Source organism: Thermobia domestica, chromosome 18, assembly GCF_964235325.1.
Source record: "Thermobia domestica chromosome 18, izTheDome1.hap1.1, whole genome shotgun sequence".
Taxonomy (NCBI): Eukaryota; Metazoa; Arthropoda; class Insecta; order Zygentoma; family Lepismatidae; genus Thermobia; species Thermobia domestica.
Genome location: NC_137471.1, coordinates 182103316 through 182247494, shown reverse-complemented (window position 1 = coordinate 182247494; position 144179 = coordinate 182103316). Strand labels below are relative to the sequence as shown.

General features: G+C 36.8%; 1 protein-coding gene across 3 annotated transcripts; it reads right to left on the bottom strand.

Moving 5' to 3' along the window:
* Positions 1-33636: 33636 nt before the first annotated feature.
* On the bottom strand, positions 33637-139616 carry LOC145675792 (uncharacterized). Of its 3 annotated transcripts, XR_014129214.1 has the most exons (4): positions 138772-139615; positions 125065-125619; positions 123973-124202; positions 40435-40567 (listed from the first exon to the last, which is right to left on the bottom strand). XR_014129214.1 is itself a non-coding variant. In XM_081746494.1 (3 exons), exons 2-3 carry the CDS (start codon positions 125550-125552, stop codon positions 39988-39990), a joined length of 1068 nt encoding a protein of 355 aa, XP_081602620.1. In that variant the 5' UTR covers positions 125553-125619; positions 138772-139008; the 3' UTR covers positions 33637-39987. The 3 variants fall into 3 exon arrangements, 1 of the variants encoding a protein (XP_081602620.1); XM_081746494.1 differs by lacking the exon at positions 123973-124202 and having other exon boundaries at positions 33637-40567; positions 138772-139008; XR_014129215.1 differs by lacking the exons at positions 123973-124202; positions 125065-125619 and having other exon boundaries at positions 40431-40567; positions 138772-139616.
* Between the last annotated feature and the right edge of the window lie 4563 nt (positions 139617-144179).

Sequence of the window (144179 nt, the reverse complement as noted above, 5' to 3'; positions counted from 1 at the left end):
TTCTTGATGTAATGTTCCGCTTTGTTCCTGCTGTCCCATTCGCAGAGGAAACAACAATATTTCGTATAACCAAGCTGCAAACCCATTAACAAAGAAATGACTTGTAAATCACAGCAAACGGTCCACTTGTATTTCTCATACTGAATTTTTTCTAACACTATTTCGATGTTTTCATAGGTTTCCTTCATATTAGTTGCATAAGCCAAAGGCACTGAAGGAAATTTGTTGCTATTGTGCAAAAGGACAGCCTTAAAACTAGTTTTCAAAGAGTCAATAAGCAATCTCCACTCTGTACTTATATGTGCATGTCCAAGCCTATCCATCACAGCACAGACATTATTACAATACACTAAATCATTTTCTTGAGAATAGTAGTTTTGAAACTCTGTATGAAGGTTTCGAAAAATACACACTTTAGTGTCACGATGGAGCAGATTCCAGCCTTAAGTTTAGAATCAAGAAGTTCTGTCTGTGTATTGGAGAGTTTTAAATCCCGTATGAGGTCATTTAGTTCACCCGGAGTTATCAGATGGGAATCCAATGTAGATGTGCTTCCTACATAAGTAGGATCATCATCTTCATTTGGAACTTCAATAGTTGCCTCAAGTACGTAATCCTCATTTTCCGTAAGATGAGGAGGTGGTACCGGTACAAGTAATTCTGCACTGTGTGGAACTGGCCTAATTGCTGATGCAAATTAGGGTACTGTACTGTGTGGTTAGATTTACTGCTTATTTCTTTTATCTGTGTCATACAAAAGTAGCAGTCTGAAGAATGATCTTTTGGTTCCCTCCAGATCATCGGTACTGCGAAGTTCATGTTTCGTCCACCATTTGCCCACCCAGTCAGACGTTTCACGCAAGTACAACAAATGTAGTGAGGAACCCAGTTCTTATCCTGGTCTCCTACACAGCAACCAAAATATAACTGATAACACTTCCTCACAAGTGGAGTAAAACATCGACGTTGTGATTTAAATATCAGCTCCCCACATACATAACAGAAATTGTCCGGTTTATTTACACACTTCCTCGACATCTTGTATCCTGTAAAGTATCACACACATACATACACACACACACACACAGACACACACACACACACAGGAATCTACACTCTATCAAATTCCCACAAAATCCCTCTAGACATTCCCTCATACAAAAATGGTGACATGGTGTACACATCATTGAAAATGTTTTATTGGAAGTCCAATGAGGTATAAACCGTGGTTATTGTAATTTTCGTGGAAATTATATGTGTTGAAGACCGACCCGACCCCACCCGTGACCCAAATTGACTGACCCGACCCGACAACCCGACCCGAGCTGACCCGATTGGCCCGACCCAAAGTGACCCGAGTGAACCAACCCGAGGTGACTTAACCCGACAACCGACCCGAGTGACTTGACCTTACAATCTAACCAGTTTGAGAGAGCTAGAACTTTACAAAACTGCCACCAGAAAAAAAATGCTGACCAATTGTTATGCATAAACCATTGTTTCGGCTTTTATTACTTGTAGTATAATTATCCTCCTCCTCCTCCTCAGTGTTCTCCCATTAATAAACAGGCCAGTTTCCGTGAACTAGGTAAGAAGATTCCATTTTTGCGATTTCCCGCTAATATCTGCCTCGCAACCCAACATAAAGTACCACCCTCCTTATTACAATCTATCAATTCCAACCTTCTTACACACTCTCGCTCTCCTGATATCACCCCCTTTACTACATCTCTCAGAATGCAATCCCTTAGCAAGATCAAAACTTGTGATCCGTCCATTTTTCGCTTCCTTATATCGTCTAATATTGCTCTCGTCTCTTGCATTTTTTCAGCATTTCCTAATTCGTTTTCCTCTCTACCCTGCTAACCTTCTTTATTTTACTCCACATCCAAATTTCCAAGGTTAAAATTTAGGCAATCAAGTTCGAAAGTCAAAATAAAATTTGACTGAGTTCTGAAGACAAGTTCTGAAGGCTAAAAGAATAAAAGTTCTGAAGACAACATTATTTTCTAGTAAGGAATGTATATAGAACTTCTTTTAATATTTTTTGCTGTGTAACAAACAACAATTTCATCACGTTAACATTCCGATTTTTCTATTTAAAAACAACGTTGCTCTCTGATAGAATCATAAGGAACTAATTGCACTGAAATATCATTCTGTAGGGAATTACCTTTTATTTTTTCTTGATTAATTTATCTAGAAGATATTTGCAACGTTATATAAAATTAGCAATTATTGCGGAGAAAGTCAAATCACTACCCCAGCAATAATAATAATAATAATAATAATAATAATAATAATAATAATAATAATAATAATAATAATAATAATAATAATAATAATATTTGAAGGTGACCAAGAAAGTTCTGTCTCTTTGTGGAGGTCTGTGTTCAATTTGCCTTCACACCGTGAGTTGAATGCGAATGGATATAAGGTGAAGGTCAGTTGTTGGACGAGACGAGACGAGACAGAATTTTCATGAAAGGGTACGAGATGAGATAGAGCTCTTTCAATAGAAACATATGCACTTTTCCAGACGAGACTACCTTCACGACACATTTTCGAAACGAGAATGCCCCAAACCAGGTCTCGTGAGCAACACTAGTAAGTATATCCAACATACTACTTGGTTGTGGCTGTTCAGATACACCGTGAACGTGCGTAAGGACTGAGTGAACATGGGGCCTTCACAGAGCGTCATAAGGGCTTGTTTGCTGTACGAGTTCAAATTGCTGCTCCGCGGGGCGGAAGATATGACAGACCTTTGGTGAGGGTGTCGTGACTACGCGGAGAGTGCAGTGGTATGACGGTTTAAGGACGGTGACGAAACACTCGAAGACGCACCGCGTGCCGGAAGACAAACAGATGTTCAAATTAAAGATCTTCAGGCAGCAATTGAGGCGAAGACAGACATGTGAGGAACTGGTACTACATTTCAGTGTAAGTGGAGAAACCATTCGGCACCACCACCATCAACTTGGGAAGCACTGCAAGTTGGGTTGATAGGTCCTACATGATTTGACTTGGAGCCAGAAAGCAACGCGAGCAGACACCTGTGTTTCTTTGGTGTCTCGTCTGAGGAAGGAGCAATTTCTGGACAGGGTGTTGACATGTGATGGGAAGTGGGTCCTGTACGAAGCTCCACGGCGCCGTCATTGTTGGTTAGCATCCCATGAACCGGTTCAAAAACAGCCCAAGCCAGCACTACGCCAGAATAAGGTTCCCCTGTGCATTTTGTGGACTGCTCGAGGCATCGTCCATCGGGAACTGCTACCAGCTGGTCAGATCATCAATGCAACTGTGTACTGTCACTGTGTACTGTCTGGATCCAGCAGTTCTGAATCGCAAAAGGGTCCTCTTGTTACAAGGCAACGCTAAGCCCCACGTGGCTAAAATGACCCAGTACATCATTCTACGCCTTGGATGGAAAACACTATTGGATCCGCCATACTCCACGGACATTGTACCGTCCGATTATCACCTGTTCCATTCCTTGGGCAATCACATTAGAGAACGCCAATTCAAATCGCTAGTAGAGGTTCAATATGCACTTGATACCTTCTTCACTTCACTTCCCACAAAGTTCGACTGCGATGGAATCCATGGCCTTCCAGAACGTTTTCAGAAGGTCGTCGAGGCTGATGGAGACGATTTTTGATATTCCAGGTACGTCTTAGGTTACATACCAATGTTCGAAGGTGTTGGTGAAAAGGCGGTGGAACTTTCTTGGGCACTCTTAAAGTTATAATAATAATAATAATAATAATAATAATAATAATAATAATAATAATAATAATAATAATAATAATAATAATAATAATAATAATAATAATAATAATATAATAATAATAATAATAATAATAATAATAATAATAATAATAATAATGTGTTCTGCCCAAAGGCAGATGTTTGACCCGAAGGTCCATGGGTATTGATTCCAGCTCGTACCAAGTAAGTTTTCTGGTGAACAAACCCCATGTGCATGGGTTTTCTCGGTGTTCTCCCATTTCCTCCCACTTTCTTCATTCAACCACTTCAATTATTTCTCATCATCACTGTCTCTCTTAGCGTTGGTGCATAACGTGGGACGTTAACTAGATATTTCCTTTCAATTTCACTTAATGTGACATTTAACTTGACATAGAAACGCAGAAAGGAAAAAAGTCAGTAGTAATATTAATTACAATACCAATTAGTTAATATAGGGTAAAATTAAAATTTTATTACTATTTCACCTTCAATTAGTCACATTTATCATTCATACACCAACTTCGAATTGAATTCTACAACAAAGCTCTTTATAGTATTCCGTATAGAAAATAAGTGAAGAATGTGACGACCCGACCCGAGTGACCCGACACGAGCTAACCCGACTGACCCGACCCGGCAACCCGACCCGTAACCCGACCCGTTTGAGAGCACTATCAGAGGGGTACTATTTACAGTACAATTTATTTTGTATGGTTTAGCATACTTTAAGGCTACCATACTTTTTGAAAACAGAAAAAACGGGACGTCTTACAAACTAGTAGTAAATATTGCATTTTGTATTAATTTTATCTTTCGAATTTTACTACAGTATCGCACTAGTTATACAACTTAAAATAATGTATTAATATAGTCCATACTCAGTGGCGTATTTAGGGGGAGGGCTACCGGGCTCAAGCCCCCCACCGAAATCTTACTTACTATAGTAAAGTATATGAAATATCTTGCAGAATTTTCATATTTTCAGGCAAAGCACCCCCGGAAGTTAGCAAAGCCCCTCCCGAAACAAAATCGTAAATACGCCACTGTCCATACTTAATCAACAGTGCTAAACATTATTATAGAAGCTAGAAGCTGTTATACAATATAAACGCAATCAGCGAACATACAATATTTAGGCAAAAATTATATTTTCAATATTATTACGCATACCACCTTTATATGCTCTACATGTCTATAAAGAAAAATATCCAGATTTATGAAGTTGTTTCAAAATTTCAATAGGCTGATTTATTTTTGTTAACCTAAAATGCGAACTAAAAGAAAGCAATTTGCATAATTGTTTTTCTGAAGCAGAAAAAAAAAGTGTTTTCGGGGCTGGTCTGCAACGTCACAAGAATTTGTTGCCACCTCGGGGTATACATTCTTACTTTTAGTGATAAGAGTGCTATGCATGTTATATCCGGGGAAGCAGCGATTGCAATAATAATAAAGATTAGAATGAAATTGTTCCTATAGTATTGTCGGAATTAAAAGCAAAAGGAATAAGTCGATTTTATTATATTTTCAGAAATTTTGATATGTAATTAATAATAATAATAAAGAAAAAAACAGGACAAGAAGGAAAATTTCTGCACACCGGGACAAATTTTAAGAAACCGGGGCGTATGGTAGCCTTACATACTTATTTGCATGCGGAGTGTCAGTACGGAGCCACTACGTAGCAGAGTTGAAACAAAACCTCGTAAATAGGTTGCCAACTCAGGAAAACAAAATTACCGGCACACCCTCAAAATTCTCTGTACAAATGAGAAACTGAAGACTGTATTGATCGTTATTGTATTTACCAGCAATTGCCACTTGTTTAAAATTATCGAAACAGATGAATAATACTGGATATTAATCTTTATGTAACAATAGTTGATTCATAAAATGAAATTTACTCTTCACTTCAAACAAAGGAAATTGCTTTAAAAAGTCATTTTCTACTCTCAATAAATGAATAAAATTCTTTTACAATAAAATATAAGTGTTATCAAATTTGTTATATTAAATAAATAAAAAAAAACTGCCATACATTAAAAAAATATCGATAATGTATAATACAACGAAAATTTGTGTTTGTAAAGGCACTGTTGAAAAATTTCGATGTTCAATGTTATATTCTGGATTGCAGATTCCAAAATACCGGTGAGAATGGGTCTAATAAGAAGTTTGTACCGGTCACGGCCTTAATCAAAATCACAGCAAATACCGGCCAGTTAGCAACTCTACTCGTAAATCAGAATGCTGAATGCACCAAAATACTTCACCATGCATTCTATAGTTTCTGCAAAATGAATTTAATGAAGATGATCAAATAAAACAAAATACTGTGTTATAATTTTCCCTTTAACAGTCTACTTTGTGAATTTGTTATATCTTCCACTTATCAATTTGCTGTACGAGATGAGAATAACGGTTTCTGCGCAAGATAGAAAGAAAAAAATAAACTTTTCTCATAAGGATTCAGTTCACGTAAGAAATAATGAATAAGTTTAATAATAAGAGCCGAGGAGTGATAAACTAACTCAGCAATAATGATTGTAAGTATAAATATAAATATAAAAAAAAAACATTTAATTCCATCATCGTTAGGATGGATGCCATTAATTGTGTACAAACAAAAATTACGCATGCATATTTCTGTACAAACGATGTACAAACGATTACGAAAATTTGTGATTCAATTGGACATGTTGGTGGGAAGCTACCACTTAGAGAGCCCCCAGTTTGTTTTCGTTCTGGCGGCGCCCCTAATTGTGTACAAACGAAAATTTTGCCTGAACATTTCTGTAAAAACGACGTACAAACGATTGCGACAATTTGTGATTGAATTGGACATGGTCGGGGGCTACCACTTAGACAGCCCCACTTTGTTTTCGTTCTGGCGGCGCCCCTAATTGTGAACAAACAAAGATTTCGCCTGCCCGTTTCTGTACAAACGAATTACAAACGATTGCGATAATTTGTGATTGAATTGGACATGGTGGGGGGGCTACCACTTAGACAGCCCCCTTTCTTCTGTTCTGGCGGCACCCCTAATTGTGTACAAACGAAACTTTTGCCTGCACATTTCTGTACACACGAAGTAGAAACGATTGCGATAATTTGTGATTGAATAGAACATGTTGGTGGGGGGCTACCAGTTAGAGAGTCCCCCACTTTGTTTTCGTTCTAGCGGCGCTACCTAATTGTGTACGAACATACATTTTGCCTGCACATTTCTGTACAAATGAAGTACAAACGATTGTGACAATTTGTGATTCAATTGGACATGATGGGGTGGGCTACCACTTAGACAGCCCCTCACTTTGTTTTCGCCCTGGCGGCGCCCCTAAGTTTGTTCAAACAAACATTTCGCCTGCACATTTCTGTACAAACGATGCACAAACGAATGCGACAACTTGTGATTGAATTGGACATGGTGGGGGCTACCACTTAGACAGCCCCCATTTTTTTTTCTGTTCTGGCGGCGCCCTTAATTATGTACAAACGAAAATTTCGGGTGCACATTTCTGTACAAACGAAGTACAAACGATTGCGACAATTTGTGATTGAATAGGAGATGGTCGGGGACTACCACTTAGACAGCCCCCAATTTTTTTGTTCTGGCGGCGCCCCTAATTGCGTGCGAACATACATTTCGCCTGCACATTTCTGTACAAACGAAGTACAAACAATTGCGACAATTTGTGATTCAATTGGACATGGTGGGAGGGGGAGCTACCACTTAGACAGCTCCCAATTTTTCTGTTCTGGCGGCGCCCCTAATTATGTACAAACAAAAATTTCGCTTCACGTTTCTGTACAAACGAAGTACAAACGATTGCTATAATTTGTGATTGAATAGAACATGTTGGTGGGGGGCTACCATTTAGACAGCCCCACTTTGTTTTCGTTCTGGCGCCGCCCCTAATAGTGTACAAACGAAAATTTGGCCTGCACATTTCTGTACAAACAATGTACAAACGATTGCGATACTTTGTGATTCAATTGGACATCGTGGGGGGAGCTACCACTCAGACAGTTCCCCATTTTGTTTTCGTTCTGGCGGCGCCCCTAAGTTTGTTCAAACAAACATTTCGACTGCACATTTCTGTACAAACGATGCACAAACGAATGCGACAACTTGTGATTGAATTGGACATGGTGGGGGCTACCACTTAGACAGCCCCCATTTTTTTCTGTTCTGGCGGCGCCCTTAATTATGTACAAACGAAAATTTCAGGTGCACATTTCTGTACAAACGAAGTACAAACGATTGCGACAATTTGTGATTGAATAGGACATGGTCGGGGGCTACCACTTAGACAGCCCCCATTTTTTCTGTTCTGGCGGCGCCCCTAATTGTGTACAAACGAAAATTTCGCCTGCACATTTCTGCACAAACGAAGTACAAACGATTGCGATAATTAGTGATTGAATAGAACATGTTGGTGGGGGGGCTACCAGTTAAACAGCCCCAATTTGTTTTCGTTCTGGCGGCGCCCCTAATAGTGTACAAACGAAAGTTTGGCCTGTACATTTCTGTACAAACAATGTACAAACGATTGCGGCAATTTGTGATTCAATTGGACATGGTAGGGGCTACCATTTAGGGGAACTCCCTCGAGAGGAATCACTATTTATTTATTGCAAAAAGCAGAATTTCAAAATTCGCATTCGTCCAAAGTTATCGTGTGAAGTAACAGCCGTTTGTATGTACGTACTAATATTGATAAGTTCCACTACGCGATCCCAATTAATAGTTCATATACCCGCGCCACACACACACACGAAAGCATTTGTACACACGAAAGTATACCTGGTAGTATCCACACGCTTACGCCGGAACTAGAAACAAACAAACACACACACACACACACACACACACACACACACAGGGAGAGAGAAAGAGAGAGAGAGAATAGCTTGTTGTACCTTTATACTGAATGCACCATTACTCACAAAATCAGTTAAAAAAGAAGAAAGAAAAAAGTTGTAAATGAAACTTTCAAAGATTGGTACCACTGCTGCGTGTCACACATGAGATTGTTCCATAATGATTGATTCGTAATATGATGTATATGGGTTTCTTAATGGTAGTATAACAAAATGCCTTCAAATTGACCACTAAATAAAAAGTGAAATTTATTTCTCAAATTTTGTAAAATCGAAGTCGGTGGGCATTATGGGAACATTCTACAATAACAATATATGCAAATAAATATTAATATACTTCACGTTTTCCAGTGGGTGCAAGAAAGCTTCGAATAGTATTTGTTGCCACAAGCATTAGCTGATGTAAATATTTATATCTATATCTATATATATATATATGTGTGTGTGTGTGTGTGTGTGTTTGTGTTTGTTTTTTTGTGTTGCTTACACTGCTTTAGAGATGAGCTCCTTCATGGCTAAGCGGTTAGCGTACGCGCCTTTGGTGTGGGAGACCCGCGTTCGATTCCCGGCGGGAGTGGTTCGGAGTCCATGTTAATCAGTAAGTCCACGTCTCATACAGCCTCGTTGCAGAAAAGGATATTAAAATCAACTTAGCACTGCTTTACAGATGGAGTTGTTTGATTCAGGGTTCGAATGAAGCTTTTTACGGGAAGCAGGCACGTAGCCAAGGGGTGGGTCCAGACTCCCCCTTCGGATCCAGAAATGAAAAATATTAAGGAAAGATGAAACAGATGAATCAGCCTCAAAAATATAAAGCTACAATAAGCGTTTGGTTACTCTTTCTTACGAGGAGCTTTGTGTGGAGGAAACGGGGGGGGGGATCAAGTTGAAATTGGATATTATTGTAACGGAACATTCCGAATTCCATCTAGCTCCATGTTAACTCTATGCAGCGGCGCAAATCTGTCTTCAACATTGGGAGGGACGCGTAAGACAGTTCTCATAATTTTTTTAAGGATGTTCAAAATATTTATGAAGTTGAAAAACAATGCTGCGGAGGATCAGGGGAGCAGAGTTGTCTTCAAAATTGTGAGGCAGGCAGATTGAGGGCTTATTCTGGGGTGGGTACATAATTTCATCTTACTTTCCTTTGTGGCAATCAGACACAAATCATCACATTTCTCCCCAAAAATTGCATTTCAAATCGGATTATTGAGGGGAAAGTCCCCCCCAGTTCTAAGATTGGAGGGGACATGTCCTCATCCCCGGAATTTGCGCCAGTAACCCTATGGACTAAAATGACGATCGATAAACCGGTTCTTTCAGATAGCCTGTCAGTTAGAACTTAAGCAATGCCCAGAATTACCAATAATATGAACCATTTTGAATTTCGCGGCAACACTAATCCATTTTATAGGATGTCTTTACTCCCGAAAGAGATCTCGTTGCTATCCTTCACGGCATTAAACTAAGATAAGAGAAATAGAAAGAAGACGAGAAGAACCGAGTTCGAATGACCTCGGAAGACTATGTCTTTATTAATACTTTTTTCTATTCTTTTACGCTAGATTTCTTCATAATTCTTTAATTAAAATACGTACTAACATAGGGCCTATCCTTAATTTATTGTCCTAACAAATCAATATGGATATGTTGTCAGTAAAATAGTTTAGATTGATCGATCCCCTGGTGTTGTAACCACAGTATTTCAAGTCACGCACCCCCCTTCCATTACGAAAGCCTAGCTAAAGGAACGAATATATGCTACCAGTAAAATAGTTTAGAATGATCGAACCCAAACGAAGCAGGTAATTAACAATAGTACTAGGTATGTGTAGACTAAATGAGGTGATTTGCTTCGTGACCCTTCGAACAATGTACGAAGCGGATGCAAGCAGTTAGTACATGGAGTTAGCTTACCTAAATTTAGATTTCGCTTTCCGAAATCTTAATGGATGTATTAAGTGATTTCGTTACTTACACTCTGTCTCTAAATACAAGGATTCAAAACACATTTTCGATTCCAAACTATGACTCTGCTAGACAAAGAAAGCATAGGCCAGTGTATGTTTTACTTCATTTTCAGATACGTGCTTGTAGGTTTTCTCGGGGACTTGGTTTCCTCCCACTTTCTCATTCCACCAAATATTCCATAATCATTAACTTGCTTTAATCACCGTCTCCCTTAGCCTAACAGCATAATCATGGGACATTAAACTCAAAGACTTTATTTTTATTTTCAAGTAATTACTTTTCTCTCCCTTATTTATTTTTAATTTAATTTCTCTTTCAATTTCCCTCTTTTAGGAACATTAACATAATTTGCAATTCTTGCTCATTATAATAACACTATTAAAAGTCCCATATGCAGCTCATCACGTTGTAACCCAGCGGAAACAGATGAACAACGAATATTCTCGGAAATATGTATTGCTTACAGCGGCGTAGCGAGCATTACAAGATTGGGAGGGGGATGAAACTTGAAATTGCCAAGTCTTGATTTTTTTTTTAAAAAAATGTCAAGTCTTGATAAAAAAAGTGCCAAGTGTTTCGAAAATCTTACAAACCCTGTGGAAAACTATTACAGCAACCTTATTTTCATATTCGTTCCATTCCATGCCCCGTCTGAGACACGAATAAGATCAGCCCTTGTTCTGCTCTCGAGTCCAATTTTAACATCTAACCTCAGGATCATTATCATCACAACTGTTAATTTGATAACTCATGGCTATGTTAGGTAACCTCCGCCAGCTAATCTTCACGAGAACCTTTCAAGTTACAATCAGTTGTAGAAATGCATTTAAAAACGTAGAATAAGATAGGTTATATTTACTGTTTGTGATGTAGGAGTGCCTAATTTACATAATAAACATTCAATTGAGGGGTTCAGTGAGAGACCAGGCTAACCTACATCGAGGTCAAGATTGAGATTTTGACGGAACAGCATACCAATGTCATTAATTGACCTTTGCCTCAACCACTTGTCGGTGTGGCTTGTCCTGAGTCAGGGGCGGATCCAGGGAGGGTCTATCGATCCCAAGAAGAGGAAACTTTGTGAATTTTAATATAAAATAAACCCACCCAGAGTTGAATCTCTTAAAAGTAGCGATAGCTTGTAAGTAGTGGCATTACAACCCACCGCCCACCAGTAGTCCATCCTGGATCCACCCCTGTTGTATACTAAGCCAAACTATGAATATCAGACGTATCCTTTGTAACGTGCTGTTTTCATTTGTTTCCTTTTCTTTCAGAAAGTTAAAATTGTCAGTTAGCCCTGTCTCTCGCTAAACTGTCAATTGTGACAAAGCACACCAATAATTGTTGATGCCAACTAAAACATACATATCCAAAGCCTACAAAATATATCACATTATTTAAGTTTTTTTTTTCAAAATTGCTTGCAATGTTTTTCTTCGTGCCAAGCATCCGCATGTCATCTTGAATTCTGACCTTCTCATTTCACTACAATTCTTTGAAGTGTAAAAATGCGCAGCTTTTTTTGTTTTTTCCTCTCTCTCGCTCTCTTCAGTCCTTCAGTCTCCCCCACTTTGATTTCATGATTTCGCACTCTGATGAAAAGTATTAAACACCAAAACGGAAAAGTACTAATATATAACCTCTCTTTTGGTAGCCCCTCCAACCACGCGCCCGGGGCACGTGCCTTGCTTGCTCGCCCATAGCTCTGTGAGCTATATAAGTAACATAAAATGCGCGCGCATATGTAAACTTGGTGCCAGCTTTGATTCTCGCTGAGGGAGTATACATATAATGTTGGTTCGAATTCCATCAAAACCATATTCTCATTTTTGTGTAACCTTGGTACTGAAGAAGACAGACTTCAACAAATATTCCTGTCGGGCCTCGATGGCTCAGTGGTAGAGCGTTCACCTCTGGTGTTTGGGGTCTTTGGTTTGATCCCAGCTCGCGCCAAGTAAACTTTGTGGTGGACAAACACCGTGTGAGTGGGTTTTCTCGGGGTTCTCCCGTTTCCTCCCACTTTCTTCATTCCACCATTTCATTCATTATATCATCATCAGCGTCTCCTTTAGCCTAGCCGGTATACCCGTCGCACGTAAAACTCAGATTTCAACAAATATTCCCTTTTCAGCAAAACATTAGGTTAAATTGGAAACAACGAACTAGATCACATATTTCCAACTTCATTATTGATACAACTATTATATACAGGGTGCATCAGAAGTCCCTTGTCATCCTTTCTGAAAACTACAGGGATGTAGTTTAATTGAATGCGAGATAAGAGATACACATTAGGCCCAGAGGAATACTTTCGGATTACATCACGCGGACGGTCGCCATCTTAGATTCGAAATTTTAATACGGATGATAAGTGGGTAGTGTGATACATGGCCATGCACTAAAATGTTCTGAGGATGTCAAATATGCAATCAGATATCATGTAACTTATTCTGGTGAAATGTTATTGGCAATGAACCAAGTGAGACTATATGTAGTGGTATGTCATACCCTTCTGTTTTTTTTTCAGTGATAGAGACATACCGTTTCTGGTTTTTTAGTGATCAAGATATACCTTCACGGAAGAATAAATGCTAAATACCTTTAATAAATCCATTTTTATACGTATTGACAAAGATTTTATTTCTTATGTAGAAGTAACTTCTAAGTTGACAATACTGACATTTTTTACCTTTTTCTACCTTTTGTTTGTAAAATTAGATGTTTTCAAAGAAGTTCATTAGTTTATATTTTGATGTGCCATATTGAATTGTTTCTTTCGTATGTTGGTATGTGTCGTCTTGTCTGAAGTCTTATAAGCGTCGTGTTTTGAGCATGGGCGGATTTAGGGGATTGCAGTGGGGGCGGATCTTACGGGAGTTTGAAATACCCCTCATTCGAGTGTGTGGTCCAGGAGTTTTCCCGCTGGAAATTGTTAATATTAAAAGTCGGTTTTTGAGCACTTTCGTGTATAATTCTCTGATACAAGGTAAGGGGCTATTTTTATTTTATTTTTTTTTTCAGAAAGTTGTTCACGATGAATGGATCAGTCTCTCCATTTTTTTCTCCGTAACTAAAGAAGCTTTCCAGTGGCTTTCAGACATTATATAAATAGAAATGCATTCTTGTAGGCTTCACACTTCACTGCATTTGAACATTTAGGTAGCCGGTATGTCGAGTCTAAATCGTAATAAAACGCACCGCCTCTGATTGTTCCCACTTCGAACACATTTCGCTGTTATAGTCAGGGGTAAAAGCGAGGGGGAACGCGGAGGACGCAGTTCCTCACCTCGAAAAAAACATGTACGGCGTCTCCCAGACCCTAAAATGGTACAATGGGCAAAGATAGGCAGGAGGAACGGCGTGGAGTGATGCCGCTATCTACCGTCCCCCCACCTTTTCAGGTCCACTTTTACCCCTGGTTATAGTATATGTTCCACATGTCCCTACTGAGCAATAAACATTTGCAGAAGCTTCTTCCAATTAATGTGGACACAAAGTAGGATATAGGGTCAAATTCGTGACAGATGGCGATACTTTGTTCTAGATGATAAAAATTATGAATATTTACTGCACAAACCATAGGCTTAACATGTCCACAAAGCTAGAAATTGAACAGCGTTAGGTCCGGTGATCGGGCAGCCATTCAACTGCCTCTCGTCGATCAACCCATGTTCTAGGGAATTGTTCAAGTAGTGACGCACCATGAATTCCATAATGAAGAAAGCGCCATGGTGTTGAAAAAACTGCGAGAATGTACCATCCTCGGGCATCGCAGCTCGCAATATCTATCTTGTACGAGCGTGAGGTATTATTCCGCAGTTAATTTTATGGAATGAAAAAGTGACTGATTAGACGTATTCCTCATTTGTCTGCCAACACCATAATTAATTTTCTTTGCGCTGGTCATGTTGGAGGAGTCTTGCACGCGGGGTTATCAGGTGACCAATTGTGCATGTTTTGCCTATTAACCTTCCCATTTACGTAGAGGTCAGCTTCATCTGAAAAGAGTATTTGCATAAAAATGTTAGAGTTTAACCATAATTACTCGATAACTCGGTCACAAAACTGCACTTGGCGATCAAGATCGTTCTCGTGGAGATGTTGCTTCATTTGCACCTTGTACGGATGCACTTCTACACGCGCAGACCCTATGACTCAACCCACATTGCATTAATAAATGACGTGTGCTCCTTTGGGGCCACATCGAGAAGGAAGTCAGCACTGCCGTAGGCGTTGCTTCATCTGTAGCTGTCTACGATCGTCCGCTACGACGTATGTCCACGAATGTGCCCGTCTCCTCAAATTTAGTTAATTACTGTGACACTGCAACATGTAACACAGTCACATTGTGGATGATTCTGTTTGCAATCGGTAACCACTGCACAGGCACTCCTCCCGCCCCACAGTTTGAATATTTCGATACATTCCTTACGTGCTAACGGTATGGTTCTACATCTAGAAGAAAGAGGTAAATGCAACGTTCAGTTGGCAATAACTTTTCACCAAATCAAGCTCCATGGAATCTGATTGCATATTTGACATACTGAGAAAATTCTAGCCCGTGGCCATATATATATCACATTACCCACCAATTTATAACAAACAAATTTAATCCAAAATGGCGGCCATCTGTGTGAGTATTCCCAAACGGCCTAATGTATCATCCATCTCACATTCAATTAAACTACACCCGTGTAGAATTTAGAAATGAACTTCGTATGATGTATACAGGGTGTTTCGAAAGTCCCCTGACACAGGGTAACTCTGTTATCAGAGTTACAACAACATGTAAGAGGAAAAACCATTTCTAAATATGTTGTTTTCAATCTAACGTGAACACTTTTTAAATCGGAGGAGCCGTTTGGGCTGTACTCTTTATGCGCCCAATGTGGAATGAAAATGCAATGTTACCATTTACCTGGGCCCACAACATATGTGAATGGAGTTACTGTTTGAAATGGGCCATCGACATGTTAGCGTAAAAGACAGTAACTTCATTCACTTATGTTGTGGGTCCAGGTTAATGGCAACGTTGCATTTTCATTTAACATTGGACGCATAAAGAGTGTACAGCCAAACGACTCATCCGATTTCGAAAATTCTTTCAACTTACATTGGAAACATCATATTTGGAGACGGTTTCCCAATTACATTTTGTTGTAACTCTGATAATAACCGAGTTACTTTATGCCAGGGGACTTTTGAGACACCCTATATATATTATGGAATATATGTTTGATGTCCCTATAACTGTAGTATAATTTTGTTTAAATTTACAAGTTATTACAAGTAGATTCTGACTTACATGCGTAAGAGTTTGTATGTAACTAACTAATGAATTGTATTTCATGAAATTTACATTGAAATATTTAACACAAAATCTTTTATATTCATGCTTAGTGGCTTGGCTTTGGACTGCAACTGATTATTGTACCCCATTATTGCTTGAGAAGAAAACCGATGTCCGAATCTTCATTTGGAGAAATCAAAGTTCTATTGAAATGCTGAGGATTGCAATTATTAATTTCTAGACTTCAAGGTGCGTAAATTATATCTAGGTATAATCTGTGTTTATTGTTATAATTACTATTACTATTATTGGGTTTAGAATCAATCAAGTACTTCATGATATTTTAGAGGGATCAATATGGCTGCCAGATAGATAAATATTTGAGCGTCAGGCCCTTATTTCTTTTCAATTTTATATTTAATCAATGTCTATTTTTTCCCCCTCATTATTCCACCAAATCGTATTCCAAGATCATCAATTTTCAATACTCATTTGTGACTGTCAGCATACATAGCATAACCGTAGGACGTAAAACAAAGATTTATTTTTATTTTTCGTTTTCATGTCTTCTTCATAGCTGTGAAAAATAACGCCTTCAACATCATAAATTTGTATGCTACTTGCCTGCATTCGAGCACAGTAACCAACTATATGGACATTAAGAAGCAAAGCAGGTCTACTTTGCAGTTAGCATAGTTTTGAAAGGATGTGACATATTGGTGTTGCGATGTTCAGCACCGTAGATAATTAAACAGTGCTAGTAAATAAATCTGTAACAATTGTATTGGTGTTTAGCTTACATGACCTCCAGACGGGCCATTTGTTTTTTACAACATATTGTTACTTGTACTCTATAGGAGGGGCCGCGGTGGCTCAGTGGTAGAGCGTTCACCTCTGGTGCTTGGGGTCCCGGGTTCGATCCCAGTCCCCGCCAAGTGAACTTTGTGGTGGACAAACACCGTGTGTTCTCGGGGTTGTCCCGTTTCCTCCCACTTTCTTCATTCCACCATTTCATTCATTACTCATCATCACCGTCTCCTTTAGCATACCCGGCAAAATCGTGGAACGTAAAACTCAAAGATTTCATTTCATATAAACTTTGGTGCAAAGTAACCCCATAGATGAAGATATTTTGCACCACATACAAAAAAGTATGTTCAACATACTAACATAATGTTTGTCTGCAATGTTTTCTCTCCTGTATTTATACATTTCACTTTTTACACAAAACTGCATGCAGTCTACAAATATTGATGTTGGAATTATGGTACCGGTATCAGTACTTAGTATGAATTATCGATATTTGTAAAGAAAATTATGTATTTTCTGGTACCGAAATAGGAGCCACATTCTGATAGTTTAGCATGACCCACAAAAATGGCAACTGAAAAACAGAAAAACTCTCCGTGAACTGATTTGCCTTGGTTGCTCTTTATATCCAAGAATATCATCTCAACCGTAATCAGTGGAAGATTTACGGGATTTGGGGCTTTCAGGCTGAAGCCCACCCGAATTGCAGGACCACTCGTTTTTCTGATTAACCGAAAGTATCTCCGTAACTTATTTCTATTATATTCGGTTATTCTGGTTTATAGTTATTTCTTGTAACCTTGAACGACAGGGACACGAACACAGATACAAGTAAACTAGAGACGGACATTATTATGCTCGTCGGTTTTCTCGGACACTCCCACTTTCTCATTCCACCAATTCGTAAATCATAATTCACTTGGTTTAATCATAGTCTTCCTCAACCTAACAGGCATAATCGTCGGATATTAAACGTAAACTTTACATTTTCAAGCTGTTAACACAAACCAATCCGAACCGAAAAAAAAAAAAAATAATTTCTTTCTCTCATTAACGTGTTTTCACAAAAAATATATAGAGAACAAGCATTGGGAATCGTAATTCCATTGAAAAGTGAAACAGCAGACTCATAATACCTTAACCTAATACGAAAGAATTACATATCGTTCGGAACTTTTCGAAAACATATGCGTATATTCTGAAAAGTGGCAATATTGTGTATGTTTTCAAACAAAACAACCAAATTACGGTCCGTTTTCTGAAATAAAGGTACACATTCTCTTTCAAGCTTAAACCGAACCCAAACCAGTTAAGCAAGTCGTGAGTGAATGAAAGCTTGACCTACGATGACTGATCCAGCATCCATCATGATCCACTCTGACTCACAAACCACCATGAACCACTGTCCCACCAAAACACATCTTCATCAACTCACACACGGTCTACGGTTTCTTCTCTACCGACTAAAGAGTTTACACTTATAATAAAACCAGGTTGTGAGTTTCTAACTAATCGGAGTTTGAATTTTTACGCTCAATAGCTGAAGCACCGCTTTGTTACAATAACGATGGATCTGATCTTTACGATATAAAATGGTAAAGTGTTTGTCATGGGTATAATTCGATGAATTTCAATTAAATTATCATGGTCTAATTATTTCCTTGTTGAATTATCGATACTTTTCAGTGGAAAAACGGATTAAATTATTAGTCCCAAATCAAGGTAAGTAAACCAACGTACAGAAGCTTACATTACAAATTTTATGTCTATTTCTCTCACAACTTTATGGGTTTATTGCCCTGTGCTCAATATAATAAACAGGCTTCAGCAATTATTATAGTAGAAAGCGCATGGTAAGCATATATGGATATATTATACGAAGTACTGTATTGTTTGTTTCTTAACTACGAGTAATATCGATAGTTTTCGATTATTTTTACAAAATAACCCACCCATATATACAAAGTGCCGTACTTCTCTATAAAGGAGAAGTTAAAAAATGGTAGAAGAATTCTGTTCATTTTCAATAAATAAAGAGTTAATATACTGAATTTCAGTTCTGTAAGTTGAACGGCTTGTGAGATACTCATTTTTATCGCAAAAATTTGTATCCCCAGTATCCGTTAGGAAATTATTATAACAAAAGTAACATCGTAACATCCTAGTTTGGATTAAGGCCTAACTATATACCAAACTGCATTTCATTTGACTGCCATTTGGCCGTGATGATTAGGCACACATTGTTTCATTCAATTTTTTATATAATAATTTAAATAGTACAGTGATTCAAAAATGTATTTTGCCAGTAGTTAGCTCCTCTAAAAACTTACAGGCTGTGTGTTTCGAAAGCAAAGTAGTAGTATTAATCCTATTACTCTTATTACAATTACAAATATCAATATCCAAAAATTCCTCAATTTTTATTTTTTTACTTAGAGATACTCATCTCAAGTAAGTAAAGAGAAACAAATGAAAAATGAAAATGGAGGCTTTGAAAGTAAAACGTAGACAAATTTACCAGTGTTCAGAAGTATTTTAAATCACGCTCGACGCTACTCATAGGAGCTAAATGCGCGGTTCTGGTTAGTTGTAGTTATCAGTTTCTCTCCACGTACCATAAATATAGCAGAAATCAAATGGCTGTTACTGGTGGAGCGGACTAACGCAATGAGCTAGTAATTATAATTGCTTTTGGTGTGGGTTCAAACACCCGGGCCAAGGATTTTTTTATTTTCATAAAAAATAATACTCAAGAAAGTGATTTACTTACCTTGCGTGTGCAGTTTTGCAATACGATTTCACTGTATAGGTAGTGGTAGTAGCAAGAGTAGTAATAGTAGTAGTAGGAATGGGTTAGAAGCCCCGCTTGGCTCGTTTTGTTCCACCTTGACTGCCATGATATAAATGTAACTAACTTTTTCTTCAATTCCAACAAAATGACAATTTTCTTACATTGCCACTACAAGACACAATACATACACCAGAAGGTTTCGACAATCGCAAACTGCAACCAATCAGAGACGTGTTTTAGTTTCTATGGCTAGGATCGAGGGCGAAGATAAATATACTGTTCAGAAGATGCTGTCTACAATTGCAGTGAGCAGAGTTGGTCGGTGGGTCAGAGTAGATCATGGTGGGTGGTAGGTCGCAGAGGGTCACGGCGGATGGTAGGTCATGGTGGGTGGTGGGTCGAGGTGGGATACGGTAGGTGATGGTTCGCATTGGGTCACATACTGTTAACCCACGACCAACTGACCCATTCAGAAAACTCAAATCACTTGATCCACCGACCCACTGTCCCACTCCAACTATGGCACAACACGTCTACTACCTAGATTGTAGTTGATATTATTGTCTCGTGAAATCAACTGCAATTATGTAGTTCAAATTTGGAGATAAAATCCCTAGAGTCCCCTCTTTCCGTCCATATTATATATATGTTATTGAATTAGACAAACTGTAAAAGGTGATTTCTCACATCAAAATAAGTCAAAAAGTTCCTATGAACCTGTGGGAAAAGTGAATAGTTTCAGAGCCGTGACTGTCCAAAATCGTGAAAAAAAATTAAGAGGACCTATTTGGAATTCGAGAAATCGTGGAGTGGCGATTGTTATCAGCGTAAAGGAGGTCATACCTACACAATCCTAAAATGCATATTTCATTAATGTGCAATGGGTGTGATGAATATTTCCTACAGGGTGAAATTCCCAGATTGCCATCAACCAATTTTGAGATATGCTCTGTTTTTATGATTGGTCCAAAGTAGGCAAACGATATTCCTTGGCAGCCGTAACACGGAATCCTTTGGCGCGAAGTCGAATGTGTTAAGAATCGTCAACAGCACGGTCCCTCGTCCTCGGCAAAAAGAATGCTGCGATTTTTTCTTTCACGCTTATAAGTGAAGAAAACGTGAAAAGTACCGTGACGAATTACATCACATCACACGTTATTCCGAACTCATAAAACATGGAGCTGCATGTTCCTAACACTTCCGACTTCTTTCCGAAGCGGGGGGCGCGGTGGCTCAGTGGTAGAGCGTTCACCTCTGGTGCTTGGGGTCCCGGGTTCGATCCCAGCCCCCGCCAAGTGAACTTTGTGGTGGACAAACACCGTGCTCGTGGGTTTTCTCGGGGTACTCCCGTTTCCTCCCACTTTCTTCATTCCACCATTTCACTCATCTCTCATTATCACCGTCTCCTTTAGCCTAATCGGCATAACCGTGGGACGTAAAACTCAAAGATTTCATTTCATTTTTTCTTTCCGAAGCACTCGATGTCGATTGTTGTTAAGGCTTATCTCCTCTCTCCTTTGGATCCTCCTTGAAATCAAGGTATATCTGAAAACTCTATTGAGAGGGTATTTGAGAATTATACCTTGCATGGAATACTCTGCACACCCATTGAAAATTGATGTAATATACATTTTTGAATTGTATATGCGTAACTTGCTTTACGCTGATAACGACCACCATCAACAGTTTCAAGAATTTGAAATAGGGTCTGTTGAAATTTAGCTTTTTTGCGATTTTGAAGAGCCTTAGCTCTGAAACTATGCACTTTTCGCAGATAGGTCCATATGAACTTTTTCTCTTCTCTTGAAGTGAGGAATGACCTTTTACAATTTGTCGATATAGTTCATTAACACCCTTTATATATATATATATATATATATATATATATATATATATATATATATATATATATATATATATATATATATATATATATATCGGAATTTGAATTTCTACGGCCAATCGCTCAAGCACCGCTCTGTTACAATAACGATGGATCTGACCCTTACGATATAAAATGGTAAAATGTTTGTCATGGTTAAAATTACGATGAATTTCAATTAAATTACCATGGTCTAATTATTTCCTTGTTGAATTATCGATACCTTTCAGTGGAAAAACATGAAATTTATATATCGGGCGTTGCAAAACAACAAAGACAACGTTTAGGGGTTGATTACTGACACCAGTATTACACAAAAAGTATAGACCAACCTGGGTGCACAAATGCTCCCTTTCGGAGTTATAGGCTGCCGAAAACAAGAAAAAAAATTTAAAAGACATATAGCTCCAAAACAATGGGACACGTTTAGACACATTTACGGGGGTTTCCCGAGAAATCCACGAGCACGATGTTGTTCATCTCAAGATCACTTGCCTTGGGAACGAACTCACTTACCTGGATTTCGGTCTTTAAATATTTCATCTGTTTTTCCACTGAAAGGTATCGATAATTGAACAAGGAAATAATTAGACCATGGTAATTTAATTGAAATTCATCGTAATTTTAACCATGACAAACATTTTACCATTTTATATCGTAAGGGTCAGATCCATCGTTATTGTAACAGAGCGGTGCTTGAGCGATTGGCCGTAGAAATTCAAATTCCGATTAGTTAGAATTTCACAACCTGGTTTTAATATAAGTGTAAACTCTTTAGTCGGCGGAGAAGAGGCCGCGGATCAAATATCACAGTTGATGACAATGTGTTTTGGTGGGTCAGTGGTTCATGGTGGGTGGTGAGTCAGAGTGGGTCACGGTGGATGGTGGGTCAAGTTTTCATTGATCCACGACTCGGGTAACTGGTTTGGGTTCGGTTTAAGCCTGAAACAGAATGTGTCCGTTGTTTCCGAAAAGGAACCGAAATTTGATTTGAGTTTTTGTTTGAAAGCGGACACTATATTGCCACTTTTTAGAATATCCGTATATATTTTGGAAAAATACCGAACGATATGTAATGGTTTCGTTTTAGGTTAAGGTATTATGAGTCTGCTGTTTCACTTGTGAATGGAATTACGATTCACCACGTTTTTCTTCTATATATCTTTGAGAGAACACGTCAATAAGCAATAGAGAATACAAATGTGTTTCGTTTCGGATTGGTTTGGGTTAACAGCTTGAAAATGTAATCTTTACGTTTAATGTTCCACGATTATGCCTGTTACGATAAGCAAGACTGATTAAACCAAGTGAAGTATGATGTACGAATTGGTAGAATGAGAAAGTGGGAGTGTCCGAAAGAAACCATGAGCTCCTTGTTGTCCGTCTCAAGCTTACTTATCTTGGGAACGAACCAGGTACCCTACCCATCAGATAGTTTGTAGGCGGGGTCTCAGTTTTGATTCCCGGCGGGAGAGCCTTTGAAATATTAGATGTCCTCGATGCACCTGTGTTTGTGTCCCTGTCATTCAAGGATACGAGAAATAACTGTAAAACCAGAATAACCGAATATAATAGAGATGAATTACGGAGATACTTTCGGTTAATCAGAAAAAAGAGTGGTCTGAGTCTTCAGTTTAAAGATTCGAGTTACTCTTAAGACCACTTTCTCCTTCATGTTCTTGCTTGTTTGTAGGTCTTTTTTAATTTAAATTTGAATTCTCTGGACTATAGTATTTTATCATGACCGAAATGAGTGTTTCGTAGTTAATAAGATATTGGAATCCTAAACGTGTGTAAGTTGCTACATAGATGGTGTTTCATGTCTCTTTCTTAACACAACAGTCTAAGGCTAGTTGCTTGAGCATTCGTTTCGTAACTTAGGTGTCCGCGGATCGATTCCCTGTGAGGAAATAAAGAAAAAATTATCATTTACAATGTTGATATTTCTGAATTATATTAACATGAAAAATAGTCAATTTTTCTCGTTCTTACAAGTTAGAGTTGAAGCGACTTCCTTCACAGCGGAAATATTGACAACATGACGTGACAGTCTACAATCTCGATTCGTACTCTCTGAAACCTTAGAGTGTTTAGCAAACAGACATGAATACATACAGTATGAGTCATAAATGTGTCTGAAACGTTATTGTATCTTTGTGGAATTGTTTTTAAGTTCTTCCACTCTTACTAGAAATAATAACAATAATTTCTTTTACCATTTCCAACAGGTTCCATATATCTCTCTTATAAGACAAAATGTCTCTTATATGGCAATTCATCCTTATAGAGAGTCCAAAAAAATTCTTTTCATTTTCTTAACTTCAGTATGCTTATTTGCATTTTAATAGAACGTAATATTGACGTCTCAAATATTCAATAATAATATGGAAGATAATAATATAGAGGACGGACAGTATTAAATTCGGCCCTAGCGTTAAGCAAAGGTTATAAAAATGTCGGGATTGAAGATAAGTGTCAGGATCATCAGGACGTACCCTCTGCATACGTCCCTACAACTAGCTAAATGTTAAACGGAATGTTTCCAGGCAAATTTCATGTAGAAAGTAGGGCTACTTAACTCACAAGAGCCCTAAGAAAATTTGCTTTTAAGTAATGGTTATGCTGGCTAAGCTACAGAAGACGTCGATGATGAGAATGAGAGAAATTTTGGAATAAAGAAAGTGGGAGGAAGCGGAACCCGGAGAAAACCTATACATACATTGTTTGTCCAGCTCAATGCCTACTAGGTAGCAGCTGGGTGAAACACAGTGAACCAATTCAGAATACTTCAGTAAAATAATAATAATAATAATAATGGTATTAAAAGTTCTAGACTGGTCCTAAATTTTGGCAAAACTTTTTTAAAATAAAGATTTCGGGGAAGGTGCTCCCTACCTTCAAGACACACCTCTGCAACTATCCAAATTTTATACCAAGCGTTCTACTATAGTTTCATGTAGAAAGTATTTTACTGTATGTTTTCAGAAAAATAACTGAATATCACGCAATAGTAAGATAAACTAATTTTTAAGATATGCAGAGGTAAATTTAAAAGCTTTGCTATAAAATTACCTACACAGGCCATAATTCAATGAGCTCTGAAATGCAAAGTAACAAAATAGCTTATGAGATTCAGTCTACAGAGCAATTGTTACATAGAGAATGGATAAACTCTATTTTGAGAATCGAGACAATACGAGAAATGTTCACGATACTTTTCGTCTCGTCTCGATTCTCACCTCCAAAGCGAGACGTTAATTTCAGTTAGCCTTGTCCAGTCCCCAATGTAAAATATTAATTCTCATGTTATTTTGTTTGTTTTAGAAACGAAACGAGAAATTCCTCTTCTCGTGGGCAACATTAAACAAAAGCGAAATATTCATTCCATATGTCACGTTTCTCCTTTTAATGGTATGGCCTGAGCGGCAATTAACACCTGGCTTTTAATCTACTACCAGATAATAATCATTGTTGTTAGTTTACTAGTATTACTATTATTATTCCTGAAGATTTGATAGTTCAAGTATTGAAACATCCGAGTATACAAATATTTGAATATAATAAGACGTACGTCATCGTCGATGTATCGCCATCAAAAATCCTAATGTATATATATATATATATATATGCGCCACGTGGAGTTGAACAAGCGCCTTGATCGCTATGCGGTAAACGATTTGTCTTTAGTCTGGTTACGTTAGGTTTCTTTGCCTCTGCTTGCAAAGTTGTATGTTATATTTCTTCGATTCAAAACGTCTTTCCTATTTCTTTTATGATGATATAAGTGACAATCTTCGCCAAACTTTATATTAATAACTTCAGTTGTTCTTAAACCTTTGAGCCACAAGTTTTTTCTCTCCACACGAAACTACAGATATGACTTGTTTCAAAGCAGTCACTATTACCTGGTCAATGATTAATGTCCGCCACGATACATATTAACCAAGAGGAAATCATTTACCGGAAGCGGAATTTCACTTTCCGGATTTCGGAAAATTGTGGAATTCGGTTAAATTTCGGAAAACTGCGGAACTCCGAAAGAATGCGGAATTGAGGAAAATCCTGGGATTCGGAAAAATATAGATTCCGGAATCAGAATTTTCTAAATTCCGGATTTTTCCGAATTCCGGATCTTGTCTGGTTTTACTTTCGGGAGTCCGGAAAGTAAAAATTCCGGATTTGGCCATCCCTAGTTTACACACAACTTTCAAAACACTAAACTAATAGCTGTGTACAAACAAACAATTATGTATCCTGCATTACGTCATGTATTCAAATCCGACAGCAGTTTCAGTATCTAACCAGAAATTACATGTTTTTAGCTACTGGCAGCTGAGGTATGAGAAAGTGTATTGTGTCTTATCTTTTAGTTAATATACAAGTCTGCAAACCACTGAATGTTTAAACGGCTTTCGCTAAATCCAAGTTGTAGTACTCACAGTTACATCCATTTGTGTCTATATGATAGGTTTAGTAAGGTTTTCTATATGATAGGGTTAATAAGTCTTTCTCTGCTCTCCCGTAAAATTGTGATACGATCTACTACAGGATACAGAACGAATTATCAATTTAATCTAAGTTGTATTACTACACATCTGCTTCCGCCTCTGTCAACTCTGGTCGTTCTCGTTGACGCGACATGTTTGCTTCCTGTACTCCTTTCTTTGTTTACTGAACTAAACAGTAACTATTCTGAATTAGGTTACTGCGCATGCCCCGTAGATAATTATTTCTGATGCCAATAGTTTCCGTTTGTCCAAGAAATGTTCTTTTCCTTATTCCCAGCTTGACACTTCTATTACACTATATGAAGAGCATATAGGTCTAAATACCTCACGCATTGCATAGTATGTAGGTTTAACTACTACATGTAAGCACATTGACGATTTTTATCAAAGAAGAAACACGTGATCATAGTATACAACCCACGGAAGTGGTAGCTGTTAATGCAATGGTTGTAATCCCTAACGACATAGTGGGTGACTGGACAAAGCACTGTTTTTTCGCGCCGTCCACCCGAGTTCGAATCTATCTTGGCTTGATTTTTTATCCATTTGAGAGAAAGTATTTGTCCTTTTCGCTACAAGTAGTCATTCTTTTCGTATTTTTTGTTTCCTTCACTTTTAAAGTTACTGTGTATTCTTATTCTTTCTACGAATTATGTATCTTCTCTTTGGTTTCACGTCAGCCATGCACACGTAATGAAAAGACACTGTTGATAATAATAATAATAATAATATGAAATATTACTAGCTAACTCGTGCGTACATTTCGCACAATATAATTTTATATTATGAGGTAGAAATAAGTATGGCTGTCTTGCACCCCCTCATATTTTTTCGATGCGCCTTAAGGGTCCACGGTGTCCAACGTGGGTCCCACTCCACTATCACCTCCTGTCCTCTCGATATAAGTTATCGACATTTTGCCTAAAGAGGGCTCTGCCGTGGCCCCATGACATTGCCTCTTCGTTCTTTTTGCCTTGAAATCGTTTATTTTTCTGAGTACTATCAATGCGTACTGTCCAACGTTGCTCCCATCACTCTCCCATCTCCCGTTCTCTCGATATATATTGCTAATATTTTGTTTGTAAGGGAAGTATTGCGTTTCAATCATTACGTTTGATGAAGAATTGAGTAAGATATTGCGTTGCCACAAAACTTTTCGTTATATATATATAATTATAATTATCATTATTTTACTTACCACTAATATTGCAATTGCACTATTTGCAATGCAATGTGTTACTAAAATGCAAATCAAATAACACTCCTCGCCATCCACGCTGCCGAACTCGAAATACATTATTTACAGTTCTCTGTGTTAGGGGAAAGCACATTTATTATATTGTTCTTTCAAATAACACGTTTCACAAGTTACTTCACTTTCAATGTGTAACATCATATCATCACTAACAATCGTCTTGTTCGGATAAGAAAATATCCCACCTTTGCAAAAAAAAAAAAAAAAAATCCTGACCGTAGCGAAAGGGCGCCAACCTTCTTTAGGTGATTAATCGCGTTCAATATTTCAATAAAAGAGGATGAATCTCTGCACACAAATATTTCAGTAAAAGAGGAAAATCATTCAAACATTGAGAATACCCATTTATGGGCGAAATTTGGTTCCCTTGGAACTTTTTAAGAGTTTGAAGGGCCGCAATTTTGAACATGCTCTTCTGATTATTCTGGCTAACGAACTGATTCAAGATATTTCGACAATTAATGTTCGTGCAAAGTTTGTCTCATTCCGCTAAAAATTACGGTTATACAGATATATATATATATATACACACACAGTAACGTCCTCCTCCGCCTAATCAAATCAATGGTGATTCAGAATAAATTAATAATAATAATAATAATAATAATAATAATAATAATAATAAAACTGTCGACTCAAAACCCCCGAAGATCAGACCCGGCAGATGGGACTTGAGGGTCAGATCGATTCTCGTTCAGTTTAGTCACTATTCCTTCAAACTTTATGATCCAATATACCCAACAAGAATAACTCAAGGGAAAAACCATACACTTGCAAAGCAAACACAAAAATTCAATTCTTATAAAAATTTTATTATAAACCTTATTCACAAGGGTGGATATGCGCTAATACGTTAGATTAGCACATATGCACCAACAGATAGCAACAAGTATTTCTTCGGTGTAATGATTTACTAATAAGAATGTAATAAACGAATATCTCTTCAAAAATCCAAATTGATGTACTCTGAAACCTAATTCAACATTTCTCTCAAAAAATTTGTTTATGGCTAGCCTAATTTGAACGTAAGTCATTCGCCAATTTTTTTTAAATTTAACTATTCACAATCAATTAGCAACAACAAATGCAAGTATTTTTCAATTCAATTATATTCGTCAAACACATATAACTTTAATTCAAATCGCTTCAAGCAAAGATAATAATGATCAGGCAAAATTCTCAGAATTCTAATTAAATTTAGCGCAAAAATAATGTCTTCAGAAATTCCAAAATTCACCGTACAATATAAATTTATTTTTTGATTATTCTGTCCTAAAGACAACAGTTTCAGTTACGAAAAAATATTCAAGTTTCAATTAGACAAATTATTCAAAATTTCTTCATATACAATCTATCAACCTCGTCAACACCGGGTTTGTTAGAGAAAGAAAAACCGAGAATTGCATCATACTTTACTACAGTAGAGCGTCGATTATGCGAAGTAATTGGGGGACATGGGTGTTCGGAAAACTGATTTGTTCGGGTAATCGAACTGTACTGTACTGGACTGTACTTCTACAGCCAGTGCAAACCGACAGAAGTGTGCTGATTGTTGAAACAGCGACTGGCGGCTTGGCCGGTCAGCAGCGCCTTATGAAGGCCCCATTAGAAGCAATGTTCCGCCAACGGTGGCTCAGTGCGGCGACTACTGTGGGAAACTTGGTTTGGGAGTGAGGGGGATGATGGACGGTAGGGTAGGAGAGTAACAGGTGCGAGCGAGTACACAGTTCGGTTAAGCGGTCGTTCGGTTGACCGACGTTCGGATAATCGACGCTCTACTGTATTTTGATTTTCTTTAATAAAGCAATACTGCGAACCCCAAGCTGAAAAAGAAACAAAATGTTCTGAGGATATTGGATCATAGAAAATAATAAATTGATTGTTCCGATCAATATAGGAATATGAACAATAACGAGTTTAGACAAGTTAATCTCAATGGCAGAAGTAATTATTCGAATGAAAAGGGGGATTTTGACTAGTGAACAACCTAATCCAACCAATATGGAGGCGAATTAGACAACCTCTCACAAAACACATACAATCACGAAACACTACTACTTAGAATTTAAAAAAATTAGGTTGGTACTCACATTAACAAAATTTTAAGCGCTCTGTATTATCTTCGATATAGTTGTTTTAATGAAACACCCAGGCCTCACTCAAGTCGTCCTTTTCTGACTTTCCACAATAATTACAAGAATTTGGGAGTATAATGCCAGTGTGCTTTTCATATGTAATTTGAAAAAGTAACGCAAGCAAATATAACTAAAGCAAAGTAACTGAGAATTTTGCTGGGAAAAAAATATAGAAACACATCCCGAATTTAACTGCATTAACCAAGGAATCGACCTCTTTCAAATTCTCAATTTGTTGAAAAATCTGCTTCACTCAAAAGGCTTATTTGCGTGCAGTCAAACTCTAGTCACATATAACATAGAAGCACTTACACGGAATAATTTCTGTAACAGGAAAAAACAACTTAATTCCGAGATTGTATCGGCCCACCAAAAGACCCCCGGTCTCGGTTCCTTTCACAACGTTACAGAAACAGCCCACAGCACAATAAATTCTCTCAATTCTTTTATAATCTGATACCATAATGTTATAATAAACACGCACTTCTTTAAATACATTACTTTAGTCTCACTGGCACTATCTTCCAAACGGTCCCATTTTCACCACTTTGACATAATAGAGCGAGCAGACACAACACCAGACAAAACGAACAAGAAAGATCCTTCCCTTCGGAGCACTTGGAAACCAGTCAGCGAACATTTTCTGTTATGCTGTCAGGAGACCTTCGTACTGCATAAACCACGCCCCCTTAATGCAATTCTTTTTCTTTCTCCAACAGCACGTACTTTGAGCAACGTAACAAACAACTTTAAAGATTACTTTTTTTAAAGGAAAGAAACAAGGACAAAACGTAATCTTTCCACCAACTAGTTTCAAATAGAATTAAACACATTACAATACTTCTTCTCTTTGTACACAATTTACGAAATATTTATATTTATTTTTTCTTCCAATCTTGTGACGAGTCAATTTTTCGAAAGGGTCTGGAACTTGAGAAACATTACTCGTTACAACACACACACACACACACACACACACACACACAGAGAGAGAGAGAGAGAGAGAGAGAGAGAGAGCCTTGGTCCCTTCTCAGACCTGTGCTGCGTCGGAGCTAAACCATGCCTCTTTGCAAAACGTATTGACCAATCTATCCTAAACACAAGCCTCCCAGTACTCAAAGTAAAAATCGTGGTCGAGAGGTTTAAGGCATGTAATAATTATATTTTGAATGACCATGAGTACGGGTTCGATCCCCTCCACTTCCATTTTTTTTACATTTTGCAGCTACGTCGGAGGATACAATTTTTATTCTTTACTAATTGCAAATGGCGTTTACATTCAAAATAAGAGAAATTTAGTGGCAATTGTTCGGATATTCTTCTCTTTCGAAATGAAGACAAGAATAAAAGCAATACGCACAGACAAAAAGTGTTATCAGTACTAAACATTACCAACAATAATTGGTACGAAAGATTTAATACGACCTCTTTTACCATCTCTCATGAGCAGTGTGCATTATTAACAAAAATTTTTAAAAACCTTCTTGCAGGGGATTCGAACTGACGTCCTTTGCATTTGTAAGCCAGCACCTTAACCAGTACACCGAGATCATTGCTTGATAAACGTTTCGTTTGCAGCGTATTCGCTGGTATTTGTATTTTATGTTCCCACTTCGACAATTTTAAATTTTTTCTCCGTTTAGCAGCTGTTTCTGGCTTTCTCTTTCGGTGTCGTCTTTTATTTACACTATGCACTATTCGTATCCACAGCTTGTGATCCTTTGCAATGTCTTATTTAGATTAGACTTTTCTTCTTGCCCCTCAGTAAACATTTGATTGATTTAATTCTCATACTCTCCATGGATGCAGCGCTGGAATGCCAGGCTCAAAAAACAGATGTACATTTACTTTCCTGACAGACTGTACTTCTTAGTATTTGAAGAAAAAAAGCAGCATATCTTTCATGTTTATACGCCATATTATAATAGAAAAGAAGAAAGATAGGATATTATATGAAAGAGACAGCAACGAAGATAAAAAAAACAAAGGGAAAAATGTTTTCAATTTCCTTTTTCCTATTACTATTATTATTATTATTATTATTATATTGGTATAATTGCAGTGCAGTGGACATTAAACTCACCTATGAATCTTTGTATTCGTGTCTCACGTCCTCATGTCTTCTTTTTAGAATACTTAAATTTACATCCAGAATTTGCTTCGTTTTGAATAGGCTCGACTTCAGTTGGAGAATATTTTTCGAGCCGAGTCAACTTTCAAATGAAACTCACTTCAATTTCGCTATGCTCATCCCTAATAAACACGATCCCAGCCAGAATTAGCCCGGGATAGGGAACTTATATTTAAAAGAAATGATAATCTTAGCAAAATGCAGAAGTATTTTAGTGTGAGAGAAAAGAGGAATGAAATCTCTGATTTCTAGTTCTATTAGTCTTGTAGTTCTCAGTGCGTGGCAAAAGTACTAATAGGAATATTGATAATGAATAATGATTATATTGTAGAATATTCCACTTTAATATCACAGGAATTTCATCTTCTGGTTTGCTTCATTGTAAAAAATTCAGCATATTGATATACTATATAAAGTATGTGTACTGTTGCAGGCACGTAACGAGGATTTCGTAAGTGGGGGGTCCGTGACATGAAATAATGTGGTTATCAGATCAGGTGATCCATCATTTTAAACTATTGTAGTGGCAACATATATTGGTTCGATTAGCCAGGATTTCGTACTGGTGGTGGTGGGGGGTTGGGGGTGCTGGGCGTGACATGAAATACTGTGGTTATCACACCAGGGCTCGATCAATCTAAACTGTTTTACTGGAAACATATATTGGATAGTAAAATGAGGATATGTTAGTAAGTATTTTAATAACAAACTATGTAGGAATTTCAAGTAAAAGAATTTAAAAAAAACATTGAAAACTATTTTACAATATCTACGTTAGATGCTGGATCTATGAACCGCAAAACCTCGCGGTGCGGGGGGCCGGACCATTATGGGCCCGAGGGTTTTTAAAGGTTCCCTGCATCTTGCCTTTAAATACTACTTTTAAAACACTTGAAAAATAATGATATTTTCCCAATAGTTCAATTACTTGAACCAAGTAATGAGCTAGCAGAACTGAGAACGACGCACAAGATGTCTCTTACTTTCGAGAGGTTTAAAAATAAGCTTATCCGTGCATTGTGCCTCTTGCAAGAGTTGAAACACTGCTGAAGTATGCAGGCGCAATTCGTTTAGTAGCGCTCTGGTTAGTTAACTCTGTTTGGTGCAATGTCCATTGTGCTTTTTATTTATTGTGATTTTTACAAGTAAGAAATCCAACTGCATCCGGACTTGCAACTCTAGTGTTATGTAATTTAGAGAAATTGAGATTGTCTCTAAAACAATTCAGAGGGCAGGGATTTGATGACGCAGCTTTGATGAGTGGTGCTTACTCAAGTGTTCAGAAGAGACTAAGAAACTGAGGAAGGAGCTAGATATATTCACTGCACGGTGCACCTTGTCTGAAAAAGGTTGAGCTCATTCTTCATTGCTGTTTTGAGGCAAAAATTTCCTAAGTCCAGCTTCGGATATCTTCGGGAAAAAGTAAACCAGGTTCCAACCCCCAAGCCAATTTTAGAAATCCGGAAAAATTTTGCAGATGTGTTTTACCTCTTTTAAATACAGTAAGACTTGTTACAAAGAATAGAAAAAAGCAATTTAATGATACAATATTTCGAAACCTTGTATTAATGTCAGCACATTCTTTTTTGTCATTTAGCTTTCCTTACGTAAAAAAAAAAAAATATAAGATACATAAAGGAATCTTTCCATATATAAAAGAATGCTCAAAGTTAAGACCGAGAACATAGTTCTCGCCTGAGTACTAAAATAAAAGTCAAAGTAGAAAAAAAAGCAGCGTTTGCAGTGCATATGAATATCATTGTTCTGAGTGCCTGTTCGCTATACATCGCTAGTTGCATGTTACGAGGAGTGGATGTGTTAGCTCTGTGGTAAGCCGTTGGATTTCAAATCGTAAGGTTGTGAGTTCGATTCCCATCTAGATCAATGCTTCTTTTATGATTTTTTTCCAATGAATGTATAATTATATTAAAAATTGGATTAAAATACATCAGTTATATATATATATATATATATATATATATATATATATATATATATATATATGTAAAACATATAGTCATTGCAGAACAAAGTAATTATTAAGTTTAATAATTTTGTCGCCGCTGTCACTCTGAAACAAACCGTCGTAGAGATCAGCAGGCTGTCACTCTGCCACCTCAGAAGTACATTTTACAAGTATGAATTTCTAAGTTACAACTTAGGAGTTATTAACACAACTTGGATTTGGAGGGTTGAATCATAATTAGTTGACCGTAGCGGTAATTAGAAAGAAACGAACACTAACCCGTAAACAATTGTCATGCCTTACGGTAGTCTCAGTTTCACTTTTCCTAACTTAAGAATCTCACGAATGAGGCTTTCCAAGTAACTTACACACTTTGTTCTAGCAGCTCATAACCTCATAAAATCTCTTGTTAGAAATTTTCTCTTTGCTTCAACCAATATAGATGGTCAAGCTAATCACAAATACAACTGAAGTTATAAGAACTTGGTTCCAGAAATACCTGGTACAAATCTCGTTGTATGCCCTCATCTGAGATTCATGGTCAATAAAAGGGACTTATCTTCTTATATTTCCGAACTAGTGGGCAGAAAATGACGTCTGCCTTCCTAGGCTTAAATGCAAGTTTCCCATTTCCGAACTTGGTTGCTAGGTGGAATAGATGGAAAAGCTGTCACTAAAACGCAAGATCGGTATAGGAGAGGGTTTATTAGAAAACTCTGTTCTAAGCGAAATAGTATGGAGACCTATAATCCGGCTTCATACTGTGTGGTTTCTATCACACGTTGAAGTGAGACACAGGACATGACACAACCACATCAACACACACTCACGTTTACAAGGAAACACACACATACACAACAGACTTGGGTGGGTTTACGCCATGTTTCTAAATACAAATTACCCTCCACACAAACAAATCACATAACACACACACACACACACACACACACATATATATATATATATATATATATATATATGTACCTTGAGTGAAACTTCTCTCACGTGTACTTACGCCGGGAGCTAAAGAAAACACTCCACGTAAACAGAATACACTTTTAATTCCACTGCATTGATGATTGGACACGGATCTGGTAGTGATATTCTGGGTACGATACTGTCATGCATTATCAATTTTTTCGCATTTCTTACTTGTCACATTGTTTCCTTTCTTATCAGTTGTAAACTACTAAAGTATTGTATTTAAAAAAATAAAGATGTAAGAATGGAGTTGATCTATAAAAACTATGATGATGAAAAATGTTATTCCTACTTAAGCTTGTATAATTATCAGTACACCACACTAAATCCGCTGAATTAATTTTTTACTTTCTACCATATATGCATGTTTTCGACCAATATTGCTTTGCTTCGGGTATTAAGAGAAGAGTTTCTTCTTTTCTTATGTTCCCGCCTGAAATCATACATGAATTAATATGTGCTTGGATAAAATATATACACGTTTCAAATTAAGAAAAACGTAAACAGTTTACGGGGTTATGATGAGCTATCAAGAAAGCAGAATCTCGAACAGTAACCTTTAACCGATTTTCGTAATGATATTTATCCAGGGAAAGTAAATTGTACATATAAGGTATATACGGATAATTTTGTATACATCTATTTACAAATGCTTACTCAAACTTACTTAATTATAAAATCCGCTCTGTTATGTTCGAATTTAAGTCTTTCTTGTGAGATATCACTTTCAATTAAATTTCTTGCCAATATTGAGACGGTTTTTTATGTATCTGTAAATACTTCGTTTCTTAACCCCTTCCACTACGATTTTTTTTCTGAATGCTAATAATTGACGTATAAATTACAAAAATTACTCCAGATATGTTATCATTATATAACTTTCAAAACATCAATATAGTAACCCTACGTGATTCCAGAATAGTTTAAATTTTATAACGAGTGTGACTCGTCATTGCGGGACTTCGCACCGGGAGGTTCTCATGAGCTAGACTTGTCACTTCATTGCAATGGGTTAAATGTGGTTTGTTTTTATTACTTGAAAATATTCTCACAATTATGAATTAACATGGATGTTGGTAACCTGATCTTTCAATAAATTTTTTCCACATTCCTCACACGTTAAGGCCTTTTGTCTCCATGCGTTACGGGTGTACAAAATTTTCGACTTTTAAAAATTTCTTTCATAGTCTCAAGACAAAGAACTTGTATCAGATAAAATATGTATTTTATAATTCAATTTTAAAGTAATCCCTTCCTTCCACTCTTAGTTTATATAAACTTTCTAAGCTCTATGTGTTAACACTATGCAGCCCATTTTGATTTTGATCGCCTTTTCCCCAGCTGTAGACACGTGTGATGTATCTCATGTGATGCTCTAATATAGCTCAGAGAATTGGATTTTAGTTGTGTTTTCCTCCATTCTGGCCAGATATATTTCTACTGTTTTAGCCTGTGAACTGTAAATTGCTGCACTCTTGGTAAATAGAATGCTTTCTATTTTTATGTTAGCATGAGGCGTACATGACGTATTTGTTGTGCATTTCAACATGTGCGTTAACAAGGTTGGCCTTTGAATACAATCTTCTCTATTCTCTTGGTACGAAGTTCTTCTTTTGTCTGTACTAAGTATCTTGCTGAATATGACTATTCAAGGGATTCTACTTCAATCTTCCTACGTGCAAGAGCTTTGAACTGTGTGTTGACAAACTTTTAATTTGGAGTAAACCTATTTCCACACACACTTGACATGTCTCTACTATTTAACCTGTAACAATTAGGATGAATGTTACAATATCTTATTCAATAAGGATGAATGTTACAATCTTTTTTGCCAGGAAAATCTTGTTTTACTAATTTATCAGTACTTCTATCCTATGCTGTGGACAACATCTCTGGAAATTCTCGACATTTCGTATTTGGACCTGTCTAAGGCTTTCGATTCTCTTCCACACTATCTTCTTCTATATATACTCAGTTCTAGATTGAATATACATGGTAAATTACTTAGTCTTCTAGAAACATATCTCAGTAATAGGATAACGAGTTTCAGTTTTAGGTTACTTTTCTGACTTTATTCCAGTAACTTCTAGAGTTCCTCAAGGCAGTGTTGTGGGTCCACTTCTATTTTTATTATACATGGACGATCTGCCTTCTTCGTTTACAAACATCTCTACCAATTTTCTATTTGTTGATGATTGCAAACTCTAAAGAAAAGTTAAATCAGAGTACAACGTTCTTGCTCTCCACCGTGATGCTTGTATTCTTCTCAACCGGTGTAACTCTTGGAAACAGTTTAAACATCGAAAAATTTGCTACTCTTACGATTTCTCTAAAAAAAAAAAAAATCTACAAAATTGGTCATTACAACATAAATCCTGTCCCCTCTTTCAGAGATCGTGATATTACTATTTACAGTAAGTTTACTTTTGGGGATCATATAAGCACCATATCTTAAGGAAACTAGAACTCCTTCATCGCTTCACTGACATAAAAAATCCTAATTCCTTAAGCTTGTTCTATGTCATATGTTGCTTCCACTATTGAGTACTGTTCTCCTATCTGGTTTTTGACCTGCCCTAGTCGTCTGAGAAAATTAAATTCTGCAATTAATGTCTTTTTAGTTATTGTATCCTATTGAGTACCTCACCTCCGAACACTTTCGAAAAATGACGTTTTACCATTCCTCAATATGAAATCTCCCCTAGTTAGAAGCAAAATTTCTGACATATTATTTTTGCAAAAAACTGTAAATGGCCATATATCATGTGAACAGTTATTAAGTCAGATCAATTTTCGCGTACCCGCTAGAACAACACGGTCTAGTGGTCTCTTCTACAGTCGAGCTCTGAAAGAATAATATTGTCCAAAAGTTCCTTCTAAACCGAATTATTAGGACATATAATCAGTTACCAGAAACTGTAGATGTCTTTCTCAAATGAGCATACCTTCATATAATCTATAGATAAAGTACCTTTGTAATGTTGCCATTGTACTGCACCGTCTTGATTTGAAATTATTCTATTTTTACGTTACACAATTGTTAGAATGTTTTACTTTAAGATTGTTGTATCTGAAACCTATTATAAGTAAATAAATATCTTTTTCCATACACTATGCATGTGTGGGGTTCACGTCTGTACATATCGATAAAGCATTCGCCAAGTGATTTTTCTAATAAATAAGTTTGGACAGTTTCTGTCACTTACAGTTTTATACATGTACGTGTGAACCTAAGTGCTACCAAGATGGAAATCCAAACTTTTCCAACTTTTGACACGTGAGAACTTTGAACTGTATGCACTTTCAACTATATGTGCTGCTAAGTCTGACTTCTTAATAAATACGTTTTCACAATCTTGGCACACTTGTGAGGCTGTTCACCTGTATATGCGAATTGTTTACCAGAAGTTTTTCCCGGAATATCTTTCAATACTCTTGGCACTAATAAGGTCTTAGCTGCATGTTGGAATGTATGTTTTACCAAATGATTTTTTTATAACTCTTTTAACACTCTTTGCTCCCGTGAGGCTCGTCATCTCTATCTGTCAACATGTGTCTTATCGAATTGCAACTAGCAGTAAATCATGTGTTGCCGGATTTGAACTTTAAGTAACTTTATTTCCACATTTTTGGCACGAGTGGTGTTTTTCATATGTATGTATTAGCACGTGTTATACCAAATTTCTTCGACGAGTAAATCCGCTTCCTCACTGGTGGGACGTTTAAGTTTTTTCACCTGTGTGTGTTAACCTCTGCGTTTTCAAATTTGAACTTGGAGTAAAATTTTTCCACGTCCTTGGCAGCTATGAGCTTTTCTATAATATGTAATAACATGTGTTCTGCCAAACTTGAAAAATAAGTGAACCTCTTTCCACACTGTGAGCACGTGTGAGATTTTTCAACTTGTGGCTTTTCGCCTGTATGTTTTAACACGTGCTTTACCAGATCTGAACTTTGAGTAAATCACTTTCCACATTCTTGGCATGTACGGGACTTTTCACCTGTATGTATTAACATGTGTTGCTAAATGTGAACTAATGGTAAACCTCTTTCCAAACTGTTGTTCCATGTGGGGTTTTTGACCTGTGTATATCAAAATGTGTCTTATCAAATTTCCACGTTCAGTAAATGCCTTTTCACACTCCTGGCACGTGTAGGATTTTTGACCTGTATGTGTTTATAAGTTATGCCAGATATGAAATCTTAGTAACTCCCTTTGCACATTCTTGGTACCTTTGGGGTCTTCATACCTATGGATTAACATGTGTCGTGGACGTGCCAAACATGAACTATCAATAAAGATTTTAACACACTGTTGGCATGTTTGGGATTTTTCAGCTATATGTATTAACATGTGTCTTGTCAAATTTCCACGTTGAATAAATCTCTCTCTGCATTCTTAGAACGTGTGAGAATTTCGTTCGTATGTATGGGAACCTGTGCGCTGCCAAATTTCTAGGTTGTGTAAATCCCTTGCCAAAATCTCGACACCTGTGCGATATTTCCCCAATATATATTAATGTGTTTTGTCTAACTTGAAGTCTGAGGTTTTGCACCTGTATGTATTAAAATGTGTTGCCAAATTTCTACGTTAAGTAAACCATTTCCTCATTCCTGCCACGTGTGAGCTTTTTTATTCGTATGTGTTAACATGTGTGTTGCCAAACTTCCAAATTGAGTAAATCCCTTTCCACACTCTTGGCATTTGTGGGTTGTTTTACCTGTGTATTATGTTCTGCCTAATTTGCACGTCGAACAAATCCCATACCGCATTCTTCGCACGCGTGAGATTTTTCATTCCTACGTATTCAGATGTTTGCTGCCAAATTTCCAGCTTGTGTAAATCCCTTGAAACAATCTTGGTAGCTGTGGGGCCTTCCACCCATATTTATTAAGATGTGTGTGTCCAAATCTCCACGTTCGGTATGTCCCTTTCAGCATTCTTGGCACCTGTAAGTCGTACACCTGTATGTATTAACATGTGTCGTGCCAAACTTGAACTCTGTGTAAACCTCTTTTCACTCTGTTGGCATGTGTTGGGTTTAGCACCTGTATGTGTTAAAATGTGTCTTGCCAAATTTCTACGTCGAGAAAAAACCTTTCCACATTCCTGGCACGTGTGAGATTTTTCATTCTTATGTTTTAACGTTTGCTAACGAACTTCCAGATTCCGTATATCCCATTCTACACTTTTGGCACCAGTCGGGTTTTGCAACTGTATGTATTAAAATGTGTCTTGCCAAATTTCTTCGTCGAGTGAATCCCTTTCCACATTCTTGGCACATGTGAGACTTTTCGTTCGTATGTTTTAACATGTTTGCTGCCAAACTTCCAGATTCCGTAAAGCTCATCCCACACTGTTGACATGTGTGGAAGTTTGCACCTGTATGTGTTAAAGTGTGTCTTGCCAAATTTCCACGTTGGGTAAATCCTTTTCCGCATTCTTGGCACCTGTAGGGTTTTACACCCGTATGTATTAACATATGTGCTGCCAAAGTTCCAAATTGAGTAAATCCCTTTCCACACTGTTGGCATATGTGGGGTTTTGAACCTTCATGTATTAAAATGTGTCTTGACAAATCCCCACGTCGAGTAAATCCCTTTCCGCATTCATGGCACGTGTGACATTATTCATTCCTATGTATTAACATGTGTTTTGCCAAACTTCCAGGTTGTGAAAATCCGTTTCCACATTTTTGGCAGCTGTAAGGTTTTACACCCGTATGTATTATCATGTGTCTTGCCAAACTTGAACTCTGAGTAAACCTATTTCCACACTGTTGGCATATGTGGGGTTTTGCACCTGTATGTATTAAAATGTGTGTTGCCAAATTTCCAAGACGAGAAAATCCCTTTCCACATTCCTGGCACGTGTGAGATTTTTCATTCGAATGTATTAACATGTGCGTTGCCATATTTCCAGATTCAGTAGATCTCTTTCCACGCTCTTTGCCTGTGTGAGCTTTCTCACCTGTATGTATTACCATGTGTGTAGCCAAATTTGAACGATTAATACATTCCTCTTTGCACTCTTGGCACGTACAAGAATTTTCTGCTGTATGTATTAAAACTTGTGTCGGCAAATGTAATCGAGAGATTCCGTTGTAAACTTCCTTGTTAGTACGAGATTCCTTACCAAACTGAGAAATATTTTCCTTTGATGTAATGAACGTGTGTGCTCTTCTGGAAGGAGTTTGTTTACGGAATCTGCAAAAAATTGAATAAACACCAAATGGAAATATACAATATGAAACTCCACAAAAATGCAAGCGTTAGTATATAAATTACTGCACTAATAGAAAGATACTTATTTTGTATTATACTTCTTTTGCATCTAAAATATGAGGGGTTCCCAAGTAGTGATGGGATTTTTACCGGTAAATATTTTTTGGGTATTTACCTTGGGTAAATATACGGGTATTTTTCATTTTCAATACTATATGTGGAACAGACGTTTTTTCGCAGTACGTAAAAACATCAAAATGTAAGAGTTGATCCAGTAGAAACCAGAACAAGTATTAAAAGGCAGTAAATTTATTATTTTGATTAATAAAATTGATTTATGTTGTTGTTCCTGTTTTGATAATAGTAACATAAAACAAGTGTGTTTCTCCAGAAAGCAAATTTTAAAAACTGATGACTGAAAAAGACAGCATTTTTTTCTACAAATAAAGAAACTAAAATAACACATGGAACGTGGATAAGTACTTTTTTTCAATTTACATTTTACAAGTGACTATGGGGAACATGTTATTAATATTGACATGATTTGAAATATTTTTCTGTCACATCATGTATGCTTTATTAACTAGAAATGAAACGGTAGGAGTATATATGCGGGGACTTTCACACTTAAACTACACTTGCTAGCTAAACATCAAAATGTAGTAAAAACTGAGCTGTCTGAAGCCAAATTGAAGTAACTGTATTTTCGTGTTTTGCGGGAAATTAGCATTCTTGGAAACAAGATAGATAAAGGGCCATTGGAAAATGGGCTTCAAATGACAGTTACGTCAGTTTCTTTAATTAGTTTCTTTTTTGGTGGCGTTAGATATGTACGCCTAATTGAAATGATTTTATGCTTTAATTCAAAATTCGGCAAAATGCAGTTAGTTCACTCTGATTTCAGACATCTCAATTGGCAGCATCATCCACGTCATTTCTATCATAAACCTAATAAAAGAACAAATGAACTACAGAACATTCAAGATTTAGCAGCATTCTCCAAATATTCCATACACATAACTGAAAAGCGTTATCTCGTTATGAGATAGCATTTCTACCAAGATTACTCATTAGATTCATCGGATACATGGAATGAATATATGGAATCATAGCTGCTAATGTCTTCATTTATCTCGCACACGGAAGAAATGTCACTGTCTTCTTCAGAGGCTTTCCTTTTCCTTGGTACTATAGTGTATTTCAAATGCGATGAACTTGTATCTTGCGGTAACGTATTTTCTAAGCCTTTCTGCTGCTCTGACTCAACAATCTTCTCTGTCTCTGTACGGTGTGTTGATATTTTCGGCTTTTGTTTCCGGTGAAGCAGTTTCCAGTTATAAGCTATATACGTAACTTTTCCGGCTCTGGAAGTAGTCAGTATATTCCTTGACTTAGTGTGAATTTTTGAGAATGTACTAAAGGATCTTTCTGTGGCGGCTGATGATACCGGTGCTGTTAATATCCGCTGTGCAATTTCTGATAAGTGGGTACTTCCACACAAACCTTGCCACCAAACTACTGGGTTCATTTCCCCAGAACTTGTCCAAATGAACTTCTTGCCCCACAAATCTTCTTTTGCCTTGTAGTGTGCGAAATCCTTCATCACACTTACAAGATTTGCTTTCATGTTTTCTGCAACCTTGTGTATGAACTCCAATCCATCAACATGTTGTTCTGGAGTCAAGTCAAACCCCTGTGATGATGGATCTAGCAATGCTGCGGCATAGTGAATCGGTTGGAGTGCTGTAACTTTTCTGCTTTCGAAATTATGAAGAATATTTGTTTCTTCTGCTTTGGACAATGGGAATTCGGGAACAGATTTTCTTAATTGCTCTTCGATTTCTTTGACAGCCGGAAAAACTCGGTGTATGTTACATTCATCAGATTCTAATACATTTATCCAGGATACTATTGGTTTGAGAACGTGTATTAGCTTTTCAACTGTCACCCAGAAACATTCAGCATCAAAGTAACCTTGCTTTGTGGTCTTTGATAAATGCTGTATATCTTGCAATGGTTTCGTGAACAGCTAAGTTCTGTAGGGTGACTTTTGTAGCTTTCAAACTTTCAAGAGATTTTAAGTAGCTTCCCCAACGGGTTTTACATGGAAGAGTAAGAGAAGTGTGTATGTTTTACTCATTGTTAATTGCATGAAAAAGCGCATTCAAGACCTGAGTATTTCTAACTGTTTTAATGATGTCTATAATATTTGTCATAAATGATGAAATTGAAAAACACTTCAAAATATCACTGCAGACAAGGTTCAATGTATGTGCTATACATGACAATGGTTGCAAATGGGGGTACTTTTCTTGGACAAGAGAAAAAGCCTTCTGCATATTTGCTGCATTATCGCCAATGAGAACAAAGAACTTACTAGGGTCGTATTTTTCAATGACTTCAAATACTTGATCTCTAATGTACTCAGCAGTGTGACGGTTGTCTTTCGTGTTTATAAAGTGAACAAATATTGGATGAGGGTTGGTAATAACGAAATTGATTATTCCCTCATTGCGAACATTACTCCAACCGTCAATTTGAAGATTTAGATATTTCGAATCTTGTAGCTCTACACGCAGCTGTGTTTGCATTTCATTAAACTGGGCATCAAGTTGCCAAGTTGACCGACTTTCTATCTGGAAGTTTGAATGAAGGTCTTAGACGCTTGAAGAAATCTATCCATAGAGGATGTTCCACCATGGACAATGGCGCTCCAGTTACGTAGGCAGCTTTCGCTAGCATTCTGTTTAACATTGTCTAGAAGATAAAATATAAAAATATGTTGTAAAATAAACCATCATAGGTTGAACACGTATCTACTATTCCACTAATAAATACATAAGATTATTTGCACACATAACCAGCATGCGTTCAATTTTTACTGTAGGTACAAATTTATTACATGGAAAAAATCAGCAACAGCTATATCTGTTACGCGTTCCCTTTACGGAAAGTTGTTAACCTAGAAATCTAGAAATGGAAAACAGTTTCTGATCTTAGCCAAGTACAATTCAACCATTTGTGTGAAGATTGTGCGTTTGGTTGGAATTGGTTTTTAAAAGATAATATTAAAAACGTAATAATATTTGAAATTATGCCCTTGTGCTTAACAATTCTATATTTCATAGATTTTCTATAAGTGTTAGGAAATGACGTCACATTTGACAATTGTCGTTCACCCCCATGCAACCACCATTTTCTAAAAACGTACTAGCAGGAATATGCACTTGTTTCTCCTGAAAAAACTGCTGGTATTTCCTAGCTTTCAACATAAATTGCTGGTACGCTGGAAATTGACCCAAAACACACATGCTTGTGGTATATGAGAAATTTTGCTGGAGCAAAGTGAAAGCATGAGTTTTAACGTGAGAAGTGAATATTGTACATATTTTTGTCAATAACGAAGTTCATTGTACACGTGTAATGAAAGTAAAAAGATCAATGTTTAAAAGTTTTCTGCTAGGGGTAATAACCCAGATAAGATACTAATGAATAAAAGGTGAAAAAAGTAATGATGAATAGTTCTTGAATCAATTCACTCATTAAGAATGTCCTTCCATTTTAATTCTGAACTAAGCGAGTAGGAAAGGTCATTCTTTTAAGTAATTCATTCGTTTAATTTCGATTGAAACAATGGTAACAAAATTTTTAATAAACATTACATACGTAGTGATTAACGTGAACCTTGGGAATTTGGATGCATGTCTTAAATTACAAGTATCATACATTTCTTACATAAACGTCAATATTTTCTTGGATAATGTTCTTAACACTCGACCATTACTTGACTTAACCATTTGGCCATTATTTACAATATATAAACTGTTTGAGAATATTTGGAATGTGTTTGACCAATCAATTTTGACCTGTCGTTTCTTAATTCATTCCACAAGGTCACATGACAAGCTCTTGAGTTATATGAAACAAAATATGTAATGCAATTAGTAAAAAACACTTGCGTCATTCATTTTTTTCGACTCTTCGATTCCGTGATTTGTTCTTTCTGTTTTGCAGAATTTTATAAAAATGGTAAAACCTTCCTTAATCTTAAGCTAACCTGTTCCTACCTGTACTTTACTTATCAGTATCTTGCTCTACTCTACCCTACTCTATTATACTACTCCCTTTTAAAGCGATCTTACCTTTGGATGTGCAGTTGGAGTATGTGAGCTCATTAACCCATTAACTTACATGTGTTACGCTATGCATATGTATACTTACGTTTTTATCAGCTGTCATTGTATCCATAAAAGTAGCAATGCTACGAGATGAACTTTGTTCATTCGTGGAGGAGCTCCTCTTATATGAAACTGGCATCAAAGTTTTATCAGTCACACTCGTCACTAAAGAGTCATGAATGCTCTTATTGATACTACAACTTGGCGTAGGTGGTGCACTTTCATTCACTTATTCCGTCCCAGTATTTTGCCAACAATCCGACAAATTTCTTTCTTGTAAACCTTTTAAAATTGTTTTCTTCAAACTTTCAGGACACTTCAAACACTTATTCACATGATCTAACATTTTATTTACATTTGCGTGTTTATAATTTTTACCACAGTACTTGTAGTTTACTGATTTTTCACTTCGTACGTTGTATGCGCTCCAAACATAACTTTTCCTTCTACCCATTTTCAGTTTTTTCTCTCTCGGAGTAAAATAAAACTTAGGAAACTCAACTAAGGTAAGAGGCACGTTTACTCTCAACAAGTCTCAAAGCTAATATTAGTACTGAACTAAATTAGAAACGGGGAAGATTGAAACAGTGTTACCAGATATAAATTGAGTTTCCAGTGTTGCAAGTTTGCATCTTTCTTTAACCACATTTGTGTCTGGAAGATTTTATACTGTTATTTTAGAATCCACTATGTCTTCTTATTATGTAATCTTGCAGTTTGTAATAAATACCCATTTTTTGGGTAGGTAAATAAAATCTCGGTATTTACCGGGTATTTACCCAATTTTTATTTACCTACCCAGTGGGTAAATACCCAAGTCCCATCCCTAGTGATGGGTAATATTCCGAGAATATATGTACAATCACAAATAAAATTGAATTCTATTAGTATATTATGATTTCAGAGGGAAATTCGTTTCTTATTACCGTTAATTATTACTGTTATGTCCAGATGATTTTTCAAAATGTATATTCTGAACGGCATTATGTTACTTTATTATATTTAGAGAATATACATAAATGTATATTTACTTACAATATGTTCTATGCCAGTAAATATGTGGAAAAATGGTATAGTACTTCAACATACTTTTACACCGCTAAACAGTGTAAATTTATATGTAAGTGGATTTTCTCAACTAGATTCTACTATTGTTGTTATAAACATATTAAATTTTTATATGTTATAAACAAATTAGGTTGGGTAATTGTCAAAATACACATGTTCCACGATGTCTCAGAAGACACACTTGCGCATACATTACGAATAAGACTCCAATTGACCAAAGCGATATATATATATATTTTAAGATTATATATTTGTGCATAATCTTAAAATATATACACAAATATATAATCTTAAAATATATATACTGCTTTTGTCAGTTAGCGTCTTATTAGTAATCTTGAATTTTCCAAAGATACAATGAATAATTTACAAGTTGCGCATACATTCGTATGTTCACAACATTTGTAAGATACTGATCTAGCTTTATAATTTAGCACGTAACATTGAAACACACGACCTTTCATTCTACCGCTTTCTTGAAATTTCATGTGTTATTTCACATGTAAGAGAAGTCGAGTAAGAGAGATGAGACACCGACGTCTATTACTAACGATGTTTCGGGGTGTATTAATTGTACTTCATCTCTGTTTCTACATAATTTCTACATTACTTTACAAACTGGTTTTTTGTCAATATTTTTAAATTAGTACTTTGCTACTGTTTAGTGCAAATAGAAATGATACTTAAAATATCATATTATTAGTTATTTAAAGTACTGTCAAATGTTTTTTTTTTTAAATCTCCAAATTATTTAAAACCTACAAGTAAATAATGATAAATGAAAATAAAGTAATTAGACAAATGGTTCTTATAATTTGGAAGATAAAGTAAGAAATTAAAATAAATTCCTTCCCGGGAATTTATATGCCAGGGAAAAAACCCTGGAATATTCCCATTTTTTATTTTCCTTCCCATTGGGAATATTCCCAATGCCCATCACCATTCCCAAGCACTCGTACATTATATTTCGTGATGAACTGAAATCTCATACTATGGAACTATTACACGATATGTCGTAGAAATATAGAATTTACAACAATCGAGTGTTTTCCGTAGCAGCTATATTCTCCAAAGACGAGAATGCATTGTGTTTACATTTAAAAATTAGAAATCAGATTAACTCAAGTACGCACCAAGGTGCATATGTTACAGTATGGAATGAACATGATTTTATAGGTGAAAATGGACGTAGGAAGTCAATTAATATATTTATAAATAACATTGTTAATTTAAGTGACAGAAACTTTAGTCAATGCGAGAACTTGTTGCAATTACAACTACCAGAGACTGTTACTATAATCACAAGGAAACAAAGGAAGGCTATAACAACTTTCAAAATCTTGCACAAGATACGTCATTCGAAGCAGTGTACATAAACTGCTGTTATTTTTGGTATCGTCTGATCGTTTTTATATATTTGATTTTACTATTCTCTGAGTGTTCTGATATATTAAAATTTTAATCCACATTACGATCTTCAGGGCCATTGAAATATATCTACGTGGTTAAATGTGAAAAAATTGTATGTGCTTTTTCGAAATAAAACATTTTGGGAAACGTCGAGTTTTCAATTCTTGGTAACTTTTCACTTATTTATAAGAAATGTGATTATGAATATAAACATCAGCGCTAGGATAATGAGGAAATGTAGTGCCCCGTTCGTCTAGTTTGTGTTATTAGTGTTACAAGCATTTCATAGGTTTTTAAGCTGTAACGTCCTCTTATTGCACACAGGAAAACAACTCTGCTATTCTACGTTCCGGTTAGGACATAGAATTTAAATTTGTAATATACTCATGACGACATTGAACGAAAAAAATCTATACTTGGTTTTCAACACTACTATCGCAGGGTATGTCAAACAACGTCTCTCGGTTATTATATGCATTGCGAAAAAGTTAAGTGTGTATTGTTTATTACTTTAAAGTTTGAAGAACGTGTCAAAATAAATGGTCCACTCTGTATATTTAAAAAATGAAAGAAACGTGTTATAATTTACATTATAAAGGGAAGGCAGTTGAATTCTTTGAAATGAATTTTCTAATATCCTGGTTGTCTATCTTCACCTCAGTATTTATCATCTTCCTTTCATTGAAATGGGTATCATAAGAACAGAATTAGAAATGTTCGTCAAAAATTATCATCTCACGAGTCACTCTTCTTAGAGAGAGATAACTTAGTACACATGCTTATCATTCAAAATTAACTGCGCCGTGCACTAGTGTTCTGGTAAATACTGTATTCCCAAGAAAAGGAAAAAGATCTGTGTATTACTTCTGAGTACGTAAATTTCAAATCCAGCTTCTTTGATTAGGTCAGGAAACGAGCAAATCGTTTGTAATTAAATTTTGTACTGAAGCTACTACTGCCTCGGACTGCAATGAGGATCCTATGAGTAATTGAACTTATGTAAATTGTAGGCCAAAACTAGGGTATATGCCGAGTGGATTATGTCAGGATGGTGAAAATTGCTACAAAAAATCATTACTATAAACCAGTGGGCAAATGATCTACGCTTTAAGGGCTGAAAGCGGGCTATTTTTGTAGTTTTCAATTATATATCAAATTATCGTTTTGTAGTATAATATAAAATTATGATCTTATCTACATACGACTATCCACAGTTTTGCCAGCACAGAAGGAATTTTAGAAAAACTAGGTCTTCAAGTGGATGTTGCGTCTTAAACCATACATCTCCGATAAATCTACCGAAGATAGAAGAAGAGAGCAACTTAGATGAATTAGCAGAGAAAATAGAAGATAGAACAAAATTAACAATTAGAAACTCAACAAAAAGAAAAAAGACAATCAAACGATTAGGGAGTAAAACAGAAACCTTCCGGACCAGTGAAATACAAGACGTGAAAAGAAAAACGCGTAAAGCTAGGGAACTTTATCAACATACAACAGAAAATAATTTAAGATGGAACAGATTAAATAAATATAGAATTTAAAAAAGAACAAATGGTACATATACAAATCAAGCGGAAGAAACAATAGACTATCTAATAAAATCTCTATTACCACATGATATACGAGAAGATAATGACTCACAAAGCTTCATTAGACGAGAATAGCAATTACCATTTAGTAATTGGAAATCAAGAAATAATAAATCACATAAAACGAGTTAAAAGCAAAAAAACCTCCAGGACCGGATGGAATAAAATCGGGAAAGTTTTAAGCATGATGCTGACAAATGGACACCATACCTAGGAAAAGTTTTCAACTTGTTTGGAAACGGACGAATTCCAGAAAGGTGGAAACAAGCAAATTTGATCAAATTAAAAAGTCAGATTCCAAGAAAAACGACGATAAAAAATCCTATCGCACTATCTGCTTATTAAATATAATAAGTAAACTTTCCGAATGAACCATTGTGGAAACAAACAAAGACAGAATTTTAAATAAACAAAAATTGCAGTATGGTTCCAGAAGAGGAAAAACACCAAAACAGCTGTAAGAAGACTAATTGATCTCATTTAAGAAGGTAAACTGGACAACTATCAAGTTGTTATCTATTCCGACATTAGTGGTGCTTTTGACAATTTATGGTGGCCCGCACATTTTGAAGAACTCAAAAAACTAAAAGTTAGCAAAGCTCTTTAGAAAATAAAGTCATGCTCGTGTCAGGCTTCAAAATTATACATTTAGAGAAAACTGAAACTGTGTTATCAAACGTAAATTTATATAAACTAACAATCAAAAAATAACAATCATACCATTCAGTTTGTGAACAATATTATTGTTCCTTGTTTCTTTTGAATACATTGCAAATACACAAAGAGAAACAAAGTGTTGCGAAAACGCTACGTTAGCGGGAAATGGATTAAAGCAGAAGAGTGTTTGGTGTTAGCAGATTTCGCAGAACATTATTCATTTATCGTTCAGAATGTGACACGGAGTTTCCAATGGAACAATATTCAAGCCAATTCAATATTCAAACTTTCGTGTTCTACTTCAAAGAGAATGATAAATTAGAACATAAAGTGTTTGTTATTCAAGTCATCACTACGACACGACAAAATTTTATTGCTTCCAAAAGATTTTCACAGCATATATTAAAGAAATACATCGGAACATAAGAAAACATATTTACTTTACTGATGGAGCTTCAAGTCAATATAAAAGACAAAAGAACTTTGCTAATCTATGCTATCATAAACAGGACTTCTATCTTGACGCTGAATTGCACTTTTTGGGATCATTCCATGGAAAAAACGACTGCGACGGCGTGGGTGGAACTACAAAATAAGAAGTTGCAAAACCAAAATTGCAAAGGCCAATAAATAATCAAATACTCACTTAGATGACATGTTTTCATTTTGTAATGAGAAATCACAAAACGTAAAATATTTTCTGGTGAAATCACATGAAATAGCTAAAATCTCAGAAACCCTTCAAAAACGTTTGACCTCCCTACTAGAGTTGTAGGTGTTAGAAGCTATACACATAATTATGACTATAATAATGAACACAAGCACTGCTTAGCATGGACGAAAAGTATACCAGAAGGCTGATCGTAAAGCAACGAAAGACGTAAACACAAGCCATTTGTCTCAAACTTCTAAATCAAATCACTATTATATGTTTGGTTCACATGAGGAAGAGTTATACAGAACACGTTCATTTTCGTTTGCCTTAACGTACGCTGCATTGGCTTGGAACACTTGTTGGATTCCCGCCGGGAGGTTATGTGGTTCGGATACAAGGTTAGGCTGTAAATCAACGTCTCATTTAGCCTGTGTTCACCCGGACGCTAACTCAAATCTAATCCAATCAAATCTTCGATAGGCCCAATGAGCGTTGAAGTCATTGGGAGAGCTTGCTTCAGTTCACCATATATGTTGGTATATTGTTTCATTACGGTTAAATCGACTGCAATCAAACGGAAAGGTGGTTCACTGGATCCGGAATCACCGCATTTTTCCACATATGTTTAACATAATTCAACTAGAAAATAATTGTACCAGAATCTGATCCATATTAAATAAATCACTGTGCTTCAGATGCATTTATGTTCGTGAATGCTTTACATTTATAAACAGGTGCGTATACGCAAAAGATGGTTAAAGGTGTTTTGCTAAAATTATCACATTTGTTTGTCCATATAATAAAGACACATATGTGCAAAGCACTTTTGACTGCCTCGAAAACAGATGTAGAATTCTTTATTGCTTAAGTACTCGCGCGGGGTGTTCACAGACCTCCAACCAGGTAACTTTTGTGTTGCTAGCCAGAAGTCCTGATGAAAAAATGTTAAAAACTGTCTCGAATGAGTTGAAAAAATCTGATTGCAGCAAATACTTTTAAAAACACGTCTAAAGTTACGCTACATTGTCTTAATTATTAAAAAATATATTTTTATTTTAATAAAACAAATATCAATTTGGGGGTCTACTGGACCCCCGCGCGAGTAGTATTAGTGTCACAAAAAGGGCTCGATTACTTACGGGTTAAGGGTGAAACTGCTTCTGAAATGATAGCGTCCTTTTGTAACAGTTTAAAATTATATACTTTTCCGTTTCGTGTGAAGGATGCTGTGAAATTACTGCCAGGAAAAGCGTGGAATTCACGTGGAGAATTACAAATGAAACAGCAATGAAAAAAATCACAAATTGAATTTTGGTCTGTATTCCAACACACATACACAATTTAAATTTATTGTTGACAGTATGTAAATTACTGACGAACTATTATGCAACATGTTGAAAACGAAAAAAACAAACAACAAAATCGTGGTTGAAGGAGGAGTCGCCTGGATTTAGCAAAAGACTGATAATGAAATATCTACTACTAATTGAAATTATACAATTTTCTAATAAAGTAAATTTTGAATAAATTACATTATTATTCTTAGTCTTTCTGTATATATTCATTTTAGAGGTAATTATCCCACATCGGACTTCCGAAGAAACTTATCGAAACAAATTTATTGACCGTGCTGATAGCGACTACTCCCAATCACGACCCCGTTTTCAGTTTTGTTAGAAATAAGAAAAGAAAGAGTGAGAAGGAAAAGGAGGGGAAGGAAGTAGGAAGAAGAAGAAAAGAAAAGAAAAGGAAAAGGAAAGATTGAGGATTTTAAAGGAGAATGGATTACTGGGTGATTTAGGAGATATAGTAATGAACTCGAATGGTTATTAACCGGTAAATCATTCCAAATACTATTAGTGGAGAATCAATTTTGAAGTGATTTGGAAGAGACACATGTTCATACATACAACCCCGACCTGGATCCAAGCAACCGCTCCGATCGGTTGCCCAAACCCAGTCCAGGTGTGGGGAAAAATGGAATTTAATTCTTTGTAATTTAATCTCAAACAATAATTGATAACTATCCAGTATCTGAACTTCATAATCTGAGATCGACCCCACATATGAATTAGCCGAAGAAAAGAAAAAAAAATCAAAGTTATCAACTCAATATATTTATATATTGTATCAATAGGAGTTTCAATTTCTCTGAAAGAAAAAAAACGTCGTTTTCAGGCTCATCCCGTTATTTTGGTTTCACTCCTAGAGCCGACTTTAAATTTGTTAGTAGCGGTCTTTCATGACCTCGGTTATTTACCTTAACACACATATTAAATCATGACACATGTTATAAACGTTAATACGACAAGACAGTATAACTTAAACTAAATTCTATCATACATCCACACGCTCACTCACACAGGACAGTGTATATATCGTTAAAGAAAACCATCTAGCCACGATTTTACATAATATTTATTACATTATGGAGGAAAAGAATAAAGAATAAAAAAAGTTATTGAAAGAACAATTTCTTAGTTATGTGTCAACGGAATACATAAAGTTATACCTTCATAAGTCTAAACAATCGAATGGCATTTCTTGGAATTTAGCTTCATATATTTAATCATATTGACGAAGGAAAGGAAAAAAATGTTAATATAAATGTTATATACCACATTTTACGCATGCTAAATCAAATTTATACTTCAGAACATAAACGAAGAAGACATTCATATTTATATTTAAAAAAATTGAACAAAGAGGAAAGCAAAAAAAAACTTTTATATATAATGAAAATCTTTATGAGTCTCTATCTCATGTCGAGACATTAAAAAGAAAGTATTCTTATACGTCCTGCAGCGTATATCAAACTCGAGCATTCGAGATCACTGTTAATGCACTAAAGGTAGTGTTCAACACATTTCGCTCGATTTAATTTAGTTTATATTTATAGACATATACAGGGTGTTTAATAAGTAATGGTCATAAATTAAACCGTAGATAGTACATGCCAAAACTAACAAAAAAGTCTTAGTAAACATGTGTCCGCAAACGCTTCGTAACGGAGATAGGGGCTGTCAAAAGTTTGGGAAAATGAAGTTTAGAGACGAATATCTCAAAAAGTATGAATCGGACAGAGGGCGGTCCAATGAATGACTATCGAAGTCAGACATGCGCTATGCAGAAATGCATGGTTGATAACTCTGCAATGCGCGCGCAAGGGATTCGCCAAAGAAACGGAAGGAATCCCGGAAAATTGTCTAAGGAAAGGGGGCTCGAGATGAACATCGAGGGCGAGTCTATCCACCAGTAATTCACACGTCGTGGTACCAGTTCGAAAGCTCGAAAAGATACAAAATGGCGGACAATGTTTACGTGCCGTGTGTGGTTGCATAACCAGCAGGAAATGACAGAGGTAATCGAAGTGTGGTGATGTACGTTCAAAATTGCTCCAGGAAGAATTCCGACAATGCATACGTACAAATGTGGCAGCACTTAGGTAAATCAAATGGTATGCAAGGCACTGATGAAGCATTATGTGCTAAGCAGTTAACGTAACGAATATCCGCAAACTGGATTGCAATGGGAAAAGCATGACAACATTCGAGTATGTGGGAGGCGAATCTGAAACTTTCCGCATGTTGAACGCGTAAATGTATTACAACAAGCAAAAAATGATGGACATGTAGTGTTTCTCCATATCAACAAACAGAAATCGTCATGTTGGTAATGTGTACAGCATTAATCATAAGGTAAACAGTAAATACCCAGATGTGTAACCACAGAAGAGATGCATGAGAAATTAACGTTCCTCTATCATTAAAGTAAATGTTGGAAGTGTCGTCCATTCATGCAAATGCATGCTCGTACTCGTTTTTGCAAAGATCCACGTACTCGTGATAACATGTCGGCATCCTGTTGAATATGTCCGCACCATTGTTCCACCCTTTCTCGAAAATCTGAGATCAGAACCACTGCATTCAGTGGGCACTTCAGCGGATTTGAACCCGTAACATCATGCACCCAAGGTGAGCTCAACGTCTGTTGCAACCCCGATTCAGTATTTCCAGCTGGCTTGCATGTTCTACCAGTGTTCCTTTCGGCCATTCCATTTATTTTCGCGCATCGTTTGTTTTACCTTGGTATTGGTACAGTAAAGGACTACTCTGTACATGTGCATTCGTCTTAGGAATGTGCTCTGAAGTAGTTTAGAACATGCACCACCACCTTTCTTCGATTGCCTCTCATTTCCTGTTAGTTATGCAACCACACACGGCACGTAAACATTGTCCGCCATTTTGTATCTTTTCGAGCTTTCGAACTGGTACCACGACGTATGAATTACTGGTGGATAGACTCGCCCTCGATGTTCGTCTCGAGCCCCCTTTCCTTGGACAATTTTCCGGGAATCCCTCCGTTTCTTTGGGGAATCCCTTGCGCGCGCATTGCAGAGTTATCAACCATGCATTTCTGCATAGCGCATGTCTGACTTCGATAGTCATTCATTGGGCCGCCCTCTGTCCGATTCATACTTTTTGAGATATTCGTCTCTAAACTTCATTTTCCCACACTTTCGACAGCCCCTATCTCCGTTACGAAGCGTTTGCGGACACATGTTTACTAAGACTTTTTTGTTAGTTTTGGCATGTACTATCTACGGTTTAATTTATGACCATTACTTATTAAACACCCTATATATTGATTTATAATAACCATTTGTCAAGTATGAACGAACTACCAGTTTGTAGCTGTATTTGCATACTGAAAATTCCACCCATCTAGGGATTTCAACGACAACATTTGGTCAGAGGAGGATTCTCCTCTTGGTTCAGTCCATTTTTGAATTCATTATTTAATAACTCCAGGTTACTCGTTACTCATTCATCACTGGGACACATCATAACACTTTATTCGTGAATTACGTATAACTTTTACGCATAGTATTCATATTTGAGAAGATCTTTAATAGTTGTGATGAATATGGTGATTTATATCGTGGCAAACACTGGTTAAGTCATAGGATACACACTGGAAAATAGGGGGGATTCTAGGTACACTTTCCAAAAAAGAAATTTTTGGTTGATCACTAAAGGATAATACTTGTTGATGGTTTGGATTTCGTTTTAGACCTGCCGTTATTTTGAAATACATGCCATTGAAACTGTTTACATTACTGATCACTAGTTACATTTATTCAGAACAAGGGAAATCTTTTAAGTTCGCGGCGGTATTCTTAAAAAGAAAATTAGGCTACATCATTCCATTCGTCGGAAAACATTACTTAAAAACCCATGGCAATCAATAAACGTATGGGGCAGATGCGGTGCTCTTACATATATCCATATTATAAATTTAACATTTTACATTTCACTTTAATATTCTATATTTCATACATATTTACATTTGACGTCTATATATATATATATATATATATATATATATATATATATATATATATATATATATTAATACACGGGCACACATTTAATTACATAACCCCAACAACAATTTGTCCAAGAAGAAGGTTGCAACATTACACCAAGAAACAAAACTTACGACATATCATAATAAAACATTATTTTTCTTTATACTGCACGTCTATTAATTTTAAATTCTCACATATTGAATTGGAGAGTAGATCAAAGAAAGAAAAAAAAATGTGAGGCAGGCACGTAACACAGAACATTCCTAAATACATGAACATATATATATAAAAAATTTTTTATCTTAACTTTGGGCCAATATTACAACAACATTCACGGAAATAAAATAAATGGAAAGTGACCACTGGATCAAAAAAGAATCCCAGACGGACAATGGTGAAGGAATGAAAGTGGAAATTACGGTGTACCAAATCGTTACTCACTTCAGCGATGGGTCAAATATAATGTAAACCCAGTCCCTAACTATTTCATCAAATGAATCGTGTCCCGAGACGTCTCAGCTGGTCATTTCGGTTAAAAAAATATTATACATTAATTCATTGGTATATTATATTTTCAAAATCGGGGGGGGGGAAGGTTGAAAATTAAAAAAGAACTTTAGAGAAGGAGTAGAAAGAATAGGTAAAAGAGAGGAGACAGAACACTACAACTACGAAAGATAAGTGGTCGAATTTGCGTATACAACATACTATAACCAAATATTCTCTTTTAAGCCAAAAGGGATTCGGCTTACTAAATAAATAGCCGAAAAACAAGTCTGCAACGTCGAGATGAGTCTGTGTCCTCGATGGGATTTTCGGAAAGACAAAGGCTTTAGGGAAATCCCACCACTCACCGTATCCGGTCAACGCCATTGCAGATCCCGGAATCCCCCGGAAGGTTAGAGAAGGCGCTAATTTAGAATTTCAAAAAGGAAAATAAAGTCATCCGACCTCTCGGAAAGTAAAAGAATCCAGAATAGTAATGAAATTAGAGGAAAAAAAATAGCTAAGATGTCCCTAATTAGTAATTTGCCAAAATAAAAAATAAAAAAAAATTAAAAATAAACTGAATTTTGGATCGGTGATTTCAGTGACCAAACGTCACCGATGGCTACCCTGCGCAGACATGCCAAAGTCTGGGACGTCGTTAATTTCCATCAACTAATTAAACTGAGAAAAGAAACGAAAATACTTAAGAGGGTCATGGGTCAACGTCCGGGTACGCGATGGACCTAGATATTAATTTGATTTGCCCCATCTATCCTATTCACTCTACAAACACTGTATGGTAGCGTAATGTGAGAAAAAAAATCTCAGAGTCATAGGATCTTCTCTTTCATAACCGACTGAAAATATAATTTACAACAGCCCAAAACACCAACTATTTGGTATCATGATCGATGAGCAATTACATTTAGTCAGCCATTATATGATGCTACCCCTACCCTGCTGTCAGACGAGATTGTTATAAATAAATACTACTGTTATAGCATACTCAACTACGAAGTAATAATATATTCTGACATAACTTGCCTACCTTGTCGAGTGATGTCTCGGCGTGGGGGTCAGAACTCGAAACGATTCTCACCACGCATTTACGTTTCATCTATATATATCAACATATGGCTAAAATACACTGGGCCCATGTACACACTATACGGGCGTCCTATCATCTATTCTCTTTTACTACACTACACTTATATTTCACTTATATTATCATTTTATTCATATATTTATTAATTTCTGACAACGCAGTATTCTTTTCAGGCACCTTGTTTCTTCTATCTATGCCCGAACTATACATTCATTTCATCATATACTTTGAAAATCTATACACGCGTCCCGACCAACACGCAAGAAACATTACTCGAACCCGACTTCTTTGCCTCACAAACCATCCTCTATCTTACTTCGCAGCTGTTTTGAAACAAATCTCTATATAGATATATTCACAAAAAATAAAATATGCGCGATAATATTGCTGAATGTGATAACATTCTGACAGCGACAATGAAAATTATTCTGCAACCACAACAAAAGAATTGGAATTCAATATCATAATTTCAGAACGGAAATAGCATCACATTGGCTGACTCCGGTTAAGAATCTATGCATAGTTTGTTTACTTAAATATTTTCATTACTGGATTACACAGTATGTCGCAGTTTTCAGAATAGTAAAGTGTCAAATCACATTATCCAACTATCTGTTCATATGGGTCGGAAATTATGTTTACTCGGTTTTAATTCGAAAATAAAGGTCAATTTTGTGGAACCTAAATCACTAACTGCGTTCAATGGTAAAATATGCACGACTGATAGTACTGAATTTCGACACAAGGGCGCTAGTAACTATTTGATCGAACGGTAAACCACGAAATGTGACCTTGTACACTGAATTATTGTACTATATTACGCTCACTTTCAGATATGGATTATAATAAGTTCATTTAATGACGGAATACGAAAATCGAACAGTAAATACCACACTGTCCATATTTAATTATCTCACGCTCCCAATCACTCACTACCACAATTACTACTACAAGAAAATGTTTACAACATTACGAATACACACATACTACTTAAACTACAAGACATATCATGCTAATACATACTAATTATCACTACCATTAATTTTATTATCTATATAACACAAATAAAACTCATCAGAGTTTACCATTTTTGTTTAAATCGGCTCTAGTTGATGTAGAGGAAGGAAATGGACAGTGAAAACTGAACCAATTGGTCCTGATTAACTCATAATATTCTGTAAGATACTGGTCAAAACGTGTCCCAAGAGGACATACCAAAGCTATTAATTGAGAGGTTCCCCTCCCTAAAAGGGAAGGAAACCTAGAGAATTAAATATTTAGCCCATCCCTACTGGAAGTTATCCCAATTCGGGATTAAAACAGGAGCCCTAAAAGTTGACCTAAGCGATCATTCTAATGTTACAGAGACTGCTAAGCTTAAAATACCGCCATGTGGGTTAGTAAAAAAAATCACTTGCTATCTATATCAACAAATTACTACAAGGACAGGTCTTGTCTTTATATGATATTGGGAGGGGTAAAAAGGATAATCACTGTATTGAAATTACTGAGTCAAAGCAAATGAAGAGTTTATCACACCAAATTTAATGCACCTAAATGCCGAACCTGTCCACACTAATTGTTTACATCCAGCATGGCGTCCTGTGTTGACAGCTACATTTCACCCAATTTTAGTCTGTTTTTCGCTATGGAGATTTACCAAATTTTAGCTCCTGTGCTTCCGGGTTAATGTAGTTTCGACCTGGAGATACAATTTACCTGGTTTACTTTGCTATTCTGCTAAAATCCTCCCAATCTGCTAGCCGATCAAACACGCATCTTTACTTTTCTGGTGGGTGATGTAGAGTGAAGACGATCGCGCCTTGATATGTAGCGTGGGTAACTGCACCAATCAAAGTAAAGCTTTTTTGGCGGTGGAGTATTTAAAACGAATAAAAAATGGTAAAATCTGGATTGAACTGGATCTTTAAAGGAACATTGGTACCAAAAGAGGGGTGAGGAGAATCTAAAATATCGTGCCAAAATTTAGATTGGTTAATTATTCTTAAACTTCCATCCAATGGTGGGCCTATATTTCCGAATAGCACTGACAGCGTGAGATTTGTAATCGTCCATTTAAAATATGCATATATGAGATTTATAATTAGTTAATATATAAATAAAGATATGAATCCCCAAAATATAATTCCTAAAGAATTTTTTACCGTCTTCCATGTTAATTTGGAATAAATAACGAGCAATTAAATAACTTATATGGACCAAAAGAAATTTTTGCTAAATAGAAAGTACAGTCGGTGCAAAAATTTCTGGGACCTTCCCATCAAAAATATCATTACATTAAATTGTAATGTTCCATTAAAATGTGACTAATTGTTTATAAGCAAGTGTATGTACTTTATTTTGAGTAATCACTTACTTTATGGTCAACCTTAAACGTGAATAATATCTCGCCTTGATAAGCAGTAGGTAATGCAGCGTTTGTTACTTATCTTAATTGAATGAAGTAGAAATTATGTCCGTGAATGATTACTTATTATGCATTTAATATGATCAACACAAAATGATGTAGTGATCTTATCTTTATATTCTTTATTGGCTGTTATGACTGCTGAATTGACTGTTGTTAACAGAAGCGATATAATATTTGTGTTATTTACATTTCTACATTTATTCATTGTAATATCACGCAGATGACTGAACAACAGAGAACGAGTGTAAGGCATTATTAGTAAATTCAGAATTAACAGACATATATGTGACAGTGATACTCTAAGTGTCTGAATAACTACATATATATATATATATATATATATATATATATATATATATATATATATATATATATATATATATATATACATATATATCCTCACGGCATTGTCAAGGCTCTATATTTGTATTTTACATTAAAAATTGCTACCGGGTGTTTCTGGCTGCCGTATACGGTTGCCCGATCATCACACTTGTTCTTCAGGCGCAGAGTCATTCGAAGAACTGAAAACGTACTCTGTACACAAACAGTTTATGGTTGTGAACTCTTAAAGCCTGGTACTTCTGCTTCTCAAGGTCAAAAAGTGGGACAAAAAAGGATGTGTAGAATGTAAAGAGGGTGCAACAGTGACTGATACTTGTAAGAAACATATTCATTTGTAGTTCGTGCACATTCCGCCTGTAGCGCTACTGTAGCACAACGTATATTGTAACTGTATAACTCTTGTACACCGGTAGTAGGTCTATTGGCGTAAGTGACGACCGAAAATATGTTGTCAGCTCTGACTGCGATAAGGCACTGCTGTGCTGCTTTTGCTTATCTTTTTTTCTCCTTTGTCATTTGTGAGATGCCAAACATGTTGTTTTTGCTCCTTGCACGCGCTGAACGGGTTCCCGCGGAGCGAAGTATTGAAGAAGTTGACTACATGTTCTTGTTTACGATAGAAATATGATAAGTACTTTGAATTATAATACGGTTTTAAATTGGTTGTGTTGAAAAAAAATGCGACAATATATCTGTACTTGTAAATGTATCTTAGTCGAGGTCGTAGCTACTGACAGTGTTGATTACATATTTTCTTGTGGAAGAAGTTGATTACACTAGACGCGAAAAGCAGACGTCCATTTATACAGCCCCCCCACGTTTTCAGACTCAATCGGAAATGGTCTCCATCGTTTGTACAGAAATGTGCAGGCAAAATTTTCGTTTGTACACAATTAGGAGCGCCGCCAGAACAAAAAAGTGGGGGGCTGTCTAAATGGTAGCTTCCCACCATGTCCAGTTTAATCACAAATTGTCGCAATCGTTTGTACAGAAATGTGCAGGCGAAATTTTCGTTTGTACACAATTAGGGGCGCAGCCAGAACAAAAACAAAGTGGGGGCTGCCTAAATGGTAGCCCCCACCATGTCCAATTCAATCAGAAAATTGTCGCAATCGTCTGTACATCGTTTGTAAAAAAATGTGCAGGCAAAAATTTCGTTTGCACACAATTAGGGGCGCAGCCAGGACGAAAACAAAGTGGAAGCTGTCTAAATGGTAACCCCTCCACCATGTCCAATCCAATCTCAAATTCTCGCAATCGTTTCTACATCGTTTGTACAACAATGTGCAGGCGAAATTTTCGTTTGTATACAATTAGGGGCGCCGCCAGAACGAAAACAAAGTGGGGGCTGTCTAAATGGTAGCCCACACCATTTCCAATTCAATCACAATTTGTCGCAATCGTTTGTACATCGTTTGTACACAAATGTGCAGGCAAAATTTTCGTTTGTACACAATTAGGGGCGCAGGCAGAACGAAAACAAAGTGGGTGCTGTCTAAATGGTAGCCTCTTACCATTTCCAATTCAATCACAAATTGTCGCAATCGTTTGTACATAGTTTGTACAGAAATGTGCAGGGGAAATTTTCGTTTGTTTATAATTAGGGGCGCCGCCAGAACGAAAACAAAGTGGGGGGCTGTCTAAGTGGTAGTCCCTACCATGTCCAATTCATCAGAAATTGACGCAATCGTTTCTACATCGTTTGTACAGAAATATGCAGGCGAATTTTCGTTTGTTCATAATTAGGGTCGCCGCCAGAACGAAAAAAGGTGGGAAGCTGTCTAAATGGTAGCTCCCATGTCCAATTAAATCACAAATCGTCGTAGTCGTTTGTACATCGTTTGTATAGAAATGTGCAAGCGAAATTTTCGTTTGTACATAATTAGGGGCGTCGCCAGAACAAAAACAAAGTGGGGGCTGTCTAAATGGTAGCCCTCCTACCATGTTCAATTCAAAAACAAACTGTCGCACTTGATTGTACGTCTTTGTACATAAATGTGCAGCTGAAATTTTCGTTTGCACATAAATGAGGCGCCGCCAAAACGATAACAAAATATAGACTGTCTAATTGGTAGCACCTCCCCACGTCCGATTCAAAAGAAAATTATCTCAATCGTTTGTACATCGTTTGCACAGTAATGCGGAGGCGAATGTTTTGTTTCTACGCTATCAGGTGCGTTAACAGAAAGAAGAGAAAGGGGAGCTAAGTGGTAGCCCCACCATGTTCGATTGAACCACAAATTGTCGCGATCGTTTATACATCTTTTGTGTAGAAATGTGCAGGTAAAATTTTCGTTTGTACTAAATAATATACGGATGTGAATATTTTTAATATTTGACCTAGAATTGAAGAAAAGGGATGGGGATTGTAATTATTGTAATTATGTATATATATCTCGGGATTGCTCAAAGTTAGAGATATGATGGTTGTTATTTCGACTTCTCATTTTAACACGTTCGCTGCTGAGGACGCCCATCGGCGTCCAGTACTGAATTTGGCATATGCGCCGGACGCCTCTCGGCGCTTGTCCCTGCAGCTGATTCACTTTCCTAGCAGCGCTAGTGCAGGTATTGGTGCAAGGTGCAGGTGCAAGTGAATCAGCTGCAGGGACAAGCGCCGAGAGGCGTCCGGCGCATATGCCAAATTCAGTACTGGACGCCGATGGTCGTTCTCAGCAGCGAACGTGTTAAATGTTAAACCAGTGTATCGTGTTTTAACGTTTTTTGATATTTAACCTAGAAAGTAAGAAAGGAGGTGGGGCTACAGCTATGTATTACAGTTTTGGCTGTTTAGCGATCAACGTTTTCCGGTTTGAATAACGGTTGCTGAGATTGAAAATGGTATCTATTACACTAGCCGACAAAAAAAAAAAAAAATATTTTTCTCTGGCACACGGAACAAAATACCTGATTCTAATAGAACTTTTCACGTAGAATTCGAATCTGGAATCAGTTTTTCTGAATCATCCTCATTTTTCCCGTAAGGGAGGGATTTTCGGGAAATTTCCCCTCAAAGTTCCTGTTTTTTTTAAACTATTTTCATACCTATAGCTCGGGTACCTTAGGTATATAAATGCACGAATTATATTGTATGTTAGCTTGATTTATACCTAGTAAGCCCTCTAAGTTTCATAAGAATAGCATTATTCTTTCTAGAGAAATAAACATATATATATATATAAAATATGCTATGTGTACTGTTCATTTTACCATATTCATTAGTGCAGATAAAATCACATATAACTTCCACGAAAATTAGAATATAAGCACGGTTTATATCTCATTGGATTTGAAATAAAACATATTTTCAATGATGTATACACCGTGTCACCATTTTATATCTACTTAATAAATAATACAGAAGAAGGGAGTGGTATCTTCTTAATAAATGAACACTTACTTACCTCAACTAATATGTTTTAGTTGTCGACTTTCTTCTGTGTTTGGCTTTTGGAACCTTTCTTTTGAGTGCCCAACAGTAATCAGCTAGCATTTTTGAACTCCACTCTCACTGGTATCTCTTCTCCATGGAGGAAATGTCCTGGTGAAAACGTTCCCCATACTCATCACTAAAAGCACCAAGATTTTCAGGAAACAAATGCAGGTGGGAGTCTAGAAAGTGAACTTTAAGGGACATGTTGAAGCCCATTTCTTTCAATGATTGCAGGAAATCACTCACAATTTCACGATAATTTGGGGCTTTCTTGTTTCCTAAAAAAATCTCTGTTAAACATTTAAATGAACACCAAGCTGCTTTCCGAACCAGAGTTAAGAGTTCCTCAAATTTTTGGTCACGAATCAAACATCTTATTTGAGGGTCTACAAAAACCCCTAGCGTCATTAACCCGAGGAAATTTTCCTTGAGGTAACAAAATCCTGCATTACTTTTGTCCATTGCCTTACAAAGTTTTTGAAGAGCCCCAACTTTATGTGAAGAGGAAGTAGAATTATCTAATTAGTGCTCACCAGTGGGGAATAAACAGCATTCTTCTGTCCAGGAGTTAATACATGCGTTGGCCATTCCTTCTCGATGTAATGTTTCGCTTTGTTCCTGCTACCCCATTCGCAGAGGAAACAACAATATTTCGTATAACCAAGCTGCAAACCCATTAACAAAGAAATGACTTTTAAAACACAGCAAACGGTCCACTTGTATTTCTCATACTGAATTCTTTCTAACACTATTTCGATGTTTTCATTGGTTTCCTTCATATTAGTTGCATAAGCCAAAGGCACTGAAGAAATTTGTTGCTATTGTACAAAAGGCAATCCTTAAAACTAGTTTTGTAAGAGTCAATAAACAATCTCCACTCTGATTTATATGGGCATGTCCAAGTGTATCCATCACAGCACAGACATTATTAGAATACACTACATCATTTTCTTGAGAATAGTAGTTCTGAAACTCTGTATGGTTTCGAAAAATACACACTTTAGTGTCACGATGGAGCAGATTCCAGCCTTAAAGTCTAGAAGCAAGAAGTTCTGTCTGTATCTTGGAGAGTTTAAAATCCTGTACGAGATCATTTAGTTCACCCTGACTTATCAGATGGGGATCCAATGTAGATGTGCATTCTACATAAGTAGGATCATCTTCTTCATTTGAAACTTCAGTAGTTGCCTCAAGTATGAAATCCTCATTTACCGTAAGATGAGGAGGAGGTACTGGTAGAGGTAATTCTGCACTGTGTGGAACTGGCCTAATTGCTGATGGCAAATTGGGGTACTGTACTGTGTGGTTAGATTTACTGGTTATTTCTTTTATGTGTGTCATACAAAAGTAGCAGTCTGAAGAACGATCTTTCGTTTCCCTCCAGATCATCCGTACTGCGAAGTTCATGTTTCGTTCACTATTTGCCCACCCAGTCAGACGTTTCACGCAAGTACAACAAATGTAGTGAGGAGCGAAATTCTAACCTTGGTCTCCTACACAGCAACCAAAATATAACTGATAACATTTCCTCACAAGTGGAGTAAAACATCGACGTTGCGATTTAAATGTCAGCTCCCCACATACATAATAGAAATTGTCCGGTTGATTTACACACTTCCTCGGCATCTTGTATCCTGTAAGGTATTACACACACATACACACAGGAATCTACACTCCATCAAATTTCCACAAAATCCCTCTAGAAATTCCCTCATACAAAAATGGCGACATGGTGTACACATTGAAAATATGTTTTATTGGAAGTCCAATGAGGTATAAACCGTGATATATTGTAATTTTCGTGGAAATTATATGTTTGAAGACCGACCCTGATTACACCCGACTCGATTGACTCGACCCGACAACCCGACCCGAGCTGGCCCGATTGACCCGCCCCGACAACCTGACTCGAGCTGACCCGACCCGAGGTGACCTCACCCGACAACCGACCCGAGTGACCTGACCTTACAATCTAACCAGTTTGAGAGAACTAGAACCTTACATAGCTGCCACCAGAAAAAAATGCTGGTCAATTCGTATGCATAAACCATTGTTTCGGCTTTTTTATTTGTTGTATAATTATCCTCTTCCTCCTCCTCCTCAGTGTTCTGCCATTAATGACAGGTCAGTTTCCGTGAACTAGGTAAGAAGCTTCCCTTTTTTGCGATTTCCTGCTAATATCTTCCTCGCAACCCAACATAATGTACCACCCTCCTTATTACAATCTATCAATTGCAACCTTCTTACACACTCTCGCGATCCTGATATCACCCCCCTTTACTACATCTCTCAGAATGCAATCCCTTAGCAAGATCGAAACTTGTGATCCGTAGATTTTTTCGCTTCCTTATATCGTCCAATATTGCTCTCGCTCTTGCATTTTTCAGCATTTCCTAATTCGTTTTCCTCTCTACCCTGCTAACCTTCTCTATTTTCCTCCACATCCAAATTTCCAAGGTTTAATTTAGGCAATCAACTTCGAAAGTCAAAATAAAATTTGAAGTTCTGAAGACAAAATGATTTTCTAGTAACGAATGTATATAGAACTTCTTTTAATATTTTTTTCTGTGTAATAAACAAAAATTTCATCATGTCAACAATCCGATTTTTCAATTTAAAAACAGCGTTGCTGTCTGATAGAATCATAAGGAACTAATTGCACTGAAATATCATTCTGTAGGGAATTAACTTTCAATTTTTTCTTGATTAATTTATCTAGAAGATATTTGCAACGTTATATAAAATCAGCGAGTAATTTAGTGCCGAGAAAGTCAAATCACTACCGCAGCAATAATAATAATAATAATAATAATAATAATAATAATAATAATAATAATAATAATCTGAAGGTGACCAACAAAGTTCTGTCTCTTTTTGTGGAGGTCTGTGTTCAATTGGCTCTCACACCGTGAGTTGAATGCGAATTGAGATAAGGCGAAGGTCAGTTGTTGGACGGGACGAGACGAGACAGAATTTTCATGAAGGGGCACGAGATGAGACAGAGCTCTTTAATAGAAACATATGTACTTTTCAAGACGAGAATGCCCCTAACCTGGTCTCGTGAGCAACACTAGTAAGTATATCCAACACACTACTTGGTTGTGGCTGTTCAGATGCACCGTGAACGTGCGTAAGGGCAGAGTGAACATGGGACCTTCACAGAGCGTCAGAAGGGCTTGTTTGCTGTGCGAGTTCAAATTGCTGCTCCGCGGGGTGGAACATATGACAGGCCTTTGGTGAGGGTGTCGTGACTACGTGGAGAATGCACCGGTAGGACGGTTTAAGGACGGTGACGAAACACTCGAAGACGCACCACGTGCCGGAAGACAAACAGATGTTCAAAATAAAGATCTTCAGGCAACAATTGAGGCGAAGACAGACATGTGAGGAACTGGTACTACAATTCAGTGAGTGGAGAAACCATTCGGCACCACCATCATCAACTTGGGAAGCACTGCAAGTTGGGTTGATAGGTCCTACATGATTTGACTTGGAGCCAGAAAGCAACGCGAGCAGACACCTGTGTTTCTTTGGTGTCTCGTCTGAGGAAGGAGCAATTTCTGAACAGGGTGTTGACATGTGATGGGAAGTGGGTCCTGTACGAAGCTCCACGGCGCCGTCATTGTTGGTTAGCATCCCATGAACCGGTTCAAAAACAGCCTAAGCCAGCACCACGCCAGAATAAGGTTCTCCTGTGCATTTTGTGGACTGCTCGCGGCATCGTCCATCGGGAACTGCTACCAGCTGGTCAGATCATCAATGCAAATGTGTACTGCCACTCTCTGGATCCAGCACTTCTGAATCGCAGAGGTGTCCTGTTACAAGGCAACGCTAAGCCCCACGTGGTTAAGGTGATTGGATGGGAAACAATACTGGTTCCGCCATACTCCACGGACATTGTACCGTCCGATTATCATCTGTTCCATTCCTTGGATAATCACCTTATAGAACGCCAGTTCAAATCGCTAGTAGAGGTTCAATATGCACTTGATACATTCTTCGCTTCACGTCCCACCAAGTTCGACTGCGATGGAATCTATAGCCTTCCAGAACGTTGGCAGAAGGTCGTCGATGCTGATGGAGACTATTTTTGATATTCCAGGTACGTCTTAGGTTACATATCAATGTTGGAAGGTGTTATTAAAAAGGCGGCGGAACCTTCTTGGTCACTCTTAAAGTAATAATAATAATAATAATAATAATAATAATAATAATAATAATAATAATAATAATAATAATAATAATGTGTCCTGCCCAAAGGCAGATGTTTGACCTGAAGGTCCATGGGTATTGATTCCAGCTCGTACCAAGTAAGTTTTCTGGTGGACAAACACCGTGTGCATTGGTTTTCTCGCTGTTCTCCAACTTTCTTCATTCAACTACTTCAATTATTTCTCATCATCACTGTCTCTATTAGCGTTGGTGCGTAACGTGGCAGGCACGTAGCCAAGGGGTGGGTCCGGGGGGTCCGGACCCCCCCCTTCGGGACCAGAAATAAAAAATAAGGAGGGATGAAACAAAAAGAAACAAAAAATAGAAGAATCAGCGTTAAAAATAAAGATAAAATAAAAAATAAAAATAAAGCTAAAAATAAAAATAATTTTTTATCATCGCTTCCCTGTAGTATTTAACATGTTATTTCGAAAACAATTTTCTACTGCTCCTTTAACTTGTCATTTGGAACAGACAGTAGTTGACGAAAAAATAAAACAAAAAAGTTGTGTGGAAAGCAAGTCCTGTTAACATTTGATTGAACAGAGAAAGGAACGCAGATATTATAAATATTTTACAAGACATTATTAGATAGTACTTTTTTTTTTTAATAGTTGAGGTCATAATGAAAGGAAAATTGTTACATTTGGACGAAGAGAAGAAGGAACGTAGATATTGTAAAATTTTAAAAAATATTTTTAAATATTCTTTTATTCGATATTTCTTCATAGTTTGTTACTAAAATAATTACTAACATGCATGGGCGCCGATTATAGGGGGCCGAGGGAGCCCGGGCCCCCAAAGGTCATGTGGGCCCCCATATTATATTTATGAATATACAATATATTGGCATAATTTGAATGCAATTTGTCTTAAAATCCTCATATATGCCTTCTGCATCTGAATGGACCCCCCCAAATTTACAGAGAAATCGGCGTCCTTGCTCACATGTCCTAATTTTAAATTTCTTAACAAACCAATATATGTTGCTAGTAAAATAATTTAAATTGATCGAGCCCCTGGTGTCATAACCACAATATTTCATATCAAACTCCCCCCCCCCCATCACGAAATCCTGACTAAACGAACCAATATATGTTACCAGTAAAATAGTTTAGAATAATCGAACTCTGGTGTGATAACCACAGTATTTCATGTCTCGGACCCCCCCCTATTACGAAATCCTGGCTACGTGCCTGAACGTGGGACGTTAACTAGATATTTCCTTTCAATTTCACTTAATGTGACATTTAACTTGACATAAAAACGCAGAAAGAAAAAAGTCAGTCGTAATATTAATTACAATTACCATGCCAATTAGTTAATATAGGGTTAAATTAAAATTTTATTACTATTTCACCTACAATTAGCCACAATTATCATTCATTCACCAACTTTCAATTGAATTCTAAAACAAAGTTTCTTATAGTATTTCAAAATAAGTGAAGAATGTGACGTGACGACCCGACCCGTTTGAGAGCACTATCAGAGGGGTACAATTTACAGTACAATTTATTTTGTATGGTTTAGCATACTTTAAGGCTACCATATTTTTTGAAAACACAAAAACGGGACATCTTACAAATTAGTAGTAAAAATTTCATTTTGTATTAATATTATCTTTCGAATTTTACTACAGCATCGCACTAATTACACAACTTAAAATAATGTATTAATATAGTCTATACTTAATCAACAGTGCTAAAAATTATTATAGAAGCTAGAAGCTGTTATACAATATAAACGTAATCAGTGAACATACAATATTTATGCAAAAATTATATTTTCAATATTATTACACATACCACCTCACATGCTCTACATGTCTATAAAGAAAAAAAATCCAGATTTATGAAGTTGTTTAGAAATTTCAATGGACTGATTTATTTTTGTTAACCTAAAATGCGAACTAAAAGAAAGCAATTTGCATAATTGTTTTTCTGAAGCAGAAAAAAAAGTGTTTTCGGGGCTGGTCTGCAACGTCACAAGAATTTGTTCCCACCTCGGGGTATACATTCTTAAGTGTGCCAGCTAGGAGGATTTTAACATTGCATGTTAATCCGGGGAAGCGGCGATTGGAATAATAATAAAGATTAGAATGAAATAGTTCCTATAGTATTGTCGGAATCGAAAGCAAAAGGAATAAGTCGATTTTATTATCTTTTCAGAACTTTTCATATGTAATTAAAAAAAAAAGAAAACAGGACAAGAATGAAAATTTCTGCACACCGGGACAAATTTTAAGAAACCGGGGCGTATGGTAGCCTTACATACTTATTTGCATGCGGAGTGTCAGTACGGAGCAACTACGTAGCAGAGTTGAAACAAAACCTCGTAAATAGGTTGCCAACTCAGGAAAACAAAATTACCGGCAAACCCTCAAAATTCTCTGTACAAATGAGAAACTGAAGACTGTATTGATCGTTATTGTATTTACCAGCAATTGCCACTTCTTTAAAATTAACGAAACAGATGAATAATACTGGATATTAATCTTTACGTAACAATTGTTGGTTCATAAAATGAAATTTGCTCTATAAACTTACACTTCAAAGAAAGGAAATTGCTTTAAAAAGTTATTTTCTACTCTCAATAAATGTATAAAATTCTTTTACAATAAAATCTAAGTGTTATCAAATTTCTTACGTTAAATAAATAAAAAAACTGCCATAGATTTAAAAATATCGATAATGCATAATACAACGGAAATTTGTGTTTGTAAAGGCACTGTTGAAAAATGTCAATGTTCAATGTAATATTCTGGATTGCAGATTCCAAAATACCGGTCAAAAGGGGGCCAATAAGAAGTTTGTACCGGTCACCGCCCTTAATCAAAATCACAGCAATATTCCCGGCCAGACCGGTGAAATACCGGCCAGCTAGCAACCCTACTCGTAAATCAGAATGCTGAATGCACCAAAATACTTCACCATGCATTCTATAGTTTCTGCAAAATGAGTTCAATGAAGATATTTAAATAAATCAAGATATTGTGTTATAATTTTTCCCTTTAACAATCTACTTTGTGAATTTGTTATATCTCCCACATATCAATTTCCTGTACGAGATGAGGATAACGGTTTCTGCGGAAGTTAGAAAGAAAAAAAATGCATTTTTCTCATAAGGATTCAGCTCACGTAAGAAATAATGAATAAGTTTAATAATAAAAGCTGAGAAGTGATAAACTAACTCAGCAATAATGATTGTAAGTATAAATATAAATAAAAAACAACAAAAAACATTTTATTCTATCATCGTTAAAATAAGATCAATGTAGTGAAACAAACGATAGTGTGAACATACCAAGCGACACAATACTGTGGTACAAAGTCTTGTTAGAAAAATACTCCATAGTATGTGACACATTTTTTTAATGTTTCTACCATTTAGACAGCCCCCACATTGTTTTCGTTCTGGCGGCGCCCCTAATTGTGTATAAACGAAAATTCGCCTGCACATTTCTGTACAAACGATGTACAAACGATTGCGACAACTTGTGATTAAATTGGACATGGTGGGGGGCTACCACTTAGACAGCTCCCACTTTGTTTTTCTTCTGGCGGCGCCCCTAACTTTGTACAAACGAAAATTTTGCTTGCTCATTTCTGTACAAACTACGTGCAAACGATTGCGACAATTTGTGATTGAATTGGACATGGTGGGGGGCGATCATTTAGACAGTTTGCATACTTTGTTTTCGTTCTGGCGGCGCCCTTAATTGCGTACAAACGAAACTTTGGCCTGCATATTTCTGTACAAACGATTGCGACCATTCGTGATTGAATTGAATATGGTGAGGGGCTACCACTTTGTTCTCGTTCTTCCGGCGCCCCTAATTGTGTACAAACGAAAACTTCGCCTGCACATTTGTGTACAAACGATGTAGGATCGATTGCGACGATTTGTGATTGAGTTGGACATGGTGGGGGGCTACCATTTGGACAGCCCCCAGTTATTTTTCGTTCTGGCGGCGCCCCTAATTGTGTATAAACGAAAACTTTGCCTGCACATTTCTGTACAAACGATTGCGAGAATTTTTGCTTGAATTGCACATGGTAAGGACTACCGCTTAGACAGCCCCCACTTTGTTTTCTTACTGGCGGTGCCACTAGTTGTGTACCAACAAAAATTTTGCCTGCATATTTCTGTACAAACGATGTACAAACGATTGCGACAATTTGTGATTGAATTGGACATGGTGGTGGGCTACCACTTAGACAGCCTCCACTTTGTTTTCGTTCTGGCGGCGCCCCTAATTGTGTACAAACGAAAATTTTACCTGCACATTTCTGTACAAACTATGTAGAAACGATTGCGACAATTTGTGATTGAGTTGGACATGGTGGGGGACTATCATTTAGACAGTCCGCCTACTTTGTTTTCGTTCTGGCGGCGCCCCTAATTGTGTACAAACGAAAATTTCGCCTGCACATTTCTGTACAAACGATTGCAACAATTTGTGCTTGAATTGCACATGGTGGGGACTACCGCTTACACAGCCCCCACTTTTTCTTACTGGCGGCGCCCCTAGTTGTGTACCAACAAAAATTTTGCCTGCATATTTCTGTACAAACGATGTAGAAACGATTGCGACAATTTGTGATTGAATTGGACATGGTGGTGGGCTACCACTTAGGCAGCCCCCACTTTGTTTTCGTTCTGGCGGCGCCCCTAATTGTGTACAAACGAAAATTTTACCTGCACATTTCTGTACAAACTATGTAGAAACGATTGCGACAATTTGTGATTGAATTGGACATGGTGGGGGGCTATCATTTTGACAGTCCGCCTACTGTTTTCGTTCTGGCGGCGCCCCTAATTGTGTACAAACGAAAATTTCGCCTGCACATTTCTGTACAAACGATTGCAACAATTTGTGATTGAATTGGACATGGTGGGGGGCTATCATTTAGACAGTCCGCCTACTTTGTTTTCGTTCTGGCAGCGCCCTTAATTGTGTACAAACGAAAAGTTGGCCTGCATATTTCTGTACAAACGATTGCGACAATTCGTGATTGAATTGAATATGGTGTTGGGGCTACCATTTGGACAGCCCCCAGTTCGTTTTCGTTCTGGCGCCGCCCCTAATTGTGTACAAACGAAAATTTTGCCTGCACATTTTTGTACAAACGATTGCGAGAATTTGTGCTTGAATTGCACATGGTGGGGACTACCGCTTAGACAGATCCCACTTTGTTTTCTTACTGGCGGCGCCCCTAGTTGTGTACCAACAAAAACTTTGCCTGCATATTTCTGTACAAACGATGTAGAAACGATTGCGACAATTTGATTGAATTGGACATGGAGGTGGACTACCACTTAGGCAGCCCCCACTTTGTTTTCGTTCTGGAAGCGCCCCTAATTGTGTACAAACGAAAATTTTACCTGCACATTTCTGTACAAACTATGTAGAAACGATTGCGACAATTTGTGATTGAATTGGACATGGTGGAGGGCTATCATTTAGACAGTCCGCCTACTTTGTTTTCGTTCTGGCAGCGCCCTTAATTGTGTACAAACGAAAAGTTGGCCTGCATATTTCTGTACAAACGATTGCGACAATTCGTGATTGAATTGAATATGGTGGGGGGCTACCACTTAGACAGCCCCCACTTTGTTCTCGTTCTGGTGGAGCCCCTAATTGTGTACAAACGAAAACGACGCCTGCACATTTGTGTACAAACGATGTAGGAACGATTGCGACGATTTGTGATTGAGTTGGGCATGGTGGGGTGCTACCATTTGGACAGCCTCCAGTTCGTTTTCGTTCTGGCGGCGCCCCTAATTGTGTACAAACGAAAATTTCGCCTGCACATTTCTGTACAAACGATTGCGAGAATTTGTGCTTGAATTGCACATGGTGGGGATTACCGCTTAGACACCCCTCACATTGTTTTCTTACTGGCGGCGCCCCTAGTTCTGTACCAACAAAAACTCTGCCTGCATATTTCTGTACAAACGATGTACAAACGATTGCGACAATTTCTGATTGAATTGGACATGGTGGTGGGCTACCACTTAGGCTGCCCCCACTTTGTTTTCGTTCTGGCGGCGCCCCTAATTGTGTACAACCGAAAATTTTACCTGCACATTTCTGTATAAACTATGTAGAAACAATTGCGACAATTTGTGATTGAATTGGACATGCTGGGGGGCTATCATTTAGACAGTCCGCCTACTTTGTTTTCGTTCTGGCGGCGCCCCTAATCGTGTACAAACGAACATTTCGCCTGCACGTTTCTGTACAAACTATGTACAAACGAATGCAACAATTTGTGATTGAATTGGACATGGTGGGGGGCTATCATTTAGACAGTCCGCCTACTTTGTTTTTGTTCTGGCAGCGCCCCTAATTGTGTACAAACGAAAATTTGGCCTGCACATTTCTGTACAAACGATTGCGACAATTTGTGATTGAATTGAATATGGTGGGGGGATACACACTTAGACAGCCCCCACTTTGTTCTCGTTCTGCGGCGCCCCTAATTGTGTACAAACAAAAATTTCGCCTGCACATTTGTGTACAAACGATGTAGGAACGATTGCGACGATTTGTGATTGAGTTGGACATGGTGGGGTGCTACCATTTGGACAGCCCCCAGTTCCTTTTCGTTCTGGCGGCGCCCCTAATTGTGTACAAACGAAAATTTTGCCTGCACATTTCTGTACAAACGATTGCGAGAATTTGTGCTTGAATTGCACATGGTGGGGACTACCGCTTAGACAAGCCCCACTTTGTTTTCTTACTGGCGGCGCCCCTAGTTGGGTACCAACAAAAATTTTGCCTGCATATTTCTGTACAAACGATGTAGAAACGATTGCGACAATTTGTGATTGAATTGGACATGGTGATGGACTACCACTTAAGGAGCCCCCACTTTGTTTTCGTTCTGGAAGCGCCCCTAATTGTGTACAAACGAAAATTTTACCTGCACATTTCTGTACAAACTATGTAGAAACGATTGCGACAATTTGTGATTGAATTGGACATGGTGGAGAGTTATCATTTAGAAAATCCACCTACTTTGTTTTCGTTCTGGCGGCGCCCCTAATTGTGTACAAACGAAAATTTCGCCTGCACATTTCTGTACAAACGATTGCAAAAATTTGTGATTGAATTGGACATGGTGGGGGGCTATCATTTAGACAGTCCGCCTACTTTGTTTTCGTTCTGGCAGCGCCCTTAATTGTGTACAAACGAAAATTTGGCCTGCATATTTCTGTACAAACGATTGCGACAATTCGTCATTGAATTGAATATGGTGGGGGGCTACCACTTAGACAGCCCCCACTTTGTTCTCGTTCTGGTGGAACCCCTAATTGTGTACAAACGAAAACGTCGCCTGCACATTTGTGTACAAACGATGTAGGAACGATTGCGACGATTTTTGATTGAGTTGGACATGGTGGGGGGCTACCATTTGGACAGCCCCCAGTTCGTTTTCGTTCTGGCGGCGCCCCTAATTGTGTACAAACGAAAATTTTGCCTGCACATTTCTGTACAAACGATTGCGACGATTTGTGGTTGAATTTGGCATGGTGGGGGGATACCATTTGGACATCCCCCGCTTTGTTTTCGTTCTGGCGGCGCCCCTAATTGTGTACAAACGAAAATTTCGCCTGCACATTTGTTTACAAACGATGTACAAAGAAGACCATTTCCGATTGAGTCCTGAAAGGTTGGGGGGGGGTCTAAATGAACGCGAAAAGCAGTACTGCAAAAATACATGTAATTCATATTGAGCACGATAGGAGGCAAGGCTCATTTTAGATTTTCCAGGGTGGGGAAATTGAATAAACGATGGCTGAATACAGTGTTGTGAAAATTATAGGAACTCAGATTGTGCACGCTGGGGAAATGCCATAGAGGGAATTTCGAAGCTGTAGGCCCAAGAGCCACCTCTATAATCATCACTGACTGACATTTCAATAATGTGTTTTATGGTCCGTGTTTCCATCCTTTCCTTCCCCTCCAACTGGATACTTTATATTTTTTTATTTCAAATTTCTGTGCTAGTTTTCTGCCGAAACCTTGAGTTTTGTACTCTCATCGGTTTCGAGTTAGTTAATTATTAAGTTTAGGATTCCCTTTCGGCATCGAGGTTATATGAGACGTAGACTCAAAAATTATGATGAAATTCAAACACAGTAATAGTCCAAATTTTGTAAGCTCTATAGTTATCAACGTTAAAATCGGAAATGACCCATTTCTACCACTTTCAGTTTGCGAATCACCTCCATTAAGAAACTCCCTAAATTAAAAATTTCGCATTCGTCCAAAGTTATCGTGTGAAGTAACGGCCGCACGTATGTACGTACTAATATCGATAACTTCCACTACGCGATCCCAATTAATACTTCATATACCCCCACCACACAAACACATTAGCATATGTACACACGAAAGTATACTTGGTAGTATACACACGCGTACGCCGGAAACTAGAAACACACAGACAGACAGAGAGAAATCTCGTTGTACCTTTATACTGAATGCACAATTACTCATAAAATCAGTTAAAAAAGAAAAAGGAAAAAAGTTGTAAATGAAACTTTCAAAGATTGGTATCACTGCTGCGTGTAACACATGAAATTGTTCCATAATGATTGATTCGTAATATGATGTGCATGGGTTTCTTAATGGTAGTATAACAAAATGCCTTCAAATTGACCACAAAATAAAAAGTGAAATTTATTTCTCAAATTTTGTAAAATCGAAGTCGGGGGCATTATGGGAACAGTCTACAACAACAATATATGCAAATAAATATTAATATACTTCACGTTTTCCAGTGGGTGCAAGAAAGCTTCAAATAGTGTTCGCTGTCATAATCATTAGCTGATGTATATATATATATATATATATATATATATATATATATATATATATATATATATATATATATATATATATATATATATATAATGGGTATTTTAAAAATGTTGCCGCACCGTCTTTAGGTCAAAATAAAGCAAAAAATATATAATTGTACACCTTTATGATGGTAGAGTGAAGGAGCGATTTCCACTATGTGGCAACATCGCATTGCAGATAAAGGAGCATAATATAATTTAGCATTGCGTCAAATAGTTACATCGATTCTTTCCAGATAGCAGTTAAAGCCGATAGACGATGGTACTAGCACCATCTATTAGCGTGGGTACAAACATAAACTCAATTCATTTGCGTGTAGAAGGGCAAATACCAAGTTAAGGTAAATTGTTTCTACAAAAATACCTATATTCTACCTAAATCATTGTAATTTTATTTTTTGTAACGAATCGCAAATAAATAATTGTTTAAAAAGAGGGATATAGTATAGATGAAGCTCCATCAGTTCCCGAAGGAGCAGGACGCTCATACTTTTAGGGATTATTCATTGAGTATGTACGAACTTACAAAGGGGGTAACAAAGCGACTTTTATTTACTTATCGACTGATACGAAAATAAAAAAGAACGTACCTGTACTTTATATCTGCATGTGTAGTGCCCTTGTACTTTATCTATGACTATGTGGGTGTGTGTGGGTGGGGTGGGGGATTTAACGCATATCGTATGTCTTGTGCACATGGATACTTCTTACTATTGCACTACGTAGAAAATTTATGGTATTTCATGTAGAAGTGGTAACAGAACACAGAAGAAACGCAGATCAGGGGGTTCTCATGTATACTATTACCAAAAAGAGAATGACTGAGATCTAAATACTTGGCCTAGATGGTTTTATAATACCTCACGACTATCTAATGAGATCTCAAAATAGTGTTCTATACATAAACTTTTAATATTCGTTTCTTTTTTTTTTTTTTAAAAAAAAAGCACAATTAAATGGTATACGTAGATAAATAAAATTAATACATTATTTATACAATTAGATCATGGGAGAAATAAACGGAAAGAACACAGTGGGTAAAAATGATTTCTGAAATTTACAAATTAAGTGTCAAAGAAACATGCCTTAACAAGCTCGGCTACCGAGCCAACTGTAAAATCTGATGATGTTACAGAATATTCTACACAACCCATACAACTATCTTCAGATTGTCTTTGGTAAACAAAGTTCTCAGTCAGCAAAGACAAAGTAATATTTGCGAAAAACAAATTACACATATGGTACGTAACAACAGAATATTTGACATTTTAAATTTTGAAGTGATGTAATATTTATGACGTAGTTGAAAGATATATTAAAATTTAGAAAAATGAATGAATTTTTTTTATAACTTTACGTTAACTTGTTTCTAAAATATAATTACCATAATTTACGAGCTCATGAGTTTAGAATAGGTAACATTTGTTGTGGCGTACTTTTTGTGAAAGAATAACGTGTAATTTGTATTAAGTGAAGGAAACTCACACTAAATTTTCAACTTCTATTTATTTATTTAGTTTATTCGTTTTTGATCACTACTTAAGTAGTATGGTGTACGGTTTCATGCAGGGTGGAAAAAATCATGATATTTTTTAAAAACATTTTTGTTGATTTTTTAAAGTCGATTCTTTTGATTTAAATCAAATCTTTCTCGCCGTATAAGTCGCGAACTGAAGAAAAAGTATTAGGAATTAGTATTATATGCTAATTATACAATGTAAGTGAAAGTATTGGAATTGAATTTTCAATCAATCCCCAATCTTAAAACTATATCAATCCCAAACAATGTTTCTTAACCTTTAAATTATGTTTCTTTGCGGGGAAGGGGATAAATTATAGATTTTCAGTCAAGCAGATACAGCATCATCTCTATTCATCCTAGGACCATGGTTCGTACATCATTCATTTCAGAATAGAAAAGCCTTACAAACGGTACCATTTATATGTCTTTATCCCAGGCAGGAAAATCACAAAAGAGGTAATTTGAAGGGTAAGGGGGAAAAAGGAGGAATCTTTAGCCCCTATTTTGATGGACATTTAGCCATCTACGCATGCATAGCATATACTGTCAAATAGTACCAATAGTCACCAACAGATAGGACAAAGAATCAGAGAAACCACACACATGGACATTCCTTGCTTTTTTCCCTTACCCTTCATTTTTTGTAAAACTTCCCTTTTTTCGCATTTTTGCCCCTCTGCATCCCCTATTTTCACGCAGGGATCTAAAGGGTTGCACTGAACGAGTGTGCAAAATTTCAGTCTTCTAAATGCAAAGTGTAAGTCCGGCAAATAATTATAATAATAATAATAATGATAGGCATAACAGAAAATATCTGTATAAATTTATGACGGCATCACACATTATGCCTTGAAAGCATATGCAACAATGCCTGCATCTTAAAAGAAAAACTAAGTAAAAAGCTTAATTGGTACTTTTTTAACCCAATAATGAATGCAACTACTTATTTATGTTCATCCCGGGACTCGAACATCAAAACTAGGGATGGTATCGAAATGAGACATTGTACAGCCTCGGTCTCGTCTCAGTTGATAAATAGCTGTCTCGATCTGGATCTTGTCTCGAACCAAAATCACAGTCTCGATCTCATCTCGGTCAACAGATGCTTGTCTCGATCTCGTCTCGAAATAAAGAGTGCGAATTAAAATTGTGAAAGTATTATTATCGTACAGTCTGCCGTTTCCAGAAGTGACTACTTTGATCTAACCTCACTCAACCTCACGCTCACAAATTCATTTCGACCTCACGCTCACTCGACCTCTGATCTAACCTCACTCAACCTCACGCTCACAATCATTTCGACCTCACGCTCACATCACCAGCCTGACCTCACGCTCACATCACCAGTCTGACCTCACGTTCACATCATTCTAACCTAACGCTCTCCTCACTAGTCTGACCTCACTCACTCAACCTCACGCTCACTTCGTGAGGTGGATGTCGTGTGGGCGTGAGTTCCGAACTCGTGAGTGCCGATTTCGTGAGTTTGGGCACAGTTCTTCCCGCTAGCTTATTGACTAGCACGCGCACCTTTGGTGCATAGGGTCGTGGGTAGGACTTGCGATATTTCGATGTATCGTTCGATAATTTGAAATGTCGGGATTTTTCGATGTCGATTTTTCGATAGTTTTCAGTATTTGGATAGTTTTCGATGTTTTCTTGTTTTCAATATCAAGGTATACCGATATCACTTTCTCAACATAACGAAAACTATTCATATAACACGACCTAGACTTTCAATACTTCAACGTTTTCTATTCCACAGGTTTACTACGTAATACAACCAAATATGAAAAATGGTAATAGACATCAAGAAGGGTTTCATGCAATCAATTAGGCATCTCAAGTATATACGACAGATTTCCATTCTTATATATCTACTAAAACGGGAAGTGATAGTAACTCAGACCCTTGTTTGGTCTAGTGGGTAGCACGCTGTCCTTTAATGCGTGTGGTCCTGGGTGCGATTTCCAGTGGAGATACACTTGAACGAAGAAAGTGGTTCAGATTCCACTACAATCAATAGGTCCACGTCTCGATTAGCTGCCTTGGCATAACCAGGCCTCCCAGCAGGACACTGAAAAAATGTAGGACAGTTTGATTTCTACAATTAAATATTATTCTCTAAAGCACAGAAAAAAATATAAATCTATTGTAAAAAACGGCCATCCTTCACCCGTCAACCTTCCAAGACTTTTCCAGATTATCCGGGGTACCAACAATGCAACTGGAAGTATTATTTCTTTACGGTTACCACCTCTCCATACATTTGGAAATACACTTTTCACGTTAGTTTTTCTTTTGTTTTTATGATTTTTGTGCAAACAACAGAATTCGAACAAGGCATTGAAAATAGTAAAACACTAAAAAATGCAGCTTCAATATTGTTAGAATTCAGAACATATTCACACTACCTCAGAAGAAAAAGAAATAGTTAACTTATTTATAGGATTACCATGGCATTTAAATCTTTTTACATGTCATTATTTATACATAATTTTGTATACGTAAATTCAGTTAATGCGCGCAAAAATATTAACTATTTCTCTATCTCACTACTATCCATCTAGGTTCTTTTTTTTAATTTATAGATGAACTTTATTTTGACGTTATTTTTCATTATTCCGTATATTTCTAATGAAAAAAGAAGATTGATAACTTATTTCTCTGTAATGAAATATTTGAATCTAATTAAAAATTGAATTATTTGATCAAAGTATTTCCTTCTGAAATAAATAATGTAATAGCATTTCATTCACCATAGCTCTGCAAATTATATATACACTTCTAACAACTGTTATACAATATAAACTTCAGGATATTTCCAGTTCATAAACAATTTCCACGATTTTCACCATCTTTTTGCTTTCCATGAACTTCCAGGGAGTTTCAATGACATACATTTCCAGTTTTTCCAGAACGCGTGTGGCAACCCGGCATATTATATACAACAATATTGGAAGGCGTTGAAATATGTTGGTGAATACCAACACAGCTCCATGCCTAGCCGATACTGCTGCATACACTGCTGAAAGAAAGGGTTTAGGATTTAGATTTCTGGGCTCCCGGCACCTAAGGCCATTTAGCCGGTCATGTTTTTGAGAGATGACGTCTCTCGGCGAGCTCACTATCCGGGGAAAGAAAAGGAAGAAAGGATTGGAGAAGGAAGGAAGCGGCCTGGGACCTATAAATTAGAAACTACCCCGGCAATTGCCTGGTGAATGAGGAAAACTCAGAAAAAAACTCATTCTAGGTGCCTGGCCTAAAAAAGCGTTTTACACTTTTTTGACCGAGTACCCTCTTCGGGAATCGAACCCGGGACCTCTCGCACCGAAGGCGAGAGCATTAGCGACTACACTACGTGGGTGCTGAAAGAAAATGCTAAAAAAAAAAACTTGCGTTATAGGAAACTGGAGCACGGCAAGGTTCCTCAGCCAAACTTCATTGGGGAAGAATAAGCAAATAGAAAACAACGAAAGAAAAAAATTGTGGACATGGGAGGATAAGACAAAAACAAATTTTAAAAAATACAGAGGATTAGTGACTAGTCCCTAAAGACCTGCACGGGCCGAATTTTTCGGCCCGAGCCCAATTCAGCCCGAATGTACGTAGGCCCGGCCCAGCCCGGGCCCGAAAAGTTTTGGAGATTTTCGGCCCGAGCCCGGCCCGGCCCGATAAGTTTTTAAAAATTCTTGGTCCAAGCCCGGCCCGGGCCCGATATATTTTCGAACTTTCATTTTGTAAAATTTTTCACGGCCACACTTCTTCAACGTTTGCCTTTATTCTAATTATCGTTTAACGAATGTCAATAATTATTAAAGAATTGCAATTAATCGGCCCCAGCCCGGCCCGACCTGAAGAAAAATCAGTGTCGGCCCGGCCCAAAGAAATAATAGAGTCGGTCCGCCCAGGCCCGGCCCGTGCAGATCTCTAGTGTGTGGTGTTTGGTTATAGTTTGTGCTTCACATCGCAGGAGTAGGATTCACTGAATATCGTGTGTGTACAGCACTATTGCGAAAAAATTGGCAACAATTACACGGAGGCAAATGTCCCAAAACGTGATTTCTAAACACTCAACTTCAGCAAGTAAATATTTGGCAACGAAGGAAAGTTGCTGAACATTCGCGGGAGGAGCAGCAGACAATAGATGGATAGTCACACGCACCACTAGAGTAAATGAATGTTCCGTGCCATCTATTGAGTAGGATCAGAAATATTTGAAACCAATGTGTGTGCGGGGCAGACGGACACGCAATTAGCGGGCAAACGGACAGCAGTGGCGTATTTACGGGGGGGCTTCCGGGCTTAAGCCCCCCCACGAAATCTTACTATAGTAAAGTATATGAAATATCTTGCAGAATTTTCACAGCAAAGCCCCCCCCGAAAGTTAGCAAAACCCCTCCCGAAATAAAATCGTAAATACGCCACTGACGGACAGTGACCTAAATAGTTAGTATGAAGTAGAAAAACAATATTTCTGTGTATGTATATTACTTAAGAGGCGGGTTTCTTATTAATACTACCATTTTTTCCAAAGATAGTTATTGATCTCGCACAACAGACAGATGCAAATAGGAAAATGAATCCATAGCCGCTGCTGTTAGAGCCGTACGTGAAGACAAGATGTCTCTGTCAACTGCAGCGACAACTTTCAATGTCCCTCGTAATACACTACGATGACGCGTTATGTCATCGCACATAATCCGAAAGTTTGGAAATCATACAACATTCTCAGCACAGCAGAAAATGAATTGGAAAAGCATCTACTTGCCTTGGACGAAATTGGATTTGAGTTAACTCTACGCGAATTACGAAAGTTGGCGTACAACTTTGCTGTTGTAAACAAATACAAACATAAATTCAATAATGTTGCAAAAATGGCTGATAAAGATTGGGAGCATGGTTTCATACAACGTCACAAAACACTTAGTGCGCGTGTAGCGCAATCATTGTGCTATGCTACAGTTAGAAGTTTAAGTCGTGGAAATGATATGTCGGGGGAGAAGACTGGGTAATGTGTACAGGTTGTTTTTCTGGTTCCAAGCATTATACTATCCAAATGGTCGTGATGCATATTTTGTATGCATTCATTGTAACAGGTTAGTGGTTTATAAACTGTAACTGTAACTGTCCGTTTGCCATACTATGTTTGTCCTTCTGCCAAATGGATATCTTGCACCCTTGTATACCAATTGTTCAATATACCTTGACTAATTGACAAACTGATTTCTTTGTTATACCTTTACTTTGCAGAAAGTTTTCTGGTTTGTAAGAAAAATCTTGATCTCTCTTCGGTCATTCGTATTCATACAAGCAACAGAAAACTGCTTAGCATGTCCGTTTGCCCCGTCTTTACCATATGTGAAAGCCGCAATAAGCATATACACCATAAGTCTTAAAACTGAGAAAAACTATATAAGCTTTTATGTAACATATTTTTAGTTGCTTGGATAAGAGTTTAACGTCTAGTTCAGCATCAAGGCTATATCAGACGTGAACCTACAGTTGAACATGGTATCAGAACCAGGCAGCTTCGATGTAAGAAAGTTTACTTGTGAGCCTTGGTCGGTGTAAAAATTTCAATCTTTACACCGAAACGTCCGCTCTTATTAACGAAAGTAACTCATTAGGTACAAGTAAATTCATAAGAGAGAGAGAGAGAGAGAGAGATTAATAAATAAAATTTAAATTAAGCTGCCATACATATTTTACATCAACTAATACTCTTTCTGATCATTTCACGAACAGTAATTAAAACACGGAATTAATGTTCTTTTAGTGTCACTACCAATAGATTTTTTAAAAATAAGAAACTTGAAACACGAAGCAACTCAAGGCATAATTCGAACATGCATAAGTTGCATTAGCGAATTTTCAAGTGGAAAGTTCTAAGTGCTTCCAGAGAATGGAAATGCTGTTCAAATGGAACTGATCACTCTAAGCCTCAGGTTTTAACTCTGGGTTGGGTTCTTAGCGGTTTCCTTTCCTTCCTAAACCATGCAGACCGACAGGGTTTTGCACTATTGTGATTGACAGTGAGAACATATGTTCTGGTAGCAAGACTGGGAACAACAAGGCTTTTACATATTTCAGATAAACACCTATTTGCGGCAAATTACGAAGTGTTTCGCTATGCTCACATTCCGATTTCCTAGACAAGATACGCTTCAACGAATTTGTGAACCATGGATTTATACAGAACAATAGAATAAGAAAACAAAACACACTTCACCACTTTTACCATCCTATAGAAATTTACTAAAGGAATTCACAAGAAATGGATCATCCTTCTGATCAAAGTGTACGAAAAAGACAAACAAGTGTCTGCCTTTTCACTTACTGTATTTTCAAATTTTCAAGACAAAGGAGGTCTTCTGCATGCACCTGGTTTACTTTAGTTTGCTCCCATCTAAAATTAATTCTGTTTCCTCGTGCCTATATGATTAATAAAGGTGTATTAAAGCGGAAGACCCGGTTTCGATTTCTAGCAAGCCAGTAGCGTATCCAGAGATGGCTGATCCGGCTCAAGGGCACCCCTTAGTACAGCAATATCAAATATGATTTTGGTTATTTTCAGTATTTTATATAGATAGATATAGACATATAATACGTATCACCAAGAAAAAGTTGTTTGGTTTGGTGTAATTTGGCCATTGCACGGATATGGCATGGCTGCTAAAGAAAACTCGGACCTACTAAATATAGTGCAATCCGAACCACTTATTTCCTTTAATTGTAGTAAAACCGAGAATCGAAGCTGGGACAAAGCGCACTGAAGACAGACATAATAGCCACTAGGCCAAGCGTGTTCCAACAATGTTCAAAAACTAAAACCCTACATGCGAACCAACCAGAGCGGTCATTAAACATGCCGCTGGCTTGGACCAGTGGCGGCGCTAGGTTCGTAATAGCAGGGGGACAAGAGGGGAGGCAAGAAAAATTTTGGGGTGGCGAGATTATATAGATTTCAGTGGCAAATTCTACAGCAGCAGTTTCTTGATCATGAGTTCACCAGTTATACAAAGAAAAACGGGAGCCGAAGGAGGGGCGAGAAAAAATATTGGGGGGGCGATTGCCCCTTGTAGCGCCGGCACTGACTTGGACTAGGACTGTGGCCCGCCATCCCCTTACAGGGCTAGCGCCTACACGAGCTCACTCTCACTTAGAGATGTAACAGAAAGTTTTTTTTTTCTGCTACGGTATTATATCAAGACATATGGGAATGTGCCAGCCAAGCATTTGCTTCCTCAGAGCCGAGGGACCTTTAACGTGAAGGGCTTAAGACCGTAGATGCAGAAATGCAATAAATATCATTGAAGCAAATTCAGCAAGAATCACCAAGGTGTATAAATGATGTACAGGACATCGAGGGACTGTATTAGCAAAATCGAAACCTACCATAAAGCGTATAAACGCTCAATACTTAACGTAATTCGTATTTAAACACTTCATGATTTTTGGTGCTGAAAAGAACGAAAAAAAAAAAACTACTTCTCAAAAACCGCATGTGAACACTTCCTTACCTAATATAATCACAAAGAAAACATCATATGGCAGCAAAATATATTGTTTATAGATATCAACATCAACATTTTGATAACTCAAGTAGGAGCTGAGGTGGAAAAAAAAACGTGCCATATATGTCACAGCATGCTGATGCGTATTATCCATGTCAACGTATAATCTGATAGCTATAACTCGCCATAAGTAGACAAAATTAAATGTTATGTCTCTGAAATGAAATATAATTGTAATTTCCTTGATGATAACGAAATAGAAACAAGCGGATTCCATTTCACAGTATGAATCTAAATTAGACTTTCACTCTATGCAAATTCAAGAATAAAACGATCGGTTCCATTAGAGCAGTGGTTCCCAACCTGGAGGCTTGAAGAGCAATCAAGGGGACACAAACTTCTAACAGAACTAATCTACATTCGAAATTTCAAGTAATTTCATTACGATCCCGGCTGGAGGTCATGTGGTTCGGTTCCCAAGTTAAGCTATAGGTCCACGCTTCATATAAGCTGAATGCTAAATGGGAGGCTAAACTCAAATCAATCAATCTATTCACGTTCATTACGAATGTTGTAACAAACAGGCGATAAATTAAATACCTTACACGTAGAAAGTAACTGTTTAGCAAGAACTATGATTTCGTTAAGAACAAAGTCAGTAAAACATAATATTGCACTGTACTACAACGGTATAGAGAAGCCTTGCTGAGAGTAAATATAAATTATGAGAATATGAATATTATTGTTATTATTATTACATGAAAGCCCATTTTCCACACGGAAAGAAGTGAGAAATGTGTTAAGTACATATTTGAAACCCCTTTTGATAAAAGTGAAAAAGGAAAATCTCAGTCCGACTCCGACCCATGTTACAAAGAAGCCTTCATTCTTCTCAAGAAATATAGTCTCTGTTTCTGCGCCTACGATCCGTTTTTCACTCAAAACGAGTTGATAACAAAAATTCGACCCAAGTGCTAATCATGTTCAAAAATTCATTTCAAACGTTTCAAATGTTTCATAACTCTGGACATTTTATGAATATAAAATAAAAACTTAAAATATTTTAGAAATGTAACCTCTGACACCTTTATAAGTGAAATTTTCGAAAACATATATATATATATATATATATATATATATATATATATATATATATATATATATATATATATATATATATATATATAACCTAGTTTCAGGCGCGCATTCAGAAATTATTGTTGGGAGGGGTACAAGTTTTGGAGTGGGCCTATTACTACAAGACACCACGCCTAGTGATGGGTAAATTCCCGGGAAGATATTTTTCGGGAATATTCCCTGGGAAGATTCCCAAAAATGGGAATTTTCCGGGAATTTTTGTACAATCTCAAAGAAAATTGCATTCTATTACTATATTATGATTTCAAACTTAATTTCGTTTTTATATCACAGTATATTATTACTGTTGTCCCCAGGGAAGTCTTTAGAATGTATATTCTGAACGATGTTATATTATTTTATTAATATTTTATTATAATTAGAGTGTACGCAAAATGGATATTTACTTAAAATATGTTCTATGAAAGTAAATATGTTTTAAAAATGATAAGTCCACATACTTTTAAACCGCTAAACAGTTTAAATTTACATGTTAGCGGATTTTCTAAACTTCTACTACTAATATTATAGACATAATGGGCCTTATGCAGAGTCGTTTTGAAGTCGGATTAACATCATACTACGGGATTGACTAAAGGATGGTTAGCAAAATTGTGTTCGGAGTCTCTAATTAGGACATAGTATTTGACGAAGTTAATCACATGTGACTAATTAATCTAGAGCAGAGGCTAATATTTTACCCACGGTTTAGCGTGCGACACATTTCGTATTTCATATATTTTCATTTTTACAGACTACGCATGTGCTGATCTACTTTTCCGTAGTTGCCACATTTATTTTGCTCACCCGATGCATTGGGGTTATATGTTAATCATACCCAAATCATCTTTTTAGTTTTTCTCAAAGTAGACTCTGAATACCAAAAAGTGCACCTACCTTAGTAAAGAGTTAGTATAAAGAGTTACTTCTTCAGAAATTCGAGACAGAGAGAGGCGACAGACAGTCGTCTATTACTAACTCTGGTTCAGAGTTTATTAATAGTACTTCATTTCTATTTCTACATAATTCTACATTACTTTACAAAATGGTCTCTTTCCATCATTTGTAAATTAGTACTTTGGTACTTTTGGCGATTGTTTAGCTTTGGTGGGTCAGATTTTGCACCTACTTTTTGCGATATTCTATTCCGATGCGGTTGTTTTATGGTTTCATACGTTACATTACGTTACCAACATTAAATTTAGGCAGCATTGTCGAGCGAGCGTCAGAGAGTAAAGGCGGGTTAGAGCCTCGCAGGGCACGTTATTTTCTATCTTCGTTACCAACAATTCACTTTCTTTTCTTACATAAATCACTGCGACTTACCTTTACGGTTTGTACAAATCCCCTACTGCCCTAAAAAAAAAAAAAAAAAAAAAATGTGTTCGATACTTTCTTGACTACTTGAACACCACTATCAACTCATTTCTTCCGTAAATCATCCTACTTTTTGCTAGTTTTGGCACCCTAATACTAAACAATTACTCCACTTTTTAGTGCAAATGGAAATAGAACTTACAAATCAAATTATTAGTTATATAAAGTACTGTCAAAGAATCTTAAATTTTTTAACCTCGAAATTCTTTAAAACCTAGAAGTAAGTCATAATACATTAAAAGAAAGTAATTAGTCATATAGTTCTTATAATTTGGAAGGTAAGGTAAATAAATGGAAATAAATTCCTTCCCGGGAATTTATAGGCCAGGGGAAAAACCCGGGAATATTCCCATTTTTAAAATTTCTTCCCACCGGGAATATTCCCCTGCCCATCACTAACCACGCCTATGTAGTATTGAACTGATGTTATTCTATACCTTCCCCTCCAAAAAAAACAAGTAATTTTTTTAAGTGGAGACCTATATCCTGAGGAAAACAGAATTGGACTGTTCTTATAAGAAAAGGAAATGCACGACTAAATGTTTAGGCTATATCAATCTTTTCTTTTAAACAACCATAGTTTTACTACGAAACTGTGTACATGTCTGTTGAGTTACGATTTTTGGGGTGTCTCCACACGGGCGTCTCTGACGGGGGGGGGGGACGAGGGGGACACGTCCCCCCCAATATTTTGAAGTACAAAATATTCAATATTTTATTCTAATTTAATTATTTACTAACGATAGAATAACATACAAATAATAATACTTTTTATTTGGAATATAATATTCAGGGTGTGAAACGATCATAACAGAGTTCTTGATATACCTCAGGGGATCCTTGAAGGTAAGCAGAAGGGTAAAAATGGAATCGAAGATAATAAACAGGTTGGACTAGGAAGTACCATTTAAATCAATTTCTTTGATGTCCCCCCCAAATTTTACATGCCAGAGACGCCAGTGGGTCTCCGGACCTGGTGGACCACCCCCGTGTGTGCGCCCCTGCCTAGTTTAATCTTCCTGACTTTGATTAATTTTATCATATTTTAACTCCCACTACCTTAGGATACAAATTTTAAAGAAATTCGTATGATAGAATCCTAGGTTGAGTCCAGAGCTAATCATATTTGAAAGATCTTTTCAAGTATTTCAATCATTTTCGATTATGATCAGACGGACGATGTCGATTCCTTTTTTTCTCGGTTTCGGTTTTTGTTTCCGTTGCTTTTCGGGGACGATAAACAGTTTCCAAGAATCAATTCAGGATTCCAAGAATATATTCAATCTCGTGCGACAATCTTCTGCCTAAACCTGAAGTGGTTGAAACAGGGTGCGAAATCCGGAGGAAGGAAATTTTCCCCACCAAAAATGTTATGCATGCAAATCCCCCACCATCTGTCGGCGAGTATACCTTAAAATGAAAATATAATTGTAATGAAAATGTTCAGACAAATAAGACGAACTTCCTTCACCCCACCATTTTCAAACGATTTCGGACCCTGGGTTGAAATGAACTATTTTATGGTTTCATCAGTAATGGTCATAGCACAAAACCGGTAGTAACTAGCGACAAATGCTTCTCGGAAATCGATTCAGGGTCTCAAAGAAATACACCATTTCCACCTATCTCTTTAGTAAAATTGGAAATGGTGTTAATTCCTACTCCTTCTGGTTTCGATATTGATTTCCATAGATCGCGAACGCTTCAAGAATAAGCTTTTTGTCTGACCTTATCCCTTTATTGCAACAGAAGGTTGTATATCTGGTTTTAGATTGAATTTGAACTATTTTATGGTTTCATCAGTAATTGTCATAGCACAAAACCGGTAGTAACTAGCGACAAATGCTTCTCGGAAATCGATTCAGGGTCTCAAAGAAATACACCATTTCCACCTATCTCTTTAGTAAAATTGGAAATGGTGTTAATTCCTACTCCTTCTGGTTTCGATATTGATTTCCATAGATCGTGAACGCTTCAAGAATAAGCTTTTTGTCTGACCTTATCCCTTTATTGCAACAGAAGGTTGTATATCTGGTTTTAGATTGAATTTGAACTATTTTATGGTTTCATCAGTAATTGTCATAGCACAAAACCGGTAGTAACTAGCGACAAATGCTTCTCGGAAATCGATTCAGGGTCTCAAAGAAATACACCATTTCCACCTATCTCTTTAGTAAAATTGGAAATGGTGTTAATTCCTACTCCTTCTGGTTTCGATATTAATTTCCATAGATCGTGAACGCTTCAAGAATAAGCTTTTTGTCTGACCTTATCCCTTTATTGCAACAGAAGGTTGTATATCTGGTTTTAGATTGAATTTGTAATGTTCGGAAGTCTACTGTAGTTTCACACCGTAAAACGATATTCGCTTATTATCGTCGTCTCGGCAAAGCCAACTTGTAGCCCTCCTAGCTGGTCCAGTGGCTAGCACGCGTACGTTCTATTCCTAGTGCGAGAGCACTGAACGATGGTAGTTCGGATTTCACCTTAAACTTGTAGGTCTATGTCCCATATAGCCTCGCTGCCGAAGAACGATGCCAAACGAAAATCAAATCAAAGCCAACTTGTAGTACAGAACTAACTATAACCAAAGTAGAGATGGTCGCTTTATCCCCTTCCCGAGACCAGAGGGACGAAAAAGAATTGAATTTTGTTTTTTAGATGAAATGTTTTCGGTCCAAGGCTTAAGAAATATTCTAATCCTATTAGTAACTGATTGGTGGCTTCGCCACCCATATTCAGTCATCGGTTTTCCCCGCGTCCATTCGATACTTTCCCGGATTCTCCCTTGTTTAAGCCTTCACAAACAACTTTACGTATGTGAACTTTCCTCTTTTCTCCCATTATAATTTCACCAAATTACCAATGTGTTTATCTAAAGGCCGCTATCTTAGATAGTTTTACTAAAATATTCATTAATGACCTCTCAACAAACGGACAGAGATCAAAAATAGTTATGAACAGAAAGCCCATAACTGACTATTCTAATTGAATTATCCTGTTCTCTTAAAAATACTAAAAATATATATCTTATGTACTTTTGGCACATTTGGAAATTATTTATCATTAGTAGTGAAAATGACATGGCTACATAGGAATACTCGTCTTGTCACTTCTCCCTTTCTGGAGATCAATATTCTCTCTGGGCAGCACGGCGGCACAGCTCACATATTCACTAATTCTATTGCTGAAGGATACAGTGTTCGATTGCGTATTTATAACCATGTTATGCTCATTGCAGCAGTAATAAGAAAACAAATCTACCTATAAAGTACATCACAAGTAAGAGTATATTGTGAAGTCGAAGGAAAAAAAAAAAAACAGATCAACATTCTTATTTCGGGAATAGCCCACGAAATGAAATCTTCTAGTTTTACGTCCCACGATTATGCCTGTTAGGCTAAAGGAGACGATGATGATGAAAGAATGAATATAATGGGGCGGAATTAATAAAGTGGGAGAAAACCCACGCACACCGTGTTTGTCCACCACAAAGTTCACTTGGCGGGGGCTGGGATCAAAGCCAGCTCCCTACGCACCAAAGGTGAATGCTCTCCAAGAATTGATTTTGCAAATCTATGGCTTGAAATCATTGGTCGAAGTTAAGTCAAACTTTAACCTTATACTTGCAGTAGACATTTGTATAGAGGCCGACCCGTATGATGCGCTTCGCTCCCTTCCGTAAGTTGTCTTTCGCATGTGACCCTAGACATCTGCCACCTTACGAATCTCTATCTACATAAATTTCAACAGTTCAAACAGTTATTCTGGTCATTTTAGAGACATTCTCGGTAGTTTCAATATTAAAACCATTACGTACAGTCGAAAATTCGAAACGAATTTCTTGTATTATTAAACTAGCTCGTATTGTAAAACTCACATTAATCATTCTCTGTAAATTTAGTTTAAAAAATGAATTTGTAACAATTTAAATCTTTCTTTACAGGATACAAAGTGAAAATTTGTACAAAAATGAAGATATTTATAAAATACCCTTTTCTATATGATTATTTTGTATTGTTAAAATTTTGTTCATCGACGGGGAAGGGGGAGAGAAGCGCCAAACGCTTTTGGGCCTAGGGGCTGCAAAACATTAAATCCGGCCCTGGTCAAACACTAAAAATAAATCAATCATCGGTGTTTGTCCGACTAATATTACATAAATGGTATAAGTTATCTCCGTTTTGGATAAAATATAGATGAAATATAGCTTTAGGAACACACGTGAGCTAGTTGCATCCTCCTAAGTTGTTTCGCTCTCTGAACAACGATTAAAGGATTATACGAAAATGAGTTAAGTGGTTGAGGACTGGCACATTTACCCTAGTAATACAAAATATTTATATATGGCTGTTCTGAGTAGTTATAATTGTTATTTATACAAAAACAGTTACTTGCTAACTATATGAATTTCATTTCCAAGTAAATAGTTGGTGTATATGAAATTCTTTATACTTATCAACAGGGACGTAGCTAAGGGGGGGCACGAGGGGGCACTGGCCTCCCCAAATCTTGGCTTGGGTCCCCAAATATTTATTTAAAATTGTTACATTTTTTTAATCCGACAATAAATGAAAAAAATATCCGTAGTAAACTGAAATGATTCATACTTTTAAGAAAAGGTTATTTTTTTAAAATCCATTTATAGGCTATTTCTTAAACGTTAAGTGAATGGTAATAAGAGTATAAGATCAGTAACTTTGGGGCCTGGGCGACATTTTCGTTAACATTGGGGGGCTCTTCCAGCCTTGTAGTCACCTTGAAGTACTAAGGGCTAAAAATCTATGCGAGTGCACCTTTTATAACCAAGACAAAACTGAAAGGTCGATTCGACTCAAAGGCTACGAGGATCCCTCTCCCCCATTGCTCAGTTTTGCAACAAAGTATCTTATATTTTAATCATTATACGAGAAGGTATTGAGTGTAGATTTACTTTGTTATTTTTATTACATTTAACAACTATTCTGGCAAAACGGAGGAGAAACTATTTAGACCCCTATATGTGCTGGCGATGTCAGCAGGCTGAGCGGGAAAGAGTATATTTTCTTATTGAACGTGGAATGCGCAGTGTTAAGTTTGCTATGTACATGTTCTTGAAAATTAAGTTAAATAGGGAGAGGTTTATAAAATCTGGATATTTTATTTCACATGGAAAAACTGAGAAATACTTGAGGAGTACCTGCAGCAAAACTGATAAGGTGCATGTTGTTGCTGAGGAAAATATTCATTCGGACACTGTTGATAAGGAAAAAGCTAAGGAAGTTGCTAGCACCTCAGAACAAAACCTTAATGTGAATGACTTGTTTTCAGAGGTCCAAAGAAACTGGAGAGATTTTTTATCTACAAAACCACCCATCTAGAGAAGTAATAACTGCCCGTCGCGAGTGCTTAAAACGTATAGTGGCAATTGTGATCCATTTAGTTCGACAGGGATTGACTTTACGAGGCAAAGAGGAAGATGACAACAGTTTAAATAAAGAGAATGCCTAGCAAATATTCGAGTTGTTATGACGTTTTGACCCTTTTTTAAAGAATATGCAGCGCCAGGGAATACCACTTATATGTCCACAGAAATTCAAATGAAGATATCTTATGCTGCGGTGAGGAAATCATCAATGTCATTGTAAGTGAACTGATTGCCGCTGGAAAGTTCAGTGTTATAGCTGATGAAACACGAGATATTAGTGTTTCTGAACAACTTAGTGTTTGCGTGAGACATGTGAAAAATTCTAAAACGGTAGAGCACTTTTTGAAATTTGAGATAAATGCTGAATACATATCGAAAACAATTATCGAAATTTTGGCTTCTGTAGGTGTTAATAAGGACTCAAAATGCATTGGGCAAGCTTACGACGAGGCGAGCGTTATGAGAGGCCACATAGGTGGTGTGCAAAAGTTATTTCGGAAGTCTCATCCCCTCGCACTGTATATCCATTGCTATGTGCACCAGTTAAATTTAATAATATTTAATAATTGTAAAAGTGTGTTCGTTTGAACAAGCAAATACCTTTTTGATTTATTGCAGACTTTACATAATTATTTCTCTGCGTAAATGCTTATAGACGATGAAGCAAGCTCAGACAGCGTTAGGTTTGGAGCAATCCAGTATACCGGGCCCTTCAGACATTCGTTGGTTTCACATACCAGTGTTTGTTCACTGAACGCTGTCAAAAAGAATTATGGAGCCATAATCTCTGCATTAGAGGGTAAGGATGCTAAGAAGACTACTGAAGCTGATTGTATTGCGAACAAACTAAAATCATTCGCAACTGTTTCATGCTTGATTGTTTTTAGCAAGATTGTGGGAATTATTACTGGCATGAATAATTTTCTACAAGAAGAAGATATTATCCTAGCAGACGCCCAGCTACCTATTTGTTCGGTTGTTGGAGCCATAAAAGAACTTTGAACACAAGAAAATTCATTGGGTCTCTACACTGAAGCATTGGAGTTTGACACAGAAAATGGTGTACAATGTTTTAATCAACTAAAGAGCAGAGAAAAGCGAGATAATAGTATTATGAAAGGTTTTCTGGTTTCCGTTAGTATTCCGAAGAGATACTCTATCGGGTAGTGTTTCACAATCCAAAAGTAGATTCAGAATCCTAAGGTACTCACGAAACAACTTGTAAAAAGGGAGTTTGGGAACACATATAATTTGAAGTACTCACCAACTACCTCTATAAAAATTGTTGTGGAAGTACCGGAAGATTGTGAAACTTGGATATTTGGATAGGGCACATATTAGTTTCTAAGTGAAGTCTTGATCCGACTATGGTAGGTCCCATAATTTCAGAGCTATGACCTTTAAAGGTTTTTTTTTTTAATGTTTTCGGGTGCCTATAACTCCTAAAGGAAGCATTTGCGCACCCAGATTGGTCTATATTTTTGTCCTATCTTAGCATCAGGAATTACTTCCTAAACGTTGTCGGTGTTGTTTCGAAACACACTATATATATATATGTTATTTCATTTACAAATATGGCCCCCAAACTCAGACCTCTGGTCACGTCCCTGCTTATCAAGATGTAATAATGTCTCTCAAATACTCGCCCAGAAAATATATAAATTCTATTTTCTATTTGGAGCAGGCAGGAGTGCCCAAAGGCTGGTTTTACGGCGTTGGTTGCCCCTGTTAGGCTTGTTTTTCGGGGGGAGAGCATATTTTCTTTCAAAATGACAGAATCACACTTTTAATTATACTATAATTTTCCTTTTAAAAACGGTAACTGTCAAGGTAAATGAATGTATTCTTTGGGGCTTGAAAGGATGAAATTACGACGGAAGGTGGAAGAAAATACTGTCTAGAATGATCCTATTTAGAAAGAATGGACAAGGACTACTAAGTGATGTAGCCTGCAATGTATTTGACATGCAAAACCAGTGTGTAAACTCATTGGGGAAGGGGAAATCTCGCTAAGAATTTAAGCACTCTGTTTTGGGGGCGAACAGTATATTCGGGGGGAAATTGCGCCAAAGTAGTTGGAGAGATTGGCTCCCCTCGGCTGAGGGTGGGGGAGGGCTGCAATTCTTATGTGGTTAACTGCTAGCCCAAGATTTAAGATTCCACTCCCCCCTCTGGAAAATTCGTAAATAAAACACTGACTTAGCCTACAAAATTCCTATTAAACAATGGCAAGAGAAAAGTTAGTTATAGTTAAAGGGATAACGGAAAATATTCAAATAAGTTTTGGCGGTAATGTATCTTTAAAAAATGTAGGTAAATACAAAACAATTTAATTTAATCGGTTATTTTATGATACTAAATGATGAATATTCTTGACCGGATTTCGAGACCAAATACTCCAGTGTGCCTGACAAAACAAGACATTCCATGATTATTTTCTACTTGCTTCTAAGAAATAGCTGATCACAAAGACACTAAAACTTCTATCCCACGTTAGCTAATGAAAAAAAAAAAAGGCCGGGGACCAAAGATACTCCCTGCTTAATGGTCGTTTCACAGCAGGTGTTATCTTCAGATAGGAAAAAAGAAGCTTTTGTGTAGAGAACAAAAAATCTACAGTATTTTCGAAGTACAATATAGTTCTCCCTGCTATTGGAAGAACCGGGTGTCTACTTTGATCCAACCTCACTGAACCTCACGCTCACAAACTCATTTCGACCTCACGCTCAAAAAAATTTCGACCTCACGCTCAAAAAAATTTCGACCTCACGCTCACCTCACCAGTCTGACCTCATGCTCACATCACCAGTCTGACCTCACGCTCACATGATTCTAACCTTAAGCCCGTTATAGACGAACAAATATTCCATATATATTGTATCAAATATTTCATCAAAGTGGAATTTGAACATGTATGATACCAAGTTGTATGCAACTTTTGGGTTGGTACAAGTGTTCTATTTGATACAAGTGTTCTAAACTAGAACTTGTCCTATTTCTATCCAACATTGTAGCAAAGAAAACAAACGAAAATCGCTATGCGGTGCCACGAAAATCGAGTATAATGTGGACACGGAAAGAAGTTGACATTCTTTTGATGCATACTAGCAGTAATCTGTTTCGTATAACTATAAAACTAAAGAATATTAGGATTAAGGACCACAGGTGACTTCCCAAAATTGGCGTAGATTGAGAATACTCCGTGACTTTTTTAAAAATAAAAACAAACACTTTCTTTCACTTTTCTTGAATTAAATAATTTCTTAAGACGTTCTGGCATGTTATTACTTTGGCGCATGCTCAGATTATTGCGTACAGATTGACAATAAACCTGCATATGATGTGTCTGGAATGATCATGTGCTATCTTATCATATGTAGTTATTTCTTCACAAAATTAATTCGCAATGTCTTAAAAATTGTTTCTCAGGGTAGGAGTTGCATTCATGAGTGCAGATTCACTACGAGGACTTTCTTTAAGGATCTTCACTACAGCGATATTAAACTACCGCTTATTTTTAGAGTTTTCTGCAATATCTTCAAAACTATATATATATATATATATATATATATATATATATATATATATATATATATATATATATATATATATATATAGATGGTGATCAGAAAAATAGAAACGTGAACAAAATTGCAACTTACCAGATTAATATGGTGTCGGACCACCTTTCGCCTTTAGAACAGCCTTGATGCGACGTGAGATGGAGGCATAGAGGTCGTGAATGGTAGCAAGTGGAATTTTACACCATTCCTCCTGCAGGGCATCGGCCAGTTCTGTGAGAGAGGATGGAGGTGGAAATCGTCGCCGGAGTCGTATTTCCAAGACGGACCACAGATGTTCAATTATGTTGAGATCTGGGGATCGGGCGGGCCAGGAGAGGTGTTGAACTTCATCCCGATGTTCCTCAAACCACGCTGCAACAACGCCAGCTGTGTCAATGGGTGCATTATCATCCTGGAAGATGGCGTCATTGTCCGGGAACAACATCCGGACCATAGGATGCAAGTGGTCTCCTAAAATTGCGACATAATCATTGGCAGTGATATGTCCGTTAAGTGTGACCACAGGACCCAATGAAAACCATGATATTGCGGCCCACAGCATCACCGAGCCGCCGCCATGTTTCACAGTTGGGCGGAGACACTGCAGATCATAAGCTTCTTTCGGCGTGCGAAAGCGTTATGGTCCCTGATGAGCGGTTTGGCCCAAGCAACACGATCCCGTAAATTCATGTCATGTAATTCGCGGCGGACTGTGATTGTCGAAACAGGGTGGGGGAGGTGCTGATTGAGATCCTCCGTCACTTGCTCCGCCATGGCGCAACGGTTCTGCGTGACAATGCGCTTTAATACCCGGCGTGACCTGTCACTCATGATTTTCTTCTGCCCACTGTTCCGCTTCCCCGATGTGGTTTTCCCGTGTGTTGTGTAGGCCGTCATCACCTTTGACACTGTCCCACGCGACACACCTAACACAGTAGCCACTGCCGTCTCACTCACTCCACCTAACCGCGCACCAACAATTTGCCCTCTTTGAATCTTAGTAGTTTCTTACAGTGAAAAATTCCTCCGGAATTTAATATCCTACAGAACACTCTTTAAAATGCACCCTCTCATTTTAACTGTAAAACCTAACATTTGGTAACTGTTTAGTAATGGATGGGGGCAATACTAACGAAGACAGAAAACAACGTGCCCTGCGAGACTAACCCGCCTTCACTCGCTGACGCTCGCTCGGTAATACAATCTGAATTAAATGTTATTAACCTAACCTAACCGAATGTGAATAGAATATCGGAAAAAAAGGTCGATTAAAAACCTGGCCCCCCAAAGGTAAACAATAGCCTAACATTTTTATGATTGGCTATTTATTCTTAATCAGTGTCCCACAGCTACAAAAGTTACTCGGAAATTAACTGAATTAGATGAAATTTAAGCATCAGACTAGCAAATACAATATAAATTCATACGTATTTACTGAACAAGAAAGAAAGCATGAAGGTAAGATGTATTTGGGAATAGAAATAAAGGAGACAAATGAGACAGAAGTAACTGTGAATAGTCATTCCATTCATTTCTACAACCTTATTCATTATAGTTACTCCAGCAGGTGTCACCATAAAACTCACATATACGTTTAAGTAACCTAACAACTGAATCAAGAAATATAAACAATTGAGCAATGATATTCACCTTTATATTTGATCGTTTATAATAGGTGCGAAAGTTTTAGTTAACTTATTTGACCAAATTACCGTCAAACAAAAGTTTGATACAATATTTGATGGAAAAGTATAACGATGTATAATAGGCTTTACGCTCACTCAACCTCACGCTCACATAAGCAGTCTGACCTCACGCTCACTTCGTGAGGTTGAAGTCGAGCGAGCGTGAATCCTGAACTCGTGAGCGCCGACCTCATGAGTTTGGACATCTTTGATCGCTTCCGCTTATTTTTGCCTTCATTCTTGACTTAAAATTATGGTAAGGTGTACCTCTTCATAGCTACTTTGCTACCGCTAATGCTTTCCATGCGTGTGTTCCAGGTTCAATCATCAGTGGTATATCATACCTGGGATAAAACCCTAATAATAACCCATATTTCACTTTCAGCAACAGACTTTGTCTCATACAGCCTTAGTACAGTATATACAATTAAAGTATAATAAATTAGTTTCAGTACTATATAGTAGTTAATTTCTTTCCTTTGAATCAGATGTGTTCAATAGCTCCTAACGGATAACGCAGCACGAGTGTATTTAATCGTACCGAAATTAAAATTTTACAATTCATCATTTATTATCCAATATGTTCTGCTTTGACTGTCATTTTAAAAACAGAATATAACGTTCATTATCTTAACAAATAGGGTAAATTATTACCATAATATATTTGTTTCAAATTGATCAAATGCTTTATTACCGTTTCACATTACTTTATAACATGAAGTTCCTGAACCTTGTAGTGGGAGCTACGGCACTCATCTTTGCTATGTGTGGTTTCGGGTTGGATCACCAAACAAGTTAATTCAAAGTCCGATGTTTCGCATAGTTCATGTCTCACTTTAAATATATTCTGCTTTTTATACAAGTTCATAAGGTTGCAATGCATTACGTAAACATATAAACATAGATTAAGCTTATTCCTGAGCTCTCAGTAGTTGATCTTTATTCGAGAAAACTAATTACGTTGGAATTTTATATTGACTGAAACTTACTTGCGAAACATGGACATACATATTATATAAGTATATACGTAATAATATGTGTATCTTTTTTCGAGCTGTCTATATCTATTTTCTCTCACTCGCCAGGACAATTGATTCTTAACTTTCTTTTTTTCTTTTGCATTAATTTTCGAAATGTTGCTGCAACATGAAGGATTGAATAATCAAAAACACTTTTTTTTTTTTTTTTGCTGTACGACTTTCGTTAAATTTTGGATCGATTTTTACCCTACCTTACCCAGTAAACGTTATATACAGGATGTCTCAAAAGTCCCGTGAGACAGGATAATTCTGTTATTAGGAGAGTTACAACAAAATGTAAGAGGGGTATACAGTTTCCAAATATGATATTTTCAAACTGAAGTGAAGTAATTTTTTAAATCGGGCAAGCCGTTTGTGCTGTACACTCTTTATGCGACCAATGCTAAATGAAAATGCAACGTTGCCATTTACCTGAATCTACAACATAAGGAAATGAAATCACTGTCTCTTACCCTAACGTGTCGATGGCCAGCCTTCACTTCAAACATGTCCTCATTCAGTTTATGTTGTAGGTCCACGTTGCATTTTCATTTAACATTGGGCGTATAAACAGTGTACAGCCCAAACACTTCGCCCGATTTAAAAAAATAATTTCACTTTAGATTGAAAACACTGGAAACGGGTTTCCCTCTTACATTTTGTTGTAATTCTAATAATAACAGAGTTACCGTATATCAGGGGACTTTTGAGACACTCTGCATATATATATAAACTTCAGAGATAGACTATGCTAAGTCACTTTTTGCTCGAAATTGAGTTAGGAGTACTTTTTAAAATATAATATGTACTTTCTAGAGGTTAATAATGTAAGTCTAAGAGCATCCTACTTAGTGATGATGATGAGCGCATGCAAGAACAAGGGCAAGACCAAAACTCGGGTGATCTTGGTCTTGGTCTTAGTCTTGCACTGGAACCCTTGGTCTTGGTCTTGTTTGCAAGTCTTGCTTTTAAGAAATCATATGATTTTCAAAGGTAAATTTTGCACTGGATATACGGAATAATAAATTCTATAACGCGCCAGTAGTAACGGAATTACAATATATGTTTTTAAATGTAATATAGTTTAACTTCGTGTGAGTATGATGATAGTGTACAACATAGGCGATGACCTTTCTTTCTTTCTTTTTTTTTTTCAATGGGTGCCCACGCTTCACTACTTATAAGATAAATCACATTTGGTGACCTCTTCATATTTTTTAACATATCTAATACTCCAGTGGTTCCCAAACTGGAGAGGCTGCCCTTGAGACTCATGGAAGTAAATCAAGACGGCACAGGTAACTGAAATACCATGAATTACAAAATTATTTTTACACTCTAAACGTGTAATTTTTTTTCTTTTCAGCCACGATTAGCAAATCTTTGTAATGAACAAACTTCCAATTAAATATTGATATTTTGTTTTATTGAACCAATATGTACTCTAAAGGGCAGAAATATAGACATTACGCAAAAGCGAAGAAAAAATTGGAGGCTTTCGAAACGTTTGTATGGAGCAAGGAGAGGATTAACGTGGTTGAATGGAAAACGAATGAGAAACTGTTAAAAATAGTAGCGGTAGGAGAGAAAAGAAGAATTTAGATATAAATAAGACGAGAAAGGGAACTGGTTGGGATATTGGCTAAGGAAGAACTGTGTTATGAGGGACGTGCTACAGGATATGGTGGAAGGAAAGAGAGAAAGGGGCGAAGGAGACCAGTTGAAGAAAGGTGTTAAAACACAAAATTGTTACGTCAAGACGAAGAAACTAGCTGAGGACTACCATACATCGAAACATCTTAGTTGGAGGAAGTGACCTGCCGATAATGGCAGAACAGCTATGATGATGATATTTTTAGTAGGCCAAAATGAGACAAAAATAAAATAATAATGGTTATAATGAAACCTCTTTATATTTTACAATAATTGATATCTTAATACCTGTCAATATTGAGTGAAAACTGAAAATGATTCAACTGTCTATATCTTTTGTGCAAACTGAATTTATTTGTACACAGATTTTCAACGTGGATTAGAGCTACAAAATAACGGCATCAAACTCGAATTTATCTTAAATAACTGTACAAAATCATTCTCACTTGTGAACATGGATTATTTATTGTTGTATAAAGTTATATCACCCAATCCTCGATGTGCCATATATCTAAGGAGGGTTAAAGTTACACTGAGTTAGATACACCTGCCTAATACCGTGTAGCACCACCACACGGTGGCTGCCCAGCACAGTATGGATTCCACGAGGCGCCTGAAATGTTGTTGTGGCATCTCGATCCATATTTGCTGCAACGTCGGCCACAGAGCCCGCAGCTTGGTCGGAAGAGGCATTGTTCCGTAGCGTCGCAGCGAACACAGATGTGTTCGACAGGATTGTGGTCCGTGATGGCCAGGAGAGAGCTGCCAGATCAGAGAAGTGCTCATAAAACTACTCTGCTGTGATCCTAGACCAGTAGGCCGGCGCGTTGTCCTGCTGAAAGAGATCACCGTCCGTATGTTGCAGCCGAGCAAATGACAGGACATGGTTATTCAGAAGGTAGCGGTACCGTTCACCTTTGAGGAAACATGCCATACGTGTTAGGGGACAAATTTCAGTGCATGCAAACCACCATCACCGGCCTGAACAGTTCCCTGCAGGCACGATGGATCCATTGCCTCATGGATCATCATACAAAAATAAAAACCCACAGAAAATATTGTGGCGACGAGTCCCTGTTGTCACAAAGTTCAAGTGCCGTATTCACTTCCAAAATTGAGCCAGACAGTCGTCTGAACCCTAATATTTGACCACGGTTCTCAGGTCCTTCGTCTTAGCCATCGCACGCAGCACTGATACGGATATCGAGAGAGGATGCACACGGCAGCAGTACACGCGCGATGTGTTTCATTCACATACTTTGGTGTAGCCTCTGCAGAGCAGCTTCTGTAACTGTTTTGCTGTTTCTAATTCAATTGGTGATCATTGTATATTGATAAATAATTATTAAATGGATGCGCTATAAGCATCCGCCCATGAAACCAAACTTGCGGTCACGTGCACTAAGTTTTTTCTCAATGTCATGAAAATGTTATTGTAATATTAATTTTATGTGCACACATTAAAAATTTCCAACGGATGCTGAAGCCTCGGAGCCAAGGAATGCCCATGTAGTTGGCACCTATGATGTACGGAATTACCGATGTGCAATTCTACACTTTTCATTAGTTTTTGAAGAACACCACTAATATGTTCTGAAATGAAATCAAATATCTAGTTTAACATCCCATGGTGATGCACCGACGCTAAAGAAGACGAAGATGGTGAGAAATGAATGAAGTGGGAGAATGAAAGTAGGATGAAACGGGGAAACCCCAAGTAAACTCACGCGCACTGTGTTTATCCACCAAAAACGCTCACTTGGCGCAAGCTGGGATCGAAAAAGGGGCTCGTGCTGCAGAGATGAATGCTTTTCCACTTTTTTTTTTAAATGTCGTTCCAACCGGGATATTGATCTCCATGGTCATCTCATACGTATTTTACTTAATCCAAACACGACAGGGACCCGAACACAGAAAGATGGAGAACAGTTATAATACCTACCATGCTCATCAAAGGGATTCGAAACCCCAGTGGATCGCTCCTCGTGATCTGAAGGCGAACGCCCGAGACCACTCGGCTATTGCCACCGGGAATCACTGAGCAACTGCGGCAATAACACGTTTTAGTTTACTTTTCACTTATCCGCTCCTTATAGACACAACTATTTTTTGTATGATTTCCCAAAATCCAATCATGGACTGTCGTAAGTGATTCCAAATGATGACCAAAGTAAAATCAGACACTGAAGTTCTTACACGTACTAACAATTCATAGAATTATGCTATTAGTCGTCCCACGAACAACCGCTATATGCTACAGGGGCAGGTCGACTCGCACAGGTTGCAAAAGCTACTGGCAACACATTCACTCCAGCGGCATTTTTACTGAAGCCAAGAAATTCAAGTGAAAAATGACATGATTCTTTACCCTTCCTTTTTTACATTCTATGAAAATTTCAAGACTATTTCGCAAGTGTCTTGCTCTTAGTCTTGCACGCCTTGTTCTTAGTCTTGGTGTTGGTCTTGCTCTTGCGTAGGGATTCCTGCTCTTGGTCTTACATGCAACACTTGCACAAACTGCAAGACCAAGACTCTTGCACTCATCTCTAATGCTACTACTTTGTAACTATTAAGTATAGTTTGAAAAGCAGTATTATAGGTCATACTTAAGGAACCGGCTTTTGGGTTCTCTTGTAAAATTACGAAATTATGACTTGGCTTAGTTTACCTCTGAGGTCCAGATATAATAAAATCATCACCATCATCGTAATCAACCACTATCAATCCACTGTTTGATGAATGTCTTTCCAAGTCTTTTCTACAACTATTTATCTTGGACATTTCTTTTCCAGGTTACTCTCCAGTGGTTCGTGATTTCGACGCACCTTGTATGCCGACGTTTCCTAGGCTGATTTGGTCTCGTTGTATTCAGTCCAGAATTGTTTCATTTTAATTTAGGAGTTTAACCTTATATTTTTTGACATACTTTAACCCCAAGGAGTGAGATGATTGGTAAGCATCAAAGAAAATACACGCCATCCTGCATTACAACACAATCTTTTATCATTTGTCATAATTAGAAGAATTTGGCGAAAGTTGACGTCGCAGAAATTTTTACCATATACAGTAATTTAAATGAGGAAGCTTCGAAATTTGCGGGGAGATTACCCACTTTCATCCACTTGTATTGACAATGACCGATTTTAGCCATAACAGATGGCAATTATATTGACACCCTAAAATACTCAGGCCTACATACAATGTTTTTTAAATATATACCAGAAAATAATTTTGTATGTGTGCAATCTTGCAACTTGGAGTGAATTTTACCTTTCTTTAAAAAAAATCTTTATTACTGGGCAATGTAATGCAAAAACGGGGTTATTTCGGAAGGTTGGAGGAAGATACAAAATTTTACTATACAATTTGATAAGGTTTACGGGGTTGAGAGGACACACAAAAATGTTGAGCGAGTAGGAAGATAGAAGTTTTAAAAGTTTACCTAAAAGAAAATATATGTCAGATGCAGGATATTTTCCCGTTCTGTTTGTCAAAATCTGACAACATAAGAAAAATGAAATATTTTTCAACGTCCTATGATTATGCCCGTTAGACTAAGGGAGACAATGATTATGCCCGTTAGACTAAGGGAGACAATGATTATGCCCGTTAGACTAAGGGAGACAATGATTAAAGCAAGTGAATGATGATGGAGGTGGGATGAAAAGTGGGAGGAAACGAAAGTACCCCGAATAAAACATGGACACAATGTCGTCCACCACAAAATTACTTGGCCGGGAATTAAACCAAGAACCCCATCCCCACTAGAGGTAAGCGCTTTACTTCTGAGCCACCGTGTTCCCCGAAACAACGTAAGAAAATTAGAAGGTACTAAAGAAACATTTTAAGAAGGAATACCTTTCAAAGGTAAAGTCACTGCGCGGATGATCATTTCAATGAGCAGAAGAGACTCATATACCTCCCTCCTATATGAGCTTCTTAAAACCATTTCTTTCATCCGGATATTATCCTACGTGATGTGGGCGAGGTTCCAGATTCGATTCCAACAAGAATAATTGAAAATATTGGTGTTGACCCCCAAGGGCGCCGATTTCTCTGTAAATTTGGAGGGCCCATCCAGATGCAAAAGGGATATATGAGGATTTTAAGACAAATTGCATTCAAACTATAACAAATATTGTATAATCATAAATACAATGTGAGGGGGCCCACATGAGCTTTGGGGGGCTTGGGCCCCCTCGGCCCCCAGGATCGGCGCCCTCATGGACCCCGCATATTGAGAACACTTACGAAGCTAGTTGAAATAAGACGAAACGGAATCAGATCTAGAGAACCTGCATTAAGGCTGTACTAAAGCCATTATAAGGTATACGGCAAAATGGGTTGCCTTACTCTCTCTGACACAAATGCATGAAAATAATTGATATTTTGGCATACTGAATGTTGCCGTTATAACATGTTAATTACTTTCCTATTACAAAGGAAATTTGTAGAATAAAATAAATAAATAAAATAAAATGAAAAAGTGTGAATCTTTGGTTTTATCAAATACGACATTCCTTACGGATGATTGCCGTTTACGTATGAAATAGGAAAAACTTAAAAACCAAGACTCTAGTCAGAATTTTGTATGTTTCTGAAAATAAAGCTGGAATTTTTACTCACATACATTTCTTGTCGTTTTTCTTTCAACAAGCCCCACGCACCCACCCTTCCCGGACCCCAGCTAATGCCAAAAAGAAAGGGGAGGAAGGGAAAATGCATGTAGTGACACCTAGCAGTTGAAGGAGCATTACGTCCACTTAGAAAGAGAAAAAGTATTCAAATATCGAATTTAATCAATGCATAAATGACGCTTTCTTACGTTTAATATATGTATTACGACACATTTGAAACAACTAAATTAAAATATAGTGATTTAGGGAGAAGAACCATTAAAATTTCAAATATCGTGTTTTTAAACTTTTATTGATTCACAAAATTACCGTAATTTTCATCATAGATCTAATAAAATTTATTAGGTGTTTGAGAAATGGACCTTGAACCTACATAGTACAATCCTATGTCTATAACATATCCAAAAATTATGATAATCTTTCACTTTGTTAATTAACAGGAAGGAATGAGAGCATGTATGTCTTTGCGAACAAATTTTCTGTGAGTAGGAAGACTCTTAAGGAAAAACTACAGCAACGTTTATTAAAATGACATTTTTCTTTTAACAAAAGTTACTAATATTTGGCAAGGGCCTATTTTTAAAAAATCGGAACTAGCTTGCGGCATGAAATACATAAATTTCGCCTAAAGTTACAAGATCTAAAAAAAAATCGGAGAGGGGATAGGAACACTCTAAATACGCCCTATTATCTGGGAAGAAACAAACAGACACGTACACAAAAGAATTTTCGTCTTAAATGTCCATGGTTATTTCCCCGTTGGAATAGTTAACGATTTATAAACCCAAACCCAATGTTACCAAGAGAAGAAAGCAGGATTGCTCTGTTCCAAGTTCAAAACGGGATTTTCCCTCATCATCCACTGCATGACACTTGTTTCAATACTATACTCTACATACTGTATATTTGACTCTGATTGTAATATGATTATTATCTTCCATAATCGAAATAACAGAACAGAAACGAGATTTAACTTACTTTCACTTTCAATTAATTTATTTCGGAATTTGATTTAAATCAATGATTTTTATTTAAAAAATAAAGTAATTTAAATCACACTTATATAAATCAATCCACCCTGGTTTTACAAGCTGTCATCCACTTTATGATACACTATGTGATCAAAAGTATGCAGTCACCTGGCTGAAAATGTCATACAAGTTCGTGGCGCTCTCCATCGGTACTGCTGGAATTCAATATGGTGTTGGCCCACCCTTAGCCTTGATGACAGCTTCCACTCTCGCAGGCATACTTTCAATCAGGTGCTGGAAGTTTTCTTGGGGAATGGCAGCCCATTCTTCACGGAGTGCCGAACTGAGGAGAGGTATCGATGTAGGTCGGTGAGGCCTGGCACGAAGCCGGCGTTCCAAAACATCACAAAGGTGTTCTATAGGATTCAAGTTAGGACCTGTGCAGGCCAATCCATTACAGGGATGTTATGGTCGTGTAACCACTCCGCCACAAGCCGTGCAGTATGAAGAGATCCTCGATCGTGTTGGAAGATGCAATCGCCATTTCCGAATTGCTCTTCAACAGTGGGATGCAAAAAGGTGCTTAAAACATCAATGTAGGCCTGCACTGTGAGAGTGCCACGCAAAACAGCAAGGGGTGCAAGCTCCCTCCAAGAAAAACATGACCGCACCATAACACCAGCACTTCGGAATTTTACTGTTGGCACTACACATGCTGACAGATGACGTTCACCGGGCATTCGCCATATCCACACCTTGCCATCGAATCGCCACATTGTGTACCGTGATTCGTCACTCCACACAACGTTTTTCCACTGTACAATCGTCCAATGTTTACGCTCCTTACACAAGCGAGGTGTCGTTTGGCATTTACCTGCGTGATGTGTGACTTATGTGCAGCCGGTCGACCATGAAATCCAAGTTTTCTCACCTCACGCCTAACTGTCATAGTACTTGGAGTGAGTGGATCCTGATGCAGTTTGGAATTCCTGTGTGATGGTCTGGATAGATGTCTGCCTATTACACTTTACGACCCTCTTCAACTGTCGGCGGTCTCTGTCAGTCAACAGACGAGGTCGGCCTGTACGCTTTTGTGCTATACGTGTCCCTCCACGTTTCCACTTCACTATCACAACAGACAGAGTGAACCTAGGGATGTTTAGGAGTGTGGAAATCTCGCGTACAGACTTCTGACACAAGTGACACCCAATCCCCTGACAACGTTCGAAGTCCGTGAGTTCCGCGGAGCGCCCCATTCTGCCTTCTCACAATGTCTAATGGTTACTGAGGTCGCTGATAATGAGTATCTGCCAGTAGGTGGCAGCACAATGCACCTAATATGAGAAACTTGTTTTTAAGGGTGTCCGGATACTTTTGATCACATAGTGTATTATTACATTTCATTTTCATTTCTTAAAATAATACCTTAATCTAATCTAAAGTGTTATTATCTTGGTGCATGTCCAAATAATCGTATAGATCAATATGCTTGCCAACTGATATACTTTGAAAATATTATTGATGTGAAAAAAGGCACCAACTGTACAAAAATTGTATATATTTCTCTTAAGGCTGGACAAAACTTGCGGGGCTGCTCCCGTAAGGAGCAGGCGCGAAGCGATGATGGGTACAAACATAAACGAATATGTTTGGAAACTACGGTAGCTACTCGTAAGTTAAAAGCACTGACCTCTCTACTAAAGCCGGAAGAGTTAAAAATCTTGTATGACTCACAAAATTTTTGTCATTAACCCAGCATCTCGAGACAATTGGACATATAATGAAGTTAAACCTATAAGAGTTAGCTACAGTATAAAAATTTTGAAACGACAGGAAAAAAACTTATATCCTAATTATACAAAATCCAGCTAAATGCTGTCGAGCGGGATATGTACGCTCTTCGTCAGAAGGAAATTTACTATATCTTACTATACTTTAATGCTTGTTACTATATCTCCACTTCCTATATCCAGTATATGTATCCTTTAGAGAATTATTGACTTATTAACTGAAGTGTGTACACGAATGTGTATTCAAGCTATGAACATTCAATTCTTTTATAGAGTTTATATTTATTCATAATTTTCACTGCATCGCCCCCTTCCAAAGTAAAATTTGTCATAAAAAGTTTGGATAGAATAAGTATGAAAGAAAAGCGTGTATTGATATATAAAGCTTTTTCCTCATATGTATTCCGTCTATCAAAACAAAACTTGCTACACAAATTTCTTATGCCCTATAGAATTTTTCGAGATACATTTGGTTTGCGTGCTTTTTACCCGGGGCCACTCCAGAGGAGTCCAAAATTGATAAGAAAGAATTGTGGAGGGAATTTTTCGACATTCTCTCAATTTTATCTGTTAAAGTATGTTACACAGCACCTGTGGAAAGCTAGTTTCGTGTTGAAGAAAACGAACTATAAACCATGACTCTGGAATGAAGAGTGTTGATGCAATAGCTATTTCATTGGGAGTCTACGATTTTCTTTATACTAACAGGGTTAATGGGCCTCAGGTACTCACTCCGTTGTCCAATGCACTTACTCTTTTGTGCATGAACATATGTTTGTTACGTTTATCGAATGGACTACATTTGATTTGGATGTCCGGATGACACATTGATGTCTGTTTCTTGTAAAGTCGGGGGTTAGAATCTTAGAGCATCATTAGTTAAGTCGCTATACTCTCATCCAAGAATATATATTTTCCACTATGACAAAAAAGAACGAAAAAATCTATTCATTCAAAAATACTTAAAATTGCAATTTTAGGAGGATCAATTTCCAGAATTGTCCGGAAAAGGATTCTCCTACAAGTCGGTGTGTTATTCACACCCCAAGCTGAGATTCTTGGTCTTGAATGTTAATTACAGGGCCTCTACTGATTTACAAAACCGCCGCCTCTGCATCCATATATTTCTGAGGATGGGCATTTTTTTTGTTCTGTTTCACAGAAGTACTATCCTCGTAATACTTGTAATGTAGAAATAAAAAAAAAATGTTTTCTTCAATTTCTACAATGATACTTAATAAGACAAGTATTTCACTAGTACAAGTATTTAAAAATACATTTCACTGTTATGATGTTAAACAAGTTATCAAGAAGATACTTCCTTTTGTATCAATCCGCTGCGTAAGTTGTGTAACACACGCACACACACACATAAATTACTCCAGTTGTGCCTTTTCTTAGACCATGATATAATGCCACCGATACTAAGAGATGGAGTTATTATCAACGTCCATTGGACTAAAGAAAAGTACAACCAATAACAACCTATTCTGCAATCGAGAACGGACTTACCAATGAAGAACGCTGAAACGGAAGATTAGCCATTTAGCATATTCGATATAATTCCCAGAAACTCTCAATATTACTGCTATGAAATATATCATGTAATTTCTATTACTCTGCACCTGTCATCTATAACTCCATCTGCCGATAATCGATGTAACTACGTGAAGAATTCGTAGAGTAACTACTATTGTTGCCATCTGACGACACACCATTGTTGCACGTCTTGCAACTAAGAACAGAAGTAAAACACTGCACTGCTGAACAAGACTATATTATTCATAAAAATAAATACTTTACATGTTACGTCTCGATCTTCCAACCAAGATTCTCATCAGGCATACTCTAAATCTGTATACAACGCAACAAACTAATATACAAGCCACAAAAACCTTTCTGCTCCCGAATTGGTCAGGACAAATACTCAATTAACGACGCCCGTTGAAGACAGCTTAAACCAATCATAGACACCCAAATATATGGTGACTCGACCAATAAGAGAATATTTCAAAATAACAAGAACAACATTATGAATGAGCATTAACACATAATCCCTTGTATTTATAAATAAGCGTTCTCCATTCTGTATTAACACTCAAGCCTTTACTCCAGTTCATTAAGTACTTATCTCCTTTTTCTACCCGCCGTGCCTCCTTCCACTTCCTTGGAAACATACTTTCTTCATATTCTAAAATAACTTTCTCCCAGTCCACCTTATGTCCTATTGACATGTTTGTATATAGCATTAATTCCTCTACTATATTCACATCACTCTTATGTTGTTTAACTCTTTCATTCAAAAATTTACCCGTTTCTCCAATATATTTCATATCACAATCTAGACATTTTATACAGTATATAACACCGTTCTTCTCCTATTTCTTTCTATCTTTTCCCTTCCTTCTCACTAACTCTTAACAACTTTTTACTGCCTTTTCTGTACGTTCTCACACCCTGCTTTCTTAACATCGTTTTAAAACTTCTGTTTCCTACCCTAACCCAGTAATACCATTCCATATTACTTCTTTACCTTCCTCCCATTTTTCATCATTCGCGAAACCCACAGAAGCTTTAGAAATATCTCTTCTACTATACCCATTCTCATATAACTGCTTTTCAAACTTTTCAATGTTGTCTTCTACATTTTTGTTACTAATGTTGGTAATTCGTGTCACAATAATTCTTATAAAATTAGATTTTGTGCTTTTGTCCAAACTACTTTTCTTATTACAATAAATACCCGCATTAAATTCTTTCTGGTACCATTGTGTTCTAATACTCCTCCCTTCTTTAGTCATCAAATTATCCAGATAACAAAGAATACCTTCCTTCTCTATCTCAAACTCTAACTCTATGCCTTTTTCCTAATCCTCAAAGCTTTTTGCAAAATCCAATAACTCTTCTTTAGACTCTTCCCAAGTCCCAAAACAGTCATCAACACACCTACACAAATACCTAATCTTCCCTTCTCCATTACCTTCTTCTTCCATAATGATATCTAATAACACAGGGCTTACCTTAGACCCTATACTCAAACCCTCCTTAATTCTATATATATATGTCACTCTTCAGTTTACAAAAACTAAAATCCCATAAGTTGAGATATTTTCTTACGTTCTCCCGTTTAAAATTTTTCATACTTTCTTCCCCCATGGCCTCTTAATAACATATAATATGGCACCTAAACTCAGGAACACAGCTTTGACATACAAACTAAATAAAATACAATTATTTTTAATTACAACATTAGTTATGTAGTCTATTACCTCACTATATTCTTTAACTGCCAACGAGTCCTGTCTCTTATCCACTTTAAAATTGGTATGAGTAGTAGTAGGAGTAGGATTTGGATTTCTGGGCTTTCGGCATCTAAGGCCATTTAGCCCTTCACGATTTGAGGGATGACGTCCCTCGGCGAGCACACAATCCGGGGAAAGGGAAGGAATAAAGGATTGGGGAAGGAAGGAAGCGGCCTGGGACCTATAAGTTAGGTACCACCCCGGCATTTGCCTGGTGTGAATGAGGAAAACCCAGGAAAACCTCATTCAGGGTGGCTGGCCTGAAAAAGCTGTTACACTTTTTCGACCGAGTGCCCCCACCTAAAATTGGTATGAATTCAGTCTCCAATGATTCAAATTAATTATTCTTACAATCCATCACTGGTCTTAAATTCACTTCCTCTCTGTGAGTCTTTGAAAAACCTTTTAACACTGGTATCACTTATTCATTTACCCACTTTTTGAGCCCATTCTTCTTCCTTTATTTCTTCTATGATCTCTTCTTTCTTCTTATCCACTAGTTCATACTGACCATCTGTTAATTCTTTAACCTTCTCATTATACTACCCTTCATCATTATTCATTTTAACACGCTGGCAAATACAGGGAATTATATGTTAATCCTGATTCATGATGTTTTTCTTGTTATTTGAAATGTTCTCTAATTGGTTCAATAGTCATATTTTTGGGCGTCTATGATTGACTTAGGCTGTCTTCAACGGGCGACGATGACTGGCTATTTGTTCCGACCAATGAGGACGCAGATACATTTTGTGGCTAATATATTAGTATGGTTGCATTGTATACAGATTTTTTGTATGTCTAATACTGCTTGTAGACGATCCAAGAAAGCTTGAACAAGACTCTTGTTCAAGACCATTCAAAAGTATTTGATGAAAAAGACGTCATTTTTGTCTTGAATTCAATAGTTTCATTCAAGATATTTCGTTTCGGTCCTGTTCTAAGCAATCCAATTCAAGACCATGCAAAAGCCAATCAGCGCCCAAGTTGATTGCACGAAAATACAAAACAACTATGATGCCGTCGTGAGACAGAGAAGCAGTTGTTCAATAAATATTTTTTATTACTCTTTTCCACAATTATCTGATATTGAAAGTATGCATTATAATAATAATAAAAAGCAAACATTCGCACTGGAAGATATTGTTAGCATTATTGTTGATAATATAAAGGATTTACTGTAGGTAGTTACAGTGTTTGCATGCTTATAGCTATTCTTAAATTTTGATTAACTGATAAGTATAATAATATTAATTTGAGAACCTAATATACAAGAATATCGAGTGTATATTAAGAAAAAGGAATCACTTACGCGTCTCTGTTTCACTAGCACGATCCGTTAACCCGATTCTGTTGTCTGGCCTTAAGTATTGTACCAAGTAAGAGTCTTCAATTCTGCTTTCAGTAGTTCTTCTGATAGAAGAAGAAGCATACGGACTATTTTACTCACATCCTGTCCTCGAATTCTAACAATTGGATGACTGAAATTCAAAGAAGCGCCTAATTTCTTTAGTGCACCAATGCATCATTAAAAAATCTCCACACCCAGCGCCCGTACGACAAATACTTGGACGTTAATTGGAACACAACCTATTGAGACCAATATCTGATTCTGGCCTAACACTCGCCTGGCCTTCCCTGCAAAATACATCACTGGCACATAACAATCGAGAGTGCGTCACATTGTAGCTAGCGCGCCTCCATGCATCACAAGACATAAGAGAAACTTCACTGCCGCTGTCCAATAGGCATTGGTACGAAACTCCGTTTATGGAAATGTTAATCTTGCTTGTAAAATGGATGAATTATCCATAATATCTTGACTTATTTCTTCATCTTCTACATCACTGTTATCTCTCTATTTCTCCCTTTGCGGTGTGGGCAGAAATAAGATACCTCTGTGTTGCAGTAATATTATTTTCCACACGCTGTCGATATGGACCACTATCGATGCGTGTTAACAGTCTCCTGATCGATGGATAGGTTGTGAACATGCCTGGTCATTACTACGTGTGGTCTTCTCTGTTGGATGTTCGAAATGCTGTGTGACTCCGAGACTCTTATTTGGTCTTATATGTATTAATATCACAGGGTTGGGTTGAGAGTCTTCCTGGTTGATTTCTTAGTGAATCTTGTTGATCAGATGTTTGGCTTCCAGTTGTGCTTTCCCATCTTTCTCTACTTACCATTCCAGGAAGATCATCCTTTTCGTGGTCTTGGTGCATGTCGTCTGATAACTTTTTTCACATGTATCAAACTTCCTAATTACTTCCCCATTCCTAGAGACTCTACTCGCTCCCGGAAAAGAATATACCAGTGACAAGACCAATACCTCCCTGTATTTCTAACCTAGTTGTCATGATGTCAGAGAGAATGTGAGGTTCAGGTGTATTCGGACATAATTCTTGCAATTGCTGCAATTTGTGTGTAGCAAATTCCTTAACAGTAGGTTACTTGCGAGGGTCAAAATGCTAATTTCTGCATACAGTCAATTTCCTTGCCACAACCTGTGAAGATAGAAACGTCTATATCAATAGGTTCATTAACTTCTAATATAACGAGAAAGGTTTCCTTTACAATTTGAACCAACTCCTCGGCGGGTCATCAACTATTAGAGACATTATTCGAAGAAACTGTTGATGGAACAAGTTCATAATGGCAGCTTCTTCAACTCTCGCTAAGAAGGTTAGCACTAGGGGTCTATTGGGTTGTCCACTAAATCTTGTGAAGTGCTTTATTTCACTCAGGTTAACTGGTATGACGTCTGTGTTTCTTGGTGTCCCATAATAAATTTCTTCTGCCTACCTCTCTCTCCCTGGATCTCCAATATGATGCAAAAGAGAACCATGCGCTTGCTTTTCCTTTTCTATTGATATCTGCATCGTTCTTCCACTGCATTACTGCTTTGTGAAGGTCTGATTTCACAACGGGACTTCTTTGAAGCTATCACACGTTGATCAGAGTCGTAAAATATTTTTACACTGTCACTGCTACATTTGCCAACTCTACAATAATCAAAACCGCAGTATTGTTCTTCAATCGTAACACGATTTGAATTGTTTACTTTGCCATAATTCACTATCATGATTACTAGAGGTACGCGCGTTTATATTATCCTGACAAATGAAAGGTCTTCTTTTCGTGATAGCACTTCATGATCTGCTTCAACTCGGGTTAATTCTTGTTGCATAATTGTCATGTCATTGTTTAATTTCCCTTATATTATCGATATCTTCATCTATACCCCCTTTTAATTGTTCAAGTTGCCCTGTTAAACCGGTATTAACATCATTGAAATGCTTACTTGTTTCAACAATACTTTGGGATAATTCTTGGTTACCTTACATACTTATTTATTCATTTTGCTTATATTTTTCACTAACTCACTTTCTATACTCTAAACATGTTCTCACCTCTTGAATACGCGTGCTCACTTCACCTTTTATTTCATCCAGTCGTTTAGTTAGACTTTCCTTCTTACTTCTTTATCTGCTCTATCATTTCTTTCTCTTGTTGGTTTATGTATCCTATCAATACATTTACCTGAATATTCATTTATTTCTTCTTTGCGTTTACTTTTTCTGATAAGTTCTCTACCTGCATGTTTATTTTTCCAGTGAGGTTCCTCTCCTGTGCATCGCTTTTTACTGATATGTTACCTGGCTGTGTGCTTATTTCTTCCGTGAGATTCCTCCCCTGCATATTACTTTTTCTGATAGGCTCTATCAGTCAGTCCTTGCTTTTAATTCTTCGTCATCTGCATGACAAGCTTTTATAGTATGTCGCGATTTGGAGCTTCATTATCCAGGGAATCACTTTCCGAATTCATTCTGGCACTGTATATTGTTCCACTTCTATACAAAATTTAGGGTAAATATGACTGTGTTGGCTTGTAAACAAGGGTTGCCACCTGATATGGAGGTATCAACGATCCTTCTAGAACACAGTATACTACCTACATTCGCTATCATCTGTAAGCATTTTCAAATATTTTCTCGAATATACTTGGTATCCTGCTACTTTAAATTACCCCATCTTGTGTTCATGAGTTACAGTACGATCCGCATAATCTTTCTATATATATATATCTATATATATATATCTATATATATATATATATATATATATATATATATATATATATATGTATGACCAGTAGTTTATAAGACAATGCATGTACTACTGCGTAAAGATTATGTCGGTGAAAGAATAACTATGCATTTAATAAGATCAACACAATATGCTGTAATGACCTTACCTTTATATTCTTTATTGGCTATTAGGACTACTGAATTCTATTAGAAGTGATATAATATTTGTGTTATTTAGACTTCTACACTTATTGGTGAATAAGTAAGAACCTTTGTACTTACAATGTGGTGCTACCTCCGGGGAAAAAAGTGGCACCACAAGAAACGTCAAACATTTTTCGGGTGCAAGTAAAGAAACCGATTCCATAACAGACGGGTACATGATAACGACTAGCATCATCATAAATATCGATTTAAGTAATACTACTCCTACTTTTAATAATAATAATAATAATCATAATAATAATACAGAGAAGTTGAATAAGTTAAAATATATGACACACGACTGAAAATAATCAAATGAACGAGAAGAGAGCTAGTTTAATGGGGAAAATTCGCATAGCAATGTTTAGAGAGCTTTGTATCATTAGAATTAATATTGAAGAAACTAAAGATTTGAAAATCCATAATTCTTGAGTTATAAATATATTTTTAGAATTCAGTGTCACAGGAATACATACTGAGGCGCACAGTACAGAACAACTTATCACATAAAAATTGAAGCTTTCCCGGCGGGGAATATTATAGAGATGTTCTCGGGATATCAGCCAGGTGAAGTCCGACGATAGAGTCGACGTTTCAAAAACTGACATCGTTCTCGTTTCCAGAGCGATTATACTGACACCAGTTTGTGTGTACTATATATAGGAGAGGTAAGGGGGGAGGGCTTAAGAATCCGTGTCTTTTATTGGATGGCCTATAGCTTGACGCTGATTGGTCGTATTCATACATGGTTTCTTTATATCTAGTTCCCGTGTCTCGGTGAGTTGAAATACTGTATCCCTGTTCATATTCTTGGGTTCTTGTACTATGGCAAAGGATTGTTTTAATTATCCGAGTGGTTTGAAATCTTCGAAATAATTTTAGTGTCTGAAAATAAAATTATATGTCCTTTTGTTATACTGTGGTCCGCCTGCGCTGATTTGTCCGGATGAAACAGCTTCATGCATCTCTCATGCCCATGGTCCGATATGGCTCTTGCTTGAAGTGCAAGCGTGTTGATGACTATTCTGGTGTGATTTATGGTGATAGCTGTTTCTATTAAGATAAAGGTCAGTATGGGTAGGTTCTCTGTAAATACTATGACCCAAACTTCCATCAGGTTTGCAACGAATGAGGAATTCTAGAAATGGTATGCAGCCTTGTGTTTCTTTTCCCATGGTAAACTTGACGTTGCTGTGTTGATTGTTGAGAAATTCAAGAAAAAAATATTCCAGTGCATTTATGCCGTGAAGCTACATGATAGAGATATCATCAACATATCTATAGAAATACGATGGATTTAATGGTGCTAATTCTAGTGCTTTCTGCTCGAAGCTTTCCATGAAAAGTTTGCCACTGCTGGTGAGACAGATGACCCCATAACAACGCCGTCTGTTTGTTCATAGTATTGTCTATCGAAGAGGAAATACATGGATGTTAATCTGATCTTGAATAAATCAACAGTCTCCAGCGGGAACTGCTTACTGAGTAAATGTAACGTGATTTGTACTGGGACTCTGGTAAACACAGCGACAAAATCAAAACTGACTAGGATGTCATCTCGAGAAATGCGTATGGTGTTCAATATTTCCACGAACAAATATCAGTTCTTGACGTGGTGCTCACTGTTCTACTAGCGATTTAAGAAGGGTGAGATATTTAGCCAGACGGTAAGTTGGGCCTTCAATCGCACTAGGAATGCTTCTCATTGGAATGTCAATCTTGTGTACTACCGGCAGTCCATACAGTCTTGGTGGTTGGCAATTACGTGGCATAATTTTCTTACAAGCAGTACACTACAAGAAGCAAAAGAAACGCTCCAGGACTTATGTTTGGCCCTAAAAAGGGCCAGATTGTCAAAACCCATGCCCTAAAAAAGAGCTAGAATGCAAAAACCAATCATCACAAAAAAGAACAAAAACAGGTAAGAAACGTCGTCAAGACGCCAGCAATACTGTACTGCCAGCGCCATATTACTCATATCCAACAAAGTCTGCAAGAAGATGTCGGATTTACTCAACGACTCGTATTATAGACAACTCAAGAAAGAGCCCACCTCCAGTAATGGACGTAGAATTACCTACCTTCCGAAGAAAACCAACATACCAGAAGAAACACGCACGAAAATTACGCCACATAACTGCCAACCACCGAGAGTGTATGGACTTCTGAAAGTACACAAGATGTACATTCCCATTAGACATATTCTTAGTGCGATTGGAAACCCAACTTACTGTCCGGCTAAGTACCTGACCACTCTTCTTCAACCGCTGGTAGCACAGTGTGAACACCACGTTAAGAACTCATATGAATTCGTGGAAATATTGAACACCATACGCATTTCTCCAGACGACACCCTAGTGAGTTTTGATGTGGTTTCTCTGTTTACCGGAGTCCCAGTATAAGACACGTTACATTTAATCAGTGAGCACTTTTCGCCGGAGACTGTTGACTTATTCAAAATCACATTAACTTCCACGTATTTCCTCTTCGACGGACAGTACTATGAACAAACGGACGGCGTTACCATAAAATCACCTCTGTCACCAGCAGTGGCAAACGTTTTCATGGAAAGCTTCGAGTATAAAGCGCTAGAATCAGCACCATTAAAGCTATCGTGTTTCTATAGATATATTGAAGATACCTTCGTCATCTGGCCTTGTGGAAGAAATGCACTGCGATCGTTCCTTGAATTTCTCAGCAACATCAATTATGGAATGGAAATAGAAACAGAAGGCTGCATGCCATTTCCAGACATCCTCATCCGTCGCAAACCTGATGGAAGTCTGGTCCACAGTGTTTACAGAAAACTTATCCACTGAACTTTATCTTAATCGAAACAGCTTTCACCATAAACCAAAGCGCAGTCATAAGCACGCTTGCACTTACAGCAAAAACCATCTCGGATCAAGAAAGCTTCTCCAGTGAATTTGCACATCTCACGAAGGTTATACTGCAGAATGGATACGAGGAAGATGACATTCAATTGGTCCTAAAAGGGAACATTTTCAGTAAAGAGACCACTACGGAATCTGAACATCCAGTCAACACTGCAGTCCTGCAAAACAGTGGAAACTATCTGGAAAAATTTCAAGAATAATGAAAAGACACATCATCAAAATCATACACACACCGCCTAACCTAACGTAACATCACCTACTCCGTCCAGTTCAAGACGATTTGGGTCTTAAAACACCAGGAGTATACTGCATTTCCTGCGAATAAGGGAAAACTTACATAGGACAAACAGGACGAACAATGGAATATCGACGCAAGGAGCGTGAGAGATACATCATGCTCTTTCATACGGAGTAATAGCCCTGGTGGAACACAGTATAACGGAAGGACATAAAATTTTATTTTCAGACGCTAAAATTATTTTAAAGAGTTCAAACCACTGGGATAGGATAATGAAACAATCTTTTGCTATAGTACAAGAACCCGCAATAGTTGCTATATTATATCAACAGGGGTACAGGATTTTACCTCACCCAGACATTGGCACCAGTCATAAAGAAAGCATATATGAATACGATTAATCAGTATAAAGGTGTAGGCCATCCAATCAGAGACACTGATTCTTAAGCCCAACCACCTTACATCTACTGTATATAGTACACATAAACTGGTGTCAGTATAATCACCCTGAAGAAGAGAACGATGTCAGTTCTTGAAACGACGGCTCTATCGTCGGACTTCACTTGGCTGATATCCCTAGAACACCTAAAATTTATTGCATTTCTGCGTAATGTGCGAGTCTTGCATGCAAAATTGAACAAAAGGTAAGATTTCAAATTCTAAGTAATTTCTGCAATGAATAAAATAATAACAAATTGAACGTATAAGACACATTCTAAATTTGGCACAATTAGCCGGCATCCCAGGTAGGAAGGCCAACTGATTTGGACACGAACAAAAAATTTTCCTCTTCATACCATTATATAAGTTGAAATGGAAGGGAAGAGAGAAGTAGAAACAAGAAGAACACAACCAATCGATGAAATTAAAATTATAATATTGAGACCTAGAAGAGGAAACTGAAGATTGAGAAACAGAAGAAAATAGAGAAAAACATTTCATTAGTTGTAGGACTGTTAGAAGATGGAACACTTAATACCTAACCGTAAGCCTTCCAGTCGAGAAGTTTTCTATCTATTATTAGTAGTAATGAATCATCAGGACTAGAATGCATAGGGTAATATTGTGTAAAATATAGGTGGATTACACGTTCAATTAGTTATTAGTGAATCCACCGAAATGCCATTAATAAAGTGCTTATAACCAACACCTTTAGAGATGAGCTTAAAACATCCCAATGTAAGGAGTTCGAGATTTCCATCGGAAATATCGGTGAGAAAGTTAACATTAGACATTACTCATCACTAGTGTACGTGTAATCTTAATATTGTACTTCTATTGAACACTTAAATCGGATATAAAAAAAAAATTAGAAAACTGTCAAACATATTTCAGATTTAAATAGGTGATGTGTGTATCCGAAAAGCATGGGTCAATAAAAACTTCATCCATGAAACACTCACTACTTCACACCATGATCCCCTAAGCCAACTATGTACCTTAACCTTAGTAAATACCAGGGTGGTGTACCTTAGTAAATCGTTTTTTTTTTGATTTAAATCAAATCTTTCTCTTCGTATAATACAAGTCGCGAACTGAAGAAAAAGCATTAGAAATTAGTATTAAATGCCAATTATGCCATTTAAGTGAAAGTATTGGGGTTGAATTTTGAATTATCCCAAATCGTTAACCTATATCAATCCCAAAGAATGTTTCTTAACCGTTTTAAATTATGGCTAATTTTAATGGTAAATTATAGACTTTAAGTCAAGCAGCTACAGCATCATCCCTATTTATCCTAGGGTCACGGTACATACATCACTCTCCTTAGAATAGAACAACTTTTCAAACGATAACATTAACATTTCCCTATGATGTCCCGTAAGCGGTTAATTTTGAGAGTAATCGGCATTTTTTTATTGTTTTTTTTAAATGATCCCCTCTGGATTCCCGTGTTAACGCACAAATCTCAAAATCAACTGGAAAATACTAAGGGTGTATTAAATGTGTGTACAAAATTTCAAGCTTCTATCTTGAGTAGTAAGGGTGAGGAAACTATTTAACAATGAGCTAAGAACATTCCCACAATGCCCCAGATGACCCGCATGAATATAAAAATTTCCTCAGACAACCCTATTTAACCTAGGATCATGATTTGTGCATTATTCTCTTCAGAATAAAACAAATTTTCAAACGGTACCCTTCAAACGTCTCCATCATGTATCTGGGGCGAGTAAATCACGAAAAAAAGGAAGGAGGAGGATTTGTTAAAAATATCTTTTTCTTAAAAATTTTTACCTCTGTGGACCCCTCCTCCTGTTTTAAGATAGAGATCTGAAAAATACTGACGGGTCCACTGAGTAAATGTGCAAAATTTCAATTTTGTAGGTGCAAAAGTAAACCCGCGAAAAATAATATTCCCCAAATACCCCAGATTCCCGTATAAAACAGGATCTCAGGTAATAGTTTCCTAAGACATCCATATTTATCCTAGGAGCATAGTACGTACATGATTTTCTTCAGAATAGAACAGCCTTTCAAACGGTACCATTCTTATGTCTCCATCTGAGGCGGGAAAATCACGAAAAATATCCTTTTTGAAACACTTTTGCCCCTCTGTTTCCACGCAGAGATTTGAAAACATCTGAAAATTATTAAGGGGTGCACTGAACGAGTGTGCAAAATTTCAGTCTTCTGAATGCAAAATGTAACCCGCCAAATAATAATAATACGCATAACAAAAAATATCTTTTTAAATGTATGGCGTCATCACACACTATGCCTCAACGCAGAAAGGCGTGAAAGCATACATAACGTGTTCTAAAATGCCTCCACTCTTGAAGAAAACGAAGTAAAAAGCCTTATTGGTACTTTTTTAATCGAATAATGAAGATTCTACCCTATCACCTAAAAATAGGTGATAAGCATTAAGGAAAAAGTACAGCAACGTTTATCAAAATTATACTTTTTTCCACAAAAGTTACTGATATTTGGCAAAAGCCTATTTTCAAAAACTCAGAACTAGCTTGCGATATGAAATACATAACTTTCGCCTAAAGTTATAAAATTAACCCAAATAATTGGAGAGGGGGCAGGACCCCTCTCAATACGCCCTATTATCTGGGAACAAACAAACAGACACGCACAAAAAAGAATTTTCGTCTTAAATGTCGACGGTGATTTCTTCGTTGGAATAATTAACGATTTCAAAACCCAAACCCAATGTTACGAAAAGAATAAAGCAGGATTGCTCCGTTACCTGCTCAAAACGGGATTTTCCCTAATCATCCTCTGCATGACACTTGTTTTCATACTACAGTGTACATTTGAGTCTCATTGTATTATGATTATTAACTTCCATGATTGAAATAACAGAACAGAAACGGGATTTTACTTATATTCACTTTAAATTCATTTATTTCGGAATTCGATTTAAATCAACGATTTTTATTTTAAAAATCAAGTGATTTAAATCAATCCATCCTGGTAAAAACTATGCTCTACCACTCTTAACAAGCACTGTGGTCAACCGTCATCCGTTATGTTCGATGTCTAAGAAACACTTGCTGAATATGAACATATCTTACGTGTATTTATTTAAATGTAATACATGATTGTATTAAATTTTACGTGGTGAGAAGGAAGATAACACAAAGAACGTTGACATTTCGTGTCCAATCAGAGTGTGAATCTTTATGGCTAATTCTAAAACGAGCCCTTCCTCTATAATAACTGTACATCACACCATTATGATATGTGTAGGTTGAAAAATGAAATGAAATGAAATCTGTGAGTTTTACGTCCCACGGTTATGCCGGTTAGGTTAAAGGAGACGGTGATTATGAGAAATGAATGAAATGGTGAAATGAAGAAAGTGGGAGGAAACGGGAGAACCCCGAGAAAACCTACGCACACGGTGTTTGTCCACCACAAAGTTCACTTGACGGAGGCTGGGATAGAATCCGGGACCCCAAGCAACAGAGGTGAACGCTCTACCACTGAGCCACCGCGGCCTCTTATATGTAGGTTGAATATTGGTTATAGCTTGCCTAAAAGGAAGAGTCAGAACTGCATAAAGCAAAGTTTCAGCGAAGGTAAAATGAAGTCACTTCCTACATAAGTCAGTATGTTACTGAAAGTCTTAAATATTTTCGTTCTTCTTCATTCTCTTTTTTATCTCGCACTTTCTATCAAAAGTTGTCTACTTCAAACTCTTAATATTTGGAGTTAATCAAATTCTTACTGCCAATCATTGAAATAATTTAATGCTTACTTATTTAATAAACGTACAACCGCACACTTTATATTAATAGAGTATTTGCCTGCCATTTCATTAAACAATTACAATCAAAGCACCAGTTTCAATATTTCTCATTAAACGGTTTTGTGACTAATTATCATTAAATACAAAGAGAACCCCTAAAGTTGTAACTTGATAACATTTCTTTATAGAATAGATAATGCTGTTTATAAATAAGCAAAATAAAGTATCGAAGTAATGTATTCGCTTGAAAAAATCGAAGGAGTGTAGTTAAGTATTCATAAATTCTTTTCCTTTCTAATGTTATTAAATCCTATCGATATGAATTGAATTTTAATCCTCTTAGATTCTCTTACCTTGGGCTACTTAACTGTCAACATTTATTTCTAGAGTGGTTATTTTAAGCCTAAACATCCTATGTTCATTGACGCCGACTAAAGGAGAAGATGAAGCGCATAACAATAGTCCAATGAAGAAAGTGAGAACACGTCACAACTCCAAGAAACCGAAGGAACCATCGTGATTTAGGACAGAACCAATAGCCCCAATGCCGGAGGTGATAACACTTCCAGTGAGCAACCTCGACCTGTAACATAGTCAGTGTGAAAAGAACAAACGAAAGTGTTTTTTTAACCGAACATATTATTTTAGCCTGCAAATGTCATACAAAAGTAGCAAGAAAAAACATTTTATCTATTAGCTTTGCGGACGGTACAAGTGCATATTATGAAAAACTCCATCCCAAGATACAACCTTGTGAGAAACGAACTTTTACCAGTTAGCTAATGAGCCATATAATAAAGTAAGCTACTTGTAAAAGAGGAAAAGTTGAATTTATGGTTGGTCTAGTAAGAGTTTGTTTATGATACATCAATATTAAAGCAATCACAATAAGTGAAAGGATTCTGTAACTTTATATAAAAAACTGGATAATTAGTGTAAGGATCTTATATAAAAAAACTCTATAATTCCTTCATGTGATCTACGTTTAGTATTTTTAATTATTAAGGCGTTTTGTATATAAAATAATGTTACAGTTTGAAAACCAATATTTAAACGAATATTAAAGTATCATTTTTATATCATGAAAACTTTTTGAGTGAGAGGGGAAAAATATAAATAATTCGGCGAGGTACTGTTCCCTGTAGTAGGAAACGTATTACCGAATATTGACATTCCTCAGAAGCGTGTATGTATTCAATCCTGATATTCAGGCCCTGGTGCAAGGAGGTTTATAGCAATATACAATTACCTTTGCATAATTATCTCAGTGCCGAACTGTCTTACCTTTTAGAACGCTACGCATTAAGTTGCATTATTTATGTGTTCAAATGTTTGCGATTCCAAAAACACAGTTTAAGGTAAAGGAATACTTCACGAAGTATTGCAAGTGTTGAAAAGAAATATTTATAGAAAACACCAGATGAAATAAATACATTAAAACGTACCTCAGAGCCTGTGCATTGCTACCAACTTCTCGATTATCATTTTCTTGAACATCCTCTTCGTCATCGTTCTTGTCTCCGATAGTGGCAAACATGTGATTGCTTGACCCTTCAGTGATGTTTGTAAGATCGGAAGATGTTGGCCTGATGTTTCTGCGAAAATGTTCGGGATTTACAAATGCATCAGCCGTTGGTAAACGCTTTACCAAACATATAGCTTTCGAAGTTAGTTTCCATTCTGATATTGTTTCATCTTCATTCCTTTGTAAATCGATATTCTCTCCTTCCGTTGCTCTTTCTCGTTTCTTATATTCCACATTTACTGCAAGAGGGTCTTTATGGTCATTAGTGTTAGTAGCACATAGCTTATAATTACATTCTTCAAATGACTCATTTTCTGTTTTCACTTCAACTTTAATACGATCGTTTTCTGTTTTTATTTCAATTTTATTACAAGCAAAGTTGAAATAATGTGAAGCCATTTCCATCATACAAAATTGTTCACGTCGGAGATTTGAAACCTTCAGCAGTTAATGTTCGAGAAAAAAAACAATAGATCTGAAACCAATAAGAAAAATATTATTCGCTTTAACAAAATTTATATGCGGGCCGGAAGAAGACAACGGTAACTTCCGCTTCAGGTGAAATTTAATTTGTGGGTTAAATTGTTCAAAATCACACTTGGGATATAAAAAGTACTGAAAGGAGTACTTTAAAATATCCGAAATTTTACTACTACTTATACCAAAATAATTATAGACCTAAAAGCCGAAAATACAGAACTATACAGAAATATGGAAATACTCACAATATACAATTTTTAAAATTGTACCCCATATCAAAGAAAAATCTATTATTTTCTTCTACTTACATACGAGATATCATAGGCCCATATCTTCTCTCTTCCATACCATTATACTTTTCTAATACATTATTACATTTTATCCAGATACGATACTTGCTTTTTTCTCTTTTCTTTACATATATTTAAGAATACTCAACGCAGTTAACTGTTGCATGAACACAGAAAAGTCAAAACTAAAATATTTTCTACTGTAATACTAGCTTATATCTTATTTTTTGGAGAGATTTGCTTGCTCTGCCCAGTCTTTCATTTTTACTCAAATGTATGTAGCGCTAGCAATTTGTACTTAAATTTATTTTCATATCGTTGTCGCCTGTTTTAATTTGCTGGTCTTGTCTTTCGCGTGTACTTTCAGTTCTCTGGTATTTAATTCTTTACATTTCTTCTAGTAACTTATTGTATTTTTTGGTTTATTGGTTCTATTTGCGTTTAGCGTCCAATCTAGTAGCAATGTTATATGAAACATAGACATACTGGTTAAGGTTGAATCCTAACATGAGTTCTCACCAGAAATGAACAGGACTTTCGCGCAGACGGCTCACAGAATAACCTTAGAATGTCTATAGAGACCTTGTACGGGATGTAATGAGGCATATATTCTCCTAATCTTTTTACAGTCCAGCGCTACCTAAATAACATTAAGGAAAGAACAAACGTATTACGAGCGTGCGTAAATGGTATATTTTACTGAACTGAAACATTTCATAAATAGATACCCGCTCGCAAGGTACTTTATTTTGCAAAGTAATGACGTTTTTCGATACTTCAATCACCAAAATCAATCCCAATCAAATCTTAACACGGAACTACCGAATGGACATATATATTAATAAGTAATTTGATAACTTTTAGAAACTAGATAAAAAAAAAGGCAACAAAACTATGTTACCTTTCTTTTTAGCCAAATTTTTCAAATAAATTTACTTTAATACAATAACTCCCTGTCCATATTAATAGCCTTTTTACAACTTAAATGTTTCTTTCTTCTTATGATGAATAAAAAAATAATTTCCTCACAGCTGGTGTAGTTTTGGTGCACATTTTGAAAGATTTACAGGTAAAATACATTCATAAAAAACATGAAAAGACATATTTTTAAGGAACAAATTTCTGCAACTAACAAAATTTAATATAATATTGTTGTATTTTAGGTTTACAAGTGTTCGGTTAGTACCGTAATCATTAGAACTGCTATACGACGCATTAAATAAGTAAATGCATATGAAAAACGGCTCTATTAGATACTACTTTCCAGCAGCGGTGTATTTCTATATAGTGTACACAGCCCCGCACACGCCTTGCTACGACTCATATAAAGAGCATTTGTACTTTGTAATGGCTGCCTAGCACAGCTTGGTGATTTTTTACGCCGTAGTTGTTACATTATACATCCAGAAGCTGTATTTATACGCAAATCGTAAGAGAATTATAATTTTTCAACAATTACTTCTGGTGGTCCCATATAGGATTACGATATACTCATGAGTGAAAAGCAGGACAAATATGGTCAAAAAACAGGCCATATTTAAGAAATGATTGAAGCCAATTTTTTTTCCGCCAAAATTAACAAAACAATATACAAAATTACCTAATATATATATAAAAATTAACAAACAATTGTATGTACTAAATTAAATGCAGTAATCTGACTTACAGCATAGAGCTTACTTATTTGTACTTTTCTGACAAGCCAAGTTTTTTCAGCGAGTCCCTATTCTAAAAAAGGTAATTATAAAACTGACTGCATGTGAAATTTTTGAAATTGAACTTCGTACAAACCATCCATTTTACACGCTCAGCCTATTGCGCTGTTTTGTCCACTGAGCACCCACTAAAGAAAAATTCTTTCAACGTTTGCATTATGAGCAGGAATTGAAAAGAAACATTCACACAATTTTAATAGTTCAGAAAAAACATTCAATATTACAGGTATTGAAATACTTTGTCCACTTTTGTGTATTGGAGTATCAATGAATATTTTATCTTGCTCCTTTACTACAACGTAGTTTTTCAAATTTACAAACTGATCAAACAATTTAACATCATTAATGTTAACCCCCATTCTGTTTACATAACTGACAGTTTCTTCAGCTTCTGACCAACTTGGTTCCGAATCCCGTCAGCCATTTAAAACATGCAAAATCTTCCATTGGCTTCACCCACTTTTTGAGATACTCAAGGGAGGAAGCATAAACTTGACTTATTTCTTCAGAAAATTTATCACACATTTTCTGTAGTTCATTTTTCTTTAACTCGTTCAGAACGTTCTTCACTTTGATAGGTATAAACTTGTGCTCTAGCCTACCTTCTAACACATTAATTACACTCTCAAGATGTAGCATCACTTCAATGACTAAATTGTCCTCTCTTTGAATTTGTTGAATTTTCTCTTAAAACACAGACGTTAGTGACTGATAAAATAACAAGTAAGCTTCACTTAAATCGATACTGAAAAAAAATCTTTAAGATTGCAGGAGGATGGTCCGTGGAAAGAAAATAGGATTTTAGTGGTAAGTACATTTCAAGCACCCGCTCAATGGCTGGAAAAAGACTCAACCACCGCGTCTTGGAGTGACTCACTAATGTCTTGTAATTAATATTTACAAACTCACAGAACTCATTAAGTCTTTTATTTCGAACTGTATAAACAGAAAAATAGTTGAAATCTTTTAGAATAATACTTTCAATGTTAATTGGCAATAAATTGACAGCATGTTGAATGCTGTTGTGTAAAATATGTGCTGGACACCCAACATCTATCAAATTTTCATTGACCTGGGACTTCAAATTTGAGAAAACATTGTTACATTCACTTCTTCGTTATCCACCAAAATTCATATTGCAACTATCATCCCCAATCACACTGTTAATAATGGCCTCGCACTTTGTTCGCGCACACATTTTTTTTTTTTTTTTTTTTTTTTTTTTTGTCGCTACTTAACAATTTGGAAATACTTTTTCTGGTAATTTCGAAAAACAATCCATTGTATTGTAACTATTGTGATGTACAATGGTATGATAGGCTAACGTTCCTTCTGCAGCACGTATTTTGTCGGTCAATGGCGAATCTATTTTAGAGAACTTGTCAGTTATTTTGGAACACGATGATGTACCCTGTGCACTATTTTTGTGCTTTGTTATAGAAATGTGATTTTTCAGGTCCAGTGCACCTTGCATAGCAACAGACAGGTACGTACCGGCCTTGCACACTAAACATTCAGCTTCTTCATCTGTACATTTTTTCTTGAAGCACTTGTACTTTCTCTCTAGTTCTACAGTAAATATGCACTTCCTCTTCCCCATTGTTTACTGTAAATGGAAACAATGCACTACAGCTTTGTGCACAAACTAAAAGAATTCAGTTCTGACGTATACACTGAACTGTCACTTTTTTGCTCATACGCGATTCAATTGTCATCACAAATTCAATGTGGCCAGTTGCAGTTCCAACAGAAAACCTCAGAATAAATGAAAACACACAGAACCGATATTGAAGCATAAAGATTACTTTACATACCGTATATTACGTGTTTCACTTGGGGTTGGCAGAGTACCCAACAAAGCTCAGTTCAAATACGTGCTAAGCTTATATGAATATTACTTATAGCTAAAAATACGGGCATTTTAAAAATGTCCAAAAATAAATAGGGACGCCAGGACAAGCCTTAAAAATACGGATTTGGCCTGCTAAATACGGACGTTTGGTAACCCTAGTCCCATAGAGCTTTATCTAGGCCAAGCGACATATTTTCATGTTGACAACCGCATATCCTTCAGGGCTCAATAAGAAGGAAAATAGTGAAACAATTATATTTTTTTGCCAATTATTTCGAGTAGTGGGCCTAAAGTAGATCTGCACAATTTTTTCTACCTTACAGGCAAACAGAGCAGATCGTATTCTTACGCTTGTGCATTCGGTAGGAATGCTTTCGTCGTCGTTTTGAAGAAAGAAAGGAAACTATTATCGTTAACTTGGGAAATATAGCTCACTGGTAGAATTGAGAGGTAACTGAGAAGACGACGAGCGTTTTAGTTTATAGGGCATGTGGGTAGAAATAAATAAAAACAAATATTTAAAAAAAAAGAGAGTCGAGAGTTTGTCTAGGAAGAAAGAAAAGGAAGGTTGTTTGGGCGTTTAGGACCTTGGATGTGTATTCCGTACCTCCGTTCCTGGTCGTCGACTGGTGGTCTCCATGTCTCGGCTTCTGTGTCGAATTGGCGAGGAACTTGGTATAGGTCTCTCCTGTCGTTGCTCACACTCGCTCCTCGTGAACTTTACCGCTCCTCGTGTACTTCACCGCTTCTCGAGTGCTACTCCCCTCTTCCGGGTCCTGGGACGTTTTTATATGAAACAAAGTAGGAAGATGGCCGACGAAATTACGGAAAAACATCCAAAGTACGCACGTGTAGGATTCAGGAAAGTGCAAGGTAAATGGAATTCTCGACTTATTTAATAATTTGTCAACAGTTACAGAACGCTTTGGTTACATCAGATTACATAAGTTACATAAATTTACCAAGAATGAAGAATGAGGAATCGTCTACTAAAGAGAATTTTTTAAATGTTTGCTGACTGTCTTATTATTCCAAGTTGTGTCTGTCTCTCATCATCCACAGAAAATAAAGAAAGAAAAAAAATAAAAAATAATATCGTTTTTAAATCTTGATTTGTTTATATACTGAATATTAAAAATATTAGGGAAATCCAATATCTCTACATTCCCGCCACTAAATCTTACTGAACGACGAAAAGAGGAACGCTGTCGTTTCAGGTCCAAATACTTATTGAACGCACTGTATATCTTTATGTATGTTAAATACATTTAAAAAAATAATTAATCACACATCACTAAAAAAAAACACTTAAATCACTAGCGTAAACAGATAATAAAATGTAGCACTAAACCAATCAATCAATCAATCAATATTTGAAGAATAAACACACAAGAAAGTTAATTTGTCAATTTGAAAGCATCATCTTTCAATGTCTTGGATAGTTCCTGTTTTTTCTCCCATTTAAATAGTTGACGTAATCGTTAAGATACTGAAGCACATGGTCTTGTTTATAACATTGAACTTGAAACTGTAGAATGCTGAATCGGCAGAGTCTCAGCTGCAAGATAATCTACTCCAGCTTGGTCGTTGACCATATGCAAAGGACGTAGTGAAGTTGAAGTAGCTGTCACCAGATGGCAGATGTTATCGGCTTGGCTGGATAGATGACGCTGGGCGTGATGGGGTGTGGCTGTGAGCTTGCTTGAAGATGTATAATTATAATATATTTATAGTAGCAATATTTATGTCCGTGACGTGTGATAAGGTGAGTTTTACGTGCATCAAAAAAATTAGTGTGAACAAAAAGTGAGAGAAAAAAACGTTCAGCAACATATCATTCCTTGCGTCGGTTGGTGGGCAAATCGTGAGGTTCAAATCTGAGCGTCGATATCTCTTGATGTCCATAAATCCTCTTCTTCATAGTGGTGTAATGCTGCATTGAGGTACGGAAAGGGGTTGTGGGGAGATAAATTTTTTTATATAAAAAAAAATATTAAAGGAAAAAAGGAATAGTGATTGAAGTTATCAGAAACATGTGACTCTGTATATGTGTATCTAGGATGAAGATTAAGAAAGGGTGTGTATCAGAAGGGGCAAAAGGTGAAATTATAGATGTTATAATATAAAGAAATAGGAATTGTAGCGAAAATATGGCAAAGGAACACAGTCTCTAAGCCGTGGGAAAATGTAAACATGAAAATTTTCAAGATGGCTGCCATGACGCTATGACGGAGGGATGGGAGTTTTCGCAAAGGCTCTCGGTATAGTAATGGCCGATGTTTGTTTACAAACAGAAGGATAAAAGCAAAACGAATGACAAGTTATAATGGCTGTTTTAAATTTGGGGGGGGGCACAAGAGTTCAAAAACAAGGATAATGATATTGGGAAAGTAAGATTTGATTAAGATAACTATTATTAGGCTTTTGAAAGGCGATTTCAAAGTCAAGGTACCTAAACGTGAATCCAGTGGCGTCTCGGGGGGGTTGGTTTTACGAAATAGTGGAATTGTGGAGAAGATTTGAAAGTAAGGAAAATTAGAGTGAAATGCGGTAAGGTTATTGTCCGAAGACTTACTTCCGGTGAGAAACAGGGTTGGCAACTCAGGTAAGAATATCAAGGTATCGTAAAAAAAAAAAAATCAGGGAAGATAAATAAAGGAAGTGTCGTTATTTGAGGACTGTGAGGGTGATTTTTATGAAAGTCTGAGAGTGATCGTAGTATTTCAGTAGAGGTGGGTAGGAGGCATCAGAAAAATTAGGACAATAGAGAAACATAAAAAAAAGAAGAAAAAGAAAGAATTAGTATTAGTATAAGTACTTCATATTCATGATCTGACCAAATGCCCAAAATATATAAACAATTTCCTATTAAAATCTTAAATACAATTTCCTTAATATCATATTCTAAAGGGGGCCGGGGGGGCTCATTATTTCCAACATAAACCTAACCCATTTCCTGATTAGGTTGGGAATTTAAGGTAACTAGAGGTTGGATTGGGTTTTATCGCCCAATACTCGATTGTGTTAGTAAAATTATGTTGGAAATAAAAATTGTGGGGGGGGAAGAAGGTCTCTAAATTCATAAAAATAGGTATGTCCGGTAATGATTCTCAATTTTATATGGTCGTGCGTATATACGTTCTAATATCTTCTTCTAGATGCTGTTTCACAAAATGCGTGAATTACTCGACGTCTCAGTTTCCGTATCCGCTTTTAAGAATACACTATGTAGTTGGAAATGTACGAAGATTTTACGTTAGAATTCCTTAATTCCAGGACGGTAGAAGGTGGTACTATAATCTCTGTACCAAAACTTCCGTCATTAACTATCAATTCTTCCGGAGGAGGAGGTAAACTCAATTCTGACACTGAATGTGCATCCTCATTTCTGTTCGAAGTGGTGAACTTTTCTGGGGTCACTTCAGGTTCTTGATCTCTTTCTTCAATCCTCTCGTTACATTTATTCTCAAAACTCTTCATCTGCAGTGGCGTATCATCACCAATTTTTTTCATTAAACTTTTCATAACTCTATAGAGCAAAATTAGACTTACAATTGCAATAACGGTTTGCACAATGTCTAAAAAGTAGCTCAATTCTTGCAAAGAAAATTCCGTAGACGCACTACATTTTCTACAAAACCATATAAAATTGAAAATCCCATGTTCTCTTAGCAAATAAATAAGTAGAAGAGTGATGATGATATTCCAAATAATAATAATTCCTGGTATAAAATATTCATGCTTATAGATAGGCATCTTAATGGGCGTCTGGTCAATTATCGTAAATGCTGATATATTCATATGTCGGATTGAAGAACTCCAAACATCGTTAAGTAAAGATGAAACATTAAAAAATTCATTCCCTTTATACGTAGATCGTAATAGCATCAGATCATTAGAGACTAGCTGGCTCGGAAAAAGATGTAAAAATACAGGTTCTGTAAGATCATTGTCGAGACACGGAAAATCCGATCTGACGAAAAGATTTCTCTCCACAATTAATTTAGTATTGCATGGTATTCGAATTTTAAGGGCTCCGTATAATCTGGCTTCTATCCGGAGTCGAACCCTGACCTGGCGAAGAATTACTATTACTTGAGGACGCAAAATCACTGCTGGACTATTTATTAGTATCAGCATTATTATTCTGACTTCTGTTGTTTTGATTACCGTTCCGTTTTCCTTGGTAATCCTGACCTACATTTTTCGGCTGATTAAACTGCTTTTTCCTATATTGAAAATCATCGCTTCTTTCACAATTTGTTGAAGGAGCTAAGGCTGAAATCTGCAGCGTCAACTTTGACAGTTGTTGCTGTATGTCAGTCAACGGGTCGATTACCGGTTGGTTCTGTTGAGTCTGCTGGTTTTGCAAGTATGCTGACTGTGTATTATATGGTTGAGCAGTAATCGGACTTTGAACCCTTGCTTCAGCATTATTCTGAGTATTAGCATCTATGCTAGCCGGAGAAAATAAAGACGACTGCAAAACAGCAGAATTCTTTTTCAAGAATTTCTCTAATTCCTTACGCTTCAATAACAATTTAGTCCTTTCCTCGATAATTAGGTCGTTCAGAAGGTCACTGACCGTGTTGTACTCCTTTCGTACTACAACTTTAAAGTAATCGGGTAAAAGTCCTTCCACAATAAATTGTAATTGTTTCTTTTCATTGGCAGTCGGGTCTGCGCGTAAAATCAAATCCTGCTTCGCATAAACGTACTCTAGAACGGATTCTGATTCATTCTGATCACGGGCTCGCATCTGAGCTTCAGATAATTGTGGCACCAAATTGTCCTTAAAAGCGTTTATAAAAGCTTGCTTGAACTGGTCGTACGTCATTTGGGCAAATTCTGGCTTTCTTTCTATGCCAGCAAACCAGTTTTCAGCGGGGCCACGGAGTAGGCTCCCCAGCACCAATTTTCGTCTCATACCATCCCATGAATTAATGCTAGCGATGGTCTCATATCGTCTGATGTACGTGTTTACATCGTCACCCAACCGGGCATAAAAAGGCTCCGGTTTCACAATCGTGCCGTGCATGGACGGAGGTGGATCGTTTCCTCCTGTTGCCATACTGTTAGAACTAGAACCACGAACAGTTACGTCTAAAGAATCAGGAGAAATATCCGAAAATGATTCCGAAAATTCTAGCTTCTTTTTAAGTTGCTCTAAATAATTACGTGTAAATTTAGTCGATTTAGGAGACGAACAGGCCGCGGGATCGAAATAGACAGTATCACTTAAGTTAAAAATATCCTCTAAAGGTATCAAAAATTCGTCCGCTAGTCTTCGCAACATATAACACAAGTAATAAAACTATTGGGCACAAGTCAAGACCTTAAATATGCTATACCTACACTAAAAACTAAATACAACACATAAAACATACACAAGAGGTATTGGGGCTCCACCACTCTCCGAAAAGGAGAGAAAAAGAAAGGTAATTATAGAATATCATAAAGAAGATTGCTCAAAAATAAAAAAACAAAAGAAAACTAGTTTCATAGAGGGTTGGTGGCGGGGAAGTTGGAGGTGATTCTAAAAAGCCTAAAAAATGAAGAGAAAACAGTTTAGAAGTTTGAAAGACAACTAGCATTGATCACCTTCTTACGCTGATGCGAGAAAAAAGATCAGCATCTCCATCATCTTACGCTTGTGCATTCGGTAGGAATGCTTTCGTCGTCGTTTTGAAGAAAGAAAGGAAACTATTATCGTTAACTTGGGAAATATAGCTCACTGGTAGAATTGAGAGGTAACTGAGAAGACGACGAGCGTTTTAGTTTATAGGGCATGTGGGTAGAAATAAATAAAAACAAATATTTAAAAAAAAAGAGAGTCGAGAGTTTGTCTAGGAAGAAAGAAAAGGAAGGTTGTTTGGGCGTTTAGGACCTTGGATGTGTATTCCGTACCTCCGTTCCTGGTCGTCGACTGGTGGTCTCCATGTCTCGGCTTCTGTGTCGAATTGGCGAGGAACTTGGTATAGGTCTCTCCTGTCGTTGCTCACACTCGCTCCTCGTGAACTTTACCGCTCCTCGTGTACTTCACCGCTTCTCGAGTGCTACTCCCCTCTTCCGGGTCCTGGGACGTTTTTATATGAAACAAAGTAGGAAGATGGCCGACGAAATTACGGAAAAACATCCAAAGTACGCACGTGTAGGATTCAGGAAAGTGCAAGGTAAATGGAATTCTCGACTTATTTAATAATTTGTCAACAGTTACAGAACGCTTTGGTTACATCAGATTACATAAGTTACATAAATTTACCAAGAATGAAGAATGAGGAATCGTCTACTAAAGAGAATTTTTTAAATGTTTGCTGACTGTCTTATTATTCCAAGTTGTGTCTGTCTCTCATCATCCACAGAAAATAAAGAAAGAAAAAAAATAAAAAATAATATCGTTTTTAAATCTTGATTTGTTTATATACTGAATATTAAAAATATTAGGGAAATCCAATATCTCTACAGTATAGTATTCCGTGGCAGAAAACTTCTCAACTCATCACTACTACAATTAATTTTCCAATGACATATTAACACTCAGTATTAAAGACGTATGCTTACGGAGTGGACGAACATACTGAGACTGTGCTTACATAAAGACATGTTTCCAATCGAGATATATTTTATTTTCCTTCGTAATTGTACGAAGCAAGCGATCTTAAATTATACTTGGATTTCATATATCAGAATTTAGTTATTGGAGAAAGAGCAAACCGTCCTTACTATTCTGTTGGTGTTCTTGTCTGATACCGATTGTACCTGATCCTAGCACAAAAATGCCGAGAAAATATATCTGACAATATCATTCTCATAAATTTGGAAAAGGAATTTAGTGAACCTGCCAGCCGATAATCTTTTTGCTGCAGGGGCATTTCACACGCATCAATAGATTTGATCCAATTTTGCATACTGTATGACAGAACTACCAGCAGCATATATTTCCCTTTGGATTTATGAAAATTATTTGCGAGTGATTGATTGTAGCAATGAGGGGACCCCAGGAGGAATCTTTCTCAAGATATGCAATAACTAGGCTGATTTAAGGACTCACAATAGAGCACGAAATTTGCAGTGTTTGAATCACAAGGCATTCGTGTTGTTTGGTGGCACCTTAGCACAAAGTGGTTTCTTTTTTATTGGAGATATTTTCTATTGTACCGAGTATTTACACACAAATCATGTTTTAAACAATTATTCGTGCAGTTTAACAATACAGATTCATAGTGTAAGTAGTTTTAGCACTAAAAGTAGTACGGGTCAGAAGCCCCGCAGGGATTGGATGGTTTCTGTTCTAGACATAAAATGAGCAGATTTAAGACTTGGCCAAATGTTTCCGTACATCTTAGAATCTCTCGATTCGTATAGTAAAATTCCACCAAATTATGTCTGGTGGATCCCGTTTATTCCATATATGCTATGTAGAATTTTGCGATGAGAGCGAAAAATTCTGGAGGATAATAAGAACCGTCAGAACTACGAAATTTTTACGTGAAATACTAACTCACAGTAAACTTTAATACACTCGACCCACCTACGCAGCGACAAGTAGGACCGCTTCAGGATACTAGTGTAAGATAGAGATAGGAACAGGTTAGATTAACCTTAGGGTAGTTTTGACACATTTTCAGGTTTCTTTTCCTTTCTTTTTTTTTGTTTTGTTTCTGAGTGAGTATACAAGTTGGTACAGGCATTGCAAAGTTAACCCCTATGTTTATCTATAAACATGTATAAATCCACGTTGCCAAATTGTGAATTCAAAATTTTATACACTCACGTTGGTATATTTTCTTCTACAAACACATTGGCGGTTACAAAAATAAGGGCTCACAGATACATCATACAGGTCATAGATGAAAAATTAGACATTACTGCTGTATCGCCGGACCACCTTCAAAATCGTAAAAATTGACCGAATTGTACTGCATTCAGTTACATTTGGTTGGACTAAATTAAGTTACGTTACATTACGTTATTAGACATGCAGTTTTACTATACGGATAAACAGTATAAATAGTAGTAGTAGTAGTAGTAAGGGTAGGGGTATAGCAGTAATGCGCAAATTCCCGGGAATATATTTTTCGATAATATTCCCTGGGAATCTTCCCAGGAAGATTTCAAAAAATGGAAATATTCCGGAAGGTATGTACATACAAGAAGAAAATTGCATTCTATTGCTATATTATGATTTCTAAATAAAATTGTTTTTTTTATCAGAGTATATTTGTGACTGTTATCTCCAGAAGGTTTTTTTAAAACGTATATTCTGAACGGTATTGTGTTATTTAATTATATTTAGAGAGTATGCATAAATGTATATTTACCAATATATCTTATGCGAGTAAATATGTTAGGGACATTTGGTATAGAAAGTCCACAAACTTTTACACCGCTAAGCAGTTTAAATTTACATGTTAGTGAATGTTCTAAACTTGACCCTACCACTGATATAGTAAACACATTAATTACTTATGTTATAAAGAAATTAAGTTATGTAACTGTCACAAGATACTTAGACTTTCGAAAAATTCGTAAGTTTGCCAGTGTAAGTAATGGCCTATATACAGAATGTTGATTAAAGTACACTGTGCTTTGTTACTGTGTACTATTAAATCACTAATTTAAAAAGATTATTTACAATATTTACGGTGTTACAAAAATTCTGCAACAACGCCTGGCACATGTATACACACGTAAAGAAGAAAATAAGTCCTAAATAACACAGGTCCGGAAAATACAGTACTAACGAAACATCCTGGGATGCAACCCTCATTTTGATAATATTATATTTTAAATGTAAATGTATTTACAGCTACAAAGATTCCGCTATTCAATATTTGATTCTTCTTCAGAGAGCGAAATTCAAATCAGAGACTACGACAACATGTATTACTAACGGTTATTCGATGCGTATTGGTACACAACTCTGTCTACAGAATTTCTAGTTAACTTTACAAACTGGTTCGTTTTCATCATTTTTAAATTAGTATTTTGCTACTTTGTAGTCCAAATAGAAATGGGAATTAAAAAATCAATAATAATCGTAAATTATATTAGTTTTATAAAGTACAGTCAACGATTTTTATTCTTTTAATCTCCAAATTATTTAAAACATAAATCATAATAAATGAAAATAAATTCCTTCCCGTGTTTTATATACCAGGGAAACCACCCGGAAATATACCCATTGCCCATCACTAGGTAACAGTAGTACTGGTAGGAACGGGTTATAAGCACTCCAGTGGTTGGTTGGGTTCTGCTCTCGATATAAAATGGGCAAATTAAATACTTACCCAAATTTTTCTGTGCATTTTACAACCTATGGATCCGTTCCGTACAGTAAAACAAAAGTTCCTCTCCGCAGTAAAGTCCACCCGCAACCTCATACAGCACCGCTTGCAACATAAAAACAAAATACACACACTGTTGCCAGGTCTGGATATTAAAAAGTAGGGAGGTCATGCTCCAAAGGTATCGGATTTGAACTATTTGTAGCCCAAATGTAAAAATGAATTTAATTTGCAGCTATACATTTTTACGAATCATATATATCCTTATCGATTTGGAATACATAGAGTTGGAATTATGTCAGATATCTGGGTTGGCCGGTTGTGTTTTAATGCAAACTCCATACTACCTCGGGAGTAGTAGAACTGCAATGTGCAATGAACTGGGTAGACGATGTTAAAAATGAGCAACTCTCTGATTTCCTAACTGACATGTTTGCTTAACTGAGTTTTGTGGGCTCTGAAATACACTTTACAAAGTAAACAGTATGTCGTTTCACTGTTATTCCTCACTTCTTTAATTCAATGGCTAAATTCTTTATCTGGGATCCATGAATTTTGGAAGTTTTTATTGTAACTCTACTTAGGCCTACTCCTTATGTTAATAAGCATAATAGAGTAACAATTAAATTTGTGATTTTCACGTTTACACAGGAACAGCGTCGGTGATAGCCGGGCTTACTTTAGCAACAAGCTTACTAGGAGAGGGTCTCCTAGACGCAGAGTGCCAGTACCATCTAAATTATTTGAATGTGCAATGAAGTGGATACATTCAGATATAGTTTGCGTCAAGACAACGCTAATCCAAACAATAATCTGCTACCAGTCGGATGTCACTACCATCCACATATAATGCGACTCAGCTAAAATTATTTACACAGTCCCAGTTCTAGTTTACCTACTTCTCATGAGATGTCGCCATGGTCTCTATTCCATAATTTTTGCCTTCAGTGTTGCTACTTCAGTGTTTGAAACACGTTCAGTTATTTAGTTCATCAGCATACGCGTATGTGCAATTGAACTAGATAGATATGTGAGGTGATTTTTTTTCCAAAGCTCGACCTGAACTTCTTCTACACGAATATATAATTGTTTAATTATTAGTAAACTATAATAACAAGTCAAGTAAATACTTATGCGAAATTCTTGTTTGTACACAAATAGTTTCGATGCCAGTGCCAACAGAAAATTGCTTTCTTCTAAATCGTAGCAACCACCATCATATTCGATTAAACCATAAATTGCCCCATCGTTTGTTTAAATTATTTTGTATATAAATAATAATTTCATTTGTAATTTGGAAATGTTTCAATGGCTTGCACCGACTTCGATTTAAAATAAATAAATAAATAAATAAATAAATAAAAAGTTAGTTGTAAAATATACTAGATTGGTTTCCTTTTTCCCTCTACTTTTATAAAGCTTAATAAATTATAGTATTGACACGGAATAGATAGTCATAATGTGCATTTTAGAAAAGCGTCTGATTTCAAATAATCAGCAAACTTATTTTAATATATTAATAATTTTGTAAATGAAATGAAATCTTTAAGTTTTACGTCCCACGAATATTTCCGCTAGGGTGATTAAAGGAAACGGTGATGATGAAAAATGAAGGAAATGGTGGAATCAAAAAAGTGTGAGAAAATGGGAGAACCACGAGAAAAGCCCTGCGGTCCACAAAAATAAGCTTAGTGATGGGTAAATTCCCGGGAAGATATTTTTTGGGAAGATTCCCAAAATGGGAATTTTTCTGGGAATTTATGTACAATCTTAAATAAAATTGCATTCTATTTCTATATTATGGTTTCAAAGTTAAGTTCGTTTTTTTTTTTTTAATCACAGTAGCTAGGCCTATATTATTAGTTGTCTCCAGGCCCGTATTCAGGGGGGTCTAGCACTACTAAATTCTGGCTGCCTAAATTTTGCTCCTACTTTTTTGCGATATTCTATTCCGATGTTGTTTTATGGTTTCATACGTTAAATTACGTAACCAACATTAAATTTAGAGAGCATTGCCGAGCAAGCGTTAGCGATTGAAGGCGGATTATAGCCCCGCAGGGCACTTGTTTTCTTTCTTCGTTACCAACAATTCACTTTCTTTTCTCACATAAATCACTTCGACTTACCTTTACGGTTTGTACAAATCCCCTACTGCCCTTAAAAAAAATGTGTTCGATACTTTCTTGACTGCTTGAACACTACTATCAATTCATTTCTTCAGTAAATCATCCTCCTTTCGGCTATTTTTGGTCCCCCAATACTAAACAATTACTTTACTTTTTAGTGCAAATGGAAATGGAACTTAAAAAATCATACAATTAGTTATATAAAGCACTGTCAAAGAATTTAAAATTTTTTAACCTTCAAATTCTAACCTAGAAGTAAATCATAAAATATTAAAATAATGTAATTAGTCATACGGTTCTTGTAATTTGGAAGATAAAGTAAAGAAATGGAAATATATTCCTTCCCGGGAATTTATAGGCCAGGGAAAAACCCGGAAATATTCCCATTTTTTTAAATTCCTTCCCAACGGAAATATTCCCACTGTCCATCACTAAATATGCTCACATGGCGGAATCTCTGATCGAACCATAGTAGTAATCGCCCCACTTGGCCTCACTTTGGACTTTGACCCCGACCTTTGTGACGTCATAGGTCAAAGGTCAATGACCTTGGCCCGGGGTCAATGACCTAGGGGTACCTAGGACCACCCCCTCTAAATTTTGGCAGGGGTACCATGGCCCACCCCCTAAATTTTGGCAGGGGTACCTAGGACCACCCCCCTTAAATTTTGGAAATTGCCAAATCTAAAAATTTGGTATGGTAGCCTAGGACCATAGTATGTACCTCTATCAGTATTAGGGGTCTATGTCGTTCCCTTTTATGGGTAAAAAATTGCCAAAAATTCAAATTTCGGAGGTTTTTGACCTAATTTATCCCCTTTGATGAGGTGTTATTACCCTATATAGTTATATGGGCGTATACAGGGGTCCATTACCTCTCATAAGACATGGGTATATTAATGCACCCATTGAAAAATTTGGGAGGGGTACGTTGGCCCACCCCTTAAATTTTGGAAATTGCCAAATCTAAAATTTGGTATGGTAGCCTAGGACCATAGTATGTACCTCTATCAGTATTGGGTGTCTATGTCGTTCCCTTTCATGGGTAAAAAATTGCCAAAAATTGAAATTTCGGAGGTTTTTGACCTAATTTATCCCCTTGGATGAGGTGTTATTACCCTATATAGTTATATGGGCGTATACAGGGGTCCATTACCTTTTATAAGACATGGGTATATTAATGCATCCATTGAAAAATTTGGGAGGGGTACCTTGGCCCACCCCTTAAATTTTGGAAATTGCCCAATTTAAACATTTGGTATTATAGTATAGGACCCTAATATGTATTATGATAAATTTGGGTGGTCTACCTCATTCCCTTCTAGGGGTACAAAATTGCCAAAACTATAAACGTAAGCAATACGTTGTACCACGTGTTTGGTTTTCGACCTAATTTATCTCCTTGGATGAGGTCCTATTACCTTATATGATTATATGGTCATGTATAGGGGTCCATTACCTATCATAAGACATAGGTACATTTGTGCACCCCGGGAGGGGTACCTCGGCCCACCCCTTTAATTTTGGAAATTGCCCAATTTAAACATTTGGTATTATAGTATAGGACACTAATATAGATCACTATAAATTTGGGTGGTCCACCTCGTTCCCTTTTAGGGGTACAAAATTGCCAAAATTTTAGTACAACCACGTGTTTGGTATTTGGTACATTTTATCCCCCTTTGATGAGGTTCTATTACCTTATATGGTTATATGGTCATGTATAGGGGTTCATTATCTATCATAAGACATAGGTACATTGGTGCACCCCGGGAGGGGTACCTTGGCCCACCCCTTAAATTTTGGAAATTGCCCAATTTAAACATTTGGTATTATAGTACAGGTCCTCAATATGTATCATGATAAATTTGGATGGTCTACATCGTTCCCTTTTAGGGGTACAAAAATTGCCAAAATATAAACGTTGTACCACGTGTTTGTTTTTTGGTCCATTTTATCCCCTTTGATGAGATCCTATGATTACAAGGGGTCCATATCCTATCATAAGACATGGGTATATTGTTGCATCCTTCTTAAATTTTGGCAATGGGGGTCCACTGAAATTGTCCAATTGAAGCATAGTACAGGACCTCAATATGTTTCGGTGGTCCTATTTTCAAATTTTTAAGTACAACCACGTGTTCGCTTACTGACTCAATTTATTCTATTTGATAAAGTTATAAGGTATGGACGGTATCTCCTTTCAATTTGGTAGTACCCTTCGGGTGTAGTACGGTCACGTGATCAATGATTTGGTTTTGATGCGCGACGAGGTCCCTGGTCAATGTTCTCTAGGAAAGATTCTTGGCATTTAAAACTTTTTTTTCAACTTTTAAACTAAAAAAAATGAAAACAAAAATTGAAACGAAAAAATTTCGAAACAAAAATGTTCAAACAAAAAAATTTTAAACAAAAAATTCGAACATTTTTTAAACTTAAATTTCAAACAAAAAGTTTTTTTAGTTTGAAACAAAAAAATTTTAAACAAAAAATTTGGAAACGAAAAATTTCAAAACAAAAATTTCGAACAAAAAAATTTAAACAAAAAATTTTGCAACAAAAAAATTAAAAATTTTCAAACGAAAAAATTTCAAACAAAATTTTGAAAACAAAAATTTCAAAACAAAAATTTTCAACAAAAAAAATTGAAACGAAACATTTTCAAACAAAAAATTTTGAAAGAATAAATTTACAAACAAAAAATTTCAAACAAAAATTTGAAAAAAATTTGAAAAAAAAAATTTTCAACAAAATTTTTGAAACAAAAATTTCAAAACAAATTTGAAACGAAAAATTTTCAAATAGAATTTAAATCAAACAGTGATCAGCTTTCACGGTTAACCGTTAAACTTTATCCGGTTTTTAACTATTCGAATAACAAATAAACGGTTTTCAACTATTCGATTAACAAATAAACGGTTTTCAACTACTCGATAAACAGATGAACGGTTTTAACCTTTTCACACCAGTGAGTGCAAGAATTTACAAACTAAAACAAAAAAATTTGTACTCGCTTTAAATACGCATCATTTTTGAAACAAGGTGTTAGTGTTCATCATGGATACACAGTGGAAACATCCATTTACCTGTATTCTCGCAGGGCCTAGTGGGTGTGGATAAACGTATTTTGTGAAGCGATTACTGTCACATCTCCCAACCATGATCAATGCAAAATTTCGTAAGATATACTGGTATTATGCAGAATGGCAAGACGTGTATGCAACATTGCCAGTTGCAGTAGAATTTCACGAAGGACTTCCACGAATGAAAGATTTTCAGCCTCAA

What these genes read in the sequence shown, in the direction of transcription:
- LOC145675792 (XM_081746494.1), bottom strand. Translation starts at nt 125,552, where the DNA reads ATGATGGAAATGGCTTCACATTATTTCAACTTTGCTTGTAATAAAATT. An exon ending in AGCAATGCACAGGCTCTGAG is followed by an intron (nt 40,568 to 125,064) that starts GTACGTTTTAAT and finishes AATTTTTTGCAG; the next exon opens with ATTCCGTAAACAAACTCCTT.